At 41.2% G+C, this 144,179-nt stretch overlaps 2 protein-coding genes across 2 annotated transcripts; both read left to right on the top strand.

The window, feature by feature from the left end:
• The first annotated feature begins 54,889 nt into the window (after positions 1-54,889).
• Positions 54,890-97,550, top strand: LOC115499080 (FRAS1-related extracellular matrix protein 1-like). The gene is made up of 13 exons (XM_030292809.2): positions 54,890-55,171; positions 59,772-59,866; positions 61,997-62,301; positions 63,673-63,869; positions 70,595-70,918; positions 73,849-73,957; positions 76,846-76,977; positions 79,223-79,567; positions 80,187-80,329; positions 88,126-88,321; positions 89,013-89,103; positions 91,857-92,023; positions 96,768-97,550. Exons 1-10 carry the CDS (start codon positions 54,890-54,892, stop codon positions 88,213-88,215), a joined length of 2,022 nt encoding a protein of 673 aa, XP_030148669.1. The 3' UTR covers positions 88,216-88,321; positions 89,013-89,103; positions 91,857-92,023; positions 96,768-97,550.
• Positions 97,551-98,161: 611 nt separating this feature from the next.
• LOC115499685 (FRAS1-related extracellular matrix protein 1-like) lies at positions 98,162-132,716 on the top strand. The gene is made up of 9 exons (XM_032595628.1): positions 98,162-100,069; positions 102,976-103,228; positions 108,423-108,617; positions 109,718-109,903; positions 116,912-117,108; positions 121,397-121,619; positions 126,111-126,255; positions 130,110-130,251; positions 132,613-132,716. The coding sequence occupies exons 2-9, from the start codon at positions 103,027-103,029 to the stop codon at positions 132,643-132,645; spliced, it is 1,323 nt and encodes a 440-aa protein (XP_032451519.1). The 5' UTR covers positions 98,162-100,069; positions 102,976-103,026; the 3' UTR covers positions 132,646-132,716.
• The last annotated feature ends 11,463 nt before the right edge of the window (positions 132,717-144,179 follow it).

Raw genomic sequence — 144,179 nt, 5'->3', positions numbered from 1 at the left:
AGTTCCATCCACGTAATTGCAAATGGCAAGATTTCATTCTTTTTGATTGCTGAGTAATACTCCATTGTGTATATATACCACATTTTCTTTATCCATTCACCCATCAATGGACATTTGAGCTCTGTCCAGACTTTGGCTATTGTCGATAGTGCTGCTACAAACATGGGGGTGCATGTGTCCCTTTGAAACAGCACACCTGTATCCCTTCGATAAATACCTAGTAGTGCAATTGCTGGGTCATAGTGTAGTTCTATTTTTAGTTTTTTGAGGAACCTCTATACTGTTTTCCAGAGTGGCTGCACCAGTTTGCATTCCCACTGACAAGGCAAAAGAGATCCTCTTTCTCTGCATCCTCGCCAACATCTGTTGTCGACCGAGTTGTTAATGTTGGCCATTCTGACAGGTGTAAGGTGGTATCTCATGGTGGTTTTGATTTGCATTTCCCTGATGATGAGTGATGTTGAGTATTTTTTCATGCGTCGGTTGGCCATCTGGATGTCTTCTTTGGAGAAGTGTCTATTCATGTCTTTTGCCCATTTCTTCACTGGATTATTTGTTTTTTGGGTGTTGAGTTTGATAAGTTCTTTGTAGATTTTGGATACTAACCCTTTATTTGATATGTCGTTTGCAAGTATCTTCTCCAATTCTGTTGGTTGCTTTTAGTTTTGCTGAATGTTTTCTTTGCTGTGCAGAAGCTTTTTATTTTGATGAGGTCCCAGTAGTTCATCTTTGCTTTTGTTTTCCCTTGCCTCCGGAGACATGTTGAGTAAGAAGTTGCTGTGGCCAAGGTCAAAGAAGTTTTTGCCTGCTTTCTCCTCGAGGCTTTTGATGGCTTCCTGTCTTACATTGAGGTCTTTCATCCACTTTGAGTTTATTTTTGTGTATGGTGTAAGAAAGTGGTCCAGGTTCATTCTTCTGCATGTTGTTGTCCAGTTTTCCCAGCACCACTTGCTGAAGAGACTGTCTTTATTCCACTGAATATTCTTTCCTGCTTTGTCAAAGATTAGTTTGCCATATGTTTGTGGGTCCATTTCTGGGTTCTCTCTTCTATTCCATTGATCTGAGTGTCTGTTCTTGTGCCAGTACCATACTGTCTTGATGATTACAGCTTTGTAGTATAGCTTGAAGTCTGGGATTGTGATGCCTCCTGCTTTGGTTTTCTTTTTCAAGAATGCTTTTGCTCTTCAGGGTCTTTTCTGGTTCCATACAAATTTTAGGATTATTTGTTCTAGATCTATGAAGAATGCTGGTGTTATTTTGATAGGGATTGCATTTAATTTGTAGATTGCTTTGGGTAGTATCGACATTTAACAATATTTGTTCTTCCTATCCAGGAGCATGGAATCTTTTTCCATTTTTTTGTGTTTTCTTCAATTTCTTTCATAAGCTTTCTATCGTTTTCAGTGTATAGATTTTTCACCTCTTTGGTTAGATTATTCCTAGGTATTTTATGGGTTTTGATGCAACTGTAAATGAGATCGATTCCTTGGTTTCTCTTTCTGTCACTTCATTGTTGGTGTATAGGAATGCAACCGATTTCTGCGCATTTATTTTATATCCTGCAACTTTGCTGAATTCATGGATCAGTTCTAGCAGTTTTTTGGTGGAATCTTTAGGGTTTTCCATATAGAATATCATGTCATCTGCATAGAGTGAAAGTTTGACCTCCTCCTGGCTGATTTGGATGCCTTTTATATGTTTGTGTTGTCTGATTGCAGAGGCTAAGACTTCCAATACTATGTTGAACAACAGTGGTGAGAGTGGACATCCCTGTCTTGTTCCTGACCTTAGGAGGAAAACTCTCAGTTTTTCCCCATTGAGGATGATATTAGCGTTGGGTCTTTCGTATATGGCTTTTATGATCTCAAGGTATGATCCTTTTATCCCTACTTTCATGAGGGTTTTTATCAAGGAAGATGTTGTATTTTGTCCAATGCTTTCTTTGCATCTATTGAGAGGATCATATGGTTCTTGTCCTTTCTTTTATTGATGTGATGAATCACATTGATTGTTTTGTGGATATTGAACCAGCCCTGCATTCCAGGTATAAATCCCACTTGGTCGTGGTGAATAATTTTTTTAGTGTATTGTTGGAGCCAGTTGGCTAATATCTTATTGAGGATTTTTGCATCCATGTTCATCAGAGAAATTTGTCTGTAGTTCTCCATTTTTGTGGGGTCTCTGTCTGGTTTTGAAATCAAGGTAATGCTGGCTTCATAGAATGAGTTTAGAAGTTTTCCTTCCATTTCTATTTTTTGGAACAACTTCAAGAGAATAGGTTTTAACTCTTCCTTAAATGTTTAATAGAATTCCCCTGGAAGGCCATCTGGCCCTGGACTCTTGTTTTTTGGGCGAGAGTTTTGATTACTAATTTGATTTCTTTACTGGTTATGGGGTTGTTCAAATTTTCTATTTCTTCCTGTTTCAGTTTTGGTAGTGTATATGTTTCTAGGAATTTATCCATTTCTTTCAGATTGCCCATTTTATTGACATATAATTGCTCATAACATTCTCTTATTATTGTTTTTATTTCTGCTGTGCTGGCTGTGATCTCTCCTCTTTCATTCTTGATTTTATTTATTTGGGTCCTTTTCTTTTTCTTTTTGATCAAACTGCCTAGTGGTTTATCAATTTTGTTAATTCTTTCAAAGAACCAGCTTCTGGTTTCATTGATCTGTTCTACTGGGGTTTTTTGTTGTTGTTGTTGTTGTTGTTTTGTTTTTTTGTTTTTTTTTTGGTTTTGATAGCATTAACTTCTGCTCTGATCTTTGTTATTTCCTGTCTTCTGCTGGTTTTGGGTATTATTTGCTGTTGTTTTTCCAGCTTTTAAGGTGTAAGGTTAGGTTGTGTATCTGAGATCTTTCTTCCTTCTTTAGGAAGGCCTGGATTGCTGTATACTTCCTTCTTATGACTGCCTTTGCTGTGTCCCAGAGGTTTTGGGTTGTGGTGTTATCATTTTGATTGGCTTCCATATACTTTTTAATTTCTTCTTTAACTTCTTGGTTAGCCCATTAATTCTTTAGTAGGATGTTCTTCAGTCTCCAAGTATTTGTTACCTTTCCAAATTTTTTCTTGTAGTTGATTTCGATTTCATAGCGTTGTGTTCTGAAAATATGCACGGTATGTTCTGGATCTTTTTGTACTTGCTGAGGGCTGATTTGTATCCCAGTATGTGGTCTATTCTAGAGAACATTCCATGTGCACTGGAGAAGAATGTATATTCCGCTGCTTTAGGATGAAATGTTTTGAATATATCTGTTAAGTCCATCTGGTCCAGTGTGTCATTCAAAACCATTTTTTCCTTGTTGATTTTTTGATTAGATGACCTGTCCATTGCTGTGAGTGGAGTGTTGAAGTCTCTTACTGTTTATAGTATTACTATCAATGAGTTTCTTTATGTTTGTGATTAATTGATTTATTTGGGTACTTCCACATTTGGCACATAAATGTTTACAATTGTTAGGTCTTCTTGGTGGATAGACCCCTTGATTATGATAATGCCCTTCTTCATCTCTTGATACAGTCTTTAAAGTGTAGATTGTCTAATATGAGTATGGCTACTCTGGCTTTCTTTTGTTGACGATTAGCATGATAGATGGTTCTCCATCTCCATCTCAATCTGAAGGTGTCTTTAGGTCTAAAGTGGGTCTCTTGTAAACAGCATATAGATGGGTCTTGTTTTCTTATCCATTCTGTTACTTATGTCTTTTGATTGAAGCATTGAGTCCATTGACATTTAGAGTGAGTACTGAAAGATATGAATTTATTGCCATTATGTTACTTGTAGAGTTGGGAGTTTCTGGTGGTGTTCTCTGGTCCTTTCTAATCTTTGTTGCTTTTGGTATGTATGTATGTATGTATGTATGTATGTATGTATGTATGTATATTTTCATCTTTTATCCCCTCAGAGAGTGCCCCTTAAAATTTCTTGCAGGGCTGGTTTAGTGATCACAAACTCCTTTAATTTTTGTTTGTCTGGGAAACTTTTTATCTCTCCTTCTATTTTGAATGACAGCCTTGCTGGATAAAGAATTCTTGGCTGCATATTTTTCTGATTCAGCACATTGAGTATATCCTGCCACTCCTTTCTGGCCTGCCAAGTTTCTGTGGATAGGTCTGCTGCAAACCTGATCTGTCTTCCCGTGTAGGTTAAGGACTTTTTTCCCTTGCTGTTTTCATGATTCTCTCCTTGCCTGAGTATTTTGTGAATTTGACTATGATATGCCTTGTTGATGGTCGGTTTTTGTTGAATCTAGGGGATTGTTACTTGCTCTTAGTTGTTGTGACTTTGGTTATTTTATTACCCTACTCGTAGTAATATTTTGTACCCTCCACCGGATGTGCTTTGGTTTGTTCCTTTGAGTAGTCCTATCTTTTTTCCAGCTTTCCCATTTTCTTCCTAGTAGATTCAGTCTCTTTTCCACCCAGGCTTTGGTGTTCAAAGTCCTTTGGCTTCTACACTTCTTTGTTTGAGAGACATGGGACATACGGATCCTCCTACTTCTCTGCCATGTTGGCCCTCTTCAGAAAGCAACAATAATCTTAATGATACTATAGTGATAATTTCATGTAAATATCCTCAGGTACTTTGAAATTTTTAATTTAACTCACCCCCTGTCCTCCCTCTCATCTCTGGCGACTTCTTCAGTTGATTACATTCACTTTCCTCCTGTCCGGCTCCAGCTCCAGGGGCTCCGTCGTGGTCACCTGGCATCTGCTGCCATCGCTTGTACCCAACCCCACGTGCGGGCACATAGGAGCGCAGTCACACGTGGCCGAAGGCGGGGCACTGAAGGCGTGCAGCTGTGAGAAGCTGCCGACACTGTTGCTCCAGCTCTTCTGGAAGCGCCCCTCCGGTTTTTGTTGAATCTAATGGGAGTCCTCTGTGCTTCCTGGATTTTGATGTCTGTGTCTTTCCCCAGCTTAGGAAAGTTTTCCGCTATGATTTACTGACATAACCCTTCTACCCCTATTTCTTTCTCTTCCTCTTCTGGGACCCCTATGGTTCTGATGTTGTTCTTTTTAATGAGTCACTGATTTCTCTGATTCTTAAATAGTGCTCTTTTGCCTTAATCTTCCTCCTTTTTTCCTGCTTTGTTATTCTCCATAAGTTTGTCCTCTATATCACTGATTCTCTGTTCTGCCTTATCCATCCTTGCTGCTGCAGCATCCATTCATGATTGCAGCTCAGTTATAGCATTTTTTAATTTCATCTGGACTAGTTTTTACTTCTTTTATCTCTGCAGAAAGGTATTCTAATCTATTTTCAACTCCAGCTAGTATTCTTATTTTCGTGATTCTAAATTCTGGTTCAGACATCTTGCTTGTATCTGTGTTGGTTAAGTCCCTGGCTGTCGTTTCTTCGTGCTCTTTCTTTTGGGGTGAATTCCTTCCTTTTGTCATTTTGAAGGGAGAAAAGGAATTAATGAGGTAGAAAAATTAAAATTAAAAAATTAAAATTAAAAAAATATTAAAAGTAAAAAATTAAAAACACACACACACAAAAATCAAATAAATGATGCTAGATCCTAGGTGTGTTTTTTCTGGGTGTTGAAAGTGGCTTGATATATTAGAGAAAAAAAGGAAAGAAGAAAAAAAAGAAAGGAAATCATTTGAAAATTTGAAAAAATGAATACACTGAAGTAGACTAAAATGAAATGATGGAAGTAAAGTAGAATTTGAAAAAATTTACACAAAAGTAAAAAATTAGTGGAAAAAAATTAAAGAAAAATATTTTTAATAAAAATGAAAAATAAAAATGAGTTTTTCTCTTTCTGTAGTCAAGAAAAAGAAAAGAAATGAAAAAGAGAAAAAAGAAAAAAAAAGGAAATCATTTGAAAATTTGAAAAATGAATACACTGAAGTAGACGGAAATAAAATGATGGAAGTAAAATAGAATTTGAAAAAATTTACACAAAAGTAAAAAATATAGTAGAAAAAAATTAAAGAAAAATATTTTTAATAAAAATTAAAAATAAAAATGAATTTTTTTCTTTCTGTATTCATGAGAGAGAAATGAAAAAGAGAAAAAAAAGAAAAGAAAGAAAGAAAAATGAATAGATAGACCAGCTAACAGACTGAAATATGACTGAAATTACTTCGTTTTCCCCTAAAAGTCAGACTATGAAGCGCTTTATAGTCCATAAACTAAGCAGGCAGTGAGACTTCTGTTCTTGAAGAGCGAGGTTGGCCCAGTTGGGCAGGACTTAGTGTAACGGCTCCATTCTCCACTAGATAGCGCTGCTAGCCTAATGGGGTGGATTGTTGTGGCGCTTGTAGGTGCATATGCACATGCGCGGAAGCAGTGAAAATGGCGTCACCCAGCTACCCAGTCTCTAGTATTAGAACTCTGTTCTCCCCGATCAGCAATCGTGCACCTGTCCTTTGTCTTCAGCTTTCGTCCACTCACTGCTTTTACACTGTCCGTGACCTAGCCCCAGGTAATACCTCTCTCCCGAGTTTTTTCTCAGATGTGGCTGTTTTTCTGGCCCCTTACTTTTGAGGGACTGTGCCGTCCTTGTGCCGTCCCTCTGCGGAGGGTCTTACCAAGCAATGGCCCAGTGCCGGCCCCATCCAGGAACGTTCGCAGGACCATGCTGCTGCCAATGCCTAGAGACTGCGGCCAGGTGCCAGCCTACTCCAGAACAAGTTCTCGAGATAGTGTGGCAGCAGTGTTTCAGGGATTATGGAAAATCACAACACACATCTGGCACCAGTCTTCACCCTTACCGACTTTGTCCCAGCACCAGCGTATGTGCCTGTTCTCTGGAGTCTGCTGGGCCCCAGTTGTCTCACAGCCTCTACCAAATGTCCTTCCAGCAGTGGAACCGCTTGTTCCTGTGTGGCCGGACAAACTCCCGGACCCCATTCTGCTCCTGGGGATTCGCCCTTGCCAGCAGAGCACCACCAGGTATTGAGCTGCAAGACTGTGAGCTCCCCCTGTTTACAGTCTTAATGGAATTTAAACTCTCTCCTTTCTCCTTTCTCATTTCTATCTCCTTTCCCCCTTTTTAGTTCAATCCCTGCGGCTGTTTCCAATTTTCCACTTTCACTCCAGCTGCTTTTGGGGAGGGGTGCTTTTCCTGTATTCTCCCCACTGTCTCCATCCTCTCTCCGTACGCAAAAGCACCTCCCTGCCCTCCACAGCTTCTCTCTCCCCAAGTTCACCTCTCCATGCCACATACCTGCTGGATTCTGTGGTTCATGTTGTGCAGATTGTTATGTTAATCCTCAGATCAGTTTTCTAGGTGTGCAGGATGGTTTAGCTGGTTGGTCTGGCTGTATTTCATGGACGCAAGACACACAAAAAACTTCCATGCTGTTCTGCCATCTTGGCTCCCTCTCCATGTATACATACTTTTAAGGAATCCAATCAACCAGTGAATTAATTAATCAATAAGTAAACAGGAAAGGTAACTCCACAGTGGAGAAACCTGACATCACCTCATGGCTTCGGCCACATTTAACATACCAATAATGTGATAAATCGACATCATGTATCTACTGATATGGTGCACTGAGAAAGACACGATATCACCTATATAGTGTTCCATCAAAAGTGAAGACAAACACAAATTGAAGGGAAATCTACAAAATGCATGGCTTGTTCACTTAAAAAATGTCAATGTCATGGAAAATAAAGGCTGAGGAACTGTTTCAGATTAAAGGAAACTAAAGAGACATAACATCTGAATGCAGTGAATGATCCTGGATTCTGAAAAAAGTGGCTATGTAGGACATTACTGGGACAATACAGTCTATAACATATTGTACAAGCATAAAATTTCCTGATTTGATCATTATACTGTGCTTATATAACAGAATGCCCTTGTTCTGAGGAAACACACAGTGAAGCACTTAGTAGTAAAGAGTCATGATGTACACAGTTTACTCAAGTTGTTCAGAAAATATGTATGTGTGTTGGGAGAGAGACAGACAAAAAGATAGAAAGAGAGAGAAAGATAAAGTAAATGTGGCCAAATGTTGATTGGTAAATCCATGTGATGGTAGAGAAGAATTCTTTGTAGTATTCTTGCAAGTTTTCTGTAAGTGAGAAGTTATGTCAAATAGTTTAAAAGTTAAAATAAAGAGGGGAACCTGGCTGGTTCAGTCAGTAGAGCATAGATCTGACCCTTGATCTCGGGGTCATGAGTTTGAGCCCCACATTGGGTATAGAGGTTACTTAAAAAAAAAGTTAAAGAAGCAATAAAGCCCTTAAGTTATTGTCATGAGGACTAAATTAACCCCTAAAAAGATTTTAGTATAGGGCCTGACATAGAAGGGAAAACTTAATTCATTGTTAATATTATGAAACTAATATGAATGTAATATTAGCATATTAACATTTGATCAATATCAATTGATAATTACTTCAAAGCCTTAATATCAACATATATCAAAATATTTGCTATCAATATTATATTAATATTTGATCAATATATTATATTTACTATATTGACAATAGCATTGCTACGTTAATATTAATTACTAATATTCATACTAATATCAGTATGCCAATAATTATTGCAGTAAATAATTTTATTAAAATAGCAATAATGATAATTATTATATTGTGGCTTGCTTTTTTCAGTTAAAGTATATTATAAGTAGCTTGGTTTTTAATGATGTGTGATATTTTATTGTTTGTATATACCACAATTTAAATTTTTTCTGGTTTTGAGTGATTGTTTTTCTTTTTCTGTTTTATTCTTTTATAAATAAGATCTTGTTTATAAATTTATAAAATGATTTATAAAAATTATGAATTTCTGTCTCCTTTCCTGATTGTGTAAGACTGTGTCCTTGAAGTAATATTGCAAAGTCAAAGGGACAGACATTTTAAAACCTTTAGCTGCCAAGTGGCTTTCCAGAAAGACTTTCCCCAATTTCTTTTGCTAGCAGGATATGAATGTGTCTGCCTTATCTCTCCCCACCAACATTTCATATTATCAATTATTCTACTGTTGAGAAAGGGCTAATTTTTAGGAATTAAACTGTGTGGTAGAACTTTGTTATATTTCTGCATTGTACTTTTGTTTATTGCTTGATATTTTCCTAAGAATTACAAAAGTAAAACAGTGAAATAATTCTTTAAGAAAAAAAGAGATGATTTAGTTGCCCAAAGTAATAAAGGCACCTGTGTAGGTTGTATGGTTTCCATGTACAGAAGGAAAATCATGCTGTCACCCAGGAAATTTATTTTTATTGTGTGGCTAGACCTGAGATAGATTTCCCTTGAGGAAAACTGGTTTTGGGCATCAGGCAGACCTGGGTTCAAGTCTTTATTCTTTCATCTCCTTGCTTCTGACCTTGGACAAGTTATTGAACCTTTGTAAGCCTTTTTTTCTACTGGCAAATGAGAATAAAAGTGCTTTCCTTTTGGTGTTGTTAGGAGGCTTAACTGAGGTAATGCTGGAAGAGTGCTTGGTAACTTACTATGTACTTTCTAAATATTTTAAAAATTCATCATGCAATTAACTATGTTGTCAATTATGATCTTTTAAAAAATTTTTTTTAATGTTTATTTATTTTTGAGACGGAGAGAGAGCATGAATGGGGGAGGGTCAGAGAGAGGGAGACACAGAATCTGAAACAGGCTCCAGGCTCTGAGCTGTCAGCACAGAACCCGACGTGGGGCTCAAACTCATGGACTGCGAGATCGTGACCTGAGCCGAAGTCGGATGCTTAACCGACTGAGCCACCTAGGCGCCCCAGTTATGATCTTATAATAAATAGAATAATGGGTATTGTATGCTTATGCAGTGCCCTTTTATCTAAGTCAGGAGGAGAATATTGACAAAGAGCAATCCATAGAAAGCAAATTATCTGGGAGGCTAAAAGTTGTCCTGGGTTTAGGATCTATGACTCCAGTGACTCTAGCTTAGTAATGAACTGAACCAAGGGTCTGCATCTCAAGTGACCACATCCTAAATGTTTGATTACATTCCTACACTTTCCCAGAAGGCCACCAAAGATCAGCTTCCTGCTAATTAGATGTGGAGCTAAGACTTTTAGATAGGAGAGCCTTCATTTGGTTTGATTCTGAAAGTAACAAAACCAAGTTTTGTTTGTATATAAAAATGCTGTAAAATGGTGTTTAGATTATTGAGAAATCAGACATGTTTGAAAAGATGTGGCCATTTCAAGTTTCTTTAAATCAGTTTTGCCTTGGGGGCAGATTGAAAAAAATATGTAATATATACTGCCACCAAAAGACCTTTTAACAGGGCAGTCCTCTACTTTTGAGTGGATGTAAAGGAAATAACATTTCCCCCAGTGGTAGGTGGTTATCATTGTAAAACCAGATCATTAGTTGTAAAAATGCTGTTAATTTAAGGTTTAAAGGAATGGACATTGAAAAATTAAGTTTTTCCCCCTTATTTATCTCTCCAGGAAATAGTCATCATAAAATGCATTCCCTTGCCTCTTGATAGTTAGCAGATGCTACTATATCCCCACAAAACAGAGCCCAAGACGTCTAAGCCTATGTGGCAGAACCTGCCATAAATCTCTAAAGTTATTTACTTGGCCAAGACTTAAGTTACACATTGAAATTAAGTCTAATCTTAAAAGAAGTAATCCATATATTAATATTTAGGCTTACTAATGAATAACTTGAAAACATGGGCTACAAATTCCTACTATAGAGTGGTAAGACAATGTGCTAAAATTATGCATTGATGCATAGAGATAGAGCTTGGATGGAAGAAAGAAGAAATTCCAACCTATTTGTTTGTTTGTTTTAGGTTTATTTATTTATTTTGAGAGAGCAAGAAAAAGTGCATGTGAAGAAGGGGCAGAGAGAGGGAGAGAGAGAATCCCAAGCAGGCTCCACGCTGTCAGGGCAGAGTCCGACATGGGGCTTGAACTCATGAACCTGTGAGATCATGACCTGTGCCAAGATCAAGAGTCAGACGCTTAACCAACTGAGCCACTCAGGTGCCCCCAGCCATCTTTGGATTTACCTTTTCTCTAAATTCCCTTTTCAATCTGTGGAGTGTAGGGGCCATTAATTTACATTGAAGATAACTTTTTAATGCCGAGATAAACTCAGTGATGTCTGAGAATAACAATATGAAGGGTCTTCCTTTGCACGAGTCTATGAAAAGGGATGGGGAGTTTTTTCAGCTTGTGCAGTGAAATTGTTTTTTCTCACCCTTTAGCTGTCCGGGAGTGCTTTATTGTGGCAGTAGTTTTGGGAGTGTTTGGAAGCACTGTAGGTCACATTTTCTTTTTTTTTTTTTTAACGTTTATTTATTTTTGGGACAGAGAGAGACAGCGCATGAACGGGGGAGGGGCAGAGAGAGAGGGAGACACAGAATCGGAAACAGGCTCCAGGCTCCGAGCCATCAGCCCAGAGCCTGACGCGGGGCTCGAACTCACGGACCGTGAGATCGTGACCTGGCTGAAGTCGGACGCTTAACCGACTGCGCCACCCAGGCGCCCCTGTAGGTCACATTTTCAAAGCTTGCTTTATCTTTGAATTCTTTTGATGATCAAATGGTCCAGTCTGTGACTGTCGTGGTTTATGATTACTCTTGCTAAAGCTAAATTGTTGCTGGTATTTCATAACTTGCTTAGGCAAAAGTCCAATGTGGTGTTGAGTTGCCATTCCCTCGCCATCTACGGGCACTCCACTTAGAGACTGAGGGATTTCCCCCTTCCTATTCTCTTATTTTGTTCTATCATTCTGTTATAAAAACAGCTCCAAAGCATCAGCATTTGGCCAATTTGTGATCTTCTCTTTTCATCATTATGTGGTGGCTTAATCCAGGATTCCCTAGTCAAGTTTAAGAAGATGGTTTGAAAAGAAAAATGATCTCACTCTCCATTCTAGCCCACAAACCCTGCCCCTTTTCCCTAATTCCACATAGTTTTCATTGTAATAAAATGACAAATATGATCTGAATTTTTTCAAATGTAAAAGTTGGAAACTCACACTTCAAGTGTCTGAGATTTCTTTGGAAGAGTCAAGAAAGCTCCTTGTTAGTCCAAGGTGTTGACGTATTTTTAAAGTATTTGCTTATTAATTAATATTAATATTCTCTCATATTTATGAATATTCACAGTCTTCCTAACCACCATGCTGTTCACCTATGTTAAAGATGCTTCTAATTACTTGGTTCAGTCACTTTAATTTATTGGTGCTTCTGTGAATATAGAAATAACAGAACTTGTTTTCATGATTTAAATCTCTCTTTTAGCTACTCCCAAATTAAAACTAAGATCCTTGTCTGCTTAAAACCAGATCACTTTACTCAGCAAAGAGAATTAAAATTTTACATCTGTATGCCATTTTTAACTGATTCCTTAAATTAAAAGTTAGCATGCCATTTATTTCAAGCAGAAATGGAAATATCAGGCATCATTTCACCATCCATGTAAGAAATGATTCAAGTCGTGGGGAAAACCCATCAAATTGTGCAGAAAAATATAAAGTTATCAGTAAATCACAAAACAACCATTCAACATCTGATCTTAGGAAATGATGACAAAAATGTGTCTTTCCTTTTTTTAATTTAAAAACTCGGGGATGCCTGGCTGGCCCAGTTGATGGAGTGTGTTTGAGCCTCATGTTGGGTGTAGAGATTCCTTAAAAATAAAATCTTCAAGAATGAATGAATAAATAAATAATAAAAACTCACTTGGTTCTCATTAAGGTATTTAGTGTCAGTTTGTTGTGCTGAAGACAGCTTCCAATCCTTTTGTGGGTTACATAAGCTGACCTCTTAGTTCTGTCCCAGCAGATAATTTTCTAACCTAAATCAGACCATGCTTACTTTTAATGAATGCAAAGACAAAATGGATGTCTGACTTTATCCTTGAAAGGTAAACTTACTTCCAGAAATTTAGCTTCTCTTAAGTTACTTTCAGGTTTAGTGAGAATAAGTTTTAGAGAAAAGATGATCTTGACTTTTTTTTTTTAATTCTTTTTTTTTAATTTTAAGTTTATTTATTTTTGAGAGAGAGACAGAGAGACAGAGAGAGTGAGCAGGGGAGGGGCAGAGAGAGAGAGGGAGAGACAGAATCCCAAGCAGACTCCACACTGTCAGCATGGAGCCTGATGTGGGGCTCGAACTCATGCACCGTGAGATCATGACCTGAGCTGAAACCAAGAGTCGGAGGCCTAACCGACTGAACCACCCAGGCGCCCCTGGTCTTGACTTTTTTGAAGGAAAAAATGCCAGGGAAATCATAACATTATGAATCATGGGGTTATAAAATACTCAGATTGAAAGTTAATTTGGAGATTATTTAGATTCAGTGCTTCCATTCTGCTCCATGGAAAGCACACCAGACAGGAAGTTAGAAACATCTATGTTTCAATCCTAGTCCAGCGAGTTGGACTTGTGGTCATGGATCAACCACATAACTTCTTTATGTCAGTTTCTTCATCTGTAGAATCTGAAGGATAATGCCTTTACTATTTGTCTCAGAGTTGTGAGAATTAAATAAAACTCTTCATGTAAATGCGGAATCATGAACTGTGACACTGTTTGTGCAAACATAATAAATATATGCCTAGAGGCACCTGGCTGGCTCCATCCATTAAGCGTCCAACTCTTGATTTTGACTCAGGTCATGATTTCCTGGTCTGTGAGATTGAACCCTGTGTCGGACTTGCCACTGACAGCATGGAGCCTGCTTGGGATTCTCCCTCTGCCCCCCCCCTCTCTCTGCCCACCCCCTACTGCACACACATGTACAGTAGGTGTTTCTCTTGCAAAGGAAATAAACATTAAAAAAGAAAACAAAACAAATAGGGTCACCTGGGTGTTTCAGTTGGTTAAGTGTCCAACTTTGGCTGAAGTCATGATCTCATGGTTCATGAGTTTGAGCCCCACATCAGCCTCTGCTGTCAGTGTGGAGCCTGCTTTGGATCCTCTGCCTCCCTCTCTATCTGCCCCTCTCCTACTAGTGTGCGCGCTCTCTCTCTCTCTCTCTCTCTCAAAAATAAATAAAAACATGTTTAAAACCCCCAAATACATGCCCAATGCTCTTTGAGGAGAAAGTATAAGCCCTACATTCTATAATTCAGTTTTTGGCTTTTATAAGCCCTATTTTCTTCAATTCAGTCTTGGGCTAATATAATCATGGCTAAAGCCAGACTATTGTTCCAGGATTTGTTACACAAGAGGATTGAGAATGTCTCCAAGACATTTGCTTAGATCAGTAATTCTCAAACTTTTTGGTTTCAGAGTTGCTTCACACTCTCAAAAGATTACTGAAGACTCTAAAAAGCTTTTGTTTACTTGAGTTACATTTTTCTATCTGTAGAGTATTAGAAATCGAAACTGAGAAATGTTAAACTATTTATTAATTTATTTCAAAGGAGCAACAATACATTTATACGTGTTAAAATAAATATGTTGATGAAAAATAACCATTGTTTTGAAAACAAAAAATAATTTTAAAAGTGGTGTTGTTTTACATTTTTGCAAATCTCTTTAATGTCTGACTAAATGGAAAACAGCTGGATTTTCACATCTGCTTCTGCATTCAGTCTCTTGAAATACCACACATCATGCAACCTCTGAAAGACTACCTTCTGTACTCAGGAGAGGATATGAATAAATAAGAGAAAAAATATTAATATTATTATAAAAATAATTTTGACCTCCTGGAGCCCCTGAAATGGTCTTGGGGCCCCCAGGTATTCCTGATTACTTTGAGGACTGCTAGCTTAGAAGATACTGAAAACATACACTGTATCCTGTGTTGTGATCCTACCCTGTACCTGATAGGATGAGGTACATCCTATCAGAATGACAACTGAATCTGATTTAGCAATCATAAAAATCTAGGCTGTTGTTTAAAGACTTGATGAGTTAACGATAATCTCCTATGAACTTAACAATCATTCTTTTTGAAAAAAATGTGCTATAATTGAGATACAACGTTGTGTGAGTTTAAGGTGTACAACCTGTTGATTTGATATGTATTGTGACCTGATTACCACCATAGTGTTAGCTAACAAACACTTAACAATTATTACAGCTAAACATCCTAATTTGTTTTCAGGGGAACTGAGTTTTCTGTACTTCCCTTGTATAGGAAGGAATTAAAGTATCTTTTTGTAGTCAAAAAAGAAACAGGGCTCCTCCTCTGACTTGCTTCTCTACTGGCTTGTTTGTATGAGGGGTGCCTAGATTACAAACTTATTTCTTTAGACAACTTAAGAGGAACAATTTAGTTTGGCACAAGTGTAAAATGGTATTATTATTGCAGGGGAGACCCAGGAAGGTAAGAAATTTGTCTTAGGTCATACAGTTGCCTGATGGGAAAATTGCAAACAGAACCCAATCTTTTGACTCCTTAGTAAGGCTTTTATCACAACTCATTTTCGACCCCTGGTTATATGCTCCCATAGGGACCTGAATGTCTCCTTCATAATACTTATCATGCTCTAATTTCTACTTCCATGTCTGCCAGCCACCAGAAGGTCAGTTTCATGAAGACAGGGTTCACGTCTGCCTTGTTTGTTACTGTATGCCTGATACATTGCAGACGCTAAATAATTCTTCATCGTGTGAATGGCATTGTAATGAATCTGCAGAATTAGAGCAGGCTAGGTTTGGCCGGACTTGGAAGTTACTGTTAGTGTTTGGAATCGCGCTTCAAAATGGTGTAGCTAAAATATACACTTCTTTATGACCCAGCAATCTCACACTTGAAATACACCCAAGAGAAATTAGTCTATGGGCGCACCCAAAGACGTGTATTGGAACATTCAAAGCAACTTTATTCATAATGGCCCCAACCTGGAAACAACTCACATGTCCATCAACAGAGAAATAGACAAATAGATAACTGATTGTTCACACAGTATTATATTTCACAGTAATGAAAAAAGAGAAATTGTTGGTGCATGAAAAATATGAATAAATATCACAGAACTTACGTTGAGGGAAATAAGCCAGATACAAGATAACGTATACTATACGATTCCATGTCTACAAGAGCAAGCAAAACCCATCTATAGTGTGGAGGCCAGAATCGGGGTCATTGCTGAGTGGCTGAGGAGGGTGTTGTCTTGGCAGGGAAATGAGGGAACTTTGGGACGCTGAAAATGTTTTACACCTTGATCTGAGTGGTAGTTACGCGAGTGTATACGAGTGTAAATTCGTCAAGCTCTACACGGAAGATTTATGTACTTTATGCTCTTTACTGTGTACATATTTTACCTCAAAATATGTTTTTAAGATATTCTAAAGCAAGTACTTTTTCTAGAAAACATTGTGAATCTGCCTTGTGGAGGAAAATTTACTACCCTCCTTTTTTTAAGTGTCTTGTTTTCTACATAGATGATAGGATTAATATTGATAGTTAACATTTATGGCAGATTTCTTCTGCTGTACTTAGCATGTGAGTGCTTTACATGCATTAGCTAATCTGATGGCATTTGCTCGTCACTTCAGAGGTTACAGAGGACTTTTTGAACACATTGTTCCGTTCGCCATTCATGTCAACTCCTGGAGGTGTCTAAAGGGTTCATCCTCATTTTGTACACCAGGTAATTGACGTTCTAAAAGATGAGGCCACTTCTCCAAGGTCACAATACTCATAAATGCCAAAGTTGTCCTGCTATCAGTAACTCGGTACATGGCTAAGCTACTCTGTTGTTCTTTCATTTCCACCATTAGTTCTGGAAACTTGGGTGTATCCCTGGGTTTTGAAATTCTCCTCTGTAAAATGAATACCACCACCAGTTCATTTCTGTCATCCCTTGGAACTCTGTAAATACACTCTGTGACTAGAAGCCTCAGAGATAGCCTCTTGCTACAGAAGCATAGCTGAAAGTCATTGCTTTTTCTGTCTGTGAGATGGACAGAATAATGTCAAAACTACAGTGATTGACATGATCAAACAAGTTAATGTCTATGAAATAGCTTTAGAACCGGAAGAAGCCTTTAGAACATTATATTGTGTGTATTATTTGCAATATTCACTTAGAGTAATTAATGCTTATCTGAAGTCAGCCACATTGGGGTAAGTTAGAACATTCACATCTTTTTTTCTCTTCACGTGCTAAGTTAAAAGTGATGCCCATTGGATGCTGGTGTTTATGCATTTAAAATCCTAAGTAAGTGTCACTATAAGAACCCAGGTTATAATACACTTGATACAATACACTTTCTATTAAAGATGGTGAAGAACGGGATGCCTGGGTGTCTCAGTTGGTTAAGTATTTGACTCTTGGTTTTGGCTCAGGTCAGGATCTCCTGGTTTGTGGGTTCAGGCCCCACATCAGGATTCTCTCTCTCCCTTTCTCCCTGGCTCTCCCCTGCTTGTGTGCACGTGCATTCTCTTTCTCTTAAAATAAATAAATAAACTTAAGAAAAAAAGGTGGTGAAGAATCAATTCTAGAGATGTCACTGTTTAATAAGATGAAAACACTTGACAAATACCCCTTGGTTCTAAGGTGCTTTTGGAGAAGTTGAGCTAGATAACAGATCAGTGGAAGGGCATGGGCCAGATAGCTGATAAATTCCTACTCCATTCACTACGGCAATGAGCTCTGGTTTTGCTGATGTGTGGCTGGTCAGACGTTTCATGAAAAGAGTGCCTTAAAGAATAAATTTAGGTTTTGGGGCACCTTGCTGGCTCATTCGGTTAAGCGTCCGACTTCCTCCACTCAGGTCGTGATCTCACGGTTGGTGAGTTCGAGCCCCTGTCAGGCTCTCTGCTGTCAGTACAGAGTAAACTTCAGATCCTCTGTACCCCCCTCTCTCTGCCCCTCCTCCTGTCTCTCTCTTTCTCAAAATAAATAAATCAAAACAAAAAAAAAACAATAAATTTAGGTTTTGAGGTTTTCTGAGATGGAGTTTCTGGGATCCATTCAGATCTTTTTGATCCCTGGTAATCATCATTGTGCAGATCTAGGTGCCATTTGTAGCATTTGAAGATGATAAAGTATCAAGAGTGTGTTTTAGGTTCAAACAATTTCCGGACGCTGTGTAGCTTAAATGTCCCACCACCTCAAAGTCCAAGAATTCTAAAAAGACTTGCATTCCCATCCCTCATAAATTAATGATTAAAAATTTTATCATACAAATAAATGACAAAAACTTATTTTTCATCCATGATTAGAAACTATTGTTAGTATTTGTCCCAGGCATCCAGTGCCTCCATCAACAACACTGATGCTAAAATGCTCTGGAGGGACCACAGTAAGAGACACAGAAGATGTCAGGAAATTCTCTGTCATTTTTCAGTGATAACATTTGTCAGAGGAGGATATTAGAGGATAGGGAAATACTGAACTGGATGCCTTTATCACTGACTGTTAAAACCCAAGGGAACAAGATAAAAGTACTCAGAGGCTGATAAGTAGGCTGCAAGAAACAAAAAGGGTGCCTGCTGGAGCCCGGGGCGGAATGTGAGAGTGACAGCACATTTACCAGGACTGAGAAGAGCGGGCAGCCCCCCCTTGGATTATCAAAGAAACATTCCCAAGGGTGGTTGATGGCGGCCACACATACTGGGTGTTTGTAGTATGTGATCAGGGATTGGAGGGGACTACTGAGGGCCTGCCATATCATACCAAAATCACAACAATGAGCCAGAGACAAGGACTCCTTTCGGTTTGGAGTGATCAATTGAATGCAAATCCAAGATTCGTTTAAACTGTCCAGTGGCTTTCCAATGCCTACAGCACAAAACCCATGCTCCTTGGCAAGACATTAAAGACTCTCGGAACTGTAAGCATTGCTTCCTACCTCAGCTTGAGCTCCAATTACCCTTGGCCTCATGCTTAAGCTGCCAGTGACACCCAACTTTGTGTAGTTTTCTACTTGCAGCAAATGACTCTCATCTCCATGCCTTTGGTCTTGCAGAGACTTCTTGTTAAAATGATGGCTACCTCTTTCTATATCTGCCTTTTCCTTTTCATCCTTTTAGAGTCAGCCCTGGAATTAGGTCCTCTGAGAATGCTTTTCTGAATGTTCTTCTTGCACATCCTGGTTCAGAGCACGTCCTTGATTCTCCTGTAGTATCTTGGATACGTATACTATCGTTTTACCTGCCATCTTTTAATAATTATTATTATTTTTACATTTGTAGTCCCTCTTTTAGATTCTAAGCTTCTTGAGAGTAAGGACTGTATTTTGGGGGAGAGACTTCACCATGAGTGTCTTGTGTTTCTGCATGTCTCATGAGCAAACGTATTGAGTGTCTTTATTTTGTACTACCCTTTCAAGGTTGTTTGAGCAAATACCTTGCAAGGTAGACATAGCATCTCCTTCCAGAGCAGAAGGTAGAATTGTTTTTTTGTCCAGTATAATAAAGATATTGTCTTCTTCCAGGACAAAGGGCAGGCAGGTTTACTGCCCATAATAAAATATTCAGGTTCCCTAAACTGAAGGTTCCTCTTTTATAATGTAGATCACTACAGATGCAAGTACCCATATGACTTTCTTTACATCGTCTTGTGGGAGCTGAGTTTCAGGGAAGCAGTAAAAATGTTCATACACTGGCTATAGCTATTGTTATGAGTAATAAACTATCCTTTGTCTCAGACCCATGAGTGTTATGACTTCTACCAATATCCATGAAATTGTGGTAGGCTAACTTGTTCGTTGTCAAGGAGGATAGTATCCCAGACTCTTCATAATTCTTTACATGTATTATACTCATTGTTATACTTCCAGCACAGAGATAATGCCCAATATATGTAAGTGCTTAGTAAGTGTTGAATGAATGAAGGAACTGACCTCATGCTAGAGAAAAAAAGCAAAACAGGGTAGCACAAGGTGATCATTCCACTCAGATATCTTTGTAACTGCATCTCTGCTTTCTGCTAGCCACCTCCATTAAGTCGACAATGGACTTCCAACATGGCGCCCAGACTCCGTTGGTTTCCTAACTACATTTTTGTTAATGTGAGGAGAGAGGGTCATACCCTTCTGTGACATTGTTTTGGAGCATGTTCCCAAGTCATCATTGTCATCAATGCCATTTCATACATGCTTACTGGGGCAAGATCCAAGTGATAAGTTTCATATAATTGAAGCTACATAATTTGTATAATCCCTTTGAATTATCAGCCTTAAAAGTAGACAATATCAAAAGCAATGTGTATTAAATATGCTCTGCAAGCCAGAGAATTGTACAGTGCAGGGATTCAACTACGGAAAGACCATGCCGAAATACTTGTAGCCTCTTGTGAACGAGGCTTGATGTGTGTAATTTATGTTGGATATCCTGGAAGGGCTTTCTGAAATTGTGTAGTCTTACCTCATTCCCACATAGTATGGAAAATTTAGTCAAGCAGGTGAAAGAAAATGCATAGGGGCAAGTGCTCATAGCTAAGGAACCAGAGAAATTGTTGGTAGAAAAGCTAACTTGTAATTTTTTTTCGTTGTATGTTTGTGTGTTTGTTTGTTTGTTTATGAGAGAGAGAGAGAGAGAGAGAGAAACAGAAAATCCCTAGCAGGCTCCACACTGTCAGTGCAGAGCCTGGTGCCGTGCTCGATCCTATGAGCCACCCTGGTGCCCCAGGAAAGCTAACTTATAATTTTTTTTGTGTCTTACATAAAGCCAAGTTTATTTTGTGTGCTTGAATATCACATTTGCTCTTAAATATTACAGGCTATCAAGTTACTACTTTATGTACAAAATATTTGAGGAGTGTGTTGACCTTATTTCAGAGAAGACCTCCAAAAGATTCCTAGACATGGGGCAGTGTTGCCAATTATTGAGAAAACAATTAATTTTAGAAAAATTTTAAATAAGTGCTCTAGTTCTAAGATTCAGAAGTAGTAAGAGATAATTTGAAACTTTGAACCAAAGGAAACTTTAAGAAAAACAACTTTTCATTATATCCTTTGCCCCCATCTCAAACGATTTGGTTGGGTGAGTTGATTGTAAGCAGGTTGGGAACCTGTAATTGTACTTGTCAGTAAAGATGTGAGGTTTTTTTTCCCCTAAACAATAATAAAGAATGGTCATTGCATGATTAACCATTCTTCAAATTATGCCAGATCCTTAGTGATTTTAGGCTTGTGGGTTAAGAGTTCCTAGTGGATTTTCGTTTTTATTTACTTTAATGCTTTATTTATTCTTCAGAGAGACAGAGCATGAGCTGGGGAGTGGCAGAGAGAAGGAGACACAGAATCCAAAGCAGTATCCAAGCTCTGAGGTGTCAGCACAGAGCTCAATGCGGGGCTCGGACCCACGAGCCATGAGATCATGACCTGAGCTGAAATCAGACGCTTAACTAACTGAGCTACCAGTAGGTTTTTTTTTTTTTTTCAATCTGTGAAGAGTTATTCTTTTTTTAAAAAATCATCTTAAGTCATTTTTGAGTATACAGTTCAGTAGTGCTAAATATATTCACATTGTTGTGAAACAGATCTTCAGAACTTTTTCTTCTTACATATGTGAATCTCTTTCCCCACTAGATAGCAACTCATCTCTTCCTCCTTCCTCCAGTCCTTGGCAACTACTTTTCTACTATGTGCTTTTATGAATGTGACTTCTTTGGTTAACCTCATATAAGTAGAATGATACAGTATTTGTCTTTTTGTGACTGGCTTATTTAACAGCATAACATCCTCAATTTCATATATGTTGTAGTCTGTGACGGGATTTCCTTCCTTTTTAAGGCTGAATAATAGTCCATTGTATGCATACAGCGCATTTTGTTTACCCATTCATCTGTTGTTGAACATTTTGGCCGTTTCCACCTTCTGGGAACTGTGATAGGAAATATGTGTGTGCAGATATAGTTTCAAGACCCTGCTTTCAATTCTTTTGGATATATATGCCTTGAAGTGGGATTCCTGGATCGTATGTTAATACTATGTTTAGTTTTCATGAGGAAATTCCATACTGTTTTCTATAGTGGCTGCACCGTTTTCTGATTCCCACTGACAGTGCATAAGGGTCTCAGTTTCTCCATGTGCAATTCTTAACGACTGTCTTTCCTCCTTGAGAGATTCTCTGAGGATTGTGATCAGAGGTATCATTGATTTTTTTTTTTTTAACTTTTGAGTTAAAAAAAAAACATTTATTAGACTTTACTTTTTAGGTTCACAGTAAAATTGAATGGAAGGATACAGAGATTTCCCTCATACCCCCTACCTCCATATAGGTATAGCCTCCCCATTATCAATATCTCCCACCAGAGTGTTGCATTTGTTAAAACTGATGAACCTATATTGGCACATCAGTATCACCAGAATCTATGGTCTATATTAAATTTTAGTTTTAGAGTTGTACATTCTGAGTATTGGACAAATTTATAAAGATATGTATTTACCATTAAAGTTTCATACAGTGTGGTTTTAATGCTCTAAAAATTCTCTGTGCTACATCTATTCATTTCTCCCTACCCCCAACTTCTGATCTTTTACTGTCTTTATATTTCTAGAATGTCATATAGCTTGTATTAGTATAGTATGTAGCCTTCTCAGAATGGCTTCTTTGGCTTAGTAATATGTACTTAAATTTCCTCCATGTCTTTTCCTGGCTTGATATCTCACCTCTTTTTTAAGCCCTAGAGATCTTAGAGCAGTTATAGACAATATTCTATTATAATCATCGAACTTGCCAAGAGACCAGAACTTAATTATTCCAAACCTCCAAAAGAAAGGATAATTATGTAACATGGTAGAGGTGTTAATTATCACTACAATGGCAATCATATTGCAGTATATAAATGCATCAAATCAACATGCTGTGCACCTTAAATTTACACAGTGTTTCATGGCAAATATATTCAATTAAAAAACAACTTCCAGGGGCTCCCTACTGCTTCAAAGACCGAACTAGACCTCTCTCATGGTGCCTGCCTGTCCTGCCCAGCTGCTTCCCCATCCTCTTCCCCGTGTTCCCATTTGGAAAAATGTCCCCTCACTCCACATTGTCCCGATGTGTCAACATCTAAAACTCCCACTTCTTCCCCAGTCACCCTAGGATTTTTCTGCTAAAACTGATATGGAAAATTACTCTCTTCCTTTTGGATTCCAAGCCGTAGGAATGCAGGCCTGGGCCGCTGGCTGTCTTCTTTCTCATGAAAAAGCCTGCACAACTACACGGATCAGGGTGAGCATTTCATAATATGTACATAAATGTTGAATCACTGTCTTGTACACCTGAAACTAATATTACATGTCCACTCTGCTTCGGCTAAAACAAATAAATAAATAGAAAAAGAAAAAGCTTGTATGAACCAGGAGAAAATAAGGTTAATATACTGAGTGAAGCAAACCAGAGCTGGTCAACGGAAGGAGACAGAACTGATATAGTTTGAGCCCCTGGTTCCACTCAAGGTATTAGAGTTGTCAGGATTAAATGAGTTAATAACTGCTTATATGTAAACATGTACAGAAGGGGGTACATGTTCAATAATTGTTAGCTGTCTTTAATCACATCCCATTATACAGCATTTCCCCATATTGCATTGTAAGATTTTTGAGAGCAGGCACTAGGTCTTACCCATCTCTGTCCCCGCCATGATCTGCACACAACCTAGCTTATACTAAACTTCAGTAATCCTTGGTGCAGATAATTTAATCGATCAGCTCATTCTGATTCATCTGAGACACATTCAGTGTGTGACTTCAGCCTCATCTTTCTAAAAAGTCTAGGATTTTGTTAGATTTGCGCCATTTACTTCTACGATGTGAGAAGCATCTTTTGCCTGTGGGTTTGTTGCTACTTTCAGAGCACAGACAGTATTCTGACTTGGGCTAGGTTGCGTGAGTTTTGTTTTGTTTTGTTTTGTTTTAATGTAACAACTCTTTTTATTTTGATTCTTTATGATGCAAAATTCATCATCTTTTGAGAGAGCTGGAATTAGGAGGGTTTTTTTCAGAGTCAATAAGAGAAGACTCCCAACTCCTTATGTTATGCTTGGAAAGAGAAGATTGTTCCTGGTGCTAAACTCTGAAGGACCAAATCGCTCCCAAATCTCACAAAGATAGCTGAAAAGCAACACCTCTTAAAATTAAATTGCTAGGGGCGCCTGGGTGGCGCAGTCGGTTAAGCGTCCGACTTCAGCCAGGTCACGATCTCGCGGTCCGTGAGTTCGAGCCCCGCGTCAGGCTCTGGGCTGATGGCTCGGAGCCTGGAGCCTGTTTCTGATTCTGTGTCTCCCTCTCTCTCTGCCCCTCCCCCGTTCATGCTCTGTCTCTCTCTGTCCCAAAAATAAATAAACGTTGAAAAAAAAATTTTTTTTAAATTAAATTGCTTATGTTGCCTTTGGTGCATTTTCCATTTTCCTATAAAAGTTGGACATAACAAGGATTCCTGATGATCTTTTCATGTTTTTAACGTGTGTGAGAAAATCCTAATCTCGGTTGACTTTAATGCTAGCATTTGAAGCTGTGTTCAAGTTAATTATTAACGAGAAAAATGCATTGCCTATTTGATTTTCAGTTGTGAGGCCACAGTGGAATGGAATGAGTCAGTTTATTCTGATTTCCTGCAGGAATTTGGTGGGCAAATGTGATAGACTCAGTAAAGCACGTGGTTTGAGTACCGGCGTTCATAAAATGAAAGGACCGAGATCATTAATTCTTTCAGATCTCCAGTGGGACTGTGGGCTCCAGACATAAAATAAAGTGCTGGGAGAAGGATTCCTTTGTTAACAGGTGTATTACTTAGTATGTGCTTGGGAAAGTCTGTCCCTTCAGTGTCTCTCCCCTTGGGGTCACCCTCTTCCAGCACCCTCATTCAGAAGATCTTTAATAGATATTTTATAAGGAGACTCATATCTTTGACAAATAATACGGTTATTTTCTTCCTTGCCAATCCTCATGCCTTATTTTTCATTCTTGACTTACTGTATTGGTTAGGATTTCCTACCCAGTGTTGGATGGTGGGGAACGTAGCAGGCATTTTTGTCCTGCTCCTTCTCTAGTGGTTACAAAATTTTTACCACGAGGCATAAGATTTCTGTAGATGTCTTTGATCATGTGAAAAGACTTCCATTCTATTCCTAGTTGGCTAATTATGGCTTTGGTTGTTGTTTGTTTTTTAGTGAATGAGCATTGAATTTTACCGAGTTCCACTCTTCCGCATTTATTAAGACAATAGTGTGGTCTTTTCCTTTACTGTTATGTTACTACTAGATGTGTTCATTTTGAACCATCCTTGCAATGCTGAAAGGAACCATACTGGTTATAATATCTTTCAAAATACATAGCTAGGCTAAATTCGTAAAATATGTTATTTAGGATTTTGTACTTACTCTTTTAAATGTTTATTTATTTTTGAGAGAGGGAGAGAGAGACAGAGCGTGAGCGGGGGAGGGAGACACAGAATCGGAAGCAGGCTCCCGGCTCTGAATGGTCAGCACAGAGCCTGATGCAGGGCTTGAACTCCCAGACCGCGAGATCATGGCCTGAGCTGAAGTCAGCTGCTTAACCGACTGAGCCACCCAGGCGCCCCAGGCACTTATATTTAAGAATGATATCGGTCTACGTTTTTCTGATTTCGTGGCTCTCCTGCTCTTCTTGCCTCGCTGAGGGGTTATTTCATTCCCCTTTTCAGTTTTGAACCCTGAGCTCAGCAAGCTGCTGCCTCAAACACCCTTGCTGGGTGGTGTTTCTGTTCTCTCCTGCTGTACAGGGTATTTTATTTTGCTTTGATTTTGTTTACGTTTTTGGTTTTAGGTTGATCTGTTTAAAGCGTGACCCTTCCACCCCTGGACTAAAAGTCTCGTTGCAGCTCTGCTCCCCATGGTCAGCGAGTTTTATAGACTCAGGGGAAAACCATTGTCCCAGGCAAGGTGCTTGGTGCCGTCGGGCAATGTTTAATAGCCAGACTCCTAATTCTCTTATGTGAGTTGTTGGTGCGGATGTTTGCATTCATCTCAGAGAATGCTATATTCTAAACAGTTCAGCCAAAATTATACATGGTACAGTCCAAAAGGGTGTGCTAGTCTCCAACACGAGCTCATCTCCAAGGCACTTTATGTTTTTCACGTCACTCCAGCCCTAAGGGTAGAAATAGAATGAATTCTTTAAAATGCATTTTGTTTCAGCACAACAGCACATGCTTTTAGGAGAAGAGTTCTTTGTTGTTCCTTTTCCTGTTCTTTTTAAACCTTTGGCTTTGCGTTTCAACACGTTTGAAGAGTACTTCATTAAAGTTGATAATGGTATTATTTTAGCAGCCCCTATCCATTTGTGGGAGATTTGAGAGAAAGAGTGACTTACATGTATAAGCAAGCACTTCAGATTTCAAGATATTTGGCTAGCCTAACTCTATCTCTGTCTATTCTAGAAGTTCAGCATAAAGTTAGGCCAAGCATCATCCGTATACTACTTAAACCTAAAGAAAATTGCATTTCCTGCAGACATTTTGAAATGCGTTTCCATCTAAGTTTGCTTGTTAGTTTTTGCTTAGAATGCTGCAGGTATTTTCTCCCCATCGGAGTGATGTAAAGCATGGATTTCTGTTTCTAGACTAATCTGTAAACTTTATTTAGCCCAGACATTAGGAGAAGCATATGCACGCAACTACCTACTGCCATTCCTGTACCAAATGGATTTCGTGTCTCAATGAATAGTGTTTAGGATCATCTTCATTTCTTTGCAGTTAAGATATTCACAAGCTGGTACATTTTTAAATTCAATCTGAGAACCAAATTGTCTATCACACCGTGTTTCCTAACCGTCATCATTAATAAGGCATTTTATCTTGCCCTTTCAGGATTAGTACACAAGTCATACATTGTCACTATATTTTGTTTACTGATGGTGTTTAGCAAACACTGTTTACTTATATAGAGTTTAGTGTTTCTTCAAGAAGCTGCACCCATTTATTATCAGAGCAAATGGGATGAATCAAGAGACTTTTGAAGATTTTCAATTTCTAGTGACTTCAAACAAGTGTATACGTATCCATAAAGTCTATGTAAAAGAAAAGAATTGTTTTTCCGTCTTTTGCATTTTTTCCTTCCACTCTTTCCTTCCTCGTGGAGTTTTCTTTCCTTCCTTTTCAATTTCCTTCTCTCTTCTTATTGTTCCCAAGGAAGGAGGCACGGTGTGGTGACCTTGTTAAGGGGAACCACAATCTAGGTTGGACTGGATTTATAGGGCCATGTGCTTTTGGCTAAAGTTTAGAATATCCAGACATGCCTCAATATAAACATTACCCCCAAAGTGAGATACTACTTCAACGTCTCTATTTATGGTCAATTTAAAAGTTAGGACAGATGGTATGCCATTACTTTTTTTTTCTGGTGGAGATGAAATACAGGAACGCACTTTATTATGCAGTTGTTAGGGAAAAAATTTCCACCCACCCACGGAACCCTGGCAGCTTTAATGAGATGAATTTCTGAGGGACGTTTCTTGACCTGGGATACAGCTGAATCGGTGGGGTCATGAACTCTCCGTAAATGAGATGAGGTTAATGGAATTTTGGTGAATCTTGAAAAAGAATCAAACACGTGCAAAGCCTTGTAGGCTGATGAACTAAGGTGGTGCTTCAAAACTGAAGCTCCTCTTTTTCTTTAAAGGCTGTGGCAAAAGTTAAAGGCCCCCCCCCCCCCCCCGCCCCGTTCCCCTGCCTCCTCCTTTCTGAATGCTGAGCATCTTGTCTGACTTTGAATAAAAACCTTTCCGAAGGATTTGTTTGAAGAAAAGGTATTCAGGAAAAAACAAAAAGTGTCTGAAGAGTTTGAAGGGCCGGGGAGAAAAGTGTAGGAGGTTGCATGTGGTGGGTGTTAGCATGTGTGCGTGTGTCAATATGCATGGGGGTGGGTCTTAGCCTGTGTGTGTGTGTGACATGTGTAAGTAGGCACACACACGTGTGTGAGGGTGTGTGAATATGTGTGCATGGACGTGAATGTGTCGGTGTGTGGGGATGTGTGTGGGCAGCCTGGGTGCGCCCGGGTGAGGTGTGTTTTGGGCGACGGGGTACATGTCGTGTGTGTGTGTGTGTGTGTGTGTGTGTGTGTCCGTGCGTGTGCTGCATGTGTGTGAGCGGGTGTGCCTGTGTGCTGCGGGCGGGAGAGGCGGCTTGGGCTCAGCCAGTGGCGGAGCAGTTAGTACAGAACTAATAGTGGAAGGGGACGCTGGGGAGAGGGTAGGCAGAGGAGCAAGCGACCTGATTCACAAAAGCGCAGTTTTGTCCCCGCGGGGCCCCGACCAGCAGAAGGGACTGGAGAGCCGTGGCTCTCCGCCAGGGAGGTCGGGCTCCCCGCAGGCACGGCAGGCATCCTTTATCATGCCCTTCGCAGGGGGAGTCCTGAGGCTGGGCAGTCGGGAAGTTTCCGTAGCAGCAGCAGCAGCGGCAGCCTTGGAGAGGACCAGCAAAGACGGTGGAGTGAGTATGTGAACTTCAAGTCTCTATTTTCCTGTGGGGTGGGTTCATGGATTTTTAGCACAAAGAAAGCTCAAACTCAGCTGACCTGAAAGACTGGAATTTCAGCTCTTTCCTTTCCTGGGTTGTTGTCCTCCGGCCCCCCCCCCAAAAAAAACCCTTTAAACCAGAGATTACCAGGTCAGTGACTCTTACCGCCCGCCGGGGTTCGGGTTGGAGGGTTTCTAGCTTTTTAGCTTGGAAAGGAAAACCACTACCTGTAAGTATCTGCTTTATGTACTTCCTCTCATCCTGACTGTGAATGTTCTGGTAGCAGAATGCCCCAGAGGTTGTTTGCGTGGTGGCAATCCCTTCCAGTAACCATGCGAGAAGTATGCAGAGTCGGCTTGCAAAAGTTTAATTCTCATGGAAACTCAGAAGGTGGCAGTTTGCACTGTTACAAAGCCATATGCTCAAGATGGGACTCTCTTTATTATGTAACATGGTTTATAACTCTCTCCTGAATCCATCCCAATGGCACTCACCAATGAAATCACCATTTTAAATTTTGTAATCCAGCCCCACCCCCCCATCAGAATGTTTCTTCTCAGCTAAATGAAATGGCAAAGGGAAATGATGAAAAAATTAACACTGCAGATAATATCCTCATGGTATAAAGAGATAGAAATTTGCATGAGATGATTTTTGGATACCTTGCTTTAGTTTAGTTATAGTTGCATATATATTTTTAAAAGCATGGTTTCTATTTTTATGAGGATGAGAGGGAGTGTTGGAGAGGCAAAGAAATCATATTGTTCCGAAGTTTTGGACTGATTTTTAAGTTCTTTCTGCTCATTACCCAGATTTGGTCCAGAGACTTTCGTGCTATAGTGAATAGCTTCTTGTAGTTTTCATCTGGGTCACAGAAATAACTTTCCAGGCACTTAATTTTCCTTTCTGCTTTTTTTTTTTTTTTTTTTTTTTTTTTTTAAACTCTTGTGCTCAGTCTTGTTGCCTGGTGTGAATTACAAAGCTTCAAAAGAGCATTTCCGGGGCTGGTTGGAGTTTATGGCCTGGGAATCTTGCTGGAGAGATTAACCTCTTCAGGGCTGCTTCAAAGACCAGACCTAGTGACCCAAATGCTCCTCGGGTTTCTGCTCTGGAAAACTGACACCACCATTCCTAGCTTTAGTTAAAGCTTGAAGAATTGCTTCCCAGTCCCCTGCCTGTGCTTGGTAAACGTGCCTTCAGTCCGATTCTAGGAAAATGTTAACCACCTTTGCTCTTTCTCTCCGCCAGGGATTCTCAGAGCTCAGAGTGCCACTTGGGTGCTTGCTGAAGGGCAGGTGCCTGGGCCACGCCCCCAGAGGATTTTCGGCCTGGGGAGGGGCTGGGAATTCACCTGGGTGATTCTGCAGTAGGTGAGATATACTTGGAGAAGCGCTGGGTCTGTGTTGTCCTTGGCAATTAAATTCTTGCCACGTACTTGGTTAATATTAAACCTCATAGCTAAATACTAAACTTGAGTTTCAGCTGATGTTGAATGTAAGCTATATGCAACATGGCTTTGCATGCTTGGCCGGTAAACCAGGGCTTTTAACCAGCCTTCCCACCACCGTCATCTTTGTTTCCTTGCTCCTCTTTCCATCCTTGCCTTTCCGTTCCCGTGAGTGAGGAAGGGAGTTGGGCAAAGGCGCCTGCATGCCATGTTCCCCGCCTCCATGTGTTGGGATGTGTGGTCTGACCTGACCCCACATGGCCAAGCAGTGTTTGTCTTAGAAACTTTCAACCCAGTGCTGTTTTTTAATTCTTCTTCTTCTTTTTTTTTATTTTAATGTTTATTTATTTTTTAGAGAGAGGGAGAATCCACATGTGAGAAGGGGAAGGGCAGAGAGACAGGGAGACCGTAGATCTGAAGCGGGCTTTGTGCTGACAGCAGAGAGCCCAACATGGGCTCGAACCCACAAACCTGATCATGACCTGAGCCAAGGTCGGACTGAGCCACCCAGGCGCCCCTCTTCTTAATTCTTTACCAGCCTCCCAGGATGCTCTGCTTCTGGGGATGGGCTAAGCTGACTCAAGCTGAACTGAGCTGGGTTATTTCTTGGGACTGGTCAGGAGCAGTCTAATTCCTGGAAACTGAGTTTAGATTAGACCAACCAACAGGGATTGGGAGAAACAGGAAGCGATTCCTCATTCATGCAAAAGTCCTCATTTGACAACATCTGAAAGTGAGAACTCAGCCCCATCCTCTTCCCCAGCGACATTTTATGCCATTGTATGTTTATAGTAAAAAGGAAATAGGACGTGGCCATCAGCATCCCTTCCTTTTTTCCTCCCCTCTCACTCCAAATGTTTGCGGGTGCCTGCTTAGTGTCAGGTGCCCTGCTACTTTCCAGGGACTCCAAAAAGATCAATGCATGAACAGAGCCCTTGTCCTCATGGTGATTCGAGTGTTAGCTGTTGCTAGCCAGTCTTGGATGAGCCATCTAATCTCTCTAACCTTCACTCCCTCCATCAATATAACGAAAGCGTTGAACTAAATGGATTTGAGTATCTTCCCAGCTCTGATATTCTGACATTGGTGGATATGTCTCTGCCTTCTAAACACAGGTAAGGGAGGAATGACATTTGCTTTGAAAATAGGCCCAAAGATTTGGCTTCCTGCTTCTCTTAAAATTCTTCAAAAATATCTTGTAAGTTTTCTTTCTCTCATAAGAAACCAAGACCGCCGGTGTAGTATGTTAGACAAATTTTACCTTTTCGGAGCGTGCAGCCCGTTCCTCACAATGGGGTCCTGTAACGCTTCAGAGAGGCTGTTTCCCTGGCCAGGTTACATGGGACAGCAGCCTCTTATCTTGTCTGAATCTGGTGTTGCTACCCTTTGGAGAGCTGGGTGGTCTGAACAGGGCTTGCCCGCTTCCATACTTGCACAGCTAGTAACCTGACCCTTTCATTCAAGTGATTTAATAGCTTTTGTGCTACCAGGCGAGAGAGGCTCAAACAGAGACCTTTGAGGGGCTGGGGGAAAAAACCAACAACTCCCTAATGAAATCTGCATTTTGTCTCTACTATAGTTTCTCTTACTGCCATAACTGCAACGTTTCAAAGGGTTCTCAAAGTTGGCCATCAAGATAAGAAAATATAGCTGTGATCTGTGTGTTTTTCTGATAAATGTAGCATCCAGCTGTCTGAAGATACTATGTTTGGGTGGGAAACTACTCGCTGGAGGACAGAGTACAGGGATTTTGCAGAGTTGGGATATTTTCGTCATAAGTTCTTGGCCTCTTTGTTGGTGGATTTAAAGGAGATGGCAAGATAGCCTTTGGTGTCACTCTTACCCCTCCCTATTTCTGGGGCTGCGTTTAGGATGTCAAAAATACTCCTTTTCTGCATCACGCAAATGCTTCTAAGACCGTATGTCACTCTTCACTCTCAATTTTATCCTTGAAACTTTTCTATCAGTTAGAGGCCCGTGCAGATAACACTCTAGGACCCACTACACTCCATGTCCTTCTATTGGTGTCCCACATCCCTGGGAACCCATCTCTGCATTGTGTCAAGTGTTATCAGCTGCTCAGGACTTACAAATGCTCCCTAAATTCTTCTTCAAAGAAATGTGCCAGGACTTTGTCTCGTGAGGTCACACGGAGGGCCATGGGATTTTCATTCCAGGGTCTACATTTCCTGTTAGCACAAAAATTCCTCATTCAGTAAATTATGAGCCAAAACCATCGTGAGCCTAGGAGGATTTCAGAAAGGATGGTCGTTGCCAGATGAGAGTTTATCCCAATGTTTAAAAAGTTGCTAGGGGTGTCCTATCAAACCCCTTTTGTAGCCTGGATTTGTTTTTGCTGTTAAAGTGATTCTCCTCCTTGGGAAGACAACACCGTGGCACACAACAACGACACTTTAATTCTGTTTTCTGTAAATCTTCCTCTTTGTTTTAACATGGTAGGATGATTCTATTTTATCCAATAAGCATCGGTGATTGTTCTGAAACCAAAAGGTAGTATTAAGAGAAGAACCCAGAGTGGTGTAATAAAAAAAAAAGAATGACCTTTGGGGCACCTGGGTGGCTCAGTCAGTTGAGCATCCATCCAACCTCGGTCCAGGCCTTGATCTCACGGTTCGTGAGTTTGAGCCCCACATCGGATCCTCTGTCCCCTCTGTCTCTGTCCGTTCCCCACTTGCACTCTCTCAATGGTAAACATTAAAAAAGGAGGGTATGGACACTTACCGAATGTTCTTAAGGGCTAAAGGGCACTTGGAAGGCACCTAGCATGGTCCACAATGTACGATAAGTGCTCAATGAGTATTTCTTCCTTGGAAGAGGGCTAACACAGGTGTGAAGTCCGGAAGGAATCAAACGTGTCAAGCCACTCAGTTTATAGGTGCAGAGAAAAGAGAAATGGGAAACCAAGCTCTCTTCCAGATTTCGTTGCCTAAGCATAATAGATCTCAACCCACCACTTCTCTGGCCTTGGGTGTCTCATCCCAGCCTACTTCTCACTTGATTCCTCCTCCAGGATGGTATAGACCCATGGAACAGACCCACGAGCGCCCACACTGTCAAAGCGATTAGTACAGAGAGAGCAAGAGTGACGTAAAAATCATTCTGTCTTCATTTCTTCCCGACCCTCCAGAAGTGAAGACTTTTATAGCCGTTTATGATAAATACATAAGGAAAGAAATCATTTTATTGTTTTGGCTGGGGGGAATTTGCTCCATTGTAGCAGGCGGTCCGACATCTGGGGAAATGTTTGTTTGAGAATTTGAAACTCTGGGATTGCACCACGGTCAGCCTGTGAACTATCACCAAATGGAACGCCACAGCCGTTCAAGCATGCAGTGCTCCCCCCCCCCACCCTGCCCCCACCCCTACCCCCAGCCCCCAGATCTTTCTCTTTCTTCCACCAGTTTTTTCTTATCGGCCCAGTGTTTGCATTGTGATAAGTGAGTCACTCAGCTAATATTTACTGAGCTTCTCTGTGCCAGAGAAGATGACCAGGACTGGAGGGACTTCGGTGAGCAGAACAATCATGGTTGTTATCTTCAAGAAGCCTACAGACTAGAGTAAAAGGTGGGCTTTTAATGAAATGACTGCGAATACACAATTAAATGCCTGCAGGTGTGCAGCGTGCGGAAGGGCATTGCAGGGCTCTGGAAGCAGATAACACTGGGCTGGGAGGCCGAGATCTGAAGGATGGATAGAATTTCGCCAGGCAAAAGGGCGTTTGGAAGAGGTGGGGAGACGGCATTCATGGCAGATGGAGCGTCATGGGTAAAACATATAAAGGCTCTGGGTTGGCAGCCCAGTGAGTCTAAGCAAGGAAGAGGGACTGGGTGACTAGCCTGTCAGTGGCAGGGAGGAGAATCGTGTGAGAAGAGGCCGGAGAGATGGGCAGAGGACAATCACGCCAGGAAATCCAGTCTCACAGTTGCAGGGGACCTCGGAAAGCACCGAATCCCACCCCCTCCCTAGGACAAGGATCCCTTTCTCTGGCAATCCCTCAGCTCTTGCCATGATTGGACAACTCTGAAGGAAAGTTCTTTCTAAAAGTAGGTTGCCATTCTACCCGTCGTCCCTGGTTCTGCACCCTGCAACCAGAAAATAAAGTCAATCCTCTTTCAAATAGTTTGAAGACAGACTTTTTTTTTTTTCCATAAATCTCTGCCAGAGGAGGTCTGCACTTTCCCGTTCATATGCACTTGATTTGGGGGGATGTAGTTTTACATTTGTGCTGCTGAAAGTGAACTTCCTGGCTTCCGTCCATGATCCTAGCCTCCGATTATTGAGACCGTGGGTTTTGATTGTGCCCTCAGTGATAACAGTCAACTTTTTTGGGATTTGCACTGTCTGTGAACTGTATAAGCTTGTCTTCTATATCTTTGTTTAGCAATTTGGAAAATTATTTAATCAGAGGAATGGAGCTATGGGCACCACTCAAGCAAGATGTTTCTCATAAGAGAAAGGGTGCCCCAACCTCTTTTTTTTTTTCTTTAAAAAATTTTTTTAAAATGTTTATTTATCTTCAAGAGAGAGGGAGAGACAGAGCTCAAGCAGGGGAGGGGCAGAGGGAGAAGGAGACACAGAATCTGAAGCGGGCTCCAGGCTCCGAGCTGTCAGCACAGAGCCCAACATGGGGCTCGAACTCACGAACTCGCAAGATCATGACCTGAGCTGAAGTTGGATTCTCAACCGACTGAGCCACCCAGGCGCCCCGCCTTTTTTTTTCTTTTTAGAGAGTGACCTAGGCACAATATCTCCATGACCCAGACTCATAGGAGTGTTCAAGTTTACATGAGAAGAGCTCAAAGAAGTCAATGTGTGCTGGTGTTCTTGTTTTGACAAGAATGCTGAAGGCACAGTTCAATTCTATTTTCTGATTTCATTTATTGATACATGTGTTGAATGCATATCACTTGCAATACACAGTTTTGTTCTCCTTCCTTCTAAACACATAGATAAACAGCTATGCCAACAGGTAGGCCCGGTGACAGGTTTAAATAAAATGTGATTCTTCTCCATTAGCAGGAAGGAAATCTTCCAAATGGAACGATCATGTCTTAAGGCATCTTGAAGGAAGCATTTCACGAGGTCTCAATACATAGGGATTTTAATAAGGATGGAAACAAAGACATTCCAAGCAAGGGGCAGACATGAACAGGAGAACAGAGATGGGAAGGGTCCAGCAGGTCCTTGTAAGTGTGCAACTAGAAGCTATGGGAGAGGGTAGGGCTGTGGTTTGGGAATACATAAGCCTAGAGGTGTTAGCCAAAGGCTGTGGAAATGGATGTGTTGTGAGAAGCCAGCTGAGGTCACAGTTTTCAGAAGTGCCACATTTTTAGCAGTGCAACATGGCCCAGAGAAGATAAAAAAAAAAAAAAAAAAAGACAATAGAAAGCAAAGGAAGAACAAATAAAAGAGAAGGAAGCAGTGGTTTGGGAGAGAAAGAGTACCGGGAGTACATTGCGTTTACATAGCCCAGGAGAGAGGCAGTTTTGCAGAAAGTGTGGGCGGAGGGCACTGCTGGGTGCTGTTAAGGCCAGAGAGGATCGCTGGAGAAACATTTAAGTTGATCTATCAATTAGCAAGTCACTGGCAGCCTCTGGGAGCTATTTCAGTGGACTGGTGGCAGTCAACATCAAGCTGTCCTCTTGGGGAATGCAAGATGGTCGGGGGTGGATGGAGACAACTTTTCAAGGAGGTAGGCTGGTTGGTCCATATGAAGCATAGGATGGGAAAGGGGAAAAGAAAATGTCTGATGAGTAGTAGGAGTAATAGTCACAGCACTAGTCGTTGTGAGAACACTAACATTTATTGAGCACACACACTGTGCTAGATGGCCACACAGGTTTTTTTTCATTTGATTCGCACAACACGACTACGCGTTGGTGTTTCAACCCCTTGTTACTGGTAAGGAAACTGAGGCTAAGAGAGCTTAATTTGGCCTAGATGATGTCACCAGGAGGCGAAGGGACCAGCCTTCAAATCTAAGGTCACCGTGTCCTCAAGTCTCACTGGGGTGGGAGCCTCTCTGTTTCAGGCTTGGTTTCTTCCACGGGGAGGGCCGCTGGTCTGCCGATCAAAGCCAATTTATCAAAGTAATAATGAAAAAAAAAGCAAACAAGGATGGGGATCAAAAGGGCAAATGCCCCTGAAGAACTGATTTCTACCAAGTATGGGCTACATCTCTAGCTCATTTCCAAAATATAAAATAACAGTTTTTCACATAAAGTCATTGTCATTTAATATGCAGGACGTAGTCGTGGTGTGGTGACTGGGTGTTCCAGGGCACCCGCAGTTCATTGCAAATTCCAGACCCAATAGCCTTTTCTCTTCCTTTCCTCTCCTTGCACTCTCCTTACTTTCTTCTTTTCTTGCGATAGTTGCCTCATCTGAAAAAAAAAATCAGACTCCTGCTAGCCACACGTCATGGCTCAGGAACTTTGATCTCCTCCCCAACTGTGGCCCCTGCTAAGATCCACGGACGTTCATACAGTAGAGCAGAAGGAAACACCACAGCATTTTATAAAAATGATTTTGCTCAAATGTTGCAAAATGGTTGGCACCTTAAGCTCTTAGAATTCTTGAAACAATTTAAAATAGCTGCTGCTGGAGGTACTGATTGGTGGTTAAGAGGTCACTGGAGGGTGACTAATCAGTAGGAAAGGAACAGGAGTTGAGGGGCCGTAGGACTGGTCTTTCACGTTGGTTTTTATAGCCTCTTCAACTCTTGTTTACTATATGTATTAATTTGGAAATGCTGTCGTAACAATAGACTACAAACTTGGAGGCCTAAACAACAGAAATTTACTTTCTCACAATTCTGGAGGCTAGAAGTCCAAGATCAAGGTGTCAGCAGGGTTGATTCCTCCTGAGACCTCTCTCCTTGGTTTGTAGAAGGTTATCTTCTCCCTGTGTCTTCACATGGTCTTCCCTCTGTACCCTTCTGTGTCCTCTAAATTTTTATTTTTATAAGGACACTACTTATATTAGATTAAGGTCTACCCTAATGACCTCATTTTAACTTAATTGCCTCTTTATTTTTGGGAGAGCACAAGCGGGGGAAGGGCAAAAGAGGAGGACAGAGGATCCAAAGTGGACTCTGTGCTGACAGGCTGACAGCAGCTACAACTGCTGGGGCTCGAACTCACGAACCATGAGATCATGACCTGAGCCGGAGTCGGATGTTCAACTACTGAGCCATCCAGACGCCCCAACTTAAATGCCTCTTTAAAGGCTCTATCTCTAGGGGTGCCTGAGTGGCTCAGTGGCATCTTCGGCTCAGGTCATGATCTCATGGTTCATGAGTTCAAGCCCCGCTTCGGGCTCTGTGCTGACAGCGCAGAGCCTGGAGCCCGCTTCAGATTCTGTGTCTCCCTCTGTCTGCCCCTCCACTGCTTGCACTCTGTCTCTCGCCTTGTCTCAAAAATAAATAAACATTAAAAAAACTTTTTTTTAAAGGCTCTGTCTCTACATACAGTCACCTTCTGAGGTACTGGGGGCTAGGACTTAAATATATGAATTTGGGGGAACCAAATTCACCCCATAAACCTTATGCCACCACATCAATCAAGGTCTCCTCCTAGAGGAGGAGGAGATCTTCCAAATTCTGAAGACATAACAACAGCAGAAAGAAAGAAGACCAAACCTGTGGTTTGATCACCCTGAGAAATCCATTTGTCACGCACTCTGGATTTAGAGCGTGGCCTCAGGGTGAGGTGACAAGGACATTTCCTCAGGCAGGACTAGCTTGGCGCTTTCAAAACTTCTAGATGGAACCCACCTTATTTTTCTCATCGGGCTAAAAAGGCTGCGTAGTGCCAATTTAACGCTTCAGGTTAGGAGGGGGAAACGTGCTGTGTGTACCATTTTGCACTCCAGATGCTATGAGGCCTCGTACGTTGACTGTTGCTGGATTGCTTTACTGGGAACTACCGGTCTTTATTTACTCCCCGAGAAAGAGACATTTCCTGGGCTGGAGCTTTAGAAGTCACTCCGGTGCTAGGCTCCTTGTAGTGCATGGGAATCACAGGCTATGGGATTCATTGGTAGGAAGACGCAGGTCCTTATGCATCCATTCCCCCACTGATGTGGCAAATGTTGACAGCCACTCGAGCTAATAGAGACGTATTCAGAGATCATATGGTGTCGCGCAGCAGGCAGAACCTGAAGATCGAAGACTTCAAACTTTTAAGACCTAGGCTCTTCAGACTTTCGAAGACCAAGGCTGAAGACTTTAAGACAATGCCATGATACAGAGCACACGTGCCCATGATGTGAGGGCAGTTGAATTTGTTAACAACAACGACAGGGGCGCCTGGGTGGCTCAGTCCGTTAAGCGTCTGACTCTCGATTTCAGCTCAGGGCGTGACCTCGCGGTTCGTGGGTTCAAATCCTGCGCTGGGCTTCATGCTGACAGTGCAGAGCCTGCTTGGGATTCTCACTCTCCCTCTTTCTCTGCCCCTTCCCCACTTTCTCTCTCAGAATAAATGTCATTAAAAAAAAGAACGACAACAGCAAATGCAATCTTTACAACAACCTTGTGAAATCGATATTATGGATTCGCCCTGTACAGATGGTGCCAGCAAGTCTGAGAAGGTTTATGTAACATTTATTCTGTATGTTGAGGTTTTTCTTGGAACACTAAGTTGTTCAAAGAGTGAATGGTTTGGTCAGAGGGCTTATCCTTAGTTCAAAGGCTTAATTGAGGTCTGCCTACAAAGGGGTGTGTGAGCTGAAGAATATGAGGTAAACGTGCAGTATTATCTGGCTTTTTCTGTATATAAAAAGAAAAAAGTCTCTATTTCCTTCAAAGGATCGATCTTTGTGTTTTCTTACTGAGTAGAAAAAGCCAAATTGTTTATCCTAACCAGAAGGCTGGAGATAGTGAGATGGGCTTCAGCAGACAAGGTCAAGGTTCACAACTGTGTTAATAAATATTGTAGGAGGCATGAAATAATGGCCATTGTTTCACGGAATCACTGACAAGAAGAAACTGGTACATTAGGAACACAAAAGGGAATTAGTCTTTGGAGTCACGTGAGACATTTTTAATTTACAGACCAGAAGGTCTGAATGTTTGTGCTTTGCGGCAGATGATTAACCAGATAGCCTCGAATTCCCTTCTCATCTGATCGATAATGACTTTGCAGGTAATGATTTTAGGGAGACCTATTACTTCCTGCCTAAAGCCAAAGAATTGTTTCTGTCACAATATGAAATATACCGTGGGGGAAAAATCGTGGATAAATATTAGCCTTGTGGGTAAGAAAATGTATTATCGCAATACATGTATTTCACTGTGTCTTTAAAGACTCACAGCAAGGGAAAAGTTGGAATGCAATGGAAACTAGTCCTAGCACAAAATCTTACTGGTTCAACTTTATGTTAATTTCTTTTATTTTAGACTGTTTCCTTTCTAAGGAGTTTGCTAATTCGGGAAACCACTGCCTCATGTCTATACTTCTCATGCATGTGACTAGCTTCCTAGGAATGGTCTCCCAGTTAGGCTGTTGGGAAAGTTTCCTTCATTTCTTCTGGGGCCATCCTGTCTCCCTCTCTTCTTCCCCATTGGTCCCCAGTCACCTTCAAACTGGATCTTGCCTTCAGCCTCTTCCAGGTGCTGGTCTTCTAGGTGGCACTCCAGCCCTCGTCCCACCACCCCACTCCACCCTGATGGTTTTCAGACATGCCAAAGGACCTACCTTCAGTCCTTGGGCACTAAAGCACCCTTTACCTCTTCTACTCATAGGAGAAGAAAATCGAGTGTAGTTGTTTGCAGCAGTGATTCTCAATCCTGGTTGCTCATTAGAATCACCAGAGAACTTTTGATTTCAGATGGCTGGACCCCACCCAGATGAGTTAAATCTGAGATTGGAGATGATGCATGAGTGATCTTGATGTGAAGCCAGAGATGGGACCCCGCTGGTTTAGGAGAGACATTAGGGCAACTCTTCCACCTTGGTGTGTTTCTGGAACATTGTCAGTGATGAAGACCATCGTCAGCCCTCACAAAGGCTGTTCGCCTCCTTCCAGCAGTGAAATTTGGCTAAAGCCATGAGAAGGAAGTCTCTTTTGTAGCCAGTACTTTCCCTCAGGCCTCAGGAGACTTCGGGGTCAACCACCACACTGCGTAGCTCCGGGGGCCCCGTTTACTTTGTGGTCAGTGAAAACAGCACCACTGGGACCCCCGGAGCATGGTTACAACACAGATAGTGCCCTGGACTTTGGCGTACTAAACTGAGAAAAACCAAATAAGCGAGTCTCAACTCCTTTGGCCAACACTTCAAAGGGCAGGTGTGTTAGTGTGATTTCCCCAGAAATATCTTCCACCGTGAGGAGTTTATGTAGTGCTCCGGGACATCACGGTGTGAACCGCATTTGTCAACTAGTCTGGACACGGTGCCTCTGGTAAATAGGTTCTAGACAAATGATTTGCAAGCCAACTTTTAAACATTAGTCTATTTGTGTCTTGCAGACTCCAAGAAAGTGTTTTAGCCAAGAGCCTTGTTTGCCCCATATTTGTGTCTTTTGAAACGTCTCCCTGACTTGATGTGGCTTGGTAATTGTTATACGATGCCATTCTTCCGCAGTGCTGTGTTCTTTTGCACCATGTATTCAGCAATAAGTCATCTAATCAGACGTTCAGATACTTTGTTTGCAGCCCGTGATGTTCATGGAGTCTTTGGTTTTGGACCAGTACGGAAGCTTTTTCACTCTCACTGTCTGAGAGCACTCTCCCACCCTCCCACTCACCAAAGCCCACCCCAAAGTCTGCCAAAGTAAGCGGATTAACTTTCTACTCTTCTTAACGCAATTAAGCTCAGCAGAACACAGACGCGTTAGGGACTCATGCATGTGTTGGAGGACTAATACTAGCACTGGGCTCATAGGTGGGGCATCAGTGTGGGAGTGCAAGGCCTGATGGCGCTTGAGTAGCTGGATGTATGCAGATCAGGGAGGACAGAGCTCTACAGCATGGAGAGAATCACCCTCAGTCCTGAACACCAGGAGGTGAGATGAGCAAGAAGTCACTGTGGTTTGCCTTGCTGGTTTTTCATTGTGAAGAGCCCTGCACTGCTCTATAGAAAAATTTCTAGACCTGTTGGGTGTTACTGGAGAGTCGATTCAACCTAATCATGGAACATGTCAAAGGATAGCTCAACTAGTAATTGTTTTACTGTTTATTTATTATTTTTGAGAGGGAGGGAATGAGCGTGCACGTGCGAGTGGGAGAGAGGCAGAGAGAGAGGGAGACAGAGGATCTGAAGTGGGTTCTGCTCTGACAGCAGAGAGCCCAATGCAGGGCTGGAACCCAGGAGCTGCAAGGTCATGACCTGAGCCAAAGCCGGTCACTTGACTGACTGTGCCACCAAGGCGCCTCTAATAATGTTTTTTAATTAATAAACTCTAGTTTCTGAGCTGATTTCGATTTACAGAAAAATTGAACAAGGTTCTCACATACACCCCACCCCCTAGGTTTCTCCAATCATTAACACTTTGTATTATCATGGTGTAGTTGTTAACAATTGATGAACCAATTATGATTATCTAAAGCCCATAGTTTCATTAGGGTTCACTTGAGATGTTGTACATTCTATGGGTGTTGATGTATGTTTAATGACCTGTATCCATTACAGTGGTAATTTTTTCAATAAGTTTTAGAAAAAAACTCTGGTCGGCCTGGGGCAGAAAGGGTAAGAAAGGGGACTGAGTTTCTTTGAGCCTTGCTCTGTGTGTGTGTGCGTGCACGTGTGTGTGTGTGTGTGCGCATGTGACTGGGGGCTTTGGTTGGGCCATAGTACATTTACATACATTACCACATTTAACTATTTTAATGATCCTGAAAGGTATCAATTATTGTATAGGTGAGGAAACAGGCAAAGGAAGAATACGGACCTTGTTCAAGGAAGAAGTGGAACTAGGAGAAATCTGGTGGATCTGACTTATAGTATGGCTTCTGTGGTTATCACTATTGCATTTCCTTTCATTTCAGCTGTAATCCTAAAGCAAAGCATTAAGCCCTCCCTGCCCCCTTCCTTCTCCTCCTTCTCTGGTCCTATATTTACACAGTCATTTACAAAAAACAAATATGTGTGAAAAAAACCCCAAATATTTGTAAAAAAAAAAAAGTGATATATAGATCATGGCTTAACGTGCAAATTGTGCCAAGATCCTCAGCAGAGAAGAAAGGCAAGACTTATTAGAGTCCTGTGAAGTTTAATTATTTGTTGGTTTTAAGAATTGCATGTTCATTTTCTTGTAATGACCCCCATCTCCCAGAAGGACGGGTGCAGGTAGCTAGGCGATGGCAAGAGATGTTCACTTGAAGACCTTGTCCTGACTGAAGGCTTTGCCCACATGCTGGAAGGCCCCATCCCAGGGAAAGTACTCTCGAACCAGCGTCTGGATCTTCTAGCTGCCTGGATCTATGTATATCAGGAACATGGGCTTTGGAGCCTGTCTGCTGGGTTTGGAATGCCAGCTCAATCATTTATTAGCATTTGCCTTGGACAAATTACTTATCTGTTTCCTTAGAATCAGAATCCTTAGAATAGAATCCGCTCCATAGTTGGTTGTGAAAATTAGATCCACTGAAACAGTGTCAGATGCCAAGTTAATGCCTAACACTTGATGGTGATCATGTTGGCAAGTAAAATTTGGAAGGAGAAGCTCCTTCCAACCCTAGAAGTCTATGACTTTTGATGTAGTGGGACTTAGGCTCAAACGACATTACATCTTTTTTTTATCACTCATCACCTAGTTTCTGAGGTCATCGAAAACATTTCCATTTCAGCAGATCTTTTAACAAGACTATTTGTGATAGTTGGCCTCTTTTGTGCACCAGACATCCGTAAGTTTGGATTTTATCATTAGCAATGGCACGCAGAGAGGACGATCAAGGTTATTGTAGTACAGCGCAAGGAGCGATGCTGGGTAGTCATTTTCTGAATGTCTGGGCAATCCTTTTCATGATGAAGTATTTCATCTCGAATAGTACAAGTTCTTTAAGTGTAACCTGCTGTGTTTGATAAACTCATGAGAGCATTTTGCTCACACGCTATTGTAGCAATATCATTTTGTAGGGTAAAGTACTTGATTATAAATCTCTCTCCTGCAGACCTCTGTTTCTCAAAGGTAGGGGTTATATCTCAGTTAAGTGTTAGGTGTCTGTTGCCTCTCCATTCATTTACACAACCGTGTTTCCGACATAACATCTACTTGGTGATTCTTTGACCGCGCCACATTCTTTCTCTTCATCTTCCAACATGCCCCTTTCACCTTTCTAAGTCCTATTTGTTCTTTCTAATTTAGCTCCCTCCCTTTGTAGACCTCCCCTAGCCCCAGTCCCAAATGCCGCCCTCCTACTTATTCCTGTAGCACACAATGCATGCCACCATTATAGCATTTACCATTCTTTTTGAATTCATAATTTATATGTCTGTCTCTCTCTATTACACTATAAACTCCCAAAGAGCAAGAGTTTTTTGTTTGTTTGTTTGTTTGTTTTTGTCTTTGTAATCCTTAGTTTAGCCCTTGTCACAAATTGGGTATTGGACAATTGCTTGTACTATGAATGAAGAAATGAATTTGTCCTATTGAAACAGAGAACCAGGATGTATTTTTAAAAAGGGAATTGTTCTCAGAAGATGACTTCTGAACGTGACTAAATGGGAATTTAAACAGAATCTTACTTTTGGGGGGCGCCTGGGTGGCTCAGCCGGTTAAGCGTCCGACTTCAGCTCAAGTCATGATCTCACGGTTCATGGTTCCAGCCCCGTATCAGGCTCTGTGCTGTCAGCCTAGAGCCTGGAGCCTGCTCTTGATTCTGTGTCTCCCTCTCTCTCTCTCTATCCCTCCCTCTCTCTCTCTCTGTCTCAAAAATAAATAAACATTAGGAGCACCTGGGTGGCTCAGTCGGATAAACGTCCGACTTCAGCTCAGGTCATGATCTCACAGTTTGTGAATGAGAGCCCCACGTCCAGCTCTGTGCTGACAGCTCAGAGCCTAGAGATTGCTTTGGATTCTGTGTCTCTGGCTCTTCTCCGCCCCTCCCCCCCCCACTTGTACTCTATCTCTTTCCCTCTCTCAAAAATAAATTAACATTAAAATAAATAAACATTTAAAAAAAAAAAAGAATCTTACTTTTGCACAACTGGGTGGTTCATTGTGAATTAGAAGATCCAGAATTCACTCAGGAAGAGGAAAACCAATTTCAGTCCTGTGCACTCAGGTTGAGAAGATCGTAGGAGTGAGTTTGGGTGGGTATACTGGTTAATCCCAGGTGAGGAACAGGTATAGTCAACCACAGTGAATATGTTTTTCCTTCTGTTTAAGTTATTCAATTAAAACAAGCTGTTGTGAAAATTTGCATGATACAGCCCTCTGGCTAAAAGCAAAGTGAATATAAATTATGGCCACTTCCTAATTTTCAAGGAAGTGCCTTTGATGGTTTAAGAAACTTCGATAGTCATTAAAAACAACTGTAAATCAAGAGCACAAAACCTTTTCCCTCTGCCATCCATTTTCTCCAGCTTTGAAGGTAGTTTTAGTGGAAGGTCTTTGTAGAGAAAGGCCAGATGTCTGGTTTCCAAAGAGTGGCCTGGAATTTGGATTTCTGATGTAGATTCATTAAGTATGGATTTATCGGGTATGACCAGAAGTTTTGGAGATACCATGTGGCCATTCTATATTTGTCTTTTTAATTCTCTAGCCTAGTGTTTCTTGAGTGATTTCTTAAAGAACCTGGGTTTTGTATGGGGGCAGGGAGGGTTTTCTATGTTTGCAGACTTTGTGCTTAAAGTTTTTTTTTTCTCTCCCCTCAGGACTTCTTAGAGCCTCTGATATGTTCATATTACATTGTGAATCTTAAAACACACACACACACACACACACACACACACACACACACACAAACTTTAGCATTCTGTGCTTCAGATATATTTGGATATAGAAGACTTTTTTTGTGAAAAACTTTTAACATCTCCAAAATGTGTATTTTGAGAAACACAGTTTGCAAATGTGGCCTTTATTGGTGGGGTAGACAGTGAACTGTTGAAAAATCTGAGAATGGAAACCTAATGAGTTTGTGTGGTAGTCAAAGATCTATCTTTGCAACCTTGGTCTTGACAGCATAGCCTGAGGGAAGGCTTTCTTTCTCTCCACAGTTCTGGGAGTCTGTCAGGGTGTGCTGAGTTCTGGGAAGAAAGTACTGAAAGGGATATTTCTGGACTGAGCATCTGTGATTTAAGCGAGCTGCATGGGATAGTGGACATTGCTGTGGTCTGGATGTTAGCATGAAGATTCCAATCCAGGCTTGGTCCCCATCCAGATACCTGTGTAACCTTGGCATTGAAAACTGATGAAAGGAGACGGTTTAGGTGATAGGAAACGAGCTTTACTTAACGCGCTATGAGGTGGACAGTCTTCTTTCAGAGAACTGCAAAATGGGGCAGAAGGCAAGACGCTTTCGTAGGATAAAGAATAGAGGACAAGAAGAAACACTTAGAAAATATCTGATTGCCTGGGCCACGTAGTCCGCCTCAATTAGGGTGAAGGCTCAGAATTGGCTTGGCCTTTGGGGGTTGGGGTGACTGACTATACTGCGTTTCTGGTCAAGCAGAGCATTTACAGGGACGCAAAAATTCTCTTAAGTTTCGGTTTGCTGACGTGGCATCCTGGGCAGCAGAGGCTCCATCTTGTGCCTAGAAATTTATTTCAACATTGGTAAAGTCACTTCTGCCACGGGACTTTCTTTCTTCTGTAAAATGAAGGGGCTCCGAGAAGAGAACATCCAACTGGTTAATGGGCATTAAAAAGAAAGAAGTAAAAAGCAAAATCTCAAGTAAGCAAAGGAATGCAAGTTACATAGTGACAGGATCCCACATTTCACTTGGGAGGCGAGCACAGATTAAAGGGATGAAATGGATTGTGGGCAAGACTGGTAAGGGTATCAGATTAACACCATCTTTCTAGGAAGCATGCACATCAGGAACTTCAAAATACATTTACACCCTTTGAGCTTTTAATTCCACTACTAGAAAACTATCAAAAGGAAAGAACCAGAAAAATAAACGAATTTGTAATTAAGGATTTTTCATCACAACCTACTGACATGGTAACTTCTTCAGCATAACAGTGGAATGACGGTAGAAATCATAGTATATCCATGGCCTGGATATGGTGCACAGATGAAAAGTAAGATCACAAGGAATGTTTAATAATATGAAAAATGCTTAGACTAGAATGTTATGTTAATAGGAAAGGATGGGCCACGCTTTTTAGGGTATGATTTGAATTAAGTTTAAAAATTATATGTATATAGACATATATCTGAAAACCTAAGGATGTTTTCTTTGGGTGTTGGGAAAGTGAATTTTTTCCTTTTCTTTGTATTTCTGCGTTTTAATCCTTTAGCTAATACATATCTTTTATATTAATGGAAGGAGGTTATGTTCTTTCTTTGAAAAAAATGCTTATTTTTGAAAGAGAGCGTGAGCGGGGGAGGTGCAGAGAGAGAAGGGGACAGAGGATCTGAAGTGGGCTTTGTGCTGATAGCAGAGAGCCTGACGTGAGGCTTGAACTCACGAACCTCGAGATCATGACCTGAGCCAGTCAGATGCTTAACTGACTGAGCCACCCAGGCGCCCCAAAAGGAGGTTATTAAAAAAAAAAGCAAATAAAATAAAGAAACTGAAGGATATGGACTTTTTGATTTCTCAAGTTTCTGCTAAACCATACATTCTGTGATTTAGATTATATTTTAGAAAAAACTGCAAAGTGGAGGAAGCAGAATGTTATAAACAGAATCAACACATACGTTATTGATGTAATAGACTGGAATTTCGAGGAGGCCTATTTGCCTTGAGGTCTTCAAATTGTGCTCAAAGCGATAGGAGTTGGAGCACTAAGATGCTGGGAGACAGCTGCACTGCACTCATTATCTGCTCTTAAAGTCACAGCTACTTCTTTGAGAGAACCGTTGCCTCCAGTGAAACGCTAACTGGGCGACAATCAATTGCCGTAGGGAACCATAAAGAAAATTGTTAAGGGTTTGCTTGCTGTAAGAAAAAGACCCTGGGGGAGGGGTGAAGCAATTGCAAGGAATGTAGGATTTTGTTGTGATGCATAACAGTTGTTAAGCGCATAGGTCAAACTAGGTTATAGTCACAAAGACACAGACTCAAGCCCATGACCTTGGGCAAGTTACTTAACCTCTTTGCACCTCCTTTTCCAAATCTGTAAAATCACTGTCTACTTCCAAAAAATGGTTGCGGAATTAAACAAAGATATATGTATTACTTTGAACAATGCCTAGCCCTTAATAAGCACTTAATCAATGTTAGTTCTTATTATGATTATTATGTCACTTCTGTAAGTTATTGTCTATGCAATCAGAAAGTCAAAAGTGCTTTGTAGGATTTTGTGCGAAATACGTGAAAACATACATATGTAAAGAATATAGCTTAGTGCCTGTATATAGTAGGTAATCAAAAAATGAGAAAAGGAAGATAAAAATTTGTTAAAGAAAAACAATCGTAGAAGCCACAAGCTATTTCTTTCTACTGCATGAGTCTGTTCTCCTTCTTCGAGAGAATTCTCTCTGGAAATCCTGAGTTGGACAAGATTGCCAAGGAGTTTTCACTCTCGTGGGGTCGTTGAACAATTTAGAGCTCCATCAGAGTTCATGAGCTTCTCAGAAGAACCGTTCTTAAGTCTGTGTCTTCCCAGCGCTTCTTTTGTGGTATGAGTCCACTGCTCTCTGTTGGAGAGAATAGGACCAGCTGGCCATGCACTGGAGGAAAGAGCCCTTCGCCAAGGACTTCAAGGGCTGATTCCCCCAGGCTCTCCTGCTTCCTTTATGACCTCAGGCAAACTCCTGGTTGCCTGTAACCAGAAGCAATTAGACTTCTCTCCCTCTCCCAGGGGGTGCTCAGGTCAGAGGAAGCAGTGGATCTGAAGACTTTGGTGAAGTCTGTGTAAGTCTTAATTTCCTCAACCAAAACGCAAAACAGCTGGTTGCTCTCTGTGGCCACAGTTCTCCTGACTGCCAGTTCATTGCTCCTCAGTGAAATTACTTTCTGTCACGTATGATTTGGATTCAATTCAGTTGTCCTATGGATAATTATATCCAGCCTCAAGTTTTCACTTGAAACTTTTACATTCGATTTATATGGACTACTTTGAAAATTGATGTGGGTGACAATAGTGATGATTAAAAAAAATCAATCATTAAAATTCCATGATGGCTTCTAAGTTCATTCTGACTGGTATTTTCAAGATTGTAATATGAAGTAGAAGCTAGAAAAATCTCCTTGGCTTTCTTCCCCATGCTAGGCAAGGATATCAACATCTCTCTATGTTTGGGTGGGTGGGAATGGGTTGATTCTGAACTGGCTATTTTTAACTTAAATCCACGTTAATAGTTTTCATTTTGCACTCAGTTTCATTATTTATTTATTTAATTTTAAATTGAAGTGTAATTAACATAGAGCATCATTTTAGTTTCAGATGTACAATATAATAATTCAACATTTCTGTTGCTCATCACAATACGTATATTCTTAATCCCCTTTACCTGTTTTACCCATCCCCCCACTGATTTCTCCTCTGGCAACCACCAGTTTGTTTTCTGTGTTTTAAGAGTCTGTTTTTTATTTGTTTATCTTTTTCTTTGTTCTTTTGTTTCTTAAATTCTACATCTGAGCAAAATCATATGATATTTGTCTCTCCCTGATTGACTTATTTCATTTAGTATTGTATCCTCTACTTCCATCCATGTTGTTGCAAATGGCAAGATCTCATTCCTTTTTTATAGCTGAGTAATATTCCATTGTGTGTGTGTGTGTGTGTGTGTGTGTGTGTGTGTGTGTGTGTGTGTATACCACGTCTTTATCCATTCATCTATCAATGGACATTTGGATTGTTTCCATACCTTGGCTATTGTAAATAATGCTGCAGTAATCATGGGGTACATATATCTTTTTGAATTAGCGTTTTCATTTTCTTTGGGCTTATTGGGTTCTGTTCTTTCAGGTTTATTTTAATTTTTAAAGACTTGAGGGTACTTGTAAAAGCTAAAGCTGTGAATCAGGAGGTAATTGCCTCAAGTATGGGGAAGGCAAAAGGTTCCATTGTTTACATCATCTTCCCTTAATTGGTAACACTTACCTGGGTCACTGAGAAGAGTATCAGGTTACACATAGGAGTCCCGCAAACAGCAGAGCAAGCAAAGAAACACCTATGATGGAGTCTTGTGCCGGTGCAAGAGGAGGGAGGTACATCCCTTACCTTGTGTAGCTACGATTGCAACATTTTAAAGAGGAGCAGTGGTAAATATGATTCTTTTCAGGCACATCGTTGTCACTGACCACTGAAAATTTCCATTGCAGAGAGAGCCGGGGAATACAGGTAGGATCCATTCTTCTCTTGATGTGCACGGAATACCTTAGATAAGTGACAGGAGCATCCTGTTTTTTATTAACATAAAGAATACATGCTCCTCAGGTTAAACCCAACGTGTGATTATGAAGTAAATACTAGCTCACATTCCTTACCCCCCTCCACCAGGAAATGTTACTAAATTACTTTCTTCTGTTCAGGAAATTTACCAAGAAAGAAAGTTTGATTACAGAAACAGTTTTGAATTTTTATAAGGAAGCACTCAAAGCCAAGTGGTGCACCACTTTTCAGAACCTCTTTTCACTCCTTTTTATTGGCTCGTACAGATATTGCTTAGAATACCTGATTTCCGCAAAAAGGAAAAAGGCAATGGTGGGACGCGGTCTGTAGGAACAGACTGGCTTTGCAGCCATGACATCAGGAGTTTGAAATGCTGAGAAGCAGCTGAACCACACAAACCAGATGAGACAGGATTTGTTGCTATTGCAGGGTGAAATTAAATCTAAACTGGCTAAAAGTCAGTTTACAAGCTCCCTGGAAGAATTTAGCCACCTTTCTGCTTCTACTTTCGAGTGTTCCGATGGATTCCGATGGATTCTCCTGCCCCAAGTGGGTGCTCATATCAGCAGTCTGAGCAGGCTGCGGGCAGGTGGAATCTCAGGATCGGACTTGGCCCTATGCTGGGACCAGAAAATGGGGTTCTCAAGAAGAGCTATGTCAGGGTTTTGTCAAGTAAATGTTGGTTACCTCTGGATGTTGGAATTTTGTATCAGAGACAAGATAATTACTGCCATCTAATTTGGGGGGAGATTAAAGACCCAGCATCATCTGGGAAACCTTGTGTGATTCGGAGCCTTGGTTTCTTTTAATTTTTTTTTTTTAACCTTTATTTATTTTTGATAGAGAGAGACACAGCATAAGTGGGGGAGGGGCAGAGAGAGAGGGAGACACAGGATCGGAAGCAGGCTCCAGGCTCCGAGCTGTCAGCACAGAGCCCGATGCGGGGCTCGAACCCACAAACCGCGAGATCATGCCCTGAGCCGAAGTCGGACGCTCAACCGACTGAGCCACCCAGGCGCCCCTAGAGCCTTGGTTTCTTTTGTAATTGTTCTATGGCTTTTGTTTGGTTGTTTGCTCTTTTCTTCTCCATCTGTTTATCAGAATCCTCTCTCTCCCCTCCTCTGCTGCCTTCTTCAAGTGAAAAATCAGAGCCGTATTTTGCACGGAATGTCCACGTGTTTGGTTTTCCCCGACCCCAAGAGAAAAATACAAGAGCAAAATTCAAATGTAAATAAAACATCAATACAGCATGCTCTTTTTGATCTTCATTGAGCCTAATTTTGCAAACTTCATCCAGGCCCCTTTGATTGAGGGATGTTTGGTTTTGAGCTTGGAAATTATCACTCTTGCACCCTTCATTTCCTCCCAGCTGTGTTGCTTCAGGTTGTTTCCGAAATGTTGGAATTCAGTTTTTACTACTAGAGCGTGTCTTAAGATTACGAGGAAGAAAAAGAATAAACGAGAATGTGAGTAGAGCATACTCTGTTTGGCTTGTGCTGAGCCTGATTCTGCTGTCTTCACCAAGGCCCAAGTCCTGCCATTCTGTTTTTCTCCAGACAAGCTTTACCCTTTGATATACTTTGTAAAAATAATGCTACATTTGTATGGGGCTTAATAACTAGAATATTTCCACGTGGATTATCTCGTTTGGTCTCACTGGGAAACTGGAAACGAGAGGACGGATAGCTCCATTTTTCAAAGAGGAAACTGATGTTCATCAGGATCCAGCTTTGGGGGCATCTGCATGGCACAATCAGTTGAGCGTCTGCCTCTTGATTACCGCTCAGATCATGATCCCGGGGTTGTGAGATCGAGCCCCACATCTGGCTCCGTGCTGAGCGTGGAGCCTGTTTAGGATTCTCTCTCTTCCTCTCTCTCTGCCCCTTTCTCCCACTCGCACTCTCTCTCTCCCTAAAAAATAAAAAAAAAAAAAAAAATAGTAAGAAAAAAATAACAGGATCAAGATTCGCATCTGTATTTTTGGAATTCAGGTCTACTATTTCCATATCATTGTGGCTCAGGGAACCACAGAAACAGATTTCCTCCTCTTTCTCTTATCTCTTCCTTATGGATAAACATTAGGATCTTGGTCTGTGTACTTAATATGATATAATTAGAATAAGCTATGGTCCACTATGCTATTAGGTGAGAAGACACAATATTTAGCTGATGAGTGACTAAGTTAAATTAATAGAAAAACTTGAAGACCCAGGTAGGTGATTGACAGTTCAGTCATGAGTACCAAAATAAACCCCAAATAACAGTCGGTTAAACAAGAAAGAAGTTTACATTCTCTGCCAGGTAAAATTCTGGAAGAATGGGCTGGTCTGGTGACTCTACTTTGCAAATGTCCCAGAGACCCAGGCCCCTTCTAGTCCACAGCTCTGCTAGCCTATGGTGTGGCCCTACTTCTTGTGTGCAAGGAAGCATCCTCAAATCTGGGCAGCAGGATGGAGTGAATCATAAAAATAGATCCATAAATAAAGATAAACATTCTCACCTTCATGAGGGAGACAGTGACAAAAAATACAAACAAGCAAATGAATTGTTAGTTGGTTAGGAGGGCTACGGTTAAAAACATAGCAGAAAAGGATGCTGGGGGTGGGAGTGTCATCATACTAAGGGGTGGTTAGGTGTGGTACAGTGCAAATGTGACATTTGATGGAAAACTGGAAGGCGGTGAGGTGGGAAGAAGGATATCTGAGGGAAGAATGTTCCAGAGGGAACAGCAAATGGGAGGGGTCTGGATGGGAGCAAGAGGAAAAGGCTAATCTTAATTTATTTGAGGAAAAGCAAAGATACTAGTGTGGCCAAAGCAGAAGAAGTGATGGGAAGACAAGATGAGAAGAGAGGAGTAAGGGAGAAACGTTATATACATTGTTGCCTCATGGCTTTTATTTGAAGATGAGAAGCCATTGGATGTTTGGGGTGTGGAAATGATCCAAATAATATTTAATAGGACCCATGGCTGCCACGATATGTTTTGGAGATGAGTGCATTCAATTTATATTGTGGTGTAAACAAATTCCTACAAATGCAATGGCTTAAAACAACACAGATTTCTTATGTCACAGTTTACATTGGTCAGGAGTCTGGTCACAGCTTACCTGGGTTCCCTGCTTCAGGCTGCATTCAAGGCGTCCACTGGATGCCAGTCTTTTTTTTTTTTTTTTTTTTTTTAATGTTTATTTATTTATTTTGAGAGAGAGAAAGAGAGAGAGCATGAGCACGAGCGAGCAAGGGGCCAAGAGAGAAAGGGAGAGAGGATCCCAAGCAGGCTCCACGCTGTCAGCCCAGACCCCCATTTGGGGCTTAATCTCATTAATGGTGAGATAATTACCTGAGCTGAAATCAAGAATCTGATCCGGCCACCCCTGGACACCAGTCTTATTTGGAGGCTTGATTTGGGATGAATCTTCTTCCTAGCTAATTCAAGCTGTTAGCAGAATCCATTTCCTTCTGACACAGGAGCTCACGGAGGCTTGCTTCTTCAAGTTCAACGGGAGAGCCTCTAGCCCCAGTCTGCGGAGATTCTTACATTACATAGTGTAACCATGGGAATGACATCCCATCACCTGTGCCTTATTCTGTTGATTGGAAGCCTCACAGGTTCTGCTGTCACTCAAGGGAAGGGAGCTTCTGGATGTTAGGAGGCTGGGATTATTGGAGGTCACCCTAAGGCGTGTTCACTGCGATGACTATAGGACTTTGTTACTATTGTTTGGATGTAGACCTAACACAGAGACAAAGGAGAGAAGAACTGAGAAAGTTGGATGCCATTAACCGAGATCTGGGAGAGGGAGGGAGGGAGGGAAAACCAAGAGCACACATTTGGCGACACAAAGAATGAGATACCCGTTAAACGTCCCTAGGGAGATGTCGTATAGACAGTGGCATATGGAATCCAGAATTAAGGGAGGAGATTAGAGATATAAATTTGGGACTCATTAGCATATAAGAGGTATTTAAAGCCAAGGAATGAGATCACTAGGGTGTGAAGGTAGGTAAAAAACATGTCCAAGGACTGGACCCTAAGCTCCCTCCATTAAAAGTCAGGGGATCAGGGAAGAAGCAGTAAAGGAGAAGGGAGGTAGGTAATAGTGAGATAAGAGGGGTGCACAGAGCATGGCATCTCCCTCTTCTCTCTGAACGTGCTGCATTTTTTGAGTAATCTTGGTTGCCGAAGGCGCATTGAAACCGGGGTTGACTTTGTAATGAAGGTTCAACAACCGGGTTTGCGTTTGTGCCCAAATAAGCCAACCTAATTCAGCCGGAGTGTGGCCAACACTGTCAGTGGGAGTGTGGGAACTGTTTGAGTCAGTTTGAGACTGACACCATAAAAAAAAAAAAAAAAAAAGCTGCTCTATAAAGTGTACACCCCCCTCAGATATCAGGTGACACATGTCACGTGCTACCTCAAAAGTGAAAGGTTTCAAACAATGACAAGGGAACGAGTCTTCCCTTGATGTATTAGATGTGAATTTTTGTGTACGCCTTTTGATCAGACATTTATTTCAGTATCCATGGGTTCTGTACAGAAATTGATTGACATCATTAAAACGTAAAGACCCCCTACGGGCATAAGAAACCACCATTGGTTCACCCAATCATACCCTGAACTTAAGGATATATTGCAATACATTGTACTTGGTAGAGTCTTGTCTGTTGTTAGGGAACACAGAGAAATAATCTTGAAATTCTAAAGCGGTTGAAGTAGAAACAAAGACCCCCTTTGTGCAAATTCAGTACATTATAATGTAATTAGCATCATAGATAATACGAATATGCATGTATACACCGAGTTAGCTGTATCTATTGAAGCTATGTAACTTGATCCCTACTCCCTTTTACATGTAAACAGAAGTCCAAATGTTCACTTAGAAGATCGAATCTGTTCTCCAATTTCCACCCAAGTGTTTCTCAGGTGTCTCCTTGCCCAGCAAAGTCATAACTGTGGCAGGCGACAGATTAGGAGGCTTGTTTCTTACCTGGATAGAGATGATTTAGAATTATTCAGCTTTTAAAACAGTGTGCAAATAACCGACAGCTCCCTTGTACAAATTAGGCTGTAGTTCTCATTGAACTGACGAGGAAACAGAGCAGAGCTCAACTCCCTCTGAACGCGGTGACCAAACACTGCACTTGGGCAGTGAGGCTGGCTAGCTCCTGTTGGACCACACAAGTGACATCCCAACTGGGGCATGTCGAGCTTGGAAGCGGGAGTTACAGGCAGCGTAATGAAACGGCCTCCTTGCCTTTCAGATGGGCTGGAGGTCAAGTTCGTTTATTTGTTTTTAATTTAGCTGAACTTAGAGGCGGGTTGAAAGATGCCTTTGCCGGCAGGGATCTTTTGAATAGCTGCACAAACCTTTTGGTCTCTCTGTCGCTTCCCTCCAACCTCTCCTCTCGTTTGCAGGATTAGAAAAGCACTTGGGAGGCACATTCATCTTGCCGGCGTTGTCAGGAGTGATCAGCGAGTTTTATTAAAAGCCCCGGGACTGCCTGAAAAGCCTCCTTGTCTGAGTTTGAAATGAAAGGGGCATGTTAAGATCTTGGGGCACACTGTCGGGACCCCTTGCCCTGCCCCTTGGACTATGAGCTAACATCCCTGGGGGAAGCACAGAAGCCCTCCTTTGTTGAAGGGATTTCGCCGGTGGACAAATGGAGCTGGCCCCTGACAGCATGAGCTCTCGGAGTTGGGGAGGGCCCCGTGCCCTGCCGCCGCCGCTGCTGCTGCTGCTGCTGCTGCTGTTGCTGCTGCCGGGCTGGGCCAGCCCCACCTTCATCAGTGTTAACCGTGGGGTCAGGGTGATGAAGGGCAGCTCTGCCTTCCTGTTGGGGGATGACCTGAAGTTTGCCATCCCCAAGGAGAAAGATGCTTGCAAAGTAGAAGTCGTGATGAACGAGCCAATGACCCAGAGGGTTGGGAAACTCACTCCACAGGTAGGTTGTACCTGAGATTTTCTATTGAGTGTGTGTGTGTGTGTGCGTGTGTGTGTGTGTGTGTGTGTGTGTGAGAGAGAGAGAGAGACAGAGACAGAGACAGAGACAGAGACAGAAAACAAAGCAGTGACAGCCTTCCAAGGGCTGGAGTGGACAGTCTCTTGTGCGGTGTGATATGGTCAGTCTTTATGGGATTATTCCTGCCCCAAGTGACTTCATCCATTGCTAGTCAGGGTGCCTTTGGATAAGACATCAGGATTTCAAGATGCGTTTTAGGCCACACTTGTGACCGCAGGATAGCAAAAGTAAAACGTGAAGACATTTTCATCTCTGTCCATCACTTGAACGTTCCCTTAAGTAGGAGGACAGACATGGAAAAAAGAGGTGAAAATACTTCACTTTAAATATTCACTATTCTTCAAAGTGCATGGGTGGCTCAGCCAGTTAAGTGTCCGACTTCAGGTCATGATCTCACGGTTCGCTTACAGCCCTGGTTTGCGAGTCTGAACCCCTTATCTGGGCTCTGTGCTGGAAGCTCAGAGCTTGGAACCTGCTTCGGATTCTGTGTCTCCCTCTCTCTGCCCCTACCCAACTCATGCTCTGTCTCTCTCTCTCTCTCTCTCAAAAAAAATGAATAAGCATTTAAAAAATTAAAAAAAAATAGATATTCATTGTTCTTTAAAAATGTCTGTCAAAAAAAATATTTCCCTTTAGTCAAGACCTTGGAAACCTTGTCATTTAAGAGTACTCTACGCACAGTCCTTTTGTAGGATGAAGAGTTACTTTCTAATCCATTGGATTTTAAAAAGTCTGTGCTATATTGTATTTGCTTAAAGTAGGAGTTTATCTCTGTACAAAATAGGAAATTGCTTCTGGTTTCCTTACTTGTTCCTACTGTGGTTTAACTTCCATTGCAGACAAGTTTGAGAATATTCAGCACCGGCTGCTGCTGCTGCTTCTGGAAAAATACCCATTATTTGTGAACTGTGAACATGAATCTTCTTCTCCATTTGGCTAAAGAATCATATTGCAGGAAGTTATTCAACAGTGGTACTAGATGTTGTAGAGATGGGCTGGCGAGACTTAGATAGATGCTAACTCAAATGGACATCTTTACTGCACTCAGAGTACAGTCCGATTCAGAAACCTATCAGAATTCAATGGAGGGTTCTCACTTAGGGAGTATTCCTGAAGTGATAGCAACCAAATGTCTCTCTCCAATTTCCCAGGAGATTTTCTTTTTTAAGTCTGAGCATCCAATGGGCACCTGAAACCCGTCGCGGTATACAATAATGGCCCTCGCTCCGCAGGGGTTGTATTCCCAAGTGTTTGGTAATTGCAACATGACTTGCACTGTGGAAGTGTGTTTGATTGGAACTTACCAGTCGGGGAAGGAAGAGAGACCTGGGATAGCTCATATCCAGAGCCCAGATGTGCTTAATGCAATGAGTGGGTGACATGAATAAGTCAGCTGCAGAAAACGGAGTCCCAATTTCCGGAGTTAAAAGAACCTCCTTGGAGTTGTGGAGAGTAATGTAAGACCCTAATCCTAGAGCTGCGCGGATATATGTGGGTGCCTTATAAAGACTGATGAACTCATAATTTGGAACCCTTCCAATCAACATATTTTTAAAAACTGTTCAACATTTATTTAGAAGTGAGGCTGAATATCTTGTGGGGGAAGAGAAAACAATTCTTCCTGGTGCCCACTGGGGCAACCTGTGGTCCATCTGTATTCAGCTCTGGCCCCAAGCATGGCAATTTGGGGAGAATATACTGTTACTTAAGCCAGTCTCTGAGACGTATCCTCTCCCAGTCCCAAATAGCCTGTGACTTATACACACACATATAGTACTTTCTCTGAAAGTAACGAAACTGTCTCCATTATTTATTTTTGGTGCCATTTTAACGGTCTTCACTGTTTGGCCGGCTCTGCGATACCAGAGGGCAAAAGGGGATCTAAGTTACTACAACTAGGTGAAACGCTTATTTTCTCATAAGGATCGGAATAGTTCTCCAAGTCATCTCCATTCCAAACATTCTCAGATTTTAAGGCAAAAATCCAGTTACTAGGAAGAATATGGAGCAGAAACAACATGCCTGCCTGGTTGAGGCAAGTCTGGATGGGTAGGCTGGGGACAGGACTCCGAAAAGTCCCAGGTTGTCCCCTCGTGTGCTGTGGCTTAGTGTAAGAAAATGTTCCGCGAGTGCATTTCCATAGGTAAACCTGGCGTCTCAAATGGATTTAAATGGTCTACAGAAAATGTGTGACTTACAGCTTCTAGAATTTATTGTGTGAAAAAAAAGAGGCCATTGAACTGTGGAACTTTATTATATTTCTGCCAAATATTAGAATTTTGTACCATAAGGAAACCTATATATCCAGAAAACTTTGTTTCTCAAATTGCCAGGTGATCTTCCCCGTTTGTGATGACACTTTCAACAGAAACCAGATTCCTAAGTAAAGTCTGGCTTTTTTTTTTTTTTTGGAATGTGTGCTTATTTTCAGTGCAGCCCTCCCCAGGGATTTATTTCTTATGGCGTTTTTGAAATTAAGCATAGCCAAATGCGTGTGCACACACACAAAGCCTAAACATTATTCTTTAATAGCACTTACCAGTAAGTCGAAAGCAAGGCTTATGTGAACCCATTTCTAGCAAGATGACTATATTAACAACACCCCACTGTGTAATGAACGGTTTTATTTGATTTGCAGAGAAAATGTTTTGTTTAACATCTGTTCAATTAGTGTTTTCATTTCATTACTGAAGTTTGTCTTAGGACCAACAGGTTCATTTTCCTATTGGATATTTGGAAAGGGATTTCAACTGGCGCATGCTAGTACCTTCTGTTTAGATAACCCTCTTGATATAGTCAATTAGATAAGGTCGGTGGCAATATGTTTTCCTCATGTTTTAGGATGAGACTGCCTCACGCACAGCACTTCTCACACCTGTTTCAAAGCAAGAAATTTCCTGGGTGGAAAGCACCTCAGTGTAGAGCTGAGTTTGCTTTTTTGACTAGGAAATACAGCAGTAAGAGAACATCTCTAGTTTAAACCAGTTTACTGTCATTAAAGTGAGTAATGAGTTAGGAATGTGTGACAATTTAATTATAAATTGTAATTGAAAAGCAGTTGAAGTGGAAAAAACCAAGGCTAGACAGTAATTAGAAAAGGATTTAGCTCTCCTTTGTTTTAGTTGGTAAATTTATGGACAATTATGGTTGTCGCCTTTTATAAAAGGAAAACATATTACGAAACATAAAACAGATGTTTCTTTTAACAAAGCAGATTGTCCCTTTATCACCATGACTATTTGTCAATGATATGGGGAAGGTCTTTCCTTTATCTCCTTCCTTGTTGTCAGTTAAAAAGAGGAACCAATGATGTCTGTGGGAAAAGAAGATCATGGTATTAGTAATAAAGTCTTCTCAGGGAGGATGATGTCTGTAAATGATTGAGCCTGTGACAAAGTATGAGCTAAACACCGTGAACTCAACAGTGATGGTGTGTAAATGCCTCAAGGGTATTTCTTAATCCTCTACCAAATGAGATTGGGCAGAGCAAGAGTCATGGTGTGATGGGGATAGAAAATTCTTCTTTTAAAAATTAGGTTTCCCCAAACACAACAGTGAGCAATTTCCTTAATGGTTCTGAGTGAGGTGATACAATTAATTATAATTTTATTTAATACAAGAAATTACCTTTAGTTTGCTCTGTGTCTCATCAACCATTTCCGCTATTATGTAACCAATAACACAGCCTTTTGCAAGTGTATGAGAAACACGTGTGGGTCGTGTTTGGCCCTGATCAACCCCAACGCTGTCCATAGTCAGTGGTTCCAATTTTGAATATGAAAGTGCTCTCTGGAAAAGAAAGAAATGAAAGGAAAAGAAAAACTGCATAATATTTATAATACAGTGTGTTTGAGGGGTAACGCATGCCTTTTCATGCATACACCCAGGTAGACCTCTCTAACTCAATTGTTATGAACCCCTGAACATTGTGGGTGTATAATATTTTGATAAATGGAACCATATTTAAATTTTTTTAAAGCTTATTTCCTTATTTCGAGAGAGAGAGAGGACGGGCAGGGGAGGGACAGAGAGAGAAGAGAAAGAGAATCCCAAGCAGGCTCTGGACTGTCAGCGCGGAGCCCGACGCAGGGCCGGGACTCGCAAACTGGGAGATCATGATCTGAGCCGAAACCAAGAGTCAGACACTCAACTGGGCCACCCAGGCACCCCAAATGGAACCATATGTTAAGTGTATTATAGACTATAAAAATCATTGTATCAAGAGATAATTACTTCTTAATATATCTGCTTGATCTGCTTAGATTTTCATGATTTCGATATTCTCAAAATAAGACACATCTGTATGAAAGCAGGATGGTGAGCGGACACAGAGGCGGGTAGAGGGGCACAGTGGGTGGTGGTGGTTACAACGTGCACACACGCACACACACGCACACACACACACATGTGCATACCCCACTCATAGGCCATAATTTCCCCAGGCAGTATTCCACTGCCAGAAAAATCAAATCTTGTACCATTTTTTTTCACAAATATTTATCCATTTTTTCACATGAACTAGGTCTTTGACTGCCATTTCCTTCCTAATGAAGTAAAGTATATTCACAATGGTTGCCCGATTCTTGATGAAGACACAGTGAAGCTTAGACTTTACAGGTAAGCAGCACACATAACCATTCTGTGTACTTCTTAAGGCTTTATTTCTATAGATAGATATTGTCATGAGGCTAGTTACTAGATTCCAAAGAAGACGGTCATCAGTAGAAATTGAGGACCTAAGTAGATGAGGCAAGAATTATAGCTGACTTTCAATTACCTTGATTTGTATCATCTTCCTGGCGGCTTTTCTGTAGCAAATTTCTGTCCTGCTTCCCTTCAGGGGATCACCTCCGGTGATCCACCTTCTTACTTCTGACAGGAAGTGAAAATTGCAAAATACAGATTCCTAATGAGGAGTAGGAAAATATATTCCAAAGCTGAATGGTATTCTTCATTCTGATTATCAGCCGCTTAGTTCGTAAGTAGTACAGTAGCTTCTAATTTTAAACATACTAAATGATAGAAGTGTTAAGAAAATCAATTATAAAGTTAAGTACAGAGTGACCATGTGACCCAGCAGTTCTACTCCTAAATGTATAATGAGAGGAATAAAAACCTGTATTTTCACTTGTCCACAAATCTTCACTGTAGCATTATTCGTGGTATCTGAAAAGTTGAAATCCTAACTGATGAATGTATAAGCCAAATGTGGCATATCCATACACTGGAATGGTATTCAGCCATACAACGGAATGACGATCTGATTCAGGCCACAGCATGGATGGACCTTGAACCCATCATGCTCAATGAAAGAAACCAGACACAAAAGGTCATATACCTTTTCATTTATATGCAGCATCCAGAAAACACAAATCCAAAAACACAGAAAGATTAGTGGTCGCCAGGGGCTGGGGAAGGGCACATGGGGAGTGACAGTTAATGGCTACGAATTTCTTTTTGGCGTGATAAAAACGGTCTGGAATTAGATAGTTGTGATGGTTGCACAACCTTGTGAATATACTAAAAACCACTGAGTTGTATGCTTTAAAAAGGTGCATTTGAGGGTATATGAATTATAGCTCAGTAAAAAATTAATTTAAAAAGGAAGCTCATGGTTATGGTATTACTCACTTCATAGAGGTGACTGACAATTCAGTAGATGGGATAGGCTTTTAGATAGTTTTGTACTTATTTTTGTTGCTGTTATGAATATTTGGCTAAAATATCCTAGTGTGTATTTCCCTGAAGTACTACCGTAACACAAAGCGTTTTGTAGAGGACGCTGGAACAGTGAATCATCCTATAGACACTTATGATCACCTGCTATAGCTCACGGCCCTACGCTGGGCATAGGAAACCCGAAGGTGAGGATACATGGACTTTACGTGCTCCTAGGCTGACCCAAAATAAGGGTAGGTACTTGTAATGCAAAACAAGTCTTGAAAGAGAGGCTGGAACAAAATGCTGTGCTCAAAAAAGAAACAATACCCGAGGATTCCTTATAACCAGCACACTGGGTGGTGGTTTGATCTTTCTACGACTGCAGAGTTAGAAAACGAACTTCGGACAGCTTGCCTGGAAGGGCTGGAGAAGCTGATGGGTTCCGACTGCTCCCACTCCTGGAGTTTCCAAGGGGCGGAGAGGGTGCAGGAGCAGGGCCGGAGAAGGGCTGAGGCAGAGGAGCTGCTCTTCTTGGTCTCGAGGACATTCAAAGTAGAATATTCAGAGGAGGTGGAGGCAGAAAAATCAGAGAACATGCTTGTTCCCTCCTCACCTCCTCTTCGGCCCCTTTGGCAAGCTACGTGGCCTTTGTGCCTCGCTGTCCTCACCTGTAAATGGAATTGACAGTGCCTCTCGTGGGTTTCTGAAGAGCAACAAGATGCTGATGCTGCAGAAACTCCTCACCCTTTCACTCCTGAATCACGATTCGGTCCATAAACTGCACGAGCTTGATACTCTTAAATGATACATGTGCTGGGAGTGAGATTCCGAGCTCCCAGAAGTCATTACATATCAGTACGGATGACGGGTTTGAGAGAAGGTGTTGAAAGAAAGATCCTGGGGATGGAGATGGCGGGAAAGGGAGTCGACACCAAGCTAAGGAGATGAACGGACAAGGACAGAGATTGGGAGTAGAAATCCAAACTCTTATAAAGGCAATCTTTAAGCTTCAAAGCAAGTCAGTTCACAGATACCAGAAGTATCTGAGCACCAGTACATACTGCCTTTGCTCCGTTCTCTCCACAGATTTACTGAGACGGATACCTTCATGGAAACCTTTATCCTGCGGGTCTATCTCCTGGAACCAGACTGTAACATCATCCGTATGAGTAACAACGTACTGGAGGTGTCCGAATTCTATGGCCTGTCCCGAGCCATTGATAAGAACGTGCTCAGATTTGACTACGAGGGGGCGGCCGGCCTGGAGTGCACAGTCAGGCTGGATCCTGTGCCGGGAAGCCGGCTGCCAGCCCACGGTCAGGTGGTCCTGCCGGAGCCTCGGCCAGAAAAACCTCGTGGAGATCAGCCGCACAGTTTTTTCCCTGAATCTCGTATGTATGTTTGAATACCTATCTGAATGTTACGAGAACTGATGTATCTGGAAATAGTCATTTTCCACTGGGACAAAAAGTTGGACTTGATCTAAGAACGTGTTGCTGGTTGAAACATGTCAGTTAGTGGGGAAGAGTACGCACTTGGGGATCCATACGACCTGGGTTTGAAAACTGCCTCTGCTACTTATTTCCTGGGTGATTTTAGGTAAGTTACTTAACTGCATCAAGCCTCTGTAAAAGGAGTAAGGAGAGTAGCTGCCTCACAGGGTTGTGGAAAGCTGGAGTAAATGAGATCCCGTGCACAAAGTGTGGTTCACACCGTGTCTGGCTCATAGCAAGTGCTCCGTAATTGTCAGCTGTTATTATTCATGGTAGCAATGGCAGGGGTCGTGAGAGTAGTTGGTGTATTTATTAAATACTGTTTGATTATGAATAAGTCTGAGGTAGAGCATAGCGGTAGCCGTGGTTTAAATCAGGAAGAGTTGATGGACAATGTTCCTTCTGTTATTCATTTCATCAGTATATTTTGGGCACCTCCTATATGCACAATAGTATTCTAGGCATTATGGGAAGGCCAAGAAATAGAAGGGATAATCACGATCACAGTAATGCCTTGAATTTGGGCCTCAATTTACAGCTAAAGGCAGGCTAGCACACGAAGTGCTCTTGTTCAGGGTTCACAACCATCTGGTTAAGAAGTAGAATACTCATTTTGTACGTCAGGGGAATGTACAGAAGGCCACTGGAAACGCGAGTGGCCTGTGTGTGTCATTTACCCCACAAGAGTGAACTATGAAGCCGGGCAGAGACAGAGAGACTATGGCAGAGATGATTATGGTTTTTAGTGGGAGAGATCGGGTTGGTTGAGGTGGTTACAGAGTATTTAAAGGGGGGTTAAGAAAAGGACTCCGTGGACCTGGAAGGGTGTCTGGACTTGAGGGTGTGACGAGCACAGCAGGGAGAGAATTTCAGCGAGTAGAACAGCCTCAGAGAGACCACATGAAGAAGCCATGGAAGTGGATGCAGTGAAGGAAGGCCTCTGCTGGACGATGGGAGGCAGTCGTGACCCAGAGGCCTATCTGTCAAGGATATTCAAGCACCAGAACATGCATTTTATGATTTTTTTTCTCTCAGTGTGACTTTTGGTGGGCAAGGATCTCAGGAGACAACTGGTCAACTATTCTTTTCAGTAAAAGAAACAACAGGGTTCTAGAGCAATGCCAGCCCTCTCCGTGAATGACTAGAGGGTATATGAGGGTGTTCGTGAGGCAGTGAGAGGGAATAAGTATCCATGGGAGGGAGGATTAGTTTTTTACATTTCACAGTCATGCTCAAGTGACTCTCTTAATTCAGTGCTGTCCATTCTAGAACTGGGAACAGACCTGAAGTGTCCAGGTGGAAGCTGTAGCCTGGGCCTGAAGAAAGCAGGAAGTTTCAAAGTGAGCTGTGAGGAGTTCCTGCTGATGGGGCTTCGTTACCAACACACGGACCCCCCTTCTCCCAACATTGATTACATCTCCATCCGGCTGGACCTCACAGATGGCAGGAGTAAAATCGTATACAAGGTAGAGTTCGGGGTTCTGTGTCTGTCCCCCACCGCAGCAAGAGAGCCACCTCCATGGAGCTGCTCGTGCTGACTGCCATGCCGGGACAGACAGCTCCTGGGCCATTGCGGGTGGGACTGCCCAGTGACGCATGAGAACTGCAGGCTTGTTGGGGCGCCTGGGTGGCTCAGTCGGTTAAGCGTCCGACTTCGGCTCAGGTCATGATCTCGCGGTCCGTGAGTTCGAGCCCCGCGTCAGGCTCTGTGCCGACAGCTCAGAGCCTGGAGCCTGCTTCGGATTCTGTGTCTCTCTCTCTGTCTCCCCTACTCACATTCTGTCTCCCTCTCTCTCTCTCTCTCAGAAATAAATAAAGCTTAAAAAAATTAAAAAAAAAAAAAAGAACTATAGGCTTGTTCTGCCAGTGAGTGCTTGAAATTGGATGGAGCCTTTGTGCAGACTGTCAGTCTATAATTTCTCCTCCCCGACTCTCCTAACTCTGCCACCACTAAGGCAATGGAGGAAGGACTGGGGCCAGTTACATGCTACCCTTCTTCTTCCTCCTCCCCCTTCAGTATTCTTCAGCTTGTCATTTGATCTTTTGTAGCACCCTCTCTTTGAGGTTTCATTTCCCCCTTCTTTTACAGAACCTCTTTTCCCCCATTAGAGGAAATGAGGGGGCGCACACATCCACTAGGTAAGTCCATGGGAAACTAGGAAGAAGGGGAAACCTAGTCCCATTTTTATGAGTATAGTGGATTATATCCTTTTCATTCTTTCAGACTTTGAGATGGAGGACTAGGTCATCAAAGAGACAGGCAGTCCCCCGAAGCCTCTTCCATCGTTCAATCTCTTTTAAATCTCCCGCCCTTCCCTTCTATTGACCTCACACTGACATGAAGGTAGAAGATGAAATCAATTTATATGAAATATTGAACATGCTACTCCACTGATTCATATACTCTAGAATTGGTTTATTTGGTTAGCTGAGCAACTGTGCATCAGCTAAAACAGCTCAGACTTCATGCTGACGTAAGATGATCCACGGTAGCATTCATGAAAGACCTCCATCTTTCAGACTTTGACTTCTTATTAGGATTCCTCCTAAGAAACTCAGATATTGAACATTATTATCCACCCCACCCCCCCCACCGCCAAGGAATTGATAAGACAAGAAATGATAAGAAAATAATAAAGTAAGATCACAGAATTTTAGAATTGAGATAGATGGTCTGGTCAAATTGATTAGGTAAATAACGTGGAGAATCTTAAAGGATAGATTTCTGAGCCTCACGGTAGCGAAGAACATGAACACTGGGCCCAGTTTGCCTGGGTTCAAATGTCTATTTAACTAGCTCTCTGACTTTGGATTTTATGCCTCAGGTTTTAAAACCTGAAAACGGGGATAAGAGAACCTACTTCTGAGAGTAAGCGAGAGAAATAAACAAGATGATACTTACAAAGCACCTGGCACATAGTAAGCACCATGCATGTTTTGCCAGTTAAAGAAGCTACCCAGGAAAAAATGGGTCATCAGCTACGTTTGGAAACGACTGGTGTAGCCCAACCCCTTGTAGGGTGGTGGCCAGAGAAATTGCATGCCTTGTCCATACATATGTGGCCTTATGACTGAGCCAAGACTAAATTCTAGGCCTCCTATTTGTAGATGTCTTTTTGTCTTTTTGACACAAAGCTTTCACTTCTATTGATTTCTTATCTCCATTAAAAAAATTAGACCCATTTTTCTTCCTGACTGATTTTTCTTCCTTTAAAAAAATTTTAAAAAATATTTCTTTATTTTTGAGAGAGAGAGAGAGAGAGAGAGAGAGAGAGAGAGAGAGAACGAACCAGCAGGGCAGGGGCAGAAAGAGAGGAAAACACAGAATCCAAAGCAGGCCTCAGGCTGTGAGCTGTCAGCACAGAGCCCGATGCGGGGCTTGAACTCATGGACCATGAGATCATGACCTGAGCCGAAGTTGGACACTTAACCGACTAAGCCACCTAGGTGGGTCCCCTGACTGATTTTTCTTTTTTTTTTTTACATCTCTATATTGAGTTAGGACTTTGTTTGTTTATATTTTCAGATCAGTTTGATTGGGATTTTTCCCCTTTAAATGACCTTCTTGTTTTGTTAATTAACTTACTCCATAGGCAATTTGGCATGTCATAAAACACATTCTTTTATGAATATCAAAACAATATGCTCACTGCAGAGAATAATTTTTAAAAACCTCATAGAAAGCACAATAAGAAAACAGAACGAGTTATGTTTCAACCCTTTTATACACACACACACACACACTTATACACATGGTAAGGAGACAGGTACAACAGTGTTGATTCTGTTTCATGCAACTGAATTTATACTATATTTGAAGTTTTAAAATCTTGTTATTTTATCATTTTTATGCCTGTACAGTCCATTCTCATCAAGTAACTAAATGACTCTTCACCCATAATTTCTTCTAGATTTTTAAGGATTTCTTGCTTACATTTGTTTTTGTAATCTACCCAAAATGAATTCTATAATATTGCGAAACACAGGAACAGTTTTTTTCCCAAGTAGCCCAGATTTCAGCACTTGGTATTGAAGAACTAACCTGTTTCTCATTGATTTTTGATGCTGCTTCTATTGCATAGAAAATATTATGTATATGACTTCAAGGCTAGTTCTTTTGTTCCTTAGATTTGCCTACTTATTCTTGTGCCAGTATCATTCATTCTAAATATAAAAGGGCAATGATACACTTCAGTATTTTACAGGCAAGTTCTTCCTTATCACTTGTCTTCAAAGTTTCCTAACCCATTCTCACCTATACGTAGTTCTCAAGCCCTAAGTAGTTTTATCGGGATTGGATTAAAACCGTATGCTATTTTGGAAGTAATTGGAATATTAGAACATTTAGCATACTGAGCCTTCTTATCCAGAAATGAGGGATCTCGCTTCATCTAGGCAAATGTTCTTTGATGTGTTTCTGTAAAATTTGCAGTTTTCTTCATGTAAGTTGAGCATACTTATTAAGGCCTGTCCAAGGCAGTGTGCTTTTGGGAAATTACTATGAATAGGCACTTTCCCCTCCATTATGTCTTCTCATTGGTTACTGATGATAAATAGGAAAGCTATTTTTTGGTATAATTTTCTTTTATCTGGCTTCTTTCTTGAATTCAATTATTCCAAGAATTTTTAAATTCTTTGGGCTTTTGAAGACCATAATTATATCTTTCACTAATGATGATAATTTTGTCCTTTCTTTTTCAGTAATTATTCCTCTTATTTTTGCTATGTTCTCCACTGGTTTAGCCAGAATAATATTAAATATAATGATTCCTATAAGAATCCTTGTCTTGTCTATTTTATCAATATCAACTGCCCACGCTGTCCTTTTTTAATGCCTTTTGCCTTGATTCGTCTTTCTTTGAAAGTAATATGACCACTTCTGCTTTTTTCTTTACATGGTAACTTTGGATTGTCCCTTTACTTTTAATCTTTGTATGCAATTTTATTCTAAATGCCTCTCCTATAAGGCATAAGTAATTAGCTATTTAATTTCAGAATATTTGTCTTGAACATGGGAATATAAGCTATGGTTTTATAATAATGGGCATATATTTTTTCTATCATCTTGTTTTATGTTCTCTTGCTAACTAAAAAAAAATTTGTCTTGTAATATAGATTATATTTTCTATGCCTTTTTCTTCACTTATTTGAAAGTCGTTTATCTGACCTTATGTTTTACTGGGATTTAGTTCTAAAATTGAAAACATTGTTTAACTTAAGTTTTTAATATTTAAGACAAAAAATGAAATGAGTCTTTTGGCTCCTTCCTATATATGATAAGGATCGGTCCTATTTATCCTTTCTCCTAGTGATTGCCCATCTCCCCACCTTTGTTTATGCAATCTGAAATTTTAGTTGTCTCCTCAGTGGCTCAGTCAGTTGAGCCTCTGACTCTTGGTTTCAGCTCAGGTCATGATCTCATGGTTCGTGGGTTCAAGTTCTGTGTTGGGCACGGCAGTCACAGCACACGGAGCCTGCTTGGGAGTCTCTCTCCTCTCTCTCACTGCCCCTCCTCTGCTCTCACACACTCCTGTGCACTCGCTCTTTCTTCTGATGAAAATAAACATTTTAAAAAAATATACATTTAAACATTTATAAGTAAACATTTAAAAAAATAAAATTTTAGTTCTAGCATTCAGTTATTATATTTGTTATTTCTTATATCGTCTATCTTTTATTTCAAGTAAGCTCTTTTTGATGTTTATATCCATTTTGTTAACATGTCTAAAATAACATATTTATTTAGGCTTAACCCTAGGCTTAGATGGTCTTATTGTTCAGCACCAGTCCTTTTATGTTGTGATTTTCCCATTCTTGAATTTTCCAATTATGACTCTATTTTTTAACGGCATGTGAAAAATAGATACTCTAAACCCTGAGATGTCTCAGCGTATCATTAATTCGTCTTCATAAAGCATGCAGCGGGAGGGGAGAGGGGTGATTGTCTCCTCTTTCTCTATTGTACTTCTCTCTTAGGAGTTTTGCTGGCTAGTTTCAGGACTTCTGACCTGGGGGGGGCCAGTTTTGGGGGAGCGGTGGGGAGAGCGTTGAATGAGACACTGATAGAATATGACTTCATGCCCCCTAAGTCTGGCAAATGTTTCAAGCTGCTTCTTTGTCCCCAGGGCAGTTTCCTGCTTTCTCTGGGGATCCCCGGTCCTGGACGTCTCCTACTGGTGGATCTCATCTCCAGAGGAGGCGTTTCTGAGTATTCACTTGCAAGTCCTCCCATAGCTCCTAGGATGATTCCCACCTCCAGCTGCCTATGGCAGGGATTCTTTGCCTTCTCGCAGAAGCACCCAAAAGGTCAGGGTCCAGGATGACCCCACACCAATCCTCTGTCCCACTTGGCCCATATCTGGAGCACTCAGGTATTTTTCTCTGCTGCAAACAAGGACTACAGGCAGATCCCAGAACAGACACCATTATTCTTCTGCGTCTGGCTGCTTAGTTCCTCCTGTATGAGCATCAGTCCTTTGTGTCCTTACCTGTAAAAGATACATTTTAAGGCTGGTCTCAAGGAAACTTCTCTCTGGACACTGGATACCAGAGACAAATATAGCATTGCCCACTTTTCCGCTTCACGGAGGTGTGTGGGGTTGGGGACCAAAGGAGTGACTCAGCACAGCAATGCGCTCTTCTCTACGAAGAAAACTTTCTCTTCCCCTCGCAACCCTTCTCTATTCTTGTAGCGAGTGAGAGGGTTCTAGAGTCTGGAACTGGTTCTAGACAATCTGCTTTGTAAATTCTGCCTATAGTATTGGTATCACATTCACTTTGAAATCTGTTGTCACTTTCATTGGAACTTTAGTTCAGCCTGAGCCAAAAAGAATTCCATTTTTAACATTTTGTTGCATACAGATTACAACTTCTAGTCCAATATCCAGTGTTCAGCATACTGAATGTGACTTATTTGGGGGTCCAGTATTTCCATTTCACAAATGGGTGGAGGGGGGAAAGATCTAGGAATTAAATAGCTTGATTAAAATCGTAAGTGCTGGACATAGAATCAAAAGGACATTTCCTTCTGATGCCAAAACTATTGTCCCTTTTCAACCCCGGCTACATGTTAGAGTCACCAGAGAGCTTTAAAAATACCAGTTTTTTCAGAATGCAAGCCGGTGCAGTCACTCTGGAAAACAGTATAGAGGTTCCTCAAAAAACTAAAAATAGAACTACACTACGACCCAGCAATCGCACTACTAGGCATTTATTCACGGGATACAGATGTGCTGTTTCAAAGGGACACATGCACCCCCATGTTTGTAGCAGCACTATCAACAATAGCCAAAGTATGGAAAGAGCCCAAATGTCCGTCGATGGATGAATGCATAAAGAAGATGTGGTTTATATATACAATGGAGTATTACTCGGCAACCAAAAAGAATGAAATCTTGCCATTTGCAACTACGTGGATGGAACTGGAGGGTATTATGCTAAGTGAAATTAGTCAGAGAAAAACAAATATCGTATGACCTCACTCATATGAGGACTTTAAGAGACAGATGAACGTAAGGGAAGGGAAACAAAAGTAATACAAAAACAGGGAGGGGGACAAAACAGAAGAGACTCATAAATATGGAGAACAAACTGAGGGTTACCGGAGGGGTTGAGGGACGGGGGATGGGCTAAATGGGTAAGGGGCACGGAAGAATCTACTCCTGAAATCATTGTTGCACTAGATGCTAACTAACTTGGATGTAAATTAAAAAAATAAATAAATAAAATTAAAAAAAAACACCAGTTTTCTGGACATCTGGGTGGCTCAGTCAGTTGAGCTTCCGACTCCGGCCCAGGTCATGATCTCGCAGTTCGTGGGTTTGAGCCCCGCATCAGGCTCTGTGCTGACAGCTCAGAGCCTGCAGCCTGCTTCGGATTCTGTATCTCCCTTTCTCTGTCCCTACTCCGCTTGTGCTCTGTTTCTCTCTCTCTATCTCTCAAAAATAAATAAACATTAAATTTTTTTTAAAAAAAATGCCAGTTTTCTTGTCCCTTTTTTGGAACAACTAAATTAGAACCCATGGAGATAGGGCTTGGGCATTTAGTGTATGTTTAAGACTCTCCAGTGATTCTCATGTGCAGCCAGGTTTCAGGTCACTAAAGGACACTCCGTCTACCATCCTGGGAACCAGATACGTGATAGCTTTACTTATGTTGTTTCTTCCCTCATATTTTCTTTCCCCTCCAAAAGTCAGAGAGTGCGTGGTTGCCCGTCTATATCAGAGCCGGCATTCCTAATCAGATTCCAAGGGCTGCGTTCATGGCCATGTTCATTCTGGAAGTGGATCAGTTCATCCTGACCTCTTTGACCACAGCCGTTCTGGACTGTGAAGAGGATGAGACGCCCAAGCCCTTGCTGGTGTTCAACGTTACTAAGGCCCCACCCCAGGGCTACGTGACTCATCTGTGGGATCACACCAGACCCGTCTCCTCGTTCACCTGGAAAGATCTAAGCGACATGCAGATAGCCTATCAGCCGCCAAACAGCAGCCATTCTGTGAGGAGACATTACGAGGTAAGAAGAAAGGGAGACAGAGCTTCCAGCCTGTTTGGTATTTACAGAGTGCTCAGAGAGGCCACTTCCCTTAACCTTCAGGTGAGTTTGTTTGTACAGTCATTGCCTCAAAGGAGAATCCATCACGGTAAATCTGGAGGCAGATTCAGATGCCTAGAGGAGCCTGGCGGGTGATCCAAAGAGCAAATCTGGCTGGGGTGGGGTGGGGGGGGGCAGGGGGAGGGACACTGCAGGGACTGAAAAGAGCTGGCCGTTTAGAAGGCACAGGTGCACCGGGGCTCCGATGACTGCTGCCCTGTAAGAATACAGGCAAACAGACATACCGGATAGCTATAACTCTTGTCCTGCAGAGACATTGGAAATCTGTAAGTTTGTAAAAATGTTTCAGTTTTTTAAGTGTATTTATTTTGAGGGAGAGACAGAGAGAGTGAACAGGGAAGGGGCAGAGAGAGAATCCCAAGCAGGCTCTGCATTGCCAGCACGGAGCCGGATGCAGGGCTCGAACTCACGAACTGTGAGATCATGACCCGAGCTGAAACCAAGAGACGCCAACCAGGCGCCCCTCAGTGTTTCGATTTTTAAATATATAATACATATTAAAAAAAATAATAAATAAATAATACATACTAAGAGTTCTAAAAGTTTTAAAATTGTGCCAGCTACAAAATATTTCTGAGGACCACTTGTGGCCCAGAGCTCACCAGTTTGAGCTGGCATCCTTGAAAGCCTTCCTGCATTGCAGAGACCATTGGAGTTAGAGATGACTTTGTCTACAATCCTTTCATTAATGCATTCTATTATTCCTTCTTGTTTCGGGGGGGAGTGTTTTACTGGGATCCTTACTTTTAATGAATAGCACTGACTCAGGATAGAAGACTTTATAGTCTCACTGGACGACTAATTTCCCTGCCAAACACTTTCTGTCAGGGAAGTCCTCTGCCTAATCTAAGTACCGTCTGCTACGATTCCAGCCTCTTTCCTCGTGTTTGGTTTCGGATGGGAGTTGAGAGCCGCTGGTTACAGTCTTGCAATAATAATGCTTAACCAACCTGTAGACCTACCAGTGAGTTGATTCAAACAGGATGGAAATTTTAAATGAGCGGGTTGACACAGACTTGAGTTCAGCCTTATTTTTTTTTTTTTTTAATTTTTTTTTTTTCAACGTTTATTTATTTTTGGGACAGAGAGAGACAGAGCATGAACAGGGGAGGGGCAGAGAGAGAGGGAGACACAGAATCAGAAACAGGCTCCAGGCTCCGAGCCATCAGCCCAGAGCCTGACGCGGGGCTCGAACTCACAGACCGCGAGATTGTGACCTGGCTGAAGTCGGACGCTTAACCGACTGCGCCACCCAGGCGCCCCGAGTTCAGCCTTATTAAGGAAAATGAGTGGCCCTGGGATTCCAAATTGTCCTCCGCTGAATTTAGGCATTTTCTGCATTTAGCCTCCAGGGCAGGCAAAAGACTTCAGGCTACAAACGGTCGTCCTTTTCTTTTCTTCATTTCCTAAGAGTAAATGGTGGCTGTTTTTTTCATGCTTGCCCTCACCTCTCGTTCCTTCTGTATGATGAAGTAATTTCTCATCAGACGTCTGCTTTTACCTCGAGCTCATAAACAAAGCACAGCTACTCTGGCTGCTTCACGTATGCGTTTTCTGACATCGTACAATGTAACCTTAAAGCAGAACCTGTCCAAATGTGTGTTTCTGTTGTTGTTGTTAGAAGGTGACTCTCAGTTTTCTCAGTGGGGATGAGGCGCTTTGTAGACCCTGTGGGCTGGAAGCCCTGGGGTCATTCAGCCACCTGGGATGGGGCCCCCGAGAGCACAACCATGGCCAATGCTTCTGGAGCTAACCGCCCCTTCCCTGGACTGTGACGCCAAGGAGGTCCATTCTTTCAGCCATGAAAATTCAAGCTCATTTTATGAAGTGTGTGTTCGTTTGAGAAGAGTGTTTCTTAGTGAGCATGTAACATACCATTTCATAGGGCTCAACCTAATAAACATTTATGTTACACCTACAAGAGATATCCCCACCTCCCTTATAATTCCACTTTTAGTCCGTTAATTTTGGCAGCCTTGAACCTGTTCCTTTTGTTACTGTGGTAGTTGCTGACGTGTTGCTGTTTGAGCATTTATCCTCTCAAATGGACCAAATGGACAATCGGTGTCAATGGACATTCTTCAACAATAGGCGTGTGCCTCCTATTTCTGTATTATGCCTTGTCCTTTTCTGTCAACCCCTGGTGCGATACATGAACGACACATAATAAGGCTCAACACATATCCTATAACCCCATTTATTAGCTATGGGTTTCATGGATGCAAATAAAATCTGGATATTTAAAAATATGTCTGGAGAGATATATGCCTCTAGACCAGGGTCTTTTAAAAGCAGCACCCTTGACATTTTGCACTAGATAATTCTTTGTCGTGGGGGCTGTCCTGTGCATGATAGTATGTGGCAGCATCCCTGGCCTCTGTCCACCGAATGCCGGTAGGACCCCTCATCACACACACACACATTTGTGAGCCCAAAAATGTCTCCACACATTCCCACATGTCCCCTGGGGGAACAAAGTCTCCCTCATTTAAAATCTACAGCTCTAGACCCTGTGCCTTTGAGAGAAGCTCGAGTGTTCTCATGCTGCTCTGACATAGTCTCCTGATCAAATGCAGGGACGCTTCTCCAGCATATCTGCTTACTTCCGGTTACGAACTTGTTGTATGGAGACGAAAATTTTAAAATACTGTTAACTGAGGAACAAGATCTAGAGCCTGAAAAAGTGAGATGAGGTTGTCAAAAAATGAGATCAGGCGACGGCTGAACCTATATCTGTTTTGCCTCCAGGTGTGATGTATACCCCGGGAATTATGGTATTTTGTAGCTATAAATTATCAACGTGTGATTCCTATGCAACTGTTTGTTTACAGGTGGAGGTGGAGGCTTACGACTTCTTCTTTGAGAGGAGCGCACCCATTACAGTCCACATCTCCATCAGAACAGCGGATACGAATGCCCCGCGAGTGTCCTGGAACACAGGTGAAGTTCGGTGTAAGGCATTAAGCAGCACAGCCCTGAAGGGAAGACAGGAAAGTGCATGGGTCGGGAAAGAAAGGTCGTTTTCTTCCCATTTCACACATGAGGCAACCGAAACCCAGCCAAGTTAACGGTATCAGATAGTTGTTTTTGTTTTGTTTTGTTTTTCCTGCCTGCGGGGTGAGAAATTTGAAACCAGGACTCCTGTGCTGTGAAGCCACGTTTTTTTTTTTCTCTGTAGGAAATAAGCCAAAAGGACACCTTTCAACTGAATGTGGCAAGAAAGTAACTATTTGTGATACTGAGCTACAGTTGGGCTGAGAAGGAAAAGGTCTCTAATTCGAACCGTTCAGAGAAAGGGAAGGAAAATGGAGACCAATTCATTGTCCTGCTGTGGGGACATGCAGGGAAGCCATAATACACGAATAAGAGCTTCAACTGCTTTATTTGTTTTAAAAGAAGGTCACTTCCGAGTGGTCTTATGATGCAAGGTATATATTTAGATCAGATGTAAATGTGGAAGGTGAATGAAGATTTTCCCCTTTCCCGCTGATTCCATTGATAGCAGTCAAGACCTACTTATAAGCAGTGGTGGTAGGCTCTGTGAAGGGGAAAATATTTCTGTCTGATTTAAATCGTCAGGTGGTGGCTTATACTGTGTGTGTGTGTGTGTGTGTGTGTGTGTGTGTGTGTGCACGTCTTTGCGTGCAGGTACACACACACACGTGTTTGTATGTGTGTGAGTTTGGGTCATGATGGAGAACATTGGGAGATGTCCCACTCTACCTCTGCTAGAGGGATAATAAAAGAAAAGAAAGAATTGGCAACCTGAACTTTAGTAAAAATCATATACTAAGTGGATTATGGCTTGAGCACAGATTATTCATAGTCTGTGTGATCTGTGAAATCCAGGCTTGTTAAGAGAGCTCCAAATCTGGTTTTGGCTACTTTGGACATCAGAATCTTTTTTTTAAATGGAATTTTACTTATTAAGGCTTAATATATGTTCATCATTGAAAACTTGGAAAGTGTATCAGACAGAATAAATTGAATTAATGGATAATAATAATAATAATAATAGGGAATGGATAGAAATGAATGAAATCATAATGGATGAATGAATGAAATAGTAATGAATGAATGAAATCATTCATTACTCCACCGCAAAGACAGATCACTGTTAATATCTTGTTATAATACACTTCTCTTCTTGCTTGCTCTGTGTCCCGTGATGCCTTGTCCTATGTGTAGCACACACTCTGGGCTTCAAAACCCTTTTATGAGTCGCAGAGATTATATGTGCTTGTCCTCCCTCCCTCCTTCCCTCCCTTCTTTCTTCCCCCTCTGCCCCCTCCTCCCTTTCTACCCTCCCCCTCTCTTTCTTTCTTTCTTTCTCTCATCTTCCTCCCTCCCTCCCTTCTTTCTTTCCTTCCTTCCTTCCTTCCTTCCTTCCATCCTTCCATCCATCCATCCTTTCATCATAGTGTATGTCCTATTCCAGGTTCCCTAGCAAACAGCCCCTGAGGCAGGTCATAGGCACTAACCCTATACTGAAAACAGGAATAACAGGGAAAGGAAGTTGTGGGGGAACAAATAAAAAGGGAGGGTGACTGAGTTTATCAGAAAATGAAGTTGTTTGTTCAGTCAGGCTGGTGTTTCCAGGAGGAAATGGAAGCACCGTGTATGGGAAGGGCCAGAGGTAGGCTGGAGAAAGGGTGAGTAGTCTCTCTCTCAGCTCCTCCCCATCTCCTGTCTCACTGTGGTCAGTTTGCCTCACTGGATGTCAACTCCCCACATGTCCACGATGTGCTGCCTGGTCCTTCTTTGTAGCTGCTACAAACTTCCGGGGTCCCATGGTATAGGACCCGGCCACGGTCACAAGGGAGGTCATGCCAAAACCTGGCCCTTGCCCAAGAGGACGATTGACGTAACCAGCCTTATCAGAAGATGAGACAGTGGTGGCAGCCGGGACTTTACAATTGCGGGGACCCTTATGGGCTGCTGCGGCGAGAAGGCAGGCACACGGTCATAGCCAGGGAGGCAGGGGAAGCTGGGCAGGTTTAAGGGGAAATGTAAGTGGGTCTGCCAGGACATCGCCTTTAAGTTTTATCAACTTAAAAACCTAAAAAGCTTTGTTCCCTTTCAAGATTCTTGGCAATCTGTCAGCTCTTGGATCCACTGAGTAATGGGAACGCTTGATGATGCTCAGCTCCCTGTTTCTAACTGGAGTGTTCCACCCTGAATCTGTATCTCGCTGCTCTAAGCAGCACTTAACCCCCTCTCCCCAGATTTCCTCCAGCATACTGGGTCCAAGGAGAAGGTTTTATTTCAGTTCCTTTAGTTACAGAAGTTCCTTCTTTCCTCGAGCCTGGAATAAAATTCAGCCCTCATTTCGAAGTGTCAGACATTTCATGTTCAAGACCATTAACCACTCCCCTAACACCGTAGCTCTGTATTTGCGCACGTAGCCATGTTACATTCTCTGTCCTGTGGGCTGCTGTTGCACTCATAGCTTATATGGAAAAGCTCTTCTGATTCCCTTGCCCACTTCAGATATCTGGATGTCACCTTTGAAAAATGCCTTGTGGACATTTTTGAACGAGAGACCCCTGTGAGCATAACACCTATTCTTTTCTTACGGGTTTCTTTCCTGGCACCACCGTGCCTCCAACTGATATATATCACAAGGAACCAGTTATCAGACTGGGGTTAATAGTATTAGATGCGGAAATGTTACTAAAAATAAAAGCTAAACTCCAGTTTCTTAAAAAGCTTTCAAAGATATAATTTTCAGCTAGTTTTGTGAGTGAAAATTCATTAATCTTGTCTTCAAGTGGGCAGGTTGGCACGTCATAGAACTTTCCAGGACACTTTTCTGTTTTCTCTTGTAGGTCTGAATCTTCTGGAGGGGCAGTCTCGGGCCATCACTTGGGAACAGTTTCAGATTGTTGACAATGATGACATCCGTGCTGTCCAGCTGGTCACCGTGGGTGGCCTGCAGCATGGACAGCTTACAGTAAGAGGTGAAAGATCAACCTCTGACCTAGAAGAGAACCCAAGAGTCTTTTCTCCAAAAGCAGATCATGTTTAACAGGATACACATAGCATCTCTTGGGCCCCATTTCTTTTTTAAAATTTTTAAAAAAATACTTATTTACTTCATTTTTGAGGCAGGGAGAGAGACAGAGCATGAGCGAGGGAGGGGCAGAGAGAGAGGGAGACACAGAATCCGAAGCAGGCTCCGGGCTCTGAGCCGTCAGCCCAGAGCCCGACGTGGGGCTCGAACCCATGAACTATGAGATCATGAATTGGGACCAATACCGGACACTTAACTGACTGAGCCACCCAGGTGCCCCTCCTGGGCCTCATTTCTAAGCGAATTGTCATATCCGGAAAGTGTGGAGTTCTTGAAACCATTCGTTTTTGTGTTAGGGTGCTCCCATCAGTGGATGACAATTCACAAGCAGCATCTTGTGCTTGGCTCATTATTTAAATCTCACATGCCATGTAGGACTCCTTCTAAACATACTCTTTAACTGATGAGCTTATCCCAGTGGGAAGACAAAATATCTCCCTCTTGTTTCTCTGATTCAGAGGAATGTATTAAAGAACAGAAAAACTTAGTTTTTTAAATACTTGGTAATCATTATGTTATTAGTATAATTATGTTATTATGTTAATTATAGTATAACTGTAAGAGGAGTAGTTAACAAGGTAATATCCCTAATAAAAATAATCCTGCTATCACATAACATAGTCCATTCCGTATAATGAGCTCAGAGGATTTAATTCAATTATCCTCTTGGTGTTCCTAACTATAAAGCAGAAAGAGAGCTCTTTTTTTATTATCATTTGTGATTAGGAATTCTGAACTGAAAAGTGAAGTCATCCTAGGAGAGTAGGAGATCAGCTTAGGGGGATGTTCAGCTGCATGTAAGGAAAACCCAACTACAGTGACTTAGAAACTCAAGAGTAATTTTCCTCACGTGATAAGTTGCCCAGAGGTAGGCATTCCAGATCCATGATGCCAGCAGCTCATTCTGTCCTGACAGTGGTCTCACGATAGCACCTACACCTTCAGACTTCCGGTCTGCATCCCGGGAAGGAAGAAAGAGAAGGGGTGACGACAAAAGTTACGTCGCTTCATTTGTTTTCTTTAACAACTTTCGCCAGGAACCTGATACAGTGGGTTCCACTTAAATCCACAAGTCACATACTACCCCCTGGATGCAGTGGGGTCTGGGAAACTGAGTATTTTCAAATGGTCATATTACCATTCCAAATAACACTAGGATTCTGGTACTGGCGAAGAAGCCGAAAGTGGCTATTGGGCGAGTAAACTGTGATGTCCATTGTACAAATGTTTAATCACTTACTCCAGTGGGCTTTGATAGAGCCATAGTGTGGGGAGAGTACAGGGAAATCGGCCATCAAGAATCGTAATCGCTTATACAGAGTGAAGCAATGTGGAAATCAAGAGAAGAGTGATAGCCCATAATGACGTTCTAGTGCGGAGGAGGTAGAAAATCGTAGCATTTATGGTTTGTACCAGATACTGTACAAAGCTTTCTACATTATATCAGCCTTATGAAATGTAGTACTATTATTATTCCCACTTTACAAATGGGGAACCTGGGATTTAGAGAAGTTGACTTGTGTATGTACCTAGAAAGTGGCCGAACTGGGATTTGAACCTAGGCCATTTGGTAGCAGAGCTGTAGCTCTTGGGCAATAAGCCAGTGATTCTCGAACTTTAGCGTGTGTTAGACTCTCCTGGAGGTTTGATAAAACACAGATTGCTGGGTCTCACCTCCAGGACTTCTACTCAGTGGGTCTGGGGGGAGGGCCAGAGAACTTGCATTTCCAATGACTTCACAAGTGGTACTGATGCTCCTGGCTCAAGCCTGCTCCTCAGGGAAGTGCTGCCATGTTGAATGGTAATTAACACTCTTTGTCAGCTTACTGTTCTTTACGTTCTCTCAGCCTTCCTAGGGAATATGAGGTGGGTCTTATTATCCCTGTTTTATAGATGAGTCTCAAATGAATTAAGTGCCTTGCCCAAGTCCACACAGCCAGTAAGTGTTACAGCCCCTATTCAAAACCAGTTCTGTGGTGGCCCAGAGCCCACTAAACAAGATTGTTTGTCTAGGTGAGGCAGGTATCAGCTGGCCCATTTCCTTCATGCCCTTTCTTCTACGGCTGCTTTTGCTGCAGCTGCTCCCTCTGCACCCCTCGTTCAGTCAGCCCCATCTCTGTTCTCTCCATCAGGGGGGAAAGGATTTCTCTTCACTGTGGCTGACCTTCAGGCTGGAGTTGTTCGCTATCATCATGACGACAGTGACTCCACCAAAGACTTTGTGGTCTTCAGGATATTCGATGGCCATCACAGCATCCGCCATAAGTTTCCCATCAACATTTTGCCCAAAGATGACAGTCCCCCGTTCCTCATAAACAATGTAGTAATTGAACTGGAGGAGGGACAGACCATACTGATCCAGGGTTCCATGCTGAGAGCATCAGATATGGACTCCAGTGATGACTACATCTTCTTTAATATCACAAAACCCCCTCAGGCCGGAGAGATCATGAAAAAACCAGGGCCGGGGCTGATAGGTAAGTTCTGAATAGTTATGATCGCTGATGTCAGAATTTGTGCAAGGGTGGACATCAAGTTTATGAGGTGAGATACTATTATTCCCATTTTGTGGATGGGAAGCCTGACACTTAGAAGAGTTAAACTAATCTATCCAAGATCGTGCAAGTAAAAAATTCCAGAGCTCTGTGTCAAGGTAACCATTACATTATGAAAAATTATGTCGGCCAAGCAGGATGAAAGAACAGGTAAGTTTGAAGAGGAATATTTGGCCTAATGCTAAATTGTTTATAAAGTAATTTCATGAATGACGTTTGTTTATGCTTTATGAAAATAATTTCATAACTATTTCTTAAAGTAGTCAGGAGTAACAAAAGAGGGAACAAGCAGTTTAGTTAAGACTATGTGTCTTAAAGATATTTTTGTAGTGCTCATTTTTCTACATATGGTAAGACAGGTGTAGCAACTTAAAATTTTCTGCTTATTATTTATAAGCTTTGATGAAAGTATCTAATGAAGACTCCTTGGCTGCATACAATATACTAGGCAGAGAATACTTTGGAGATAAGTCCAATATCTTTATACCCCAACACTTGGAAGATTGTTACAAAAGTATGTGGTATTCTGTGGACCCAACAGGCTATCCTGTCCCTGGCTTCCTTCAGAGGGATCTGTTTAATGGCATCATTCACTATCGTCACTTTGGTGGAGAGATCTTTGAAGACTCTTTTGAATTTGTCCTGTGGGATAGCCATGAACCTCCAAATCTCTCAGTGCCACAGGTAAGAGACCATCTCTGAATACTTTTGCCAAGTCTTGTCCACAGATACTGGTTCTGGGTGGTGTTGTAAGAAAATACATGAAAACAGGTTTTAAGATCGAAAGTTTGAGAAGCAAAGGATTTAGCAAAATTAAGTCAACTTGTTTGCAACATGCCTTCTCTGCCATTTACTTTGCTGATAAGTTTTATAAATTTCTGTGTATGTAGCATTTCCAAGGTCATTTAACCATGGGTCCTTTTATATAAAACGCCTCCCCAAATTGCTGACTTCATAACACTCAAGAGAACACTGACTTTTATGTATGGCAGTTGAGGTATGGTCTCTGAAGCTACATTGCTTTATGTTTCTCTCCTGTCCTTGACCCTAACTGATTGACCTGTGCCTCAGTTTCCTTATCTGTAAAATAGATAATAATACAACTTCCTTATAGAGAAATTGTGAGGGTAAGTGAGATAATTACATAACTACATAAACAAACTACTGAGAACTTTCTGGCACACGGTAAGTACTCAGTAGATAAATTAGCTATTATTTATTATTGGTTTTGAAGAACTAAGAGTTTTACTACCACTCGAGTGTATCATTTAAGGATATAGGATGAAGAAATAGGTTTAAGGAGGCGTTCTCATAAAGAAATTACAGAAAATGGAGTTAGTGTAGGATCTGAACAACTATAAAGTATAGTTTATAGGGTAGACTCCATGCAAGGAGAGGATGGTTGATGGTAGGGGTAGAAAAAGACAGCTGAAAATAAGAGATCACTTACTATACATGGTTCTTTTTGATGAGTATTTTCTCCTTATTATCTTGGAAGGTAGCATGTGTAGAGACCTAGCAAATCTGGAACCAGCTCTAGAATGATTTCTTAAAGGGGCACCTGGGTGGCTCAGTCGGTTAGGCATCCGACTTCTGCCCAGTTCATGATCTCACGGTTCGTGAGTTCGAGCCCCGCATCAGGCTCTGTGCTTGGAGCCTGGAGCCTGGAGCCTGCTTTGGATTCTGTGTCTCCCTGTCTCTCTCTGTACCTCCCCAGCTCATGCTTGCACTCTGTCAAAAGTAAATAAAGAAGGGGCGCCTGGGTGGTTCAGTCGGTTGGGCGGCCGACTTCGGCTCAGGTCATGATCTCGCGGTCCGTGAGTTCGAGCCCCGCGTCGGGCTCTGGCCTGACAGCTCAGAGCCTGGAGCCTGTTTCAGATTCTGTGTCTCCCTCTCTCTGACCCTCCCCCGTTCATGCTCTGTCTCTCTCTGTCTCAAAAATAGATAGACGTTAAAAAAAAATTAAAAAAAATAAAGAAAATTTTTAGAATGATTTCTTAAAGCGTGTGTCCCTATTGGTTATATAATGTGTTCTTGTAATGCCACAGTCACTTACACTAGCACACTGCATAGGTGATTGAGCTATTCATCTGTTTGTAACAAAAATGGATAATCAAGAAGAATGATGTCAGAGAGCCCAGAAACTGAAGGAAGTAGGTGACCCCCGTTAAGAGGGAATGGAAAATGAATGAGAAATTTTCTTTTCTTTCTTTCTTTCTTTCTTTCTTTCTTTCTTTCTTTCTTTCTTTCTGTTTTTTTTTTTTTAGAAATTTCCTAATTCATCTGCTTATTGAATAAGAAATCAATTCCCTTAAACATAGCAACACCCTCTTTTCATCAATGTATTATATGCCATTTCTAGTTTACTATTTTGCTTGAGACCTTGGCTGACTTGATAATCTGAAATGGCAATTACTAATAGGGTTTGCTTTAAATCTTCTGTTGTATCTATTCAAACTGACCTGTTTCTGAGTAGAACACCATACCACTTTTAGCAGATTATGTGTTTGTTTTTGAAATCAAAAGCTCAGAACTTCTGCTATTACGTATTTTATACATCATAGATATAGATTTATTGATATTCATATATTTAGATAGAGATCAAATGGAGATGTGAGATCGCTCTGTAATAAGGAAATGAAAACTGTACCGAAACAGAATTATTTGTGAATCTTGGCAAATAACTCAGACTAAACTCTGTAGATCCAGTTATAAGTTTATTCCCTGGGATGGATAGATTTCGAAAGAAGAGGTCATAATTATGTTTTTCTTTGCTTTCATCTTCCTAATCTATGTTGAGAAAGAGAGAGAGAGACCAACTCTATAAATTTGCTGTGTTTTCACGTACCACTTATTCTTTGGCTCCTAAATATTCTCCAGCTCAACCTTAAGTGCCCACCTCTGTACCTGACATCACTACATGTGTGTGTCTCAGCATTTTATTTATTTATTTATTTATTTATTTATTTATTTATTTATTTATGATTGGAGAGAGTGAGAGAGCATGTACTCATGAGTAGGGGAGAGGCAAAGAGAGAGAATCACAAGCCCCCTCCACACTCCATGCAGAGCCCGACACGGGGCTTGATCCCATGACCCTGGGATCATGACCTGAGGCAAAATCAAGAGTCAGATGCTCACCCGACTGAGCCACCCAGGCACCCCCCATCAGCATTTTCAAGTCCCCATGTCCACAATCCATAAGACATTGGAATATTTCCTCCCAGACTTTCACAAAACCACTTTAATTAGAATCTCTGAAGTCATCCCCAGCCCTTTTTTTCCCGTCTCATGTCTGCAGAACCCATCAGTCAGCAGGTCTTACTGAATCTACTTGATAGATTTCTCTCATCCATCTCTACCTCTCCACCCACTGCCAGTGTGTTAGTTCCAATTTTCATCTTTTGGGGAAAGGGTTATTATCAGAATCCCTCACATGGTCCTTTAAGAATAGAAGCGATCGGGTCACCTGGCCACCTCAGTTGGTAAAGCATGTGACTCCTGACCTCAGAGTTGTGAGTTTGGGACTCACATTGGGCATGGAGCCTACGGAAAATAAAGATCAAAACAAAAGAATAGAGGACATCAGCCACATCCCTGTAATTGAGGACAATTAAAATCCATTAATACAGTGTCAGGGTGTTTGGTAGCATTCATCTAGCCCCAGTTTTTCCCCACTTCTGAGTAGTGGCAGCTTTAGCTTCATCCATTTCTAGATGGACCTACTCTCAGCTCTAACATCACCTGCTCCAGCAGTCCTTCTCTGATGCCCTCATTCCACACCTCCTCCAGGCTGAGTCAACTTGTCCTTTGATGTTATCTGATATCAAATAACTATAACGTGAGGCCATTATTTGTTTTATGGGATCAACTATAAGCTCACTGATGGGAGGAATCCCAAATTATTTATCTCTGTGTCTTCAGATATTGGTACCAGACTCAAAGTAGAACCTCAAGAACTGTTTTTTTGTTTGTTTGTTTTGTTTTGTTTTGTTTTGTTGTCCCAAAATGAACTCTGATTTTTCAACCTTTATTGGAAGTAAGAGGAAACAAGACTGAGACATTTGGTAGGAACTGGGGAAGGAGTGACATGGGGGAGGAATGAATGTAAAGCTTTATTCCTCAGAGTTTCTAGGCATTGGTGTGCGCATAACAGCAAAACAAGTATTTTGTGTGTGTGTGCGCTGGTAAGCGTTTTTGTGTTGTGAGCCCCCAATAGCATCATTGAAACTTGAATTTTTAAGGAACTTGCACGATCATTTAGTCTACTTGATGATTGCACCTTCAATTTGGGCAAGTATCTAGTCATGTCTTACAGATGAAAACTCAACAAAATTTGTAAAATAGTCAAAAATATCTGCAGCCTTCCACCATCAACTGAGAGTCTAGGGGCACCTGGATGGCTCAGTCGGTGAAGTGTCTGACTTTGACTGAGGTCATGATCTTGTGGTTTGCGAGTTTGAGCCCCACGTCGGGCTCTGTGCTGTCAGCTCAGAGCCTGGAGCCTGCTTCGGATTCTGTGTCTTCCTCAATCTCTGCCCTTCCCCACTCATTCTCTCTCTCTGTCTCAAAAATAAATAATAAAAACATTTGAAAATAAAAAAAGAGAAAGTCTAGATAAGAAGGTTGCTTGACGGGAGCTTTTGTGATCAGAAGTTGCCATGGTGACTAAAAATTAACTCAGGCACAAGATTGCTTAGGCCACATTGTTGGAAAACTTCCTTTCATAGAGACAGAAAGCAAGGACCTCCTCAGATGAGACACAATGTGCTTACATCAGGAAAGAAGTTACATAGCAGGGGTGCCCCTTTCCTCCTCTCCCCCTTCTCCACTGAATGCTCCTCTGAGAGGTCAGCTGACACACCAACACGTGTCTGCACATCTGCACAGCAGCAAGAAACACCCTCCCTCTTTCTTTCTTGGTTGCCATTACCGTCATCAAATAAAACCTCACCCACTCAATGTGCTTTTGGTGAAATGGGTGATGGAGATTAAGGAATGCACTTGTCGTAGTGAGCATGGGGTGATTAAAATAAAAACTAAAAAAGAAAGAAAGAAAGAAAGAAAGAAAGAAAGAAAGAAAGAAAGAAAACAGAGAATGAAAATAAGGCTAGATAAGAAAAGCAGAAAGAGGACTAAGGAAGAAGAAAGGAAGCAGGTACCACAAAGGCCTGTGAGTCAAGTGGAAGGGACTTCTTGTAGAGGTTCCTGGATCTGAGAAGTCGCGCTGGCTAATCTCAAAAGAAGATGCAAGATAAAGAATCAGGCAGAGCCCAAGCTTAGGCAGAGAAAGGATCAAGAAGCCAGGCTTGAAAGAAAGTCAAATACTAGCCATCAGAGTATCAAATAGCGAACCCGAGTCTGAGGGTCAAGGTCAGGCTTTGCCCTTCGCCATTTTGTGTACTGAGTTATCACTTTATGTTCAGATTTTCTCCAAGTCTGTTTGCAGGTGCTTGTGGCCATAAGTAGACTGGAGGGATGTAGGGGAATTCAGCCGCAACAGCTTAATGATTGGGCACTAGCTTTTCACTGTCTGGGAATGGGTATTCAATAATGTCATTTTTACAACCAAATTTCAGTACAATGAAAATTCTTTATTTCTCTATGGAGCTTGTTAAAATAGGATTTTTCTTACCCACAGACACACACACACAATAATGGTTTAAACATGCATAAATATGTAAAGATGCACCAACTTAAATGATCATAAAGCATGTTGAAAAATGTGCCCACCAAGAATTACTACAGGCATATAAAAAAGCATACTTGTACATTCTTTTTACACAAAGAACACATTGGAGAATAAATTAGCATGGAAAATGGTCTCTTTGAAGGCACAATAACTATTGTTTCCGTATTAAATCCAGTTTTTCAATTAAGTGGAGCCTCACTGATCCACGCTATGGCTGGGAGGTCCCGTAGAGAATTTCTGAACTTTGTAGATTAGCGAAAAACTGTAATTGGGAAAAAAAATTGTGACACAGACTCCAGGAGACTGGAGAAATGGCTTTTATTGTGTTCTTTTATTTTGATAACTGGCTTTAGTTTTTAATTATTGAAATGCTTCATAATGGAGTAGTACCTATGTCGGGTGCTTTTGTAACCATAATGAAGGATGGAGACAGGGAATTAATTAATTGAGCATCTACTACCAGGTACTCCCTGTGCTACTAGACAGAAAAACTGAGCCCCAAAGGGGTTAGATTATTTGCCCAGGGAGCATAGCTTGTAGGTGACTGAGCTGACATTCCCAGTCTTGGTCACAGTAAAGCTTACCCATGTTTTAGTTTTTGCTTTGTATGCCAATTTAATGTTTATTTTTGAGAGAGAGAAAGAGAGACAGAGAGAGGGACAGAGAGAGACAGAGTGCGAGTTGGGGAGGGACAGAAAGAGAGGGAGACACAGACTCCAAGGCAGGCTCCAGGCTCTGAGCTGTCAACACAGAGCCCGATGCGGGGCTTGAACTTGCGAACCACGAGATCATGACCTGACCTGAAGTCGGACGCTTAACCCACTGAGCCACTCAGGTGCCCCTGTATGCCAATTTAAAAAGGACTTTTTTTCATTTTCAAACTAAGTATTATGGACACCATTATTGTAGGCAAAACTAGCACTGCTGATCTGTGCTTCAGGAACAATATTAAAAGGAATAAAACCGGGGTAAGAATACTCACTCTCCTGCATCAAGCTGTGTAAAGACCATGGTGATAAATATTCCATTTCAAGAGAGAGTAATTGCTTTCTCGCAACCAATCATGGATTATTGTAAAACATAATAATAGATGTCGTGATAAAGCTGTTTGGCAAAGCCTCCCTGCCCTCTTGCATTGTTCCAAACCAGTGAGTATGACTTTAAGAATTTTTTAAATCACAGGGGCGCCTGGGTGGCTCAGTCAGTTAAGCGTCTGACTTCAGCTCAGGTCATGATCTCCCAGTTTGTGGGTTTGAGCCCCGCGTCGGGTCTGTGCTGACATCTCAGAGCCTGGAGCCTGCTTCTGATTCTGTGTCTCCCTTTCTTTCTCTGCCCTTACCTCACTCGCGCTCTGTCTGTCTCTCTGTCTCTCTCTCTCAAAAATGACTAAGTGTTAAAACAAATTGTTAAGAAGAGTTTTTAAATCACAAATAGGGCATGTTGACTGAGTTAGCAAATGCTGAAGAAGTGCCTCCTACCTACAAATACCATGCCAGAAGTCGTAGAGCTACAGAAGCGAACATGGTATTTACTGAGCACCTACTACGTGCCAGACATTTTGTCTACATAGTGATATTTGATCCTCATAACAACTCTGTGAGGTTGTTGGTGCTACCCTTAACCGATCAGTAAATTTGACGCTCAAGAAAGTTGAGTGAGATGTTCAAGATTAATAATAGCCACTAAGTGGTATACTTTGCACTTCAACTGTCCACTGACAAATTCCACGTGGTTTGTTCGTGATACTACGATTCTCCCCTTGTGGACCTTTCAGTCTACGAGAGACTGACATGTAAACTACCAGCTAATAACACAAGGTGATGAGATAATATTGTTTGTTGAGGGATAAGCACAGTTCAGAAACAGTTCATTCAACTGAGAAATTGGGCGAGTTTTCAGAGGAGCCCTCAAGGGTGAGAAAGCCTCAGGTTGCTGGAGAGAACAGGAGGAAAAGCACTGCAGATTGAAGGAACAACGTGATCCAGACCGCAGACACCAGCTTGAGAACTACAGCCCGGTACCGCGTGTACCTGGAGTCCTGGGTTCCCGTCGAAAGGTGGTAAAAGACAGAGTTGAAAAATCAGGTGTGTCTAAACCATGGAGGTCTTGGGTGCTGTGGTGAGGAGCTGGAATAATTTAATCCCTCCCGAGTGGTTGTTTAGATTTTTGAGGCAATGCATGACTGATTTGACTTGCATTTTTTTAAAGAGAACACCAGAGGTATGTAACGTCTAGATTGGGTATTGGAGTTGGGGCTAACAGGAACAGTTGCAATAATGTAGGGAAGAAGTTGAAAGAGCTGGTGCTAGACCAGTAAGAATGGGATGGGGGTGGGGTTGGTCACGCGCAGGGAATTTTGTAAGTGGAGACTCTGGGACTTGGAGAGGTTTATGTGTCGGTGGAGAAGGAGGAACCAAAGTCATGACAAGGTTTCTAGGAGTGATGACTGAGCGGAAAGAGGTGGTGAAGAAAAGCACAGGGGTTGGTGGAAGGGAGAAGCTGGGGAACAAAATCAGGAACATATTTTGTGTATTATGTGCCTGCTCTACAGCATTCATGACTGCATTAACTAGAATTGTGATAATTATATTCTTAAAATACAGCATAACATGGTAAGAATGTTCCATTTGGGCTCACGTTCTTGATAGCTCCTGAATCATTTCGATGGAATAGTATATTGCAAGTGGCAGTTTTTGAAAAGCAGCTTAATCGTGACTAGGTGATGGTGGGGCGTTTTCTTTGGTATCTCCTGGTATTTCAAATTAATGGCACAGGTCATTCTTTCCAGATGGTGGACCATCCACATTACTCCAGTGGACGACCAGCTTCCAAAGGAGGCTCCTGGAGTTTCTCGGCATTTGGTTGTCAAGGAAACTGAGGTGGCCTACATAACTAAGAAGCATCTATATTTTATAGATACAGAATATGACAGGGTATCTCATCTACACAGTGACAACACCCCCATCTTTCTCTTTCAGCCACAGGTATCTCTATGAGAAGTCATCACCTGGGCTCTTTGTAGAGGGTTGTGTTCAAGGATTGAGTTGCAAGTGTCCATATGCATATACTGCGGTTCAGCTGCTTTGTTGGTCGGACCTTAACTTGTATTCAATTCCACATTTACTTTAATGTCAACTTATCCCTTCAAAAGCGGTATTAATTGGTCAGTGACCTGCCATTTGTAGTATCTTCAGCGTAGGTAAACTTAAAATGGTCTTTCATCTTCTTTTCATACAACACTTCTTTTTTCTAAAGGGAATATTATTTTTGTCTTTTCAATAAAATTTATTGAGTCTTCACGTTAGTTTTAGATGTTGCAGGCCACAAAATGGTCATATTCTATGATCCCAATCAGAAAAGTGACATGAACATACCTGAGGCTTGTGTCATATACACGATAGCAAGGAAATGTTTTTTAGGATGAGAAGAACGATTCCCTTCCATGAGGTCAATGTAGAAAATTCTGTACGGGCTTTCTGTAGTCATGAGAATGGCACTGATGATTCTGGACTGAAGACTAGAACCCCCCGACAGAAAGAGAAATATAAAGATGGAACATTTGATTTCTTCTTACCATGAGCTTTTTTAGCTTTAGAAAATTTGGTTGTGGGCTATCTGATTTAATGTTTCTTGCCTGGGAAATTAGCTGACGTGTTCTCCTGTGTCTCTCGTTAGGCATCTGGATGCTGGGAAATTATTTATGGTGGATAGTATTCCAAAGCTAACCAAAAACCCTGCAGCCCCGGGGCTGAGATCATTCACTCAGGTATGATGCTATGCTAAAATATTGATAATGTGATGTAAGGGTCTTCTTTTTTTCCCCTTCCCCCTCCCTCTGTAAGTATCTTCTGAAAAGGAATGGCACTCCTAGTGTTGCACTTGACAATGTTGGCCTTTGACTTCTGTCAAAGCATCAAATGTTTGATGTTTACGTTCTTTCTGCTTCCACGCTTTTATTAAGCATGTGACATCTATTTGAAAATGTTTCCTTGATGCGCCTGGTGGCTCAGTCGGTTAAGCGCCCGACTTTGTCTCAGGTCGTGATCTCGCGGTCATGAGTTCAAGCCCCGCGTTGGGCTCCGTGCTGACAGCTCAGAGCCTGGAACCTGCTTCGGATTCTGCATCTCCCTCTCTCTCTCTCTCTGCCCCTCCCCTGCTCATGCTCTGTCTCTCTCTCTCCAGAATAACATTAAAAAAATTAAAAAAAAGAAAGAAAATGCTTCCTTGAGCTTGATATGATTTCAAATCCTGTTATTATTCAACACAGCCTTTTGCACCGGGTTCTGATTACAGACCTGGGTGCCTATGGTTCTATTCCAATAAATTCAGGTCACTCAATACCTACTGTATTAGTTTCCTAGGGCTGCCGTGGGTACCACAAACTGGGTGGCTTCAAACAACAGAGATTTCCTGTCCCAAAGTTCTGGAGCTGGAAGTCTGAAATCAAGCTGTCTGCAGGGTCATGCTTCTTTGAGAACCTGTAGGGAAGCCTTCCTTACCTCCTCCTCGCTTCTAGAGGTTTTCTGGCACTCTTTTGCATTCCTTGGCTTGTAGATCATCACTACAGTCTCTTGCGTCTATCATCTGATGGTCATCTTCTCCCTGTGTGTCTCTCTTTCTCATGAGGACAGAAGTTCTATTTGATTAAGGGCCCGCCCCTTCCATATGACCACACTTCATCTTAGTTTAATACAGCTACAACAACCCCATTCCCAAATAAGGTCATATTCTGAGATCCTAGAGGTTAGGACTTCAACATATCTTTTTTTTTTTTTTTGGTGGTGGTGGGGAGGGGAACACATGCGATTCATAATATCTGCTACCTTCCAAAATCTTTCACCAACCTTCTCCCTCTTCCTCTGGACTCTACCTCTGAAAATCACACTAATGGTGATGAACACTTAGGCAGCTGCCTGACTCCAGCTCTGGCCGGTCCAAGGGTTCCCGAAGGATGAACGGCGTCGTGAAATAACAAACGGACCCAGACCACAGCCGTGTGTTAGACTGGCCGCTTTATTGTGGCAAGCGTGGCGTTATATTGTTAGCAATTTCCTTATAACGTGTGTCATCTATGTTTTCTGGCATTACCTGATTCTAAAGATGTTCCTGTGTGTAATCACCCATTAAGGAACAACATAGTTATTTCTTGTAACGTTCCCTCCTGCCCTTTCAAGGTCATCTAGCTCTCAACACCTCAAGGGGAACGTTTACAGGGACGTGACTTCTTAATTGTTCCTTTGAACCATTTGCGGTGCAAGGAACAAAAGTATTCGCTTTGGTCTGGGGTGCAGGGAGGGAGCCAAGAGGGCCCTGGGAACCCACGCCTTATGTGCTCCCAGAGAGACAATGTATACCTAGGAACTAATGAACCATTCTGTACCTTAACCCACCAGGTCCAGTTATCATCTGGAATGCCTCCTGGGGGCCAAGTGGGCCTAGGGGTTGGAGTAACTTGTATCCGTATATACATTCCTTTGTTGCCAGAGTGGGGATTTCGAACCCATTTGTCCCCCTCCTTGGCTGGGAAATATATGGGGCTGTCCTTCCTTTAGGGAGAGGAGTCTTTATAGGGGGTGGCAAGGGCTGGCTGCATGATTTCCTTGCGGAATCTTCTTTCTTTCCCCAGTGGTTCTTTTCCCGGGGGGCCTGTCGTGGGCACTTCCCCAACCGACAAATCCCCAGGTGCTTTCACTGGGAGGGGGGCTGCCCTGACCAGCGCTAAGGCCAAATTACATAAAAGCAGGAGTACGAGAAGCTTCACTTTCGGTGGGCCGCCATGCAGTGCCGATCCGTCCACCGCCCGGGCCCTGCCATCAGGCTGGTTGGAGAGCTTGGCTTCCGACAGGCAGCAGCTACCCCCGTCCTTAGAGCTAATTCTGCCTTATCTCACTGCAGTTGGATGTTGCAGATGAATATGTAAACCCCATGTGCTAGGTACTATTATTTGTTATTTGATTTGGTGATAAGGAAACAGAGGCCTTGCAAGTTTAAGTAACTGGACCAATATCACACAGCTAATTGATGGTGGAGCTGCATTAAAATTAGAGCTTTCTTTCTTTCTTTCTTTCTTAAAATTTTTAATGTTTATTTATTTCTGAGAGAGACAGAGCGTGAGTGGGGGAGGAGCAGAGAGAGAGGGAGACACAGAATCTGAAACAGGCTCCAGGCTGTCAGCACAGAGCCGGACACGGGGCTCGAACTCACGGACGCGAGATCATGACCTGAGCTGAAGTCGGACGCTCAACCGACTGAGCCACCCAGGCGCCCCAGAGCTTTCTTTCTTTCATAGAGTTGGATGGCTTCAAGCCCTTGATATATTTCCTTAATTTCTTTGTTCCTTTCCCTCCTGGTTTTAGAAAATGTGATTTATGAAATAGAGCTTTTTGGAATCTTCAAACTGATGATGTTGGCATTTGCAATTGTTGACGTCCACACGATGGTTTGTGAAGACCTAGCTCTCTGAAAGTCTCTGATTCTTACCGATGGGTACCCACATGTCCATGTCAATTTGCCTTGTAGCATGCTGTGAGCTACATGAAAGGGCCTACATGCCACCCATGCAAGACATAGGCCTCCATCCGGGACACGTCCAGTTTGCACTTTCTGTCAGTAACCAGCACGGGGGCACTTTGCATGGGATCTGCTTTAACATCACGGTTCTTCCAGTGGATAATCAAGTTCCTGAGGTAGGTACGATATTTGATATGAAAGATGAAAAGGAAGAAAGACCTAATGAAAGAGAGGAAAGCCTTGAAGACTTACTGGAAATGATAACTTTTCTTTGGGTTTATTGTATAGAACTTTAAAACAATTTTTTAAAATATTTATTTATTTTTTTGAGAGAGAGGGGGAGGGAGAGAGAGCGGCGAGCGGGGAAGAGGCAGAGAGGAGAGGGAGACATAGAATCCCAAGCAGCCTCCGGGCTCCGAGCTGTCAGCACAGAGCCCGACATGGGGCTCCGAACTCACCAACTGCGAGATCGTGACCTGAGCCAAAGCATCGGACGCTTCACCCGCTGAGCCACCCAGGCGCCCCTATTTTATAGAACTTAAAATTTTTCAGCTACAGTGTAGGAAAAAAAAAAAAGCACGGGGAAGGGAGTCTTTCACCTCCCATGAGACTTTCTAAAAGGTGAGATTTTTCCAGTTGCTGAATTTGGCATTATTTTTAAAGCTTTATCAAAATCCTTTTTCATTTCCTTTCCTTCCGCTGAGTTTCACATGTTGATCAGGGGAAGGGGATTAAGTTTTGGGTCTCTCAGCAACCAGAAGGGCTTATTTGCTCTCACTGCGGGCCAACTATATGCGTGCTAATCTAAATAAGCCTTTTAATTTTCAAATGAATTAAGATGGGTTCTCCCATTCTCTCCTGCCCCCACCCCAGTGTTGACGTAACCGTGCAAGCACTTGTGTCTCTCATTAAAACTGAACTACGAAGGCGATGCCACCTTGTACATCTTATCTGTGAGGCTGGGCTTCATGCTGAAGGTTTGTTCCAAACCCCACGGAGGGCTAGACTTAATTAGTGTGGCTCTTCTTGGGCTCATTTTCCCCTCAAAAGTGAAAGACAAAGTAGGATTACCTAATCATTAGGAACCAAAATGGACGAGAACCATGCCTAAGGAAACACGTCACCTTCCAGGTACCGTGAGCCTCCTCACCCATCTCTACATCTAGCCCAAGTGGGGGGCAGAGGTCTCACTGTGAGGGACCAAGGGGCTTACCCAACCCCCAGAACTGTTCTGATAGATCCAAGCCATACTTTAATTAATGAGTTGACCAAATTTAAACATCAGGAAGTTTCATACCGACTCTAGATTTCTGGCTTCTCTTGAAAATTTGGAAATTCGAGGAATAGTGAATTCACTTATCCCCAGCAGCAGTTGGACAGGGCCTGGTCTCCAGTCTCCAGAGGCCCCACCCAGCTCAGTACACTCATTTACATCGCTGGCCTGACCCTCAGGCCTCTGAACTTGCAGTTTTGGTAGAAGTGCACCACAGAGCTCACACAAAAGGCAAAAGAATCTGAACTATATTCTTTGATCCCTTCCCTGTCAGGGACCGCATCACGTTCCCCGTGAAGAAAATAGTTTTGAATGTCTGGTAATCTGATTAGATTTTATTCACACCTTTCTTTCCTGTGTATGAGATACATGCCTGAAATAGGCCAGCATTTAAGAAGCCAAAGCTTTTTCTAAAACAATCGGGGAGGGAAATAGTGTTTTATGCAAAGCAATCCAAACCTCTTGCTAGAGAAGAATGATCTGTGGAGAAAACTGAAACAGTGAATGTGAACAGTTATTTCTCTCATTTGAAGGTAGATTGGAATAGTTATCCTCATAACTAACGTGGCCTAGTGGCTTCTGTCTTTTTTCTATAGTGTATGGGGCAAGTGAAATAGTCCCTTAGAGAACTGAGACTATCGGAAATAAAATTAAGTGAATAGCTCCAGTGAAACCAGTCACACGAGTGGTGAAAATACCAGAGAGCTGGGTTGAATGATAACCACGAGGGGATCTTAATATGATGCTGATGAGAAGACCCCAAAACCTCAGCACTGGGTTTCGGCAGAGACTGAAACATTAGTGATGAATGAGTCTGGGCAAATTAGCCTTATGCTTTTACTTTTTTGAAAGTTGCCCTAAAATACATATATATTTTAAAACCATATAGTGTAGCAAAGTATATCCCTGGAAACATTAGCATCTTGGGGTATCAACTGATACAACTCAGGAATCAATGAGGCTGGAAGACATGGACCTTGTTTCAAAAATAATACTCCTCTTTCCTCCTCTCTTTCTTCCTTCCTTCCATCTATCTATCTATCTATCTATCTATCTATCTATCTATCTATCTTTAAGTAGGCTCCACACTCTGTGGAGCCCAGTGCGGGGCTTGAACCCGCCATCAAGACCTGAGCTGAGATCAAGAGTCAGACACTTAACTGACTGAGCCACTCAGGGGCCCCAATATTCGTCTTTTAATAAGAACTCCCTTTAGTTCCTTCTTCCTACAACAGTAAAAAATGTGGTTTCGACACATGGAAGTATGGCATGTGGGAAGGACGGGGGGTGAGTGGTCGTAGGGAGAAAGTCTCTTGTTGGACGTTTTCCTTTCCTGGCGGCAGTAGTGTATTGAAGAAGAGGATGGCAGCTACTCAGGATGGTTGGTCTCTAACTTCCAGGATCCAGGGGGCTGCCTTGGGACAGCTGTGCCTGCTGGGCATAGGGATAGAGCAGGGCTCCGAGTGGAGGCCGTGACTTCTTGCTCACTTCCCTTTCCTCTGCCCATCCCCCCAGCCCCCACTGCTCCCTTTACCAACTTTTCCTCAGGACACACTCTCCTTTCAGGGAGCAGCAGCTGCTCTGAAGAGAGTGGCTGTTTCCTTGGAGAACACTGTATCCTCACCATGGGTAGGGCACTCAGCTCAGACCTTCTGCAGGGGACCGTCAGAGCCCTTGACTTGGCTGCCCCAACTCTATCTGCTTGCTTTACCTCCATGAATAATGTAAATTTGGAGAGAATGATGGGTTAAACAAGGTTCACCTATTTTTCCTACTGCGGGATCTCAGAACATTGAATATGCTTATGTGCCTTATAATCTCCAAGGTGAAGATTGACCTTGACTGTTTTTGAGGACTTATTTGACCATGGAACACTTCTTGCCAAGTAACCAATGTGGTAATAAAACATTCCCAAGCCTTTCTAACTTGCTTTTTACTTTAAAAAAAAATTTAATCGTTATTATTCTTGAGAGAGAAACAGAGAACAAGCATGGGAAGGGCAGTGAGAGAGGGAGACACCGAACTGGAAACAGGCTCCAGGCTCTGAGCTGACAGCACAGCGTCTGACACGGGGCTTGAACTCACAACTGTGAGATCATGACCTGAGCCAAGTCAGACACTTAACTGACTGAGCCACCCAGGTGCCCCTAACTTGCTTTTTGCTTTTAAGTGAGTTGTGAATTGAACAGTAGCTTTTTCTATCACCAAAAGTTATCTTTCTGGCTTAATTATTTGTCTAATGTTAGTACAAATATATTTCTTGTGGAATCTTCAATTTCTAATCTTGAATTTCCTGCTCTACTTCTGTCTCTAAAATACTCGTTACCACTGACACTTAAAAACTCTAACCAATTTCCGAAGTCTTAAGAGTTTTTAGGGGGAAAAGGAGACGAATTCTTTTCTCTAGGGGAATTTGATAGAATTGTTGTTCATTTTCTAGATAAAGGTGTGTGTGTGTATATATATATATCTATCTATATATATATATCTATCTATCTATCTATCTATCTATCTATCTATCTCATATGGGGGGTAACTATGGAGACGATCGTCATGGTGGCAGAGGAGGCTATGATCGGGGCAGCTACCGGGGCCCAGGTGGGACCATGGAGGCTTCCGAGGGGGCCGGGGTGGTGGGGACAGAGGTGGCTTTGGCCCTGGCAAGATGGACTCCAGGGGTGAGCACAGACAGGATCGCAGGGAGAGGCCGTATTAGCGTGGCTCCTGAGGTTCTGCAACAGCTTTTCTTCTTGTACCCAGTGTTACCCTCATTATTTTGTAATATAATATTTTGTAAATCAGGAGTTGGAACTCCTGATCACTCATGGGTTTTTTGTGTCGGACTATGTAATTGTAACCGGACCTCTGGTTCCCATTAAAACCATCGTTTTAGTTAAAAAAAAAAAAAAAAAAAAGAAGCATGGGAATATATAGATATATATATCGACATAGATTCTATAGATAGATATGGATATAGATAGATATCGATATAGATATAGATATAGATAGATACGATATATATAGATATATATAGATAGATAGATCCAGCAATGGTGGGTGTGAATTTGGTGATGTATATTATTATTTTCTCCTTAGTACCACCAACAGGAACCAATTTGATTGCTGCTCCACTCTTTAGGGACCGAGGTAAATGAAATGTAGACAGTTTTAGGTTTATGAATCTGCCTTGCTTCTTTGTCTATATCAGTGCTTAGAATTGGAAAAAATTGGTAAAAAATAGTTTTCATCCAGTATGTTTAGCTATGAACTTGTCCCCTTTACCACGTTATTTTTTTAAAATTTTTTAAATGTTTATTCATTTTTTGAAAGACAGAGACAGAGCGTTAGTGGGGGAGGGGTGGGGGTGGGGGACACAGAATCCTCAGCAAGTTTCAGCTGTCAGCACAGAGCCTGACAGGAGCTGGAACCCAGAGATCGTGAGATCATGACCTGAGCTGAAGTCGGATTCTCAATGGACTGAAGCCACCCAGGCACCCCTGTCCCCTGCCCCCCGGCCCCTACCATATCTTGAAAAAATTAATCGACCTGTGAAGGTGGTACTGGAAGTTTTCTATTTATTTAATGAGCTCTGTCTTCAGGGCTATCTCATGGAACAAGGCTTCGAATGTTTTCTTCCTTCGTTTTAGGTATTTACCAACCCCCTGAGAGTGGCTGAGGGAGGTCACTGTGTCATCAGCACAGAGAACATTCTGGTTTCTGATGTGGATACCCAACTGGACAACATCTACCTCTCCCTACAGAGACTGCCTCAGCATGGAAGGGTGGAGTTGGATGGGTTTCCTCTAAACCCAGGAGGCACATTTTCTTGGGGAGAACTCCATGCCTTAAAAGTTAGGTTAGAACATTTCCTGGATTTTTTTTTTCTTTACATGCTTTGGCCTTCATCTGGATCAGTTGTGAGGCAGAGTAAGAGGAAGAAGTTTTCTAATTTTTTGTGGGGGGTGGGGTACCAGCATGCCAGTGAATACTTTCAAGGGTCAGTTGAAAGCGAGAAATGACAAATTTTAATTTCCCTCCAGACATTTTCTTTCCATCTGGCTTGCTGTACCGGTGGGAATGACTTTATGGATATTTGAGACACAGAAATTAGTTACCATGAATATTAAATTTGCTGCAACTGTACATATCACAAGAGGTGATAGCCAAACTGGATGAGTATAGACTGAAATAATCTATATGGCCAAACTACATAGTTGAACTTGGCTTTAAGGAGTGTCAGTTTCATAAGACTGGAAACTCTGGGATAGAATTCTGTTGATCAGTATCTTCAGTGTAAATTTTTATTTCATTGCAGTCAAATATGTGGGATACACCAGGGAGGCAGGGCATGGAGTGATCCTTGGGTCTCTGACAGTTAGGGATAGAGCAGCTTGTGTCTTTCTTTCTTCCTTCCTTCCTTCCTTCCTTCCTTCCTTCCTTCCTTCCTTCCTTCCTTCCTTCCTTCCTTTCTTTCTTTCTTTCTTTCTTTCTTTCTTTCTTGTTTTGAATTTATTTATTTTTTATTTAAATCCAAGTTAGTTAACATACAATGTAATAATGGTTTCAGAAGTAGAATTTAGTGATTCATCACTTACATATAACACCCAGTGTTCATCCCAACAGGTGCCCTCCTTAATGTTCATCACCCATGTAGCCCATCCCCCCACCCAACACCCTGCCAACAACCCTCAGTTTGTTCTCTGTATTTAAGAGTCTCTTACGGTTTGTCTCTCTCTCTGTTCTTATCTGATTCTTGCTTCCCTTCCCCTATGTTTGTCTGTTTTGTTGCTTAAATTCCACATGTTAGTGAAATCGTGTGATATTTGTCTTTCTCTGACTGACTTATTTCACTTAGCATGATACACTCTAGTTCCATCCACGTAGTTGCAATTGGCAAGATTTCATTCTTTTTGATTGCCAAGTAATATTCCATTGTACACGTCTTTATCCATTCATCCGTCAGTGGATATTTGGGCTCTTTCCATACTTTGGCTATTGTCGATAGCGCTGCTGTAAACATTGGGGTGCATGTGACCCTTTGAACCAGCATTTTTGTGTCCTTTGGATAAATTAGAGTGGTTCATTCCTTACGGTCCTACAGCAGTTCCTTGCCCCTTGAGGTCTTTCATTTTTTCTACCTAATGTAGTTTTGTAAGAAACTTTCCTACAAAGTTTGGTAAAAATGCCTTCTTTGTAAAATAATGCAAGACACTGAAAAGCAAGAGTCAGGTAGACAGACATACGAGTTGACTTATCACTTATAAGTTCAAGTTGTAAATGGGAATTTTGACCTTTTAGAGGGTATTAGGCATCAAATACATAATTTCACACTTGGAAGTTGCTAGGAACTAGGATTTGTGCAAAGGAAGATCAACTTTTATCCGAAGTTTAGTTTAGTTAAATTGTTTATTCACAGCCTCCAATATCCCGACCTCTTTCCACTACTCACTCTTATCCTCATTGAAATTTCCCTTTTTTAGACATCTCAGTTCTTAGCTAAATGTTAGAACAAGACCTCTGTTTAGGTAATTGCTACTAGGGAATGAATGATGGATAGGAAAAAAAGTACTAATATTTGCAGCACATATAATTCAAGGGCTCTTCTATAGACTCGGCAATTATGTTTTTTTCCTATTTAATCTTCACAGCAATAAAGCCTGATAAGGTAGACGGCTGTATTCTCATATTATAGTTGAAGAAACTAAGGCAGAAAGAGGTTGAGGTCACTCAGCTAGTATATGGAGGAGTCTGATTTTGAAAGAAGTTTTGTTTGACTCCACAACCATGCCTTTGGATGTGCGCTCCTAGATCTACCTGGCCCTGGGTTTCAGCATGATAAGATAGGATTAGTACATTTTCACGTATCTATTTTTGTTGAAATTATCAGGGAGCGTAGGAGACAGGGTGTGGAAGGGATACCGAGGGCAGGAGGTGGACCTTCTTCACCATTAGAATAGAATCCCCAACCTGAGTCCCTAGCCAGTGTATGGGTGAGACTAGTCCTGAGTTAAATATCTTTTAGTCCTGGGATTTTTTTTTCATATGTAAATGTTATAAATGTTCGATTTACTATTTTATGCAACTTTTAATTTCATTTCCTAAGACTTGTTTCCTATCTTGAACAAATCATTGGAAAGCTAAAAATTTGGCTCAATTCGATAGCTGTTTAGAATTTGTGGTAAGTAATAAGTAAGTAATAGATACTTGTGGTAAGTGTCACTACAATGGCTGCAGAGTAAATGGAAAGTCTTGAATTAGACGATTCTGTTACAAAACTTGACTGAGAATTAAAGAAAAGTAGGGCCACGTCTAGACCCCTAAAAATATTTTTAAGTCTGGAGAGATTCGAAAATCTTTATAGGTTAAATGGAAGAGAGCTATTAAGTAGAAAAGGGTAAATGGCAGGAGAGAGGCAATAAGTAATTCATAGATCAGAGTTTTAGAGAAGAGCTGAACAGATCAAAAGCACAGGCAGAAAGAATAGGGGAAGAAAGGGATCATCAAAATGCACACAGTGTCCTGCCTTTACCTGTCTACTGCTGTCTCAGTAATGCCCATGGCTCCAGCCTTGTTTCAGGTAAGTAAGCAGAACTACACCAGACGGTTCCCATTGCCATGGTGGCAACTTGGAGGGCTGCGTTTTGATTTGGGGGCAAATGATGAATGCATATGCCACATATATGCAACTTTTGCATTCAGGGACCCTTGAGTAGTTGAGTATGTGACTTCGTGATTATGCCATGTTTTTTGTTATTTATTGACTATGTGGCAAAAGCCATGGACGAGCTCTTGTGTCAGGCATCTCCTACTGTCACGGTGGCCTTGAGGGGCTAGTGGCAAATATCATCCCCACAGATATCGACATGATGGATCTGAGATACTACAGGATAATATATTCTTGGAGGTCACAGATGGCACGAATTCAGCAGACTTTGTTCTACGTGTTGAGGTAGGTAGAAAGTTTCCTCCCTGGTTCATATGGGAATAAAACATCCAGTTTGGAAGCCTCTGAAGAGTTCCTGATAGAACTTGAAACATGTGGACTCCAAAGCAAGGGGATACCAGCTAATGTCTGAAGGTAATAGGCAAGAGACAGCAAAGTTATATTGGTGAGATGGGCATACTGCTTTCTCTTTCCAATCTGTTTAAAGATTGAACTGTTCTGACCTCAAATCCAGATACTTAATTTAAAAACCAATTCATTCTGTGTATAAACTGATTCTAACATTTTTGAGCTTTAACACTCAGAAATATTTATATAGCACCTATCCAGGTTAGGCTAGTGTCACTGGCCTTTTCCTTCTCGAATGGAAGAAATCATGTCTTCATGTGTGTGGTGCCTCTTTGTGACTTCCTGTACTATATACTCCTTTCTTATATCTGTTTGAAATAATTATTTTTCCCCTTTTGACAAATTATGAAAAATCTGCGCATAAAGGTTAATGGGAACCCCTGAATTTGTCTGTTGATGGACCACTTAAGTCCACAGCAAAACCCATAGGATTTATAGGAATTTATAGTTAGTGACAAAGGAAGGTCTAGAGAAAGAATTATGTTCTTCATTACTTTTATCTACCAAATTCTATTTCTGTTTGAATTTTGTCAGATCTTTGTGATATGAAATTATTATTAGTGGTAACAATGTGTTTGTCAGCTATTTTTACAGTTAGTAATTAAGAATGATTACATCTATCCAGCATTTTAAAGAAGTAGACAGAGAGGGAATTATCTCCATTTTATAGGCAAGGAAACTTAGGTTCAAGAAGTTTCCGTGACTTGCCTCAAATCATTCATGTGACTGTGTAAATAGTCTGTTTTATTGCTACGTTTTGGACAAAAGCCCATGGCTTGTGGAAGCCAGTCAGAAGTACAGGTCATTTTTGGACAATTATGGGTGATTATTTTCTGTCCAGGAAGAATGTTTTAAATTCTGTTGCCTTTGGGCTTTATTATCCATTTGAAAGCCGGGCCATTTTGTATTTTGTCAGGTGGTCATCATGGATATATTGGTGACATTCATCAGATCGAGTGAAGAACAATAATAAGAAAGGTCTTTAATGAATCCACTCAGAGAACTTGAACAAAGATATTGTTTCCTGATAAGCTTCGGCCCAGGTCATGATCTCACGGCTCATGAGTTTGAGCCCCGCATCCGGCTCTGGGCTGACAGCTCGGAGCCTGGAGCCTGCTTTGGATTCTGTGTCTCCCTCTCTCTCTGCCCCTCTCCCACTCACGCTCTGTCTGTCTCTCTCTCAAAAATAAATAAACATTAAAAAAAACCCAAGTACCTTCTACATGCCAGTTCCTATGCTAGATGCTTGGGGTATGATGATGAACATGGCAAAGAATGCCTCTGGACTGTTAGAGTTTATAGGCAGGGGATGAAGGCAGACATTAACGATTATCACAGAAATAATTAATTAGTTAAAAACTGGATGTATGCTACAAATAAATGGGATGCTGAAAGAGAGTAAATGGTGGAAGTCTCTCAGTGAATCTGAGTTGTTCAAGAAGTTTTCCCTGAAGAATCCACGTGCACCCTGGAGGACAGGGTAGCCAAGCAAAGCACTGGGGCAGAGCCTACCCAGTCACGGGGCAGAGAGAGCATGCAGAGATGATGCAAAGACCAGCGATGGGAGCAAAGGCACCGTCGTGCATGAAACGGGGCCTAAGGCATCCTAGGAGCAGTGCTAGGAAGCCATTGAAGGTCCCTATAAGGGGACCTGATGAAAACCACATTTTAATTTATTTATTTATTGTTTATTTATTTTGAGAGAAAGAGAGAGCACGAGCAGGTGAGAAGAGAGAGGGAGAGAGAGAGAATCTGAGGCAGGCTCTGCACTGTCAGCACAGAGCCCGACGCGGGGCTCGAACCCACAAACCATGAGATCATGATCTGAGCCAAAACCAAGAGTTGGACGCTTAATGGACTGGGCCACCCAGGAGCCCTGAAAGCCACATTTTAAAAGGAGAGAGATTTACAATCCGAAGAGAAACCAGAGTGATGAAAGCCACGTTTAAAAAAGATCACCCTGGTGGAAAGAAGGGGAGGAGGAAATGTGGCCTTGACAAGTATCGACAGGCTGGACTTGTAAACTAAATGTGCACTGCACACACCAAGTTGTGACTGTGAACTTTGAGGCAGGGTGTCCTTCGTTCTGATTTAAAAGGCTTGCCTTTTCGAGTGTCTGCATCATCCTGTTAGATTCAGAGAGCCAGAGTGATCCCACACTGTTCTTCTTTCCTTTCGACTTGGAGGTTGTTGTTCACGATGATGAGAGAAAAACGTTTTGTCTAGTTGAATCCTGGGATTGATTTAATGGTGATGGAGTTTCAGAGTTAACTCAAAATGTTCGAAATGCAGCTGCTGCTTATTGTAAGTTTAGGGAAACTTCCTGGGTGGCAGGGAGTTGTTGGTGGAGGAAAGCTTTGTAATCGCCACATAATTTGAAATATAAATAACTTTGATGTGGTAAGTGTAAATGCATCAGACCACAAGGACCAAATTTCCTCTAGAATATGTGTGAATTTAACAAAAGAGGATAGGGACTTTAGTGAAGACTGCTGTGTATTACATTTATATTTTGTCTGTCTGGAGACAAATGAGAGCTTTGAGTCCCAAACCATAACCATACTCTTCCATTCCTACCTAAAATGTCTCCCATGTTGGCCATTTCTTGCAAGATGGTTCATATGGGGGAAAGACACAGGCTGCTTGGCCAAATTCCATGGCTATTGTTTCGTGTGTCTGAAAGATCGAAAATGCCTGTCATTCCGACTATGAGCTATGGTTTGCTGGCTGGGCAATTTGTCATTGCCGCCTTTTTCTTGAAAACGTGTGTTGTTCCCCCCTAGGTATTCCCTGTAAATGATGAGCCACCACTCCTCAAGGCTGACCTCATCCCCATGATGCATTGCTCAGAGGGCGAAGAGGTGGTCATCACCTCTGAACACGTTTCTGCTACTGATGTGGACGGTGATGACTCGAGACTGATGTTTGTGATCGCCCGAGCACCTCAGCACGGGCTGGTGAGGAAAGCTGGAGTCGCAGTGGATCAGTTCTCTCAGGGAGATGTCATCTCGGGGGCTGTGACATACAAACACACGGGTGAGTGACCGCACGGTGACCAGTGTGACTGGGGGGATGCAACAACTGAACGGAGTCTTAATGCCACTCCTTGCCAGGGGCTCTGATAGCCTTATAGTCTCCGTGTTTGCTCTCATTAAAAAAGAAACAGCAGCAGAAGCAGGTGCGCCTGGGTGGCTCAGTCGGTTGAGCGTCTGACTTCGGCTCAGGTCGTGATCTCACAGTTTGTGAGTTCAAGCCCTGTGTTGGGCTCTGGGCTGACAGCTCGGAGCCTGGAGCCTGCTTCGGATTCTGGGTCTCCCTCTCTCTGCCCCTTCCCTGCTCATGCTCTGTCTCTCTCTGTCTCTCAAAAATGAATAAACGTTAAAAAAGAAATTTGAAAAGAAGCAGCAGTAAGAGCAGCTCGTATCCCATTTTTTTAAAAGTAGAGTCACCATATTTAAGGATTTCTGATCTCAGTTATACGATCAATTTCAAAGAGTGGAGGAGGAGCCTGTATTATTGCTGCTTTGTTCTTGATGCTTCCAACAGACCTTCAATTCACCCTGGGGTTGTCCGCATTCCCTCTTTGGTCCATCTGTAGAAGATTTTCTTTGACCATCACATCTTTGGGACCCATAAATCATAACAGAAATGCCTGAAGGAAGCTCCCTAAGAAAATTATATTATTAATTTTAAAAGTTTACTCGATCACCAGCTAGTCCTAAGAAGTAACTTGTCTGCCTTTTGAGTTCCTGAAAAGCCAAGGTGATATCTTACGCTTTGTGTGACACCCACAGCACTACAGAGTGACGGACCCAAATTAGTGATGCAGTAAACGCTCGTTTATTAGCCTCGTGCTTTCATTTCCGGCATCACATTATATTGTTACCCAGGTAGCATTTGTTCCTCATGTACAATGTTCAAATGGAGAAACTATGAATTCAGTGTCTGTTATCTGCAAGGCATGGTGCTAGGCATTTTGGGCTACAAAGGAGTATAATCCAGACTCAGCTGTGAAGGACTTTTAATTTAAATAGACAGACCCACTCACGTGCAAAGAAGATAGTGTCACATATCGGTACCTCATTAGTCATTGCCCCTAGCATGTCTTCTGATCCCTGGGTTGAGGGCACCTCCTCAGTAATAATACTGCATATTTCCTCTGGTTGCCTTTTATCGCACTCTGCTACAATTTCACGTGTACTCATCCATACGCCACTGTCATCTGTGGATTCCATGGGGAAGCATGATGGGTAGATAAGGCCAGGTGAGTGGCAGAGGGAATAAGAAGTATCAGGATTCAGATCATTTTCTTATTTGAAAGAACATGGGGAATACAAGCAACGCGTGGGAGTGGGAACTTGGGGTGGGGGGATTGAGATAGGTAAGGATTCATTTGGAAGTGGGGGAATATTGTGAAATAATATTTAAAAAAATTTTTTTAATGTTTTATTTATTCTGGGGAGAGAGAGAGAGACAAAGCGTGAGCAGGGCAGAGGCAGAGAGAGAGGGAGACAGAATCCGAAGCAGGCTCCAGGCTCTGAGTTGCCAGCCCAGGGTCTGATGAGGGGCTCGAACTCCTGAACCGTGAGATCATGACATGAGCCAAAGTCAGATGCTTAGCCATCCAGGAGCCCCCAGGCATCTTTTTAAAAAACGGTATCTCTTTATCTTCTTCTTTTTTAAATGTTCACTTATCTTTGAGAAAGCAAGAGAGAGAGAGAGAGAGAGAGAGAGAGAGAGAGAGAGAGAGAGAGAGACAGAGTACAAGCAGGGGAAAGGCAGAGAGAGAGGGAGACACAGAATCCAAAGCAAGCTCCAGGCTCTGAGCTGTCAGCACGGAGCCCGACATAGGGCTCAAACCCACAAACCATGAGATCATGACCTGAACCAGAGTCAGGTGCTTAATAGACTGAGCTACCTGGGCACTCCTCTCCTTATCTTCTTAAGTGTGTTTAGTCTTGGGAAGGGTTTCACTGGTCATATCCTTGTCCTGGGGAACATAGTCCACATGTTCGATGTCTCTCAGGAGTCCACAGGTAGGTGCTTCATTTTGATTTCCCCAATAGATCTCATATAGATGGGCAGAAAAGGGGCCAAAGCCCAACGTCTATTGAGTTTCACATAATTTTAACATTTATGGCAGGCTCATGCATACATAAATTAGGGGTGCTATGAATCTGTCTTTTCTGCCAGTGCCTTGCTCTAAGTGCTGAACAACAGTTTACGTATTTATAAATCTCTTCTGGTATGATGGCCACGTAAGGGACTGTGAACTAATTTTTTTTCATGAGACCTACTAGGGCACTAGGCAAATTACTAAAGATAGATGTCTTTTGTTGTTGTATTGGGGTTATGTTACTAAATTAGGAGAAATACTGCCAATTCAAAAGATGGTTGATTATTTGAATGATGTTTCTTTGTAATGTTCACCCAATTATTCAATTGATAGTAATTTAGCACTGCGTGGGAAAGACTACAGGACCTGAAATTTCTGTGTTCTGTGCTTGCCTCTATATGTTGATTATAAAGGCCACCTGAAGATAATCTTGTCACCAATATTATTTGCTCCCCATGAGTATGAAAATAATACTACATGCTCATTTCAAAAAACTTGGAAAGTATGGAAAAGCATAATGAGGTTTTGAAAAATCTCCTATTTACCTCTCAGAGATGATCACTGTTAACATTTCAGTACTTTGTTTTCTTTTTTCTAATCATAATTTTTAACATAGTTGCAATCATGTGTGTGTAGTTTTATTGATTACATTTTTCATTGAGATTATCAGCTAACATGTTTATTAAAATATTTATTAAATGTTATAAAGTTATTGTAAATGTAAGTTTTAGTAATTGAATAATATCTTATGATGTAAAATTACATGATTAATTTACTATTCTCCCAACATTAAACATGAAGTCTTTAAAACAATTTTTTTAGGGCTGCCTGGGTGGTGCAGTTAAGCATCCGGCTCTTGATCTCTGCTCAGGTCATGGTTTGTGAGTTCAAGCCCCGCATGGGGTTCTGCGCTGGTGGTAGAGAGCCTTCTTGGGATTCTGTCTCTCCTTCTCTCTGCCCCTCCCTCACTTGTGCATATTTCTCTCTTTCTCAAAATGAATAAACGGACTTAAAATGTTTTTTTGAATAACGCCACAGTTAACAGTTCGAAGTATAAATCCTGTCCTTAGACTGTACTCCATTCAAAGTAGAGACTTGGCCATCCATGTTGTAGCCTTTTTTGTGCCTAGATGCTCAGCCTGCTTTTTCAGCTTTTCTGTAAATGTACCTAAGCTTCCACTATATCGAAATTACAGTTATGGAAGGTACCATGTTTCCTTTTTTTTTTTTAAGCTCTCTACTCTTCCTAGAACGATTTTTCCACTTCTCTTCCTGCAGGTTCTCATTCCCCCATCTCAATTCTTTGCCTCATCTGCCTGGTAAAGTAATTATCATTTAATGCGTGGTATAAAGCCAGCAGAGCCATCTGGAACAACTTCCCTGACTTTCCTTGCCATGTGTGCCTTGCCCCCATGCTACTGTCAGCCAATACTTTCATCTTCTTCTCTCTCAGCCCCCCATACATATTCAGGCTGAGATACGTGAATTTTCCATTTAATTGGACTTAATAGTGGCGATTTCATATGGATCCTCTTAATACATATACACATCAATGATCAACTACATTTCTTTCTCTACCATTAGATTGTGTCAGTGCCTGACCCATAAAAGGTCTTTTGACATTTGACATTCTTTTGAACTGCCTGACATTTTCCAAATGTCTGCCTGATTCTCTGCTGGAGCACCCAGCCTACTAATTATCAGATACGAGGCACTAAATATATATTTATCAAGTGAATGAAGAATAGATAAGCTTTATGCCCATTTATGTTTTTATAAATATGAATATATGAGAGGCATCTTAATTTTTGCTGCTTCTAAAGTTAAAGCTGATTATTTAATTCTAATTCTCTCAAGTTCAACTCTGTTTTTTCTTCTAAGCCTAGCTGTCTCATCCTTTAATCATTTGGTGGCTCAATAATATCATCTCTTGATTTTCCTTTCATTATTTTAAGCAGGTAGAATAATGCCAAGCACAGTATTGTGTAAATTTGACCAATATGTCTTGTGAAAATAGACGATGTCCCTGATCTTTTGTGTGCCAGTCTCATTAAAACTTCCAACGTTTGCGTCCCTCATGGCACTTTCAGTGTGAAGCATGAGAATTACCAAAAGCACTTCTGCAGAACTTTTCTGTCCCCTGGATAGTGAGTGCTTCTATCTTTGTGCTGTTAGTTAGTAACCCAAGAGCAGATTGGCTGGTTTACTGATAAACTATCAAATCCTGATGTTTTTTTTCCTTCTTTCTCCCACTGCTTATGTTGGGGGCCATTTTGTTTACCTTTCAATTTTTATTAATTTTTTATTGAGAGAGAGAGCATGCACACACGTGGGCAGGGGAGGGGCAGAAGGAGAGGGAAAGAGAGACTCTTAAGCAGGCTCCACGCCCAGTGCCCATGACCGTGAGATCATGACCTGAGCCAAAATCCAGAGACAGATGCTTAATCAACTGAGACACCCAGGTGCCCCAAGTTGGGGCCATTTTAAATCCCATGAGCATAAGCCCTAAAGAGTAAAAGGGGAAACAAAAATAAGTGCAACTTCTATGCCATGTTACGTTGCTATTTTGTTAGCACCTTGGCTATTATATGATGGGGAAAATACTAAAACGACAAAAATGTGGATTATCTTTCTATTTCGCCTTCCCAGCTTCTGTTTCTCATAACTGTGGTGTGGGTGATGTGTGTTCACTTAAGGTAGTTAATGTAAATGGGAAGACAATGCACTTGGAAGGACGGGGGTGCCTTCTACTCTCCCTGAGGTGGGTCCTATCGCTAAACACTTATGAAAGGAAGAATGAAACCTTCCCTAGTCAAGCTTTGTGCCTCTCCCATGTTCCTTTGTGAACGGTCAGACCCTTGTGAGCCCCTTTTTGCCCCTCCATATGGTGATAGAGGGCTGGCAGAGATTTCACTAGAGGCAACAGATGGGCAAGCATTTTTTCATTATTTTCACGACTATTTAATTTCCTAGTGATAAAATTGGGTTTTATATTGTAGCCACATAAGCTCCTTTCTTCGCCATTCTATGCTTGTGGAAGAGGTGTAGGTCAATTTCATCTTAGTATTCTGTGTTTTTTACAAAGTCAGGTTTCAGCGACGGTGTGTTTTCCAGGTGGTGAGATTGGCCTGGTGCCTTGTTATGATACCATTACATTGGTGGTTTCGGATGGAGAAGCTGGTCCTTATGTGAATGGCTGTTGCTACAATGGGCCTCATCCATCTGTTCCTCTTCATGAGTCCTTTCCAGTGTATGACCTCAACATCACAGTACACCCAGTGGACAACCAATCACCTTCAATTGCAATAGGTGACAATGTTTTCTTCTATTAAAGTTCTAACATCTCACCTAGTGTCATAACTGTGGTTTAGTGAGATACTATGCACTTGAATTATAGTTAAAATAAACTACAGAATTGCCTATGATAATTGCCTCAATGCAAATTTGTGGAAAACTCAAAGCATATAAAAGATTGCAGGGCAAAGGAATTTATTTGTTTCAAAATTGAGGTAATTCTGTATGGAGAGAGAGTGCAAGTATGTTTGTGAGTGTGTGTGTGTGTGTGTGTGTGTGCGTGTGTGTGTGTGTGTTATGGGATCAGGACAGCATTGGAATCCTCAAATATTCTGGCTGTATTTCATATGGGGAAATATCATTTGTCTGCTGGAGAGAGAGTAATTTATTTTCTCCATAATAATTTCTATTAGAACAGAATGAAAATACCAGAGAGACCATTTATATACATTTAACCTTATTTGCTTTTTAGAAAGTCATCGCTTCATAGACATTATGTATATGTTCTGTTGCTTAGAAAAAAAATACGAGCATATGTATGGATGTTATTGTAATTTGCAAACTATCTCCCAAGCAATGTTCTGGAAAGGAAGCTTTATCCCTGCAGAATAATTAAGCACCAAGGCATGGAAAAAATGTTCGTTATGAGTAATTCATAATAGCTTGCAGGCAATTAACGCTCTGACAAACAGAGGTACCAACTGATCTTGAAGAGTACATAAACTACATTTAGTGGCTTATCATTAAAACAGTTTGGCAATTCTTATTTTCATTTGTCACTTCTATAGAGACACAAGGGAAATCAGAGTTCCTTGAGAATGACTAAAGGGCTGTACTAGAGCATTTAGTATTTCTGCTGTCTTTCCATTATTGTCTGGCTTGCTTGTACAAGAAAAAAATATAATTCCATAAGTCAAATTAAATTCCACCCATTACCCCTGAATATTTTCACTGTAAGGAGAAATTATGCCAGAGGAAATGAACATCTCCCATGGAAGTGTATTTGCACATGGGAGGCTTCTCTGAATTGGAATTACAATCACTCCCTTTTGTCTTCACTATTCTGATTAGGGGATTTCACACTAAGTCCTAATTGTGTTATTATTTGTATGCAGGTACCATGTTCGTTGTAGATGAGGGTTTCTCAGCAGCCATTACCATTAACCATTTGTCCGCCACTGACCCTGACACTGCAGCGGATGACTTGGAAGTTGTTTTGGTTTCTCTTCCCCAGTTTGGCTACCTTGAAAACACTCTTCCTTCTGCAGGTTTTGAAAAAAGCAATATGGGCATAAGCATAGGTAAGTCATGGCTTCGTGGCTAGCAGTCACTTGCCTATGTCTATGTATCTGACTCGCCAAATCATGCTTAATGACTGCGTAAGGACTTCAACATTGTTCAAAGCACTGTATACGTTCAAGGAATTATTATTATAGCTGATATTTTTGAAAATTATTCTTTTTATCTTAATTTTCTGTTTTGAATTTCCTTATGTATGGGAGTTTACTTCAAAGTAAGTGGAAATGTCACATCGGAAAACTATAAGAATAAATACTGAGGAAGGAATGTTTAAAATTTTTTTTTAATGTTTATTTATTTTTGAGACAGAGAGAGACAGAGCATGAATGGGGGAGGGGCAGAGAGAGAGGGAGACACAGAATCGGAAGCAGGCTCCAGGCTCTGAGCCATCAGCCCAGAGCACGACGCGGGGCTCGAACTCACGGACCGCGAGATCGTGACCTGAGCTGAAGTCGGACGCCCAACCGACTGAGCCACCCAGGCGCCCCAGAAGGAATGTTTTAAAAGACCTTCATAGCAACCCAGAATACTGTGATATCATAAATCTGGTGGAGCTCACAGGTCTCATTCTCCTAACCTTTTAGCACTTTTAAAAGACAATGGCAGAAAAGATCAGGACACGTATCATGGGTGTAACAGAGAGAGAGAGTGAGCCTGAGATGTTGAAGGTGAGGACTTTAATTTTGAAAACGGAATGTATCTCAGATATTTAAATAGCTCTTGTATTTCAGACAATAACAACTAAAACAAAAACATTAATAGAGTGACTGAATGGATAGAAAAAAACAAGACCCAACTACATGCCGCTTGCAAGAGGCTAAGTTCAGCTTCAAGGACACATATAGGCTCAAAATGAAGGGATGAACAAAGATATCCCATGCAAATGGAAACCAAAAGACAGCAGGGGTACTTACAACAGATAAAATAGACTTTAAATCCAAACTGTAGCAAGAGACAAAGAAGGTCACTGTAAAATGATAATAGGGTAAATTCATCAGGAGAATATAACAATTATAAATTTATATGCATACAACGTTGGAGCACCTAAATATATTGAGCAAATACTAACAGATCTGAAGGAAGTAATGACAACAATACAATAATAATACTTGGGTACTGAAGTCCCCCACTTTCAACTATGGATAGATCACCTGGATGAAAAATCAACAAGGACACAGTAGACTTAAACTGTACATTAGAGCAAATGAACCCAATAGACATACACGGTATATTCTATCACCCGATGTGTCACAAAACAACTCTTAGACAATTTTGAAAGACTGAAGTCATACCAAGTATCTTTTCTGACCACAATGGTATGAAATTAAAATCAGTAACAGGAGGAAAACTAGAAAATTCACAAATATGTGTAAATTAAGACACTGCTGAACAACCAATGGTTCAAGGATACAATTTTTTAAAAATCCTGGGGTGTCTGTGTGGCTCAGTCAGTTACACATCTGACTCCTGATTGCAACTCAGCTTGTGATCTTACGGTTTTGTGAGCTCAAGCCCCATGACGGGCTCTGAGCACTGATTGAACCTGCTTGGGATTTTTTTTTCTCTCTCTCTCTCCCTCTCTCTCTCTCTCTCTCTCTGCCCCTCCCCCACTTGTGCTCATTCTGTCTCAAATAAATACATAAATAAGCTTCAGAAAAAGTAAAAGTAAAAAATCCTACGATTTCTCATCATAAGGAAAATTTTTTCCCTTTCTTTTCTCTTTTTTTGAAGGATTTTATTTTTAAGTAATCTCTATACCCCAAGTGGGGCTCAAACTTACAACCCCAAGATCAAGAGTCTCATAATGTACCAATGGAGCCAGCCAGGTGCCCCTTTTTCTTTCTTTCTTTCTGTTAAAACTGTATCTATATGAAGAGATGAATGTTAGCTGAACCTATTGAGGTAATCATTTCACAATATATGTAAATCAAACCATCGTGCTCTACACCTTAAATTTATACAGTGATGTATGTCAACTATTTTGCAATACAACTGGAAGAAGAAGAAATTTAAAAAATCTTGAAACAACAATGGAAACACAACATACCAGAATATATGAGATGCAGCGAAAGCACTGCAAAGAAGAAAATTTATAGTGATAGGGCTTACATTAAAACATTATCTCAAATAAACAACATAACTTTATAACTCATGGAACTAGAAAAACAAGAACAAAAGAAACCCAATTAGCAAGGGGCGCCTGGGTGGCTCAGTCGGTTGGGCGTCCGACTTCAGCTCAGGTCACGATCTTGCGGTCCGTGAGTTCGAGCCCCGCGTCCTGCTCTGGGCTGATGGCTCAGAGCCTGGAGCCTGCTTCAGAGGCTGTGTCTCCCTCTCTCTCTGCCCCTCCCCCGTTCATGCTCTGTCTCTCTGTCTCAAAAATAAATAAATGTTAAAAAAAATTAAAAAAAAAAGAAGCCCAATTAGCAAAAAGGAGATAGCAAAGAAGGAGATAGAAGGAGATAGTAGAAATAAATGAAATCGAGACCAGAAAAACAATAGAAACAATACATTAATGAAACTAGGGTATGGTCTTTTAAAAAGATAAACAAAATTGGCAAATCTTTACCTAGACTTGCCCTGAAAAAGAGAGGACTCAAAATTTGAAATGAAAGAAGAGATATTACAACTGATACCACAGTTATACAGAGGATCAGAAGAGGCTACTAGGAACAACCATACATCAACAAATTAGACAATCTGAGAGAAATGGATAAATTCCTAGAAACATACAACTTACCAAATCTCAGTCATGATGAACTAGAAACCCTGAAGAGACCTATAATAAGTAAGGAGATTTAATCAGTAATCCAAAACCTCCTGAGAAAGAAAAGACCAGGACCAGATGTTTTTGCAGGTTCTATCAAACTTTTAAAGAAGAATTAACACTATTTCTTCCCACACTCTTGCAAAACATTGAATATGAGGAAAAACTCCCCAACTCATTTTATAAGACCAGCATTACCCTGATACCAAAGCCAGGTAAGGATACTGTAAGAAAACCATAGACCAATCCCTGAAGAATGTAGATGCAAAAATTCATCAGAAAATATTAACAAACTGAATTCAATGGTACATTAAAAGGATCATACACCTTACATTAAATGGTACATTAAAAGGATCAAGTGGGAATTCTACCTGGGATGCAAGGATGGTCAGCATATGTAAATCAATAAATGTGATACACCAAATTGATAGACTAAAAGTCTATGATCATCTCTATAGATACAGAAAAAGCATTTGACAAAATTCAACAATATTTATGATAAAAACTGTCAACAAATTTGGTATAGAAGGTATATACCCCAATGTAATAAAGGTCATATATGACAAATTCACAAGTGGCATCATACTCTAAATGGTTAAAAGCTTTGCTTCCAAGATGAGGACAAAAACAAGTATGCCCAGTCTTATCATTCTTATTCAACATAGTACTGAAAGTCCTAGCCAGGATAATGAGACAAGAAAAGGAAATAAAAGGTATCCAAGTAAGAAGGAAGAAGTAAAATTGTCTCTTTTTGCAGATTATATGATATTACATGTAGAAATTTCTCAAGATTTTACTAAGGGGTGCCTGGGTGGCTCAGTGGATTTCAGCTCATGTCATGATCTCACAGTTAATTGTTTCAAGCCCTATGACGGGCTCTGCATTGACAGTGTGGAGCCTGCTTGGGATTCTCTCTCTCTGTCTCTCCTTCTGCCTCTCCCCTACTCTTGCATGGGGGCTCTCTGTCTGTCTGTCTCTTTCAAAAATGAATAATTAATCTTGAAAAAAATTAAAAAAAAAGATTTCACCAAAAAACTATTAGAACAAGTCAACAAAATAAGTCAAGTTTTAGGATACAAAAACAACATTAAAAAATCGGTTGTATTTCTATATACTAATGATGAACTATTGAAAAAGCAAACAATTTCATTCACAATAGAATTGAAAACAATGAAATACTTAAGAATAAAATCAAACAAGGAAGTGAAAAATTTATATACCAAAAACTATACGACATAGAATTGATGTCTTGATGGAAGAAATTGAAAAAGACATAAGCAAATGGAAAGATATATTCATGGATCAAAAGTGTTAATGTTGTTAAAATGTCGGTACTACCCAAAGCCATCTATAGCTTTGAAGGCAGTCACTATCAAAATTTAAATGGCATTTTTCACAGAGACAGAACAAACAATCCTAAAATTTCTATGGGAGCACAAAAGACCTTGAATTCCGAAAGCAATCTTGAGAAAGAATAAAGCTGGATGCATTATGTTCTCTAATTTAAAAGTATATTGCAAAGCTCTAATAATCAAAATGCTATGGTGTTAAAACAGTATGGCATAAAAATAGGCATATAGATCAGTAGAACAGAATGAAAGAGCTCAGAAGTAAGACCATGCAGGGGCGCCTGGGTGGCTTAGTTGGTTAGGCATCCAACCTCGGCTCAAGTCATGATCTCATGGTTCGTAGGTTTGAGCCCTGTGTTGGGCTCTGTGCTGACAGTTCAGAGCCTGGAGCCTGCTTTGGATTCTGTATCTCCCTCTCTCTCTTCCCCTCCCCTGCTTGTGTTCTCTCTCTCTCTCAAAAATGAATAAACATAAAAAAATTTTTTTTGAAGAAGTAAGTCCATGCATATGTGGTCATTTAATTTATGACAAAGGAGCCAAGAATATACACTGAGAAAAGGACAATAAATGGTGTTGGGAAAACTGGACAGCCTCATGCAAAAGAATGAAAATGAACCACTGTCTTATGCCATGCAACAAACAAACAAACGAACAACAACAAAAAACAAAAAACTCAAAATAGATTAAATACTTGGATGTAAAACCTTAAATCATACAGCTCCTAGAAGGAAACATAGGTGGTGAACTCTTGACATTGATCTTGGCAGTGGTTTTTTGGATTTGACACCAAAAGCAAAGGTAAGAAATGCAAAAATCAAGAAAGTAAGACTACATCAAACTAAAAAGCTTCTGCAGAAGAAGCAGTCAACAAAATGGAAAGACAACCTGCAGGATGGAAGGAAATATTTATAAACCATATATCTGATAAGGGATCAATATCTAAAATGTGTAAAGGACTCACTGATATAACTCAGCAGCAAAGAAGCCCAAACAATCTGATTTAAAAATGGACAGAAGGCTTGAATAGATAGTTCTCCAAAGAAGACATACAAATGGCCAATAGGTACATGAAAAGTGCTCGACATCACCCATCACTAGGGAAATTCCAGTCTAAACCACAATGAGATATCACTTCCCCCCCTGTTAGAATAGCTCTTATCAAAAAGACAAGAGATAACAAATGCTGGTGAGGATGTGGAAAAAAGGTAACCCTTTGGGCATTGTTGGTGGGAATGTAAGTTGGTATAGCTACTGTGGAGATTCTTCACAAAATTAAAAATAGAAGTGTCATATGATCCAGCAATTCTGCTTCTAGGTATATATTCAAATGAATGAAAACAGGATATCAAAGAGATGTCTATATTCTGATGTTCATTGTGCCATTATTGACAATAGCCCAACACATGGTAACAACCTACATGTCCGTTGATAGATGAATGGATAAAGCAAATGTGATACAAATACATGATAGAATATTATTCAACCACAACAAGAAGGAAATCCTGCCATTTGCAATATATATATATATATATATATATATATATATATATATATGGACTTTGAGAGCATTATGTTAAGTGAAATACATTAGAGAAAGACAAATACCATATGATCTCACTTATATGTGGAATCTGAAACAGTTGTACTCATAGAAACAGAGTAGAATAGTGGTTACTAGGGGCTGGAGGGTGGGACAAGTGGAGAGATGTTGGTTGAAGGGTGCAAACTTTCAGTTATAAAATGAATAATTTCCAGGGATCTAAGGTATAGCATGGTGACTCTAGTTAATACTGTATCGTACGCTTGAAAGTTGATTTGAGAGTAAAGCGTAATGTTCTCACTGTAACAACAAAATGGTAATCACATGAAGTGAATGATGTGCTAACAAACATTATTGTGGTAACATTTTACAACGTATGTGTGTACCAAATCATGACATGGGAAAACTTAAACTTACGGCGTTGTATGTCAATTATATCTCAATAAAGCTAGGGGAAAAAGATTTATTGCCCTAAAGGTACACATTTGGCCTGTGACTTAATGCTCAACATAGAGCATTTTTCTCTTTTGTTTTAAGGCAGTGTCAAAATACCAAAAGCGCAAGTCAGGTCATTCCAATCAATCCAACTTGTTGCTTGATATGTACGTCAAGTAGGCAGAAGATTCACTGAGTCTTTTTTTTTGCTTTTATATGAGAGAAATAGTCTCTTTCTTTCTTTTTTTTTGGACTATCCTCTTCTTGTTTTTTGAATTAATTTATTTTTGAAAGAGAGAGAGAGTGTGAGTGAGCAAGAGGCAGAGAGGGGGAGAGAGAGAGAGAGAATCCCACGAGGAACAGAGACAGGAAAAAAGAGAGAATCCTGAAGTGGGGCTTGAGCTCACTCGATGCGGGGCTCGAGTGTACCTGATGCGGGGCTCAAGCTCACCCAAAGCGGGGCTCAAGCTCATGAACCATGAGACCATGACCCAAGCTAAAGTCAGAGGCTTAATCAACTGAGCCACCCAGCACCCCGAGATAGTCTTTTTCTTATCCAAGCATAATAAGAACTGTTTATAGGAGCAGTGGTTTTTATCAAGGGAAGGTCTCTCTTAACATTCATTCTAACCATATAAAGAATAGTCATGAAGTCCCTACACATCCTGGTTAGCAGTTATCATCTTTCTGTTCTCCATGCAGATTTTAATCCTTCCTTATGATTTATGGATATCTGTTTTTAGTTGATGGCTGACAGATATTACAGCAGCCCCCGATAGCTGATTCTTGGGTCAACTGCAATGATCTCTTATTTGCTTTTCTTTGAAATAAGCTGTTGTGTTAAGGATTAAGGATCAGTAGCTTGGGGAAAAAAAAAAAAGTTTTTCTAATTTACCTGCTCCGTGTTGGTATGCTCTAGCTTCGTTCCAGTGGAAAGACATGAAGGCTTTACACATTAACTATGTGCAATCCAGACATCTGAGGATGGAACCGACGGCTGACCAGTTCATGGTGTATGTCACAGATGGGAAGCGACGCTCCTTGGAGATACCGTTTCACGTTATCATCAACCCCACAAATGATGAAGCTCCTGACTTTGTAGTGCAGAATATTACTGTAAGAAAGATACCAGAATTTTCCATTTCTTTTTTTTTTTATCATTTTCTGATTTTGTTTTCACCTAGCTCATTTACATTGGTCCAAGTGTCCTTAATACATTAAGTTGACTAGAAATGGGGAGAACACTAACTAGATTATATAATGCAATTACTTGAAAAACATGGGTCTAATAATAATGATGGTGATGATAGTAATAATTGCTAACATACAGAATCGCATCAATGCGATTACAGTTGCATATATATATTATATATATAATATATAATATTATATAATATATATAATATATATATATATTATATATATATTATATATATATTAGATGGAGTTCTTACTGGGTTGTAGGTACTATTTCAAGTCCTTTACATGTGTTCATATTGAATACTCACAATAGGCTTTTAGGGTGATGCTATTGTTATTGCTATTGAGTAACTGAAAAAATGAGGCATAAAGAGGTTAGCTTAGTGGCCCAAGATCCCAGGGCTTGGAAGTAAGTGGCATAAGGAGTGGTACATGGGAAATTTGCACCCAGGCAGTTTGATTTCCATAGCATGTCCTCTTAACTAATACTGTAATGACAAGGACTCTTAATTCACATATATTAAGGCATCTTTTTATATATCTATTTATAAAGGTATATGAAATGAAAAAACTATAATTTGAATCATGCTTTTTATGTAGTTTAAAAATATTTTTATGTGAAAATGTTTGTTAGTTTTATTTAAAAATTCAGATATATAGTTAAAATGGCCATGATATCACTCCACAGATAACACCTCTTGTCTTTAAAAACATGATAATAAAAATGTAATTATACAAGTTAGAATATTAAGAAATATACACAATGAAATGTGACAGTCTCTCTCTTCAACAGCCCCTACCCAAAGCCACTCCCCATTGACTGCATTTTTAGTAATCCCCCAAAAATAATTTGTGCACATGCCAGTGATGTGTGTGTATGTGTGTATGTATGTATGTATATATATATAATATATGTGCAATTTTTCTATATGTTTTACTTATAAATCAGGGATCGTATTATACCTACAAATCTCTACTTTAAAAAAAACCTACCTATGTATATTGGGAAACTTTTCATATTAGCATATAATCTTTTAAAACAATTCTATTGTTTATATATTATTATTTAATTCAGACATACGTATAGCAAATCTTGATTAAATGGATGAGCACAGGCTTTGAAATAAGACGAACTTGGGTGTTGCTGTTTACTAGTTGTGGGGTTCTGGACAAGTTATTTTTCTTTATGCTTCTCTTTCCTTATCTGCAAAATGTGCATCAAATCCTTAAGGGGTAGCCATGATGATCAAGGTGGCCAGGCACATACTAGACCCTTAGTAAACAGGTGCCATTTGTATTATTGTTATTATGTTTGTCATCTTTTTTTAAGACACTTCCCAAAGCAAATATGATCTATTTTGAAACCATTATCTAGCCTTATTTGTCACTAAAAATTATCAAATTCTGAATACAAAAGTCTTTATTTGATATGCATTTTCTTTTTTTTTTACATTTATTTATTTTTGAGAGAGAGAGACAGAGCACAAGTGGGGGAGGGGCAGAAAGAGAGGGAGACACAGAATCCGTAGCAGACTCCAGGCTCTGAGCTGTAAGCACAGAGCCCGACGCGGGGCTCGAAATCACAAACCATGAGATCGTGACCTGAACCAAAGTTGGATGCTTAACCAGTGGAGCCACCCAGGTGCCCCATGGATATGAATTTTCTACTGATTGTTCACAGTATATGAGAGTCACCTCACAATGAGATTTGAGAGCCAGCTCCTGCCCTTCCTCTTCTATTGGCCCATGGGTTTCTCTGGAGAGTACTTCGGTAATTATGAGAGAGAGGAAAAACTGTATAAATGATTCCTTCTGTACTTAACTCTATTGTTTTGTATCTATCTAGGGTTGGAGTTTCTGAAATAATTAAGCCATTGGGAAATTGCCCCTTGCTCTTCTCCAAAAGTAATCATGCTTCTTACCTGTGTACTCCTTAGAGAAGCTGTTGAAGAGTAACAAATACAGACCTCCATTGTTATTGGCAAAGCTGGCTTTAAGCTTCAAGTGATTTTGTTGTTTTTTTTTTAATGTTTTTTTTAATGTTTATTTATTTTTGAGAGACAGAGAGAGACAGAGCGTGAGAGGCGGAGGGGCAGAAAGAGAGGGAGTCACAGAATCCGAAGCAGGCTTCAGTCTCTGAGCTGTCAGCACAGAGCCCGACACAGGGCTCGAACTCACGGGCTGCGAGATCATGACCTGAGCTGAAGTTAGACGCTTAACCGACTGAGCCACCCAGGCACCCCCAAGTGATCTTTTAAAATAGTCATATTTATTTTGCTTTCTTGTGGAAAAGTATTTCTCTTGTAGACAGTCAAGCTTGATCAAGTCAGGATGCAACTTGCGAAAAAAAAAATGAGGTTTTAGTTTAAGATATGATAATCCATTTCAAAACTGCTCTGCTAGTAAGCTTCTGCATTTTGTGTATATTGATCTAAACCTTTTATTTACAATCTCAGCCAATGAAGTGTACAAAAAAGAATCCCAAATGTTTTCAATGGGATTTTTCAGTCATGTTGTAAAGTAATTTATCATTTTATAAATGAGAAAGGTTGCCATGTAGTGAGTCCAAGAGTCTTAAGCTTTATGAAGAAGGGTAATTAGAACATATTTTAGGTTGCTTTATTAAAATTCTTGGAGAAAAACACAAGTTATCATCAAAGATAATTTCATAATTGTATCATTGCACATTAAATTATGATGCCATCTTAGTCCTTAATAAGTAAGACCAGGGGTGCCTGGGTGGCTCAGTCAGTTGAGTGTCCAACTCTTGATTTGGGCTCATGACATAATCCCAGGGTCATGGAATGAAGCCCCACGTTGGGCTCCACACTGAGCATGGAGCCTACTTTAGATTCTGTCTCTTTCTCTCTCCCTCTCTCTCTGTCTCTAAAATAATCAAATCAAGTCAAATAAAAAATAAAATAAAATAATGTAAGGCCAGGTACAAGCAAATCAGCATCATTTTAGCCCAAGTATCAGAATGGCAAGTGATTCTTCTTCATCCAAGTGCCGTGGAGACTTGTGGCAGGAAGGCTCTCTCAGTAAGAGAGGCTGAAGAGAAAGGACATTTTCACAAATCTAAACCATATGTATCCTTCATGGCTAACATACCCACCCGGCCATGAAGACATTCCTGGTCTCCTCCACCCTTTTACACTTCTTGTTTAACCATATTTAGTAGCACTAGATATTTTCTTCCTTGCAGTATAATTATGGATGGAGCAGCCTTCACAGTCTCATCTACCTTTAATTTTTTAGCATATTCATATCCTCACAGCATGAAGCACAGTGCATCGCAGATTCCCGATAGACTTCTGTTAAATGTATATGTTCTTCTTATTTATATCTTGCTTTATTTCAAAATAGGAAACAAATATTTCTTTTTTCTCTTTATTCTCACTATGGGAAAAAGATCAAGACAGCTAAGTACCATGTCAAGTTCTAAATGGCTGGATCCCACCTGAAATGAAAAACATTCAGTTCTCTTTGTCCTTAAAGAATTATTAAACCTGAAGTGGGAGGTGGGTGTGGGGGAGGGAGTTTAGGAAAATTAGAGGCATGAGGATTGGGGAGAGATGAGGGGCCCAGAATTAAAATAAACACCATTATGCTTCCAGAAGCATCCTTCTCAATTGTTGTTGATTGCAATCGAAATACAGAAGGTCTTCCCATAATGACCAAAATTAGAAACCTAGCCACCCCCTCCCGTGTGAATAGCTGATATTTGTACTGTTTCTAAAGCAGAAACTTAAGAAATATGAAAGCAACGAGGTCCAGGAGGTTAAAATAACAGATTAGGTTCTGAAGGTGAAGGGTCTACAGTTACTTTTACAACTGAACTCTGTAAATTCCAGAAAGCAAACATTCCTTTGATTGCTTTTTCCCTGACCTTTGAATTATGCGGGGAAAAATTGTGTGTGTGTGTGTGTGTGTGTGTGTGTGTGTGTGTATCCTCTGTCCTTTATGGAAATGAATAAAATGCTTTGAAGTAAGTCTTCAGAGAAAACCGGAGAGGGATTAATAAATGTATTCTTTTCTTCCAAAGTCATGTTAAACAAGCCATTTCTTTTTAGGACTCATTACACACAAATTTCGTAGAAATGTTTCAATAGAGTATCTTAAAATTAGTTCTTTTGGGCAATTTCCTAGCAGAAAGACAAATTTTATTTCTACACACCTGAGCTTTTGACTTGTTTTTGTTCAGGTGTGTGAGGGTCAGAGGAAAGAGTTGGATACCTCCATCATCAATGCTGGTGATCTAGACGTTCCCAAGGACTCCTTGCTGTTCAGCATCACTCATAAACCGCGCCATGGCTTCCTCACCAACGGGATGCTTAGCAAAGAGTTTCCTCCAAATAAGCAGCCTGCCAACCCCAGCCAGAGGCATGAACTTATTCACAGCTTTTCCTTGGAACTTCTCAAGAATGGTATATCACGTTCCACTTCGTTTCATTTGTTCTTGTTGATTTCCTAATTTAGCCCAGAAAAGATAATAATAACTCACAGGAATAAGAAGTGAAGAAATGGCCTTCAACTACTGTATTCATTTATCTCTCAAGGGTTTTCTCTGGGCTCTGGATTAATGTAGGGCATGAAGCCTCGGCTAGAGAGAATGGGTAGTTGAAAAGGAAATAAAATGTCTTCTTTCACTTTGGGAGCATCAATAAAAATGATACTTGTGATTTGGGGTATTTTAGCTCCAACTTTTTCATGTCATAATGAAAAATTCCTTTTTAAAACTACTGAGATCATGGACCTAAATTTGAAGAGATTTGTCTGCCAAAATTTCTATGTTTGAAACGAATATAGAACCACATATAATAACTCATTATTCTCCGTGGAGATAATTTGTTCTTTAAGGAAATGACACATTGGAATAGCAGCCTGAATTATTTTTTAATTGCTCTTTCTAAAAAATCAATTTTATCCCATTTTCCGAATATAAACACACTTTTGAATATTGGAGAAAAAGATGGTTCTAGAATCACTGCCTATTCTCACTCTCCTTCCTGCCTTCACATGTTGTTTCCCCAACCTGAACCCCCTTTGCTGGGCTAGCCAACACTGTGCCTTCAGAACCAGGTTACCTCTGACCTCCCCGTGGAGCACCCCCTCCAGGACTCCAAACTCTTCCCTTCCTGTGCTGGTTTCATCTCTGGGCCGGTTCAACAGTTATTCTGTCTGAATTTTTCCCTTCCCCAACCAGGATAAGTGCTCTGCCTCCAAGTTTATTATGCAATAGTTGTTCAATGTCACATTTGAACTTGAAAAGCTAATTCATATATTTCTTAGTTTTTATCAATTGCAAAGAATGAACTCCCGGCACTTAAGTTGATGATATGACCGAGTTAATAACCATGTGTATCAAATAATACAGTATGTTGTGACAATAGTTTTTTTCAAATATAAGACAAAGGAAAAGAAGTAATTATTCAAATTTTGCTCTCAAGAAAGTCTGTTTTCTAATTAGGTTAAATATTATTATTTATTATATTCTTAGGTTAAATAAGTAGGCATATTGTGTAAGTTCGCACTTACGCAATGATTTTGAAGAAAAAATAAAAGCAGTTTACATGAATTAATCCTTTGGTTAAAAGCTTGGTGGCCTTCTCAGAGACTGGATTTTCATCTTTATTCTTGATTCAGTTAGGGCTACAATTGGTTTAAACTTTAGTATATTCTCACACACATCCCCCACCCCAAACATACAGAACTTCTAAAACTGCTACCACCTTATGTAATCTGAGGTTTTTTCTTATCAATTATGAGAAACTTCTTAGTTTTTATTTATTTATTTTTTAAAAGCCCTTGACTTTTTATTTTCTTTAATTAAAATTTTAAAAAAATTTTAATGTTTATTTTGAGAGAGAGAGAGAGAGAGAGGGAGGGAGGGGGGAGGAGGGAGAGACAGTACGAGCAGTGGAGAAGGAGAAAGAAAGAGAGGGAGCGAGAGAATCCCAAGCAGGCTCTGTGCTTTGAGCGCAGAGCCCCATGTGAGGCTCTCTCTCATCAACCGTAACATCATCACCTGAGTGGAAATCAAGAGTTAGACGCTTAACTGACTGAGCCGTCCAGGTGCCCCAAAATTTCTTATTTTTCAAATGTTAATTGAAAAACATGGTTTGTGATAACTCCAGCTTTTCGTTGTATGGATTTACTGTTCTCTCCTTTCGTACAACTATCTTCCATTTTTAAATATGCAGATAGCCTTTCATTTCTTGAATTTACAAACTACACCTAAACATATCTGATGTCTATTTTTGTAACATAAATCTCAGTCCACATCTCATAGAATTTTTTCACATAAAATTTTATAGTGAGATTATTTGGTAAAAAGAGGTGAGCATTTATAATACTTTGAGGGAAAAAATTGCCGTTGCATGATATGCACGAACATGCCTATTTTCCTAATCAAGAATGAATAGTTTTTTTTTTTAATTTTTTTTTTTAACATTTAATTATTTTTGAGACAGAGAGAGACAGAGCATGAACGGGGGAGGGTCAGAGAGAGGGAGACACAGAATCTGAAACAGGCTCCAGGCTCCGAGCTGTCAGCACAGAGCCCGACGCGGGGCTCGAACTCACGGACCGCGAGATCGTGACCTGAGCCGAAGTCGGCCGCTTAACCGACTGAGCCACCCAGGCGCCCCTAGAATGAATAGTTTTAATAACTTGTGCAAATGTGGTAGTTGATAACAGTCTCTTATCGTGATCTTATTTTGAAATTCTCAGATTATGAGTAATTTACCATAGTTTCATGTCCATTAACCATATATGTTTCAACTTTTGGAAACTGCTTGATAGTGTCCTTTGCCCATTTTTCCATTGATTTATATTAACTTATAAGAGATCATTAAATATTTGATATGTCACATTTTTGTCACACGTTACAGACAAGTTTTTCTAGATTTTATTTGCCTTTTAATTCATGTTTTTTAAGTACAGAAATCACAAACTGTAAGTAGTGAAATTTATCATTATTTTCCTTTACATTTTCTTTCTTTTGTTTTTATAATAGGAAGACATTCGGCATTCAGAAATAAGATATAATTCACATGCCATAATATCTATCCATTTAATTAAGCCTAGAATTCAGAGGTCCTTAGTATATTCATCATCAGGATCAATTTTAGAACACTTTATCATCTCCTAAAAGAAATACCATACTCATTAGCAGTCATTCTCACTCCTTTCTTCCTCAGCCCTTGGCAACCAGTAACCTATTTTTTGTCTCTATAGCTTTGTCTATTCTGACATGTCGGAACCATATAAATGGAATGTACGATCTTTTGTAACTGGTTTCTTTTATCTAACATAATGTTTTCAAGATTCGTCCATATTGTAGCACAAGTCAGAACAACTCCATTCCTTTTCATTCTCAAATAATATTCCATTGTATAGACATGCCACATTTACTTGATCCATTCATCAGTTGATGGGTATTTGGGTCACTTTCACTTTTGACTGTGAACATTCATGTATGTATAAGTTTTTGTATGGATAGATACTATCATTCCCCTTGGGTTTGTATCTGGAGTGGAATTGCTGCATCATGTGATAACTGTGTTTAATATGCTGAGGAACTGCCAAACTGTTTTCCAAAGTAGCTGCATCATTTTATATTCCTACCAGTAATGTGAGAGTTCCGATTTCTCTGCATCCTCACCAACGTTTGTTATTGTCTATCTTTTTATCATAGCCGTCCTGGTGGGTGTGAAATAGTACATCATTGTGATTTTGATTTCATTGCCCTAATTGTTGATAGCGTTGAACGTCTTTTCATGAGTTTGTTGGCTATTTGTCTATACTCTTACATCTTCTTCAGAAAAATGTCTACTCAAATCCTTTGCCAATTTTGTAATTGGGTTGTCTTTTATTATTGAGTTGTAAAAGTTCTTATTATATTTGGAATACTAGACCCTCCCTTATCAGATATGTGATTTGTAAATATTTTCTCCAGTTCTGTGGGCTGTTTTGTGCTTCCTTGATAGTATCATTTTTAGCCTCAAATTTTTAATTTTGTTAAGATCTAAATTATCCACCGTTTTTGTTTTGTTTTGTTTTGGTCACTTGTGATTTTGGTATCTTATCTAAGAAACCATTACCTAACTCAAAGTCACAAAGATTCATTGTTACATTTTCTTCTAACAGTTTTTCTAGGTTAGCTCTTACATTTAGGTCTATTATCTATTTTGAACTAATTTTTGTATGTAGTGTGAGGTAGGGATCCAACTTCATTCTATTGCCTGTGGCTGTTCAGTTGTCCCAGTAACATTTATTGAAAAGACTATTCTTTCCCCATTGAATAGGTTTTGTTCCCCTGATGGGATTCAGTTGATTGTAAATGCATGAGCTCATTTCTGGACTCTCCTCTATTAGATTAATCTATACGTCTATTCTATAACAGTTACACATTGTCTTGATTACTGTAGTTTTGTAGTAAGTTTTGAAAATGGGAAATGTGAGTCTCCAACTTTGTTCTTTTTTAAGATTGTTTTGGCTGTTCTGGTCTCTTGCATTTTCATATGAATTCTATGTAGGTTTTTTAAAAAAAATAGTTTTATATTTAAGTTTTGATTCATCTAGAATTTATTTTGGTTATTGGCTTGAGGTAGGTATCTAACTATAATTTTCTCCAAGTAATGAACCATTGTTTTCATTCAGTTTATTAAATAATATATCCTTTCCTCACTGATTTCTAAATAAGAGCCTTATCAAATACTAAAGTATTTAAATACAATTTTTTAACAAACTAAGAGGGCAATCTTACTTTATAAAGCAGTTTAATTTCACCCTATGTAGTGATTAATGAACTCTTGCTGATACCAATACCTTGGAAATTAAAAGAGATTATGTGTGTTTAAGAATGGCTTAATCATAAGAAAGATTTACTTTCTCTCTTTTTCCCCTTCTTCCAGGAATGAAGTTGATGTATGTGCATGATGACTCAGAGAGCCTTGCTGATGACTTTACAATCCAATTGTCAGATGGGAAACATAAGATATTAAAAACGATTTCAGTAGAAATCACCCCAGTTAATGATGAGAAACCAATGCTGAGCAAGTAAGCTACCTGAAGAATCCTTTTCAGATGCTCTAGAAAATTCTGAAGTCTGGAAGATTAGGTGCAAATGTAATGTGTGTCTTCCAGACAGAAATGAGTCTTTGACAACTCCTGTCTTTCACAACTTGTCCCAACTACTCAGAAACCTAGAACCATGACTGCAAATGTTAGTTAATACAACATCTCCCTAACAATTCTTAGGTACACCCTTTAATTATTTGATTTCCATCTAAAAGTTCTACTTAGTTGTAAATAATTAAGAATGACTGAACCTACAATATGGAATGAACGGTGTACCAAGTATTTGAACACATGTATATATACACGCACCTGCATGCGCACACACATACCAAAGTGCAATAGATGTGTAGATTTAACTAGAATGTGGTCATATTAACTGCAGACAGTCCTCCCTGTGAAATTGATCAAACTTTTACCTAAGAGTGGCTGAGGGAAATATATACATGCCATTTCTATCATCATCTTGGTATTTCAGTATCCACCAGTCCCCTGTGTTCCATATGGATCAACTCTCCCCTGCTACCTGATATCAAAATGATCACTTAAATGATCATTTAAAAATTCTGCGCTGATATTAATTGCAGACTGTCTCAGTATCTCCCTCTGCAGTTGATCAGTTTGAAAATAGGGTACAGAGGCTTCATCAATTATATTTCTATAGTTCTGGTCATTTCTCTTATTACCAGCACTGTACAAGGGTAAAACTTTAGAAGGCTCAACTTTCTCTAATGCTGGATGCGGAGAAGTGTCTGCTTCTTGGGACCTCTTTGACCACTTCACCCCAGTATTCAATGGTGCAGCAGTGAGAGGCATTGTGTAGACAGTCCTAGCTTTTCGCAGGAAGTGAATAACTTCCTAAAAATGTGTAAACCCCCAAAGTCTCCTCCACTTTGCAGAAATGAGGACCTCAAACAAGTCCCTTCTCTAGCCTGCCATTCCTTCATGGGCCATCAGTAAGGTCCTTGAAAGTCATTATGGGAAAAACTGATGATAGTTTTTTGGAGGGTTGCATCTCGGACGTGAGTTTAACGAAAAGTATTCAGGAGAAATTTTCATTTTCTATTATATAGGTGGAATGTTGGACTGGCATGACCTTGATTTATAAAAGTGAAAATATGAAGGGTATTGCAGTAATATGAATCCTCTGTCTGATGACCTGACTGCATCTGAGAGGAAGAAAGAGAGATAAAAACTAGTGTTTATTAAGTGCTTACTATGTGACAGACACTGTACTGGATCCTTTTACAGAATGTATTTCCTTAAATCCTCGCCAGAATTATGGGAAGTAGGTATCATTATCCTTACTAAGAAAACTGAGACCAGACTAGTAAAATAACAGGACACTCACTCACCTCTGTCTGACTTACTATTTCCTGCTATGTTCTTGCCAATAAACTGCCTGGGAGAGTTCATCTACAGAATTGCCAAATCTCCTTCAACTCTCTTCCCAGTCCCTTCTTTTTCTTTCTTTTCTTTTCTTTTTTCCTTTTCTCCTGCGGAGCGGTAGTTATATTCCCCCTTCTTTCCCTTCCTTGTGTATCCTTGGGTGGATCACCTTTTGCCTCCTCCCAGAATGTGCTCCGTTATTTTTTTCTCTCACGTCGTTAGTCTCTCCCTTTCCGTTCCTTCTGCTAACAAGGACGGGATGTAGTTAGTGGTTAAGAGAGCAGATTCTGCAGCCAGACTGCCTTGGTTCAGCCGCTGACCAGTTGTGTGGCCTCGAACTTGTCACTTAACCTCTCCCGGCCTCTTTGTCAGCCTCTTTGTAAGCGGGGATAATAACAGCATCCTTTCCACAGGGTTGTAGCAAGGCTTAAGTGAATTAAAAGACGCAAAGGCGCTTGAAAGACTGGCCAGTACCTAGTGAATGCTCCTGAGTGTTAATTATTACCATTATTGCAAGCAGGTATTCTCATCCTAAAAAACTAAAACTGCGAAGATGACCCAGTTCCTCATTTATTTCAGTGCCAAATTATTTGGAGGAATCAGCTTGTGCTTGCTTCGGCCATTTCTGCCCAACCTCCCCCACTTTATTAAAGCTGCTCCCTTAAAAGTTACCCTGGGCTTTCCCAATGGAACGAATGGCTCGTCTTACCTTGCTGGACCTCGTTAGAGCATTTGGCACCATTTCTTTGGTAATTCCTTTTAGATGCTGTCGTAGATACTTTTGGTTCTCTGGGTCATGCTCTCTTGGCCCCCCGACCCCTCCCCCCACTCTGATTATAGTCGCTCTTGTGGCAGAATGTGCCACACACACTGTCGGGGCTGCTTTACAAGTGCCCTCAGTGTGTCACCTCACTTGCTGGGTGGCACAGGGATTCTCCGAAGCAGCACTGGCTCATTCCGCCCATGTCCAGACACCGCAGAAAGCACTCTGATGGTAGCTCGTAACCTGTGGGAGCTAGTGGATGAAATAAATGTCCCACACTTCCATCCTTCAGCAGTACAATTTGAAGCATATTCTGCATGATTCTTCAAAGGACCCTCAGGAGCACTGAGCCCCATTGCTGGAAAAACAGCTTTTGTTGCCTTTCCCTCCTGCCCTGTCTCACTCCTCGCCTCTTTCTCTTGCTTCCTGGGATCACTTCCCAAATAAATTACCTGCACCGCAGTCCTTGTCCCACACTCCCTTTCAGGGTAACTCACACTATGACATAATTTCTTCTCCTTTGGCCCCTCTGGCATTTAATTCTGACACTTTCTTCCTGCCAAACTCCTTACCTTCTTCATCACATTGGCTTCCTTTCTGCATTGATTAATCTGTTTCTGTCAATGGCACCACCAATCTCCATAAGCAACCAGTCAACTGATTCGTGAGGCTTCTAGGAGTGATGGGATTAATATTCTCTAGGAAAGAGGTGAGTAAAAATCCCTTGCTACTGCCAGGGAAGATGTCAGTCCTGGAGAGGGTAAGAAAGGCACCAAGTAAGAGTGGTTAGAAGTGAGGTGTCTGGGCTCTGGCTTCTCAGCAGGGACGCAGAAGGCGGTTGGAATGCCGGCTGGTCCTTTATCTGCATCCCAAGGAAACGTCCGGTTTTTATTGGAAACCAATCTGTCAAGTTGGACAGAGTTTGGCCAAAAGCTAGAAACACAGGTGGAAAGAAATCCCTTCCTCACTTTGGTGAGACCGGGGCAAATGGCTATGTCGGCCGTGGAAGGAATAGCACCAGAGAGGACCTGAGAACCACAGTAGAGGCATTTATGGTGGACACAGCAGCCACCTTCTCTTCAGGACACCACGGGCTAACCTGGCCGCTGGAGCACTTGGAAACGATCAGTCGCTGTGAAGAGAAAGCTAGCTACTCAGAACGTCACCAGGGGATGGGGGAGTGATGTCCAGGGCCGTGGATGGCCCAAGTGTCACCCAACTCATACTGGTATTTCATAGAGGGTACCAGAACACCCGTGGATAAGCCATTTAATCTCTTTACGTAAGTTTTTGTTGGTGAAATTAGAATGACAATACCTTGGCTACTTAGGTCCTGAAGCTGTTGTGGTAGCAGATGAAATATTGGAAACCAACCCACTTTATAAGAGAAATTACAACATAAAGTTGTGAAGTTCAATGCACGTTAACCGTTAGAAGGATTTAATTACCTCATACCATCTTCCTCGTTGCCGACTGATTGTCTTTTTAGGACGCTCAAGTGTAAAGGGAAATGAGAGCCCGTTTCACAAGTGCGACTCATCACTGGATGAGTCCATATACGTGGGATGTGGAACATCATCCCCCAATTGTTGAAGATTGGGAACTGTAATAGTCATTCTGAATGACCCCTGTGAAAGCAATGCCTTCTATTTTCCTGTCGACCTCGACATCTTCCTTTTTACAGGAAGGCTGAACTTACAGTGAAAATGGGTGAAGCTCGAATTGTTTCTAGTGCCATTCTTTCGGCCATAGATGAAGACTCACCCAGGGAGAAGATTTACTATTTATTTGAAAGGCTTCCCCAAAATGGGCAACTTCAACTTAAGGTTAGTGGCCTTTTTACTTTTGTTTTTCAAAACTAATGTGACAGGTATAAATTTTCTTAATACACAGATTTCTGTAACTGAATTTATTCTCTCACAGCCATCTTTTGCCCAGAGGTAGAGAATTTAATTTTCTTGGTTTGGGGTGAGCTCACACTCTACTCAGTTTTCTTTACTCAACTAAGGGTATATTCAACCAGTAATAAGGTTCTTTATTGTTCCCTGTCCCCTGGGATTGTACCTAAATTTTGGGAGAGGGGGTTACTGGGGTAAATCAAATTGTCTAACTTCTGGCGAGAGCCAGGCATCCTTTGAGATATCTTAATTCCCACCACATTAAAAACGTTTGTAACGGACTACTCTGAAGAGCAGTTGTTGTGGATATTTACAATCTGATTCTAAAGTTCATATGGAGAGGCAAAATACCCAAAATAGTGAGCAAAAAGGAGTGCACAATTAAAGTAATCACATTACCTGACTTCAAGACTTACGATAAAGCTGCATTAATTCAGTTAGTGTGGGTTTGGTGAAAGAACAGACAAACAGATCAGTGGAACCGAATAGAGAGTCCAGAAGTAGACCCTCCCAAAAATACAGTCAGCGGATCTTTGGCAAAGGAGCAGAGGCAAGACAGTAGAGAAAAGATACTCTTTTAACAAATGGCGCTGCTCCCCAGTCTGATTCAGACTGTGTGCATGACAACCACGGAGTAGCCCGACACAAATTATGGATCAGTCACTTGAAAAGGTCACTTGAGTAATCCATCAAAACGTTTATTTGAATGGTGGATTAAAGCCAGCAACAATAACCACCAACCATCCCCAATGTGATTATTTGACTGAGCGCTTAACTTATAATAGTCCTAGAAGAGCAGCGAGGATTCATTCTTCGTGGAACAGCTTGATTGTCTTAGATTGTAGGCACCATAGAGAATCAGAATAAAGAGCAATCGCTGATTCACATTGAGGTACAGCTGTGTCCTTATTTCATTTCAAAGAGTAATGAAGCAGAAATGCAGTGAGAGCTCACACATTTGGGTAGTATGGGAACTGAAGTGTTTTGGGTGTGTGAAAATCCAGATGGGTCCAGGTTCCCGGTACGGCACCACCGAGTCTCCCAGCTCCCTTGGGGTGTTCCAAGTCTCTCCAAGACCCGGGACCAGGACCCTAGGATTCCTGGACTTTCTCAAGGGTTCTTCTATTCTGGTTGACTTTCCTTAGTTGGCCCCACCTTAAGCCTGACTCTCTTCCTCTTTGGGGGCTTGCAAAGATTTTCGTCAAATCAAAGCTGGCATTTGGGAGTGCAGATGGGGAATTGTATGGAGATGGGAGATAGCAAAAGATATCTTCTGTATTTGCTTTCTCAGAAAAGATTACAAGAGAGAAAAGTTAAATAGAATTGCAGGCTGTCCAGTTTAAAACTCCAAGGAGACTTTTAAAAAATGAAACTTGCAAACAGATCTTAGGTGGAAACACATAATGAGCTTGATTGTTACAAAATAACTAACTTTCACCCAGTGAGCACTAGGACAGAACATACCTCTGTAGAAACATCAGATGAGCAGAAATATTAAAGAGGAGGAAACTTGATCAAATAGGGTAGAAAGGGAAGGGGTAACATGATGAAGGGAGGGCAGGACAAAGCATTTTTTGCTAGGAATTTAGAATCTGTGGAATGACGTGCCAAAGGAAAGAAAACAAACAAACAAACAAAGTTTCACATTTTTATTTTAATCTCTCAAACCAGACAAGGAAAAGCACGAGATAATATGGTAGAGTAAATTTGTAAGATGACATTTTTCTTGAATTATGCCAAGTAACTTTTATGAGCTATTGTTAGGGAAAGCTAACTGGGAGTAAATACATCCATTCTATTTTTTTTTTTTCTATTTCAGATTAGTCCAGTGATAAACAAGTTTGAAAAAAAAAATAGGTTTGATTAATTGTACAATGATAGGACCTAGGAAAAAAAAAGGAAACCTCAAATGAAACACATTTAATTTTTAAAGAATCAATTTCAGAAGCTCGATTACCCACCTGCTCTCATTCATTGGAATATTCAATCAGCTATGATTGCTTATGATAAATACCTTGGAAGTGGCACTGCTGTTGAATTGCCACACGACTGTCAAAAATCCTTTAGTTGAAGGTAGTTCTTTCCCCAAGGTCTTAATTTGTTTTAATATATTTCTTTGAAAGGAAAAAAAATAAGGTAAAATGGCAAAAAAAAAAAAAATTGCATCTGGAGATTCCCTGAAATATCATTTATATTGGAGGTTTACAGGGGACATGGAAAATGTCCACTAACACAGCTTGGAAGGAAAACACCACGGGCGGCTGACTAACTCTGGCACCTTTCAGCTAGGGAGGGACTGGGTCCCTCTCCACCCTGGCATGAAGTGCACTCAGGAGGACGTCGATCTGAACTTGCTGAGATACACACACACCGGGGCAATGGACTCCCAGAACCGAGACAGCTTTACCTTCTACCTCTGGGATGGTGACAACAGGTCACCGGCATTTGACTGTCACATCACCATCAAGGATATGGGAAAAGGTAAAAAAGCATCTCTATCAGGGTTATTGGTCCGAACTGAGCTGCTGGAAGCACTGAAAGGTTTTCAACTACCTTCCTTCTTTCCTTCCTTCTCCCTCCTTCTGTCTTCCTCCCTCTCTCCTTTCCTTTTTGCCTTCTGTCCTTTGTACCTAAAATTCCATCATGTATGATTTGCTTCTTTGACTCCTCACCCGCTTTGCCTGGGAGCTACGGGGTTCATGACAGAAGTCCTTCTGTTTGTTATTTTTAGTTATTTTAAAGAGCCTATTGGGAATTTAACCTTGCCCACAAGATGGCTGCACAGGCTGCTTAGAACAGTCAGGGTTTTCTGCTATAAGTGAAAGTTTACCAACTCCATGAGATAACTCTAATTTTTTTTTTTCAACGTTTATTTATTTTTGGGACAGAGAGAGACAGAGCATGAACAGGGGAGGGGCAGAGAAAGAGGGAGACACAGAATCGGAAACAGGCTCCAGGCTCTGAGCCATCAGCCCAGAGCCCGACGCGGGGCTCGAACTCCCGGACCGCGAGATCGTGACCTGGCTGAAGTCGGACGCTTAACCGACTGTGCCACCCAGGCGCCCCGTGATAACTCTAATTTTATCGCCCAGAAGTGAATTATTAGTTGAAAATGAAGTTTCATGGGAAAAACATTTCCAATATAATAATAAAAAAGGAACTATAAATATATTTTAAGATTGAAAAATTATAAAAAGGAACTTTGCCATCGAAAAGGTTAGTCTGTTGCTCTTTTGGCCTTGAAAGTGCTGATACAGACTCTTTTAGGGGCAAGGGAGAGCATGATGAGACACTAAGCTTCTCTTGAATTAAGCAACCATTTGTATAATAGGACTCAGCAGTGTATAAATGGTAGCAGGAGGAAGGTGAAAAAAATACTGGAAAGGAAGTTCAACAGGGCAAAGTGTAAGCCCTTCGTGCCTAGCTGTCACTACCCCATAATTTTGCTTAGAGTTTACGTGAAGACGGTAAGTCCATTTCTTGTTCCTCTGTATAGTCCCAGGATCTCTGTATTTCTAGGACCAAGCATATTCTCGAATCTCCAGTACGTTCTTGAATGACTGAATGCTTCCTTTTTGCCTTGCTACCAGGAAGCTCTGAGTGCGGTGTAAACCTTACATCGTGTGTGTGATAGAATTACAATTGCCCTGAATCTTTTCTCTTTTTAATTTCAGTCAGCTTGATTGATTTTAAGAAGTTTATTTGGGAATATAAAATAACATATTTCATTTGCTTGTTTCCTGATCATAAAAGACGTTCCTTGAAGACGTCCAGTAGGTAACCCTCAGATAAGCTAGACACATTTCTTTCTCTCTGCAAAAGTAAGGCTACTGCGTTCATCATAAATATATGTCCAGGCAAAACATAATGCAAGTGCTCTATCAGCGCAGACAGCTAACGTATTAGGACAGCCTGCCCTTGGCTAAGCACGGCACATTCGTGAGGGCGGAGGACGGTTCTGTCCTACCCAGCCACCTAGGGGTTTTTTCCAACTGGAGATTCCTTCATCTCTGAAGCCCTCGGAATCCCTCTGGAAGTGAAACATGGAGGGAAATGAGAGGTTGCCTGTCCTAGGCGTGGAAGTACCTGTCTTCGACACATCCCAGGGGTGGAATCACAGTCATGCACCACATTAAGAGAGGCCGGGCAGTAGAAACTCTAAGTGATGTGCCCAGGATGGAGAGGAAATGAGGCTGGTGAGCCCCTGGTCAGTCTCTGCTATGACTGACATGGGATTCTCTCATCTTTTTTTAAGTTTACTTTATGTATTTTGTGGGGGGGTGGGACAAGAGAGACTGACTCTCAAGCAGGCTCCACACTCAGTACAGTGCCCCAGGTGGGGCTCAATCCCATGAGATCACAACCTGAACCGAGATCAGGAGTTGGACGCTTAACCGACTGAGCCACCCAGCTGCCAATGTGGGATTATTTTCTTTCTTCTTTTTTTAAAAAAAAATTTTTTTTTAACATTTGTTTATTGTTGAGAGACAGAGAGAAACAGAGCATGAACAGGGGAGGGGCCGAGAGATGGAGAGACACAAAAATCCGAAGCAGGCTCCACGCTCTGAGCTGTCAGCACAGAACCTGATGTGGGGCTTGAACCCACAAACCGCGAGATCATGACCTGAGCCGAAGTTGGACGTTTAACTGACTGAGCCACCCAGGTGCCCCGGGATTATTTTCTAAAAGGATTTGTGAACACTTATATCAAACAGATACATTGCCCTATCAGCATTTGCCAAAGTTCCGAATTTCTTCTCTTTGTTTTTTTTTTTTTAACATCATGATATGTTTTATATCTACACAGTGTTGTATTCTTATTTTATTTATTTATTTATTTATTTATTTATTTATTTATTTATTTATTTATTTATTTATTTTTACCTAGTGTGAGTTTCCTCAAGTTGTTAGCATAACTTTATGACCGTAATTGTTCATCTCTAGAGAAAACTACACTGAATAATCACACGAAGCCATAAATCTGATATTGAGCATTTGGGTTATCTCCACTGGGGAGCGATTGTAAATAACATCAGGGCTTCCATTGGTTCTGTGTCTTGTGGTTCGCACACTGGCAAAAGTGATGTGGAGATCTCTGAGAGAAACTTAAAGGGACATGGTCTGTAGTTGGCCCCAAACCACTCTGCCATCACAGTGCTGAAAACCTGTAATGAGGGTAAGCCCAGATGCTCTTTCTCCCTTCAGATGCACCTTCCACTTCTAGTCCTTGGGTCATTTTTGTGTCCTCAGCTATATTCATTCTTCTGCTCCCTTGATATATTCTTCTTGACCCCCATGGGACAAGCCTCATCTGGGACTCAGGTTTCGATTTACAGTTAGGATGGGTTTTGATTCTCCATTGCACTTATGTTGGATAGCACTTTGAGTTAAAAGCACAATAATATACCAAAAGACCAATTTTATCATCTGAAACAGAGTTTCTCAGTCTTAGCGCTATTGACATTTGGGGATAGATAATTCTTTATTGTAATGGACCTTCTTGGGCATTATAGGAAGTTTAGAAGCATCTCTGGCATCTACCTATTAGAAGCCCATAGAAACCCCCAGTTATAACCACCACAACTGTCTCTAGACATTGCCAAATGTCCCCTGGAGGCCTAAACTGCCACTCATTGAGAACCACTAGTCTAGTTGTACCTCCTTGATATTTTATTTTTTTTGTTTCCTCATGGGACTGAATGTCTTTTCAAATTTTATTGACAATTGTGTTTTTAAATTTAGAAATGGCTTGGCATTTACTTCACGCGTACATCCTTTTGGACATTCATTCTTTTCGTGCTGACATTTAAGAGCTGCGATATCGTACAGAAAAGCAGCAAAATAATCTAGGGTTCAAGTTTGTGTTCTTGAGTCAGATGGCTCGAGCATAAATTCTATCTCTATCTCTTATTACATGCATCATTGTTAGCAAGTTGGTTAGCATTTCTATACCTTAGTTTCCTCATTTAGAACCTGGGGAATATTATAATACGCTACGTCGCAGTTGATGTGAAGGTGAAAAAGCCTTACCCCTGTGCCTGGCACAAAGTAGAAAACTCAATATCTGTGTTGTGATCATTTTTTAAATGAATGAGGTGAACCAAACTGGATTATAATCCTTAGTTTGTAAAGCGGCACCATTAGTCCCCATGTGACCCTCTTCTACGTCACTCATTTATACAATTCGTTCGCTCATTCATTTATTCTCTTTGAAATACATAATACGCTCCTGTGCAACCGCCATACAATTCAAGGACTGGAACATTAACAGTAAGAAACACCTACCTATGTGCTCTTCCCACCCTCCAGAGAGAACCATCCTCCTGAATTCTGTGTCCATATTCTGACTTTTGTGTATCGTTTTCTGGGATGTGCTCAGGCAGCTAACCATCGTCAGCAAGCTACGTCTGTGCTGTTGCACGTAGCGGTAGTTCACTCATTTTGCTACCGTACACGATTCAGCTGTCTGATTAGACTCTGGTTTGTTTACAGATTTACCTTTTGCAGAGGCATTTGGGTTGTCCCCAGCACTTTCCATTGCGGCAGGGTTGCCCTGGCTGTCCTGGTCCATGTCTCCTGGGTGCCAGAGCACGCATTTCTCTCCAGGACACAGCTGGAGTGGAATCAGGGGGTCAAGATGTCTGTGACTATTCTACTCTTTACAAAATAATGCCAAACGTGTGCCAATTTACATTCCTACCAGAATCGTGTGCAAGATTCTACATCCTCTTCAACGCTTGGTATCATCAGAATCCTAAACGTTTGCGAATCAGGGAGTTACGAGATGGTTGTAACTTACTGTGATCTTGATTTGTATTTCCACAATTATTTATGAGACCGACCTTCTTCTTTGTGTCTTTATTTGGCCATATGTGTTTCCCCTGCTGTGTCCTATCTGCCCTTGTCTTTTGCCTCATTCTTTCATTACTCGTGATTATATAAACCTTTCTATGCCATATTAGTTTTGATTTCTGCCATTTGGCCTTTGCTTTTTACCTTTACCTTGGACGTTTTTTTTTTTGTTTGTTTGTTTTTTAATTTGGGTCTTGACCGCAAGCTCTTCTGCTCTGCAGGCGACATTGTCATCCTTGCAAAACCGCTTGTGGTGTCTAAAGGCGAGCGAGGTTTCTTGACGATCACCACTCTTCTTGCAGTAGATGGAACAGACAAACCCGAGGAACTGCTCTACATCATCACTTCCGCTCCGCGGTATGGCCAGGTCGAATATGTCCACTATCCTGGAGTCCCCATTGCAAGCTTCAGCCAAATGGACATAGCAGGACAGACAGTCTGTTATGTACATAAGAGCAAGGCGGCTGTCTCCCATGATACCTTCAGGTGAGCCCCAAGGAAACTTTTCAGAACCCCTTCCCTGGGTTAATGCTTAGAAAGACACAAGGTGGCAGAAAATAAGTTCTCTTCCAACTCTGGTGTTGCGCTGGTCTTCTACTGCCGAGATGCATGAAAATATGCAATTAAAAGGACAACGGCAAAGCAAGATATTAGGGCTGTCGTTTAAAAATAAAGCACATCTAAATGCCAGCTGTTCTAGGAGGAATGTGAAGACCAGAGATCCCAGCTAAGGAGAGATATAGAAAACTAATTTACTGCTTTTTTGGAGTATCTTTTTCTATCTGAGGAAAGGTATTTAGTAAACATTTGGCAAAAGCAGACACTGCCTTTTGACACGATGTGTTCCAGGAACTATATCATAAATCATGTTGTCATAAAGTGGATCATGTTTCCCCATAGAAACAGTGTTATAAGGCGGGGGGGGGGGTGCTGCTGTGTACCCGTTCAAGAATTCTGTATCAAACACATCATTGGAGTGAAAAACAATCTGGTGCAAAGACAAACATCCAACATTAATGAAAGTCTGCACTCATTTAAAATATTGAAATCTGTTTCCAGTCACATAAAGCAAGACAAACTCTAGAGAATTTAGCAGTTCTCAAAGCTGGCTGAACTCAAGGTCCTTGATAGAAATCCAGATGCCCAGGCCTGGGATGAGAGTCTAGAAATCTTGGACTAGCCTTTGGGGGAATCATGCTACATAGGCATTCCTGAATTTTACCAATTAAAATGGAGGCCCTGAGGGCATTTGCCCATATATGAAGAGCTTCTGACACCCGGTACAATTTTCACCAAGTCAGAATACAGCCTTCAATGGGGCGCCTCGCTGTCTTCAGTCAGAAGAGCATGTGACTCTTGATCTTGGGGTCGTGAGTTCGAGCCCCACGTTGAGTGTAGAGATTGCATAAAAATAAAATCTTAAAAAACAAAAAGGATACACCCTTCAAAAGAGCACTATCACTCATGTGAATGTAACATACTCCCATGTTATTCATTGGGTTCCCGTCAGTTATCAAGTGCACTGATACACGCATGCTCAAACACTACTCTCCTCTGTCATACATTCTCTCTAAATTCAATATGTCTGCTATACTAAACATTGTTTCAATGTCAGTAAAGATGACTTTGCTTGAGATGACTGGGATAGTCAGCTGTTAAAAAATTGGGGGAAGTTTGAACTAACAGAATCTTTTTTTTTCTTTTGACAAATGTCCTTAACAAGCAGATAATCGTTTGGTTGATCAATTTCTAAATAACAGTTCCGTGTTTGAGTGTTGCTAGGCACTAGCCAAAGCATCATATGTGTGGATTCCTTTTATGCCGGTTCTTTTGCTCCGGAAGTGGTATAGTTTTAAGACCACTCTGTGGTCAACTCACACATCCTCCAGTGCTCTGGTGTCCTTTTGTGAAAGGGACTGATGTGCATAGTATGTGTTTCATGGGAGTGGTGGGAGGTTTCAGTGAGTTTATGCATGTAAAGTACTTATAAAAATATGTGGCACACAGGAAGAATTAAATAAGTATTAGCTGCTCTTATGGTTATTATTATTATTGTTATTGCTACTGTTATCATTATTTACTATATTCTTTCCTTGGCTCCCTTTTTCTGCCAGTCTTTACAATACCAAGCTTATTCTTGAAGGAGGAAAGAAATGACAAAGAAGAACAATGATTGTTCTTTTTTTCCTGGTTACGTATAGAGGTTGGGCGCTTCTTGGCTTAATTCATGTATAGCAGATTCAGGGCCTATAATTTTACACCCATTTCTGGAACGGCTTGCTCCTTTCCATTCCCACTTTCCCCAGTCAGGACTCATGGGACAGTTTGCTGAAGACATTAATGACTCTTTGGAGAAACCAGTGACCCTGTGGGAGAAGCCAATGAGTGAATGCATCTAGATGTCCAGAATCAAGCTTAGGTATTAATCAGATAGTGGTGATGAGCTGCAAACGAAAAAAAAAAAAAAATGTCTGTATGGGAGGATTGATGATACTCTAAAATTTTCCTAATTCACAGCCATAGAAAGTCATACTAGATGACATTTAGAAATCATTTATCCTAGGGATTTTTAAAATGTCTAGATCTTCAAGAGATTTACCAGGAGGATTGATAAAAACACATTCTTGGCTCTCACTCCAGAGAGGTGACTTTGCTAAATCCAGTCTTGGGTCAGGAATCTGTAATTTTAAAAGCATTGGGGGGGGGGGCACCTGGGTGGCTCAGTCTGTTAAGCATCCAACTCTTGATTTCAGCTCAGTTTCATGATCTTGTGGTTCGTGGGTTTGAGTCCCGTGTCTCAACAGTTTTTAACTGTTCCCCCGTGTTTTAACAGTTCTTCAGTATTAACTGCTTTCCTTTTCAGCAGACAGTACTGGTTAAAAGGGGTCCTTTTAAATACACTTATTTAAATACAAGAGCGACTGATACAAAGCAAAACAGTTAAGTGATACGCGTACAGGTACTACAAGAATATGGCAAAAAGGTGTTGTTTGAATGACTCAAGACTAGGAGAGAAGGGTTGGAAAACATTGAGGTGTAGGAAAGCTAGTATCGCTTGAATACCCGCAATACGTCAGGCAGGGTACTAGACTCTTTTTTGTCTCTCCTATCCTTTAAGCCTTACGCCACCGTCTCGAGATCTCAAGATGATTTGTTCCCATTTTTGGCATGAGAAAACCAAGGTTCCAAGAGGCATAGAGAGTCATAGAGGCATAGAGAGGCATAGAGAGTCATAGAGGCATAGAGGCATAGAGAGGCATAGAGAGTCATCTACATGGACATAAATGAGTATCAGAGCTGAATCTGGCCTCAGATCTCGTTTTGAAGAGATTTCTCCATTGTACCAAAACTTCATGGAGAATATGCACCTGTGGGAAGAAATCTCCTCCATGTGTCGTTCTGATGTTTGGCCAGCAGTCTTACATATTTATGATGGAAGAGCCTAGCATCTGCCGAAGACCTGTGTTTTAATCTTGTCGTTTCACCAGCCCGGCCATGGGCTGCTGTGGTGTTTGTCAAGTGGAGCTAAACCAAAGCCGAAAGTCCGTTTTAATGAAAGTGTGACTGTGGCGCTTTTTAAAATATGAAACACACGCAGCCAATCTGATCACCTAAATTTGCGTTGCTTGCTGTTGAAGTTGGCAAGGAATTTGGCTGGTAGAAGAGGGAAATTCTGCGGCAGAGGATTTTTCCTTTCCCCCTTCTCTTTTTAATGGAAGATACGGCAGGATTAATGAAATGGGGGAGTTTAATGGTCAGGTTTTACCTTCTGCAAAAGTATTTTGTGAATCATAAATTTCTCCTGCATTGTTTGGTGCTGCTGGCCTGGAAGAAAGATATGGCAGCACATGTTAGGACAGATGACACCAAGTGATTAGCAAGCTGACTTCAGCTGCTGGCAGTCGGGTGCTGAAAGAACATGCTAATGTCCTCCATTTTGACATGCTGGCTGGACTTTTTTTTTTTTTTTTTTTTTCCTCCTTCGGAACTGGCTCTATTTATGATTCCATTTTATCTTTTAAATGCCATGACAGATGGCAGATTCTTCAGCCAACTCGAGTGCCAGGAAATGCAGAAAGCCTGAAAGCACCCTGGTAATGGTGAAATCAGACCAGGCAGGCACCCCCAGACAAATCGGAGAGCCATTCCCCAAATTTCACGAGAACCGTGGTCATCCTGGCTGCGTCTCTTCTCAGGGGGGCCTAATAAAGGAAGTTCAACAAAACGGATCCACAGAAGGAGCTGCTGCCTTGATATCACCAGCTTCTTAACCTTGGGACGGATGCCATCATAGCCATGGCACGGTTGTTTGCAAACTTGAAAATGTATTTGGGAGGTTTCTTTGGCGGGGGTGGGGGTGGGGGAGAGCATTTGGAAGATCATCTGGTCAACCTTGGCAGACATGAACAGCACTGACCTCGTTGCCCTTGTTCTGCTAGGCTTATTGTGACTGGGAAGCCAACCATGACCATTCACCCTGTCTCCCTCTGACAACGTTTCTCTGCCCGTGACTAGTTTGCGTTGTTACTCGTGAAAGTGGCATGATGTGTTTGACCCAGTCAGGGTCAGAAATGTCATCCTTTTCACCACTGGCTTATTAGCTTTCGGTCAGCACAGACAGCTGCCTCAGTGTCCCAGCTGGGAACACTGGCCTCGGTCAACATATTTCTTACTCTTATATGGTCCCTGGCTTGCTTGCCGTCATTCCCATCTGTCTGATGGCAGGCTGCCGATTTCCGACATGGTCAGATCCCCATCATCAAGCAGGGAGGAGTCTGACATGGACAGCCTGAACTGCAAGACAACGTCAGTGTCCTCACACAGGTCATGCGTTTGTAGATAACCGCGGCTGTCCTGAGACTGAGCTTTGAGGTGTTTTCAGAATTCACTCTCCAGGGAGGAAAGTCAGAATGCCCCCCTGTGACTCACTCGAGTCCCCTTTGAACTCCCTTTCTACTGATCCCCATCTCTCCCCTCCTTTCCCCTTTCTTCTCCCCCATCTCTGACAGGGTGCTTTTAATGGGTCACAATTCTTTAATTCCACTATTTATTACGAAAAAACGCACGTCCTTTGGCTTAAATTTGTGCTAAACCATAAACAGCTGACTTAAAACTTCCCAGAAGAGTGTATTTTGAGATAGGGATCGGGTAGGGAATAGAGAGCCACTTTATTGAAATGGGAGGCATGAAACATATTTCTGGAGGGGGAGAGTGGAAAAAAGACAAATTGGAGGCCCAGAGGGAATTACAGCCACCGTGCTTGACTTGGGGTCGGATGATAGGCTCCAGGGAGGAAACCTGAAAAAGTAACAGGTAAACAGTGGAATAAAAGCATAATTCCAAGAAAGGCTTTCCCTGAGAAACAGATCGTGATTTTTATCTTAAAAACGCGTATCACTTGACATCTGAAACTGTCAAGGTGACTACAAAGTACAAGCTGAAGAGCGCACAGATAGTTTTCCGGGTGCGTTTCTGTTTGCTTTTTCAAAAATAACGAATTTTGCAAACACTCATGAGCCAGCAGTGACATTGCCCTATTGGCTTAGAACACATTTAGCAAACTTTAGCTTTGCACAAGAAAAGCTGCTTGTTTTATTTTAAGGAAAACTAGGCAATTTTACTCAATCTGCAATTCTAAAGTTATGGTCTTTATTCAGACTGTAAAAATAATGCTATGGAGAAAAAAAACCAGGTTATATTCTTTGCAAATCGAGGTGTGTGAAATGTCGAAAGTCTGCTTTATTTGTAATATTCCACTTGGCAATTTCACTTAGCAAAACGGGATAGATCCTTTTCCTGTGCATCATGTCATATTTTCTTGGGAGGCAGGCTTATCAACTAGATAATTAGAAAGCTCAAAATTTGAGCTTAGCCTTCAGAGTAAAATCTGTGCTCAGCCAAACCTCTCTTCTTTTCCTTTTCGTCCAGCTGCTCCTTTTGCTGAACCCTTTGCCTCAGGCAGGCTGAGGCTGTTGTGCTCCTACAACCTGGTTTCAGGTTCTTTCCTATTCAGAAGCAAAGCAACTGAAAATAAACTGAGGGTCCATGGGGGTGGGAGGGAGGGGAGGGTGGGTGAGGGGCATTGAGGAGGGCACCTGTTGGGATGAGCACTGGGTGTTGTATGGAAACCAATTTGACAATAAATTTCATATTAAAAAAAATAATAAAAATAATGGAAAAAAAAGCAAAGCATCAACCCTTAAGCCCTGAAGGACAAGACACATTTTTACAAAGAATAAAGAGCTTATGAGTCAAATTCGTCAGATTAGTAAATAAATAGAAACCTCATATCTTCTCTCATTAAAAAGAAACCTCCAAAGAAAATTCTTATATAATTAAAGTTATATTCTGCTAAAACATTCTTTTTAGAGATTTTTACATCCGTGGAATGCAAGAGTGTCTCCTCCATGAATATTTCTAGCAACCACGGCACATGGAGAAAAATTGATAGCTACAACTCCGTGATTATTTCGCAGTATATTTCCTGGGTCTGTGGTGCATTTGTGAGTTACATTTGAGAGTAGTGGGTTTCCTCATATTTTGGAGTTGCCACAGCGTGTTCGCTCTGCTTAATTTCTTGATACTCTCCGTCGCCCTCCAAATCAAACTTACACATCGACACATGCTGAAGATCACTTCCGTCAGTTTTATTTTGACTTTGGCAGTGGTGGGGTGGAATGTGGTTTAGTGATCAATAAAATCAGAAGCACATTAGGGTATCATACGTCCAAGGTCATGTGAGAGATTTTGCTCACTTTGAATTGATATCATTTGAGCTTTCTCTTCATCATTCTGCAGTGGAACTCAGGTACACCAGTCTGGTTTTGTGGTCTATTAAACTGGCCCGTATGAAAAACTCTGCAAGAGCAGAAGGTGTGGGGTCCGACGACCTGGTTCTAATCCCAGCTCTGCCTCCTACCTGCCTTACGATCTCCCACTACATTCTTTACTTTCTGCTATAAATTTTTTTCTTTAAATCAGGAAGGTAATTTTTGTCTAGCATA

The sequence above is a fragment of the Lynx canadensis genome, chromosome D4 (assembly GCF_007474595.2).
Source record: "Lynx canadensis isolate LIC74 chromosome D4, mLynCan4.pri.v2, whole genome shotgun sequence".
NCBI classification, from domain to species: Eukaryota; Metazoa; Chordata; class Mammalia; order Carnivora; family Felidae; genus Lynx; species Lynx canadensis.
Note: the sequence above shows the minus strand (reverse complement) of the source record. Positions and strands in the feature narration are given on the sequence as shown.

Excerpts from the sequence above, each read along its gene's own strand:
- LOC115499080 (XM_030292809.2), top strand. The coding sequence starts at position 54,890 with ATGGAGCTGGCCCCTGACAGCATGAGCTCTCGGAGTTGGGGAGGGCCC. Across the intron at positions 59,867-61,996 it reads GTGAAGCTTAGACTTTACAG|ATTTACTGAGACGGATACCT; the intron begins GTAAGCAGCACA and ends TTCTCTCCACAG. Across the intron at positions 80,330-88,125 it reads CAAATCTCTCAGTGCCACAG|ATGGTGGACCATCCACATTA; the intron begins GTAAGAGACCAT and ends CATTCTTTCCAG.
- LOC115499685 (XM_032595628.1), top strand. The coding sequence starts at position 103,027 with ATGATGCATTGCTCAGAGGGCGAAGAGGTGGTCATCACCTCTGAACAC. Across the intron at positions 109,904-116,911 it reads CAATATGGGCATAAGCATAG|CTTCGTTCCAGTGGAAAGAC; the intron begins GTAAGTCATGGC and ends GGTATGCTCTAG. Across the intron at positions 117,109-121,396 it reads TTGTAGTGCAGAATATTACT|GTGTGTGAGGGTCAGAGGAA; the intron begins GTAAGAAAGATA and ends GTTTTTGTTCAG.